Source organism: Micromys minutus, assembly GCF_963924665.1.
Source record: "Micromys minutus genome assembly, chromosome: 21".
Taxonomy (NCBI): Eukaryota; Metazoa; Chordata; class Mammalia; order Rodentia; family Muridae; genus Micromys; species Micromys minutus.
Window position 1 is genome coordinate 10854847 of NC_137956.1, and position 144179 is coordinate 10999025.

At 45.2% G+C, this 144179-nt stretch overlaps 1 protein-coding gene and 1 pseudogene across 2 annotated transcripts; one reads left to right on the forward strand and one right to left on the reverse strand.

Moving 5' to 3' along the window:
- Positions 1 to 11817: 11817 nt before the first annotated feature.
- LRRC1 (leucine rich repeat containing 1) lies at positions 11818 to 118388 on the reverse strand (the record flags this gene model as incomplete). Its single annotated transcript, XM_080934020.1, has 14 exons — positions 11818 to 11976; positions 13659 to 13795; positions 14696 to 14868; positions 21724 to 21839; positions 31945 to 32028; positions 33192 to 33310; positions 35581 to 35725; positions 37574 to 37648; positions 38011 to 38074; positions 38244 to 38300; positions 48872 to 48961; positions 52342 to 52420; positions 77192 to 77309; positions 118230 to 118388. The coding sequence occupies 14 exons, from the start codon at positions 118386 to 118388 to the stop codon at positions 11818 to 11820; spliced, it is 1575 nt and encodes a 524-aa protein (XP_080790146.1).
- Positions 118389 to 143222: 24834 nt separating this feature from the next.
- Positions 143223 to 144022, forward strand: LOC308434555 (ribosome biogenesis protein NSA2 homolog; annotated as a pseudogene). The gene has a single exon. The product of its transcript is annotated as a ribosome biogenesis protein NSA2 homolog (transcript).
- The last annotated feature ends 157 nt before the right edge of the window (positions 144023 to 144179 follow it).

Consider the following 144179-nt stretch of genomic DNA (forward strand, 5'->3'; position numbering starts at 1 on the left):
TTTATTTCGAAGAAGCAATTAAGAATTGATCTGGAATAGCTTGTACCCCCCCCCCGCACCCCGCTTCTCTACATTTACTGACCCCCATCAGTCATGAAGGACTGTGTAAGTCCTGAAGCTGGGGCTGCTACTGAATTAGCAAATCCAATAGACTTGACTTCAGTCACCAGAGCAGCACCTGTCAGTGAGTCAATGATTCTAGTTATGATTCAACTTCCTAGCCATCCAGAGGTGTCTAATATCTACTAACACTTAGGACTGCAAGGAAAGATATCAACCGAGCTGATGTGAGCACTGCAGCTTAGAATACTGGCCCCCCAAGATCTGGATACTCATGCTGAGCAAATCCTCATGTATACCAAATGATGCCATGCTAAACTTGCTCCCCAACTACTGGAGAGAATAGATGTAGGCAGAGATTCAGTTACAGGGGTGGGAGTTGCAGGTAGGGACCACGGGGAAGAAGAAGAGAAGAAGGGAGGAGGAAGATGGAGAGAACAGAGGTCTCCATTGAACATGATGGACCAGGAGCATGTGCCTGAGAGAAATGGACCCTGAGGACATACTGATGTAACAGAAGTATCCCAGTTGAGATTCAAACAGCAAGTCCTTGGGTAGTGTAGCTAGGAAGTAGACAGTCTAACACTAGAGAAATAAACTTACGGGGAATCCTGTAGATGGTCCTGCAGTTTGTTTTTAATGCTAATTTCACTTCCCCAACAAGGGCTGCCTAGTCACATACTCATGAAGGTGACTTCATTTGAACCTCCCCATTTTAATTAGTGAAATAAAGGCAAGACCAGTTATTGGGCAGGGGAAGGGAGGTGGAGAGAGAGGGTCAGAGTTCAGAGGAGAGGGGAGGACCAAGAGGAGAGTTCAAAGATAAAGATTGAGAAGAAGGATTTGGATCCATGTAGGCTTTACTGGCATTAAGTAGCTATGAACATTTAAGGATTTTATGAGTCTAATGTCTCATATAGAATAGCAGTTTGTATCTTTGTCTATTTGAAGTAATCTTATTGTGTAGAGTAGAGGGTTTGTGAATTGAGAATTGAATATATAAACCTGTATGAAAAGCTGTCGGGCCTTAGGGTTGTGAAGAGAGTCAGGTAGACAAAGTGAGATCGGGGGCAGCTCGAACCGAGCAACAGAGTCCGTGCATCGGTTCCATACTAGAAGAGTGAGACCCCAGGGGCCGATACAGAGATAAGCCTTCTCGTTTTTTAAATATTTACTGCAACAGAATTTCTCATTAATTGTGCCAGAGTTGATTTAAAAATCCATAGGACTTTGCCTTGATTATTTTGGGACTGGTTGGGTCATAGTAATAACTAATAGAGTTTATTAAACTCCATTTACAGAGAGCTAGCTGTTTTTGTTACTTGACACGTTGATGATGTGACTTGATTTGATGCCAGAGACTCATATGTAACTGTGAAGAAGAACACCTGGAAAGAATGCATGTGCACAGAGACTGGCTGATTAGAACTACGGCATTGTGTAGAGACTGGAATGTTTTAGGTTTGAAGGCTTGGGCAAGCTTTGTTCTAGAACAGTCATTCCTTGCCCATCTCTGTCAGAACAAACTTCTTGTGACTAATAGATAAAAACCTTTAGAATCTACTGACCAGCTTCCACCAACCCACAAGCTAAGGGTGTCATCATATAGCATCTCAAGCATACAGAAAAGCTTCTCCCATCTCCACGTAACACTGCTCTGACACACCTACTCAAGGGTATTTTAAACTTGCTACAATGGTGACTTTCTGTTCTGCAAAACTATGAAACTTCATGGGAAAAGCCTCCCAGGCCATGTTCGCTCAAAATGGCTGAACAATAAACTAACTACCTTTTATTTCCTCAAAGATAAGAGCTGTGCTTTTGTTTTGTGTTTTCACTGACATAGCGAATGCAGGACAGAAAGAAAAATGCCATAACCTTAGAGGAAAGGGGCCTGGCTGTCTTACATTCTCCCAGGTGACATGCTTTGGATTTTCTCCCATCTGTGTTCTGAATCAACCCAAGTCTATGGACTCATGTGAATGTTCTTGACCACCATTTAAACAATAATCTCACATCAGGACCCCCTCCAGAAGACCTGAGAGGCTTGACCGGTTAACTGGCTCACGCTGAACAAACCCCCTCTGCTTTCCACTTCTAAAGCAGCTCTTTAGATTTGCACTATTGAGAATGGTGGCCAGACCAACTGTGACCCCAAGTTCAAAACCATGATCACCGAGTCTAAGCACCAGAAAAGTGAAGTGAGGTGAAAGCAGACCTCTAAGTCCAACAGATGAAGTCATGTAGAAGTCTGGTGACCTGGCCAGAGGAGTCTAAAGCATGGAGTACTAGAGATAGACTCCCACAGACAGGAATAGTGGGACATATGCTAATAAAAGTCCTTTTCCCATCAGACTTCAGAGGATAAAAAGGAGGCTTGGTCTTGTGGGGATGGAATTAGAAGGTATTTACAGAAGCAGCTGAAGACCTGGATGAACTGGATCACTGATGGGCCGTGAGAGGAAGGATCAGAGTGGCTGCAAGAGAGAGGAATGATGTCTACGGAAAGATGTCAGAACAAGCAAGTTTAGGGAAACAAGGAGGGGAAGAGACTCTGGTGTTTCACTCGTGAAAGCCAGGACTCCCCCATAAAATAGAGTTTCTTTTCAGTGGTACCTTAACTTAGGGAGAACAGCCCTGAGTGAACGTGTGTGAATGACATGTGTACAGCCATGTTAAGGACTCCAATGTGTCAAGGTCTTTTGTTTGTCACAGGAGTGGCAAAGCCTCCCCCAGGTGAGGTTCAGAGGGATGCCAACACTTTCCTGGGGTCCAAGGGCAAATGAGTGTGCAGAAAATGTTCACCATAACTGTCTCCCCTCCGGTGTTTTTGTCTCTGCTCCTGGCAGAGACTGTGCCTGCTGAGATTAGCCGAACCTCACGCTTTATTCGGCTGTTGATAAAACAGATATAGAGAGAGCTGAACCTTTGTGCAGCTGGATATAACACAAAGAAGCCTTGCCACCTTGCTCATGTATGCAATGACTCCGCCTCCTTGTTCAACAGGACACCACAGCCCCACCCCTCTGTTCAACTGTGTACAATAAACACTGAGAAGTGCTACAGCTTCTCCATCCAAGAGCCTAGATAACCCCATCTCAGCTCCTCTAAGTCCCTGTATCTTAGCTTTCTACATTCCTTCCCGGCTCCAGCTGGGCCCGTCCCTGCAGCTGCTGAAGAATGCGGCACCTCAAGGTACTTCCTTGACCATTTTTAAGTCACTTTGTCAGAGACAATGCTACAGACCCTGCAAAATCAAGTGATAAAATTGTATGGCCAGGTCAGTAGCAGTAAAGGACCGAGGAGGGGGTGCCAAGAACACCCTTTGACTCCTGCACAGTCTGACAAGGGCTAGACCTAGCAGTGTGTCCGAGAACACTACACAGAAGAAGCAGTGAGCCCAGTCTATGCTGTTCAAAGGGACTGGGGTTCTCTGCCAGCCTGGCAGACCAGCGACTGGCTGTGATAAGCAAGCAGCAAGCACACCCCATGACCCTGTAGCAACAAAATGTAGCACTGGTACCAACTGAGTATAGGAAACCCTGAAAGTTTAGCAAATGCAATATGGTAAATGTCTTGGATTTGAGGGGAATCTGGTCTCTGTGTATTTTTTTTAAAAAATGGACTTAAGGGACTGGAGAGATGTCTCAGTGGTTGAGAGAACTTGTTGCTCTTGCAGAGGACCTGGAGTCACAATGGCTTCCTTGGGTCCTAGAGGATATGAACAGGTCCTAGAGTCTTCTCAACTCTCCAGGCAGTAGGTACCCATGTGTTACAAATACATTACAAGCAGGCAAAATACATAAAATAATAACTTTTTTAATGGACAAATTGACACAAACTCGGGTTGTCACAGAAGAGAAAGAGGTAACCTCAATTAAGAAAATGCCTTCAAACCAGGTGGTGGTGATGAATACCTTTAATTCCAGCACTCAGGAGACGGAAGCAGGTGGATCTCTGTGAGTTCCAGGACAGCTTGGTCTACAGAGCAAAGTCCAGAACAGCCAGGGATACACAGAGAAACCCTGTCTCAAAATAAACAAATAAATAAATAAAGGGTGGTGCCTGGATTAGGGAGAGGTAGCTGGAGAGATGGCTCAGTGGTTAAGAGCACTGGCTGCTCTTCCAAAGGTCCTGATTTCAAATTCCCAGTAGCCACATGGTGGCTCACAACCGTCTGTAATGGGATCCGATTCCCTCTTCTGGTGTGTCTCCGGTACGTAAATAATTCCTTTAAAAACAAATAGACAAAGAACAGAAAATGCCCTCCTGAGATTGATCTGGGAGAATGCCCAATGTCGTTTTTTAAATGACTAGTGTGGGAGGGCCCAGGGTGTCACGAGCAGTGCCATCTTTGAGCAGGTGGTCCTGGGTGGTATTAGAAAACAAGCTGAGCATGCACCAGTCAGCAGCATTCCTTCGTGGCCCGTGCTTCAGTTACGGCCTCCAGTTCCTGGACGATAAGGTATACGACATAATGAGTGAAATAAGCAAATCTTTTTCTTCCCAACTTGTTTCTGGTCATGGTCTGCAGTGCACGGAGAGAGCAAACCATCGATACAACCATGTTCTGAGGGAATCTTGTTTGCTCACTCGGTGGTTTGCGGTTTGAGGATCCTTGGACTTCATATGAAAGACATTTTATTTTTAAAAGGTTTTCACGTTATTTCCAAAGGAAGTTGTCAAACAGCAACAGACATCATTTAGAGATGAACCAGTCATCAGTCAAGCACTAAGCATACATACAGCAGCTGGGATTTTCAGTATGGCCGACAAGTTAAACACAATGAAAACTGGCTCCACTATACGTGTGTATATACTGATTATATACACATTGACTATAGATGCACACTCGAGTGACAAAAGGGGATGATAAGCGTGCGAGAACAAAGAAAACTTGGAAAGGCCAACTTGGCTTCGTGTTCCTGAGGACACTGGTTTCTAGTTGCGTTAAGGATAACAGGGAGCTTTGGAATCCTGGGGGGTGTCGCAGTTGAGTGTTTGCAAATCTGAGGTGTCAAGGCAGGGTGCAGACGTTCTTCAACAGCCCAGACATAAGGGCTGATTGCAAACTTGGGAGGGTTTGGGACTGAATGCCAGGCACCAGCTCACAAATGAGTTGAATACATAAGGTTCTTGCTTCCTGGCAGCCCACACTCAGCAGACGGGAAGCGCTGACACAGTCTCACCACAACCAGCCTTCAGCACTTCCAGCCTTCCCTTTGGGCACTCACCTGCAGGGAAGCACGGTTCTTGCTTCTGTTAGTTCTCTACTCCCACTAGTGAGCACATGTTAACAGGAGCAAGTGGGAATGGAGATCAAAATGTGCCTATGCCTACGTAAGGGGCAAGTCTTTGCAAACACGTTTTCTGGTAGCTCTCTAGAAAGGTGTTTTTTTTTTTTTTTTTTTTTTTTTTTTTTTTTTAAGTGGGGGGGGGGGTTGTTAACCAACGAGTTAAAGAAAGTCCGTGGAAATAAAGAAGACCTGTCGGGATCACATCAGATTTCGTGTGTTGGGGCAGTGGTTCTTTGGGTGTGGCCCCGGATGTGCTGCAACAGCTGGCAGCGTGCCAGGGAAGGGCATTTGGGTCTCTACTCTCATCTGCTGAAGCAGAGGTCGTGAACAGCTACCGGCCTCAGCATGCTAGCAGGTGATTCTGAGGCAGGCTCAAATCTGGGGGAACCACGCTATGTCACCCACTCCAAGACACGACAGTAGGTACCTGGCTATCTGATTGGGTGAGACAGGCTCCAGTCACACATGACAGTGGCACAAGGACAGGGGCAGACAGAGCCCTCATTTTCCTTGTCACTCACATCGCGCCCGCTCCTCTCAAACTGACAGTAAGCACTATGGGTAGCCGAGGGAAGAGCACTGGCCAGGCTTCACTCTGTGCAAAAGCCTGCTGTGGCACTGGAATGGCTGGCCAGTAATTCGACTTGGGTGCCGTCACCGCAGGTGTCAGGACACATCACCTTTACCTGCTAATGGTCCTCAGAGAACAGGGAGCCATGTGGAGTCAGTCCCTCACCTGATGATCTTCCTACAGGGCACCACTCTTAGGTGTCTGAGAAGGAGCCAGCACGAACAGGCCTCTGCACCTGCTGCCATCCCTCCGAGGACAGGGGGATGTCAGTGTCATGGCACTGTTCCCAACCCTCAGATGCTCCAGAATGATTAAATTCGCAGGGCAACCCTAGCCCAGCAGACCCAGCCCACGGCCTGTTCTCGAAACTTCCCAAACTAATACCGAAACTCACCGCACCCATTATGCCTCTGGGCCAATGGGCAGGACAAAAAAAAAAATCAGGAAGAACTAACTTTCAATGCCTGGACAAGTAAGCCTATTGCTTTGTTTTTCCACGCAGTGCTGAGTTAGGTTTAAACAAACATGCACTCACACCTCCGGGTGGAGGAGGGCAACAAGAAGCAGCCCCCACACCCATACCCTGTGGGCGAGCACCAGAGAGGATGCACACGGGACAGATGAGCCACTTCCGGTGACTATTTTCTCAGGTGTTCAGGGTAGCCCACCCGGGCAGCTTTTTTCCGAACTACTTATTAGGATCGGCACCTTTGAGAGTTACTTCAAGGGGCCGTCTGAAGCGGTATTTATAATCTCTGGGATCATGCACCATCAGAGACAGGGTGTCACCCTCCTATAGCCCGGTGCCAGTCTGGTTTCTTGGCTCGAGGAGACTGCATGAAGCTTTCTCTTTCTATCACCAGGCAGTAGAGCTGGTTTCAAGAGAAAGTTAAAGACGCAATAGCCATACAACCTTTCTGTCTTGTTTCTCAAAGTAAAGTCTCTACGTAAGAGCAATACGGTTCATCACAGCTTTTACCGCAAGCCTTTCCAGAGAAGGATTTTCAGTAGACCTCCTAGTGCCTTCCTTCTCTCCAAGTAGTGATGATATTAAAAAAATTTTTTTCTAACTGACTGGCCTTCTCTGGAGCTGCCTGCCGATATTTGTAACACATTAATTCTCTGAGAGAGCCGGTTCCTAAGCTGTCTCCAGTTCACATGGAAACATCAATTTGTTCTGGTCATGAACTAACCAACTCAGTTATCTCCCAAGCTCCTTATGATTTGCACCATTGGAGAGGGGGAGGCGGATTTCTGCAGCTCTTAAGTAGGACACCGTGGTGAGAGGAGGGTGGGAGAGGTGGGCAGTTAGAGAAATCAAGGGCAGGCTCGGCATAAACGGAACGCAGTTCAATGCCATCGTCCTTAATTTAGGCCTGCCTCACCTGAGTGCCAGACAGAAGCCTCATAACCGCGATGTCTACATCTCTGAATGCGGCTGCAGGTCGCAGCTGTGGCTGGGAGACGGCTGGACATGAGAATAAAAGCTGCAACCCCAGATTCGAGTCAGCGGGGAAGCAGGGCTAAATTCCAGCCTTGATTTATGGCTTGACCTTGGGCTCATTCATGAAATCACCCGGATCTTAACTCATGGCTTTGCAAAGTGGAACTGCGATCTACTTCACTGGCTCATTCCGGGGAAAGTGACTGTCACATCGGCTTGGTGGGAGGGCACCTGGATGCAGGCAGCCCCGTGTCTCCTCCCTAACTAGGAACAAGCCATCATTGCTTTCTAAGCTAAATGTTGACGCCTCAAGAGAGATAGGGGAGGGGAAAAAAAGCCCTAATAGATTTCCTGCCTGTCGTGGTGACTGCCCTGCCTGCCTGCTCTCATGGTTTAACATTACGGTCCTTCTGGCAATAGGCAAAAGTGAAAATCCTTGTTGCAGTCTGTGAATGGCTGCACAGGCTCCCTGTCAGGTTCTTCTGGTTAGTCTCCCTTTCCAGCCAGCAGTTTGTCCTTTTTAAAGAAACACCCAGCAGCACAGAAGGCCAGCTCTACCCTCCCAGCCAAAACCGCACTAACGTGTGCTTTGTTTCCAGGGTCGTCCCCCTTCACAAGACATTCCTTTTGAACTTACACTCCCCCCAACCCTTCTCCCATCCACTCCGGCACAGAAGCTCCTTTGAGAAATGAGATGTGGTGAGGGAGGAACCGATAAATCCAGGGTTAAAGCTGAGATAAGATAGAAAAATGAGCCCCACTGACCCAAGCTATAAAGCTCAGGCCATGGCAAAATGGAAAATATTCTGCAGGAAAGGATTTTCCTCGGGTGGCTATTTAATGGTTTCTTCGTTGAAACTAGTCTTATCTTGAGTCGTTAAGTCCAGTAAAGATGAGGAAGTTTGACAGAGACCATTGAGAACCTTACCAGTAACTGACTAAAATGCAAGTGTCAGAATAAGTCACGGTGATGCACCGTGGAGCAGAGGCAGGAGGACTGCCAGTTTGAAGCCAGCAAAATCTCTGTTGGGCTAAAGAGCAGAAAGTTATCCTCATATAACTTGGGGGTGGGGGCTATATTTAAAGCAGCAGAAGAGCTTTCAGGCCAAGTTGCCAGTAGAGGATGCTCCAGAGAGCCCTGCCTGCCCGGCCACACACTGCTAGACGGTACCGACCGCAGAAGTCCTAACGCCAGTGCCCAGTCACGGTAGCAGGGTCTGTAGTAACAGCAGCCATCAATTTCCTGAGAGCTTGTGTTCCATGCACTCCATTTAATCTCCTTCTAAGCTATTAGCGACTAAATCGCTTAATCAAGCCCACGTGGTATGGCTGGGATTCAAAGCCATGATTTCATTGGCATCCTGATTGGGTGGGGGAAAAAGTTAACTCCAAGATGCTATTTTAAAGTGTACACTTAGGTCCTTTCCTTTCTCTTCCTTCCTTTCTTTTAAGCACACGTGTGATCTTTTTCTCCTGCCTGTGTTTTCAAACATAATTTCAGTCCCTTTAAAAGAAGCCGACTGGTCATGCACTGATACTTGGTGGGTGACAGGCAACCTACCAAGACCGTTCAAATATCCATATATTTGAGTGTCCTGGATTCTCCACAATCGGAAGGCGAGGGCTGTCTTAAAACGATGCTTTAACTGGCTCTCTGGAAAGTGAAGCAATATGTCAGCTCTCTGGGGTGTCGCCTGTGCCCCCCCAGAGCTCTACAGCAGACTCTGTGGCCACACACCTGCCGGGGCATCCATTAATAATGTCTTCTCGGGCATGGCAATCTCCTGGATGACGACTGACGTGCAAAAAGGCGCTTGTTCCTGCCTTCACTGGTAACCAGTAACTCACTCTTGAGCTGCCTAGTTACCAACATTCCTCTAGAACTTCCAGAGGAAACCAACAAGCAGGTAACCTTCTTTCTTTCTTTTGCAGTTCCTTTCTGGTGCACACTTTTACCTCCACTATCTCCTTGACTTCCTCTCCTCTAAGGAGGGGTGTGGCCTTTGTTGTTTCACCACTTTATCCAATGAGATATAACTCCCTTGCTACAAATAAATAAAAATAGAAAAGTAAGAGAGAGGAAAGAAAAGGTTGTGGGAGGAAAGGGGGTAAAAACTTCCTACAGACATCTTTTTCTTCCTTTACCTGTTATTCCCACTGGATGAAGAAGTCAGTGGAAGACTGGGCTCCACTCTTTCCCAAAGGAAGCGAGGGGGACGGAGACCAGTGAGAACCGAACCGGTGCTGGCCGCCCTCACCGCTGGCCCCCAGCAAAAGGTCAGGAGTTTCGGCTACTCAAGAGGAGGCCTTCACTTCCTTCCCCTTCTCAGAAAGGCTGGCCATCCTCAGGCTGGGGTGGCTGAAGAGGTCTTGATGCCACTGTGGAACCTAAGTTTGGACCTGCCACCCTGAAGTTTAAGAGCGCCACAGAGTCAGCCATCAAGAGGAAACAAAAGCTCTCAAACCCCAAACTCAAATCAGAACGAAGCACTCAGGTGGACATGATAAAGAAAGCAGGTGGAAGGGAGGAGACACAGAGCATTTCCCACGGTAGCTCCTCCTCCGCTCTCCGTTGGTCTCTCTACTTCGGTCTGCTCACCAGAACCAAGCGAGATACGGCTGAGCCGCAAATGGTGACCTTTATAGAAAAACCACAACCAAAACACATGGGCAAAGCTCAGTTAGTTTTTCAGAACCCAAATGGCTCTCTTACATAAATTCTCTGTTTATCTGCGTAGAATGCGTCCTTGAACTGCCAGGACCGATTTTCTAGGACTTAAAATCAGGATATGTCAAACTCTTAAAATGGAGAAAAAGAAAATGGGTCCCCACTGGTTAGGAGGCAAAGCTGAAAACAGTTAAATGCCATGTGCCTTTATGTTTTGACAGTGTGTATGCATAGGCACATACTGACTGTAGTCGACCAATGAACAGAAGAGATGGTACCGCATTTGCTTGATTGAAAATGGGTTTCCCAGTCGTCCAACTGGCCAGATGCCTCAACTCACAATGACGAACCTATACTGAAGGCAGTTCTGGGCTCTGCCCTGTGTGCAAACCTGACTTGTAAATAAAGTCTCGTCAGGAGAGACTCAAAACTAACTGGCTAAAATCTAGACAGTTAGTAGGCAGGAGTCAGCTATGTAAGAATTCAGTTTTCGGCTAGCATTTTGAACACACCAAGTAGCAATTTTTAAAAAGCTACGGCCAATGTCCAAGATGAGTTTATTTCATAGGGAAATCCCCCACCCCCATGATTTCCCCAGACACCACAGTGACTGGTACTCTGCATTTTCTCTCTCGTCACAGCGCATGTAAAAAGAAAACAACAACAACATGAGAAAAACATGCCCCTTAAATTAGTTGATTTAAAAGTAAATCTTGAAGCAGGGTTCTGTATGCTTTGATTAAAACTGTTTACAGATCAAAGTGCACTTGTATAGACAGCAACATTTCCATTACGGTATAGGTTATATTTGCTTTATTTGTGGTCTTTTGTCTGGATATAAGACTTTTCAAGCTTCCTTCAGCAGCAGTCGTTCTTCTGTGGTGCGGACGCTAGGGATGCGCTGACTTTCTGAACCAGCTTTTTCTTCCTGGCCTTTCTGCTGCCAACTGTCACACAGGGACACACAGCCTCTCCTCAGAGCCGAGTCAGGACAAGGGGAGGGCATGAAAGGACAGATCACAAGTCTGGTCCTTCCGCTCAACTTTTCGAAGAAATCGCTCGATGGAACTCACAAATCGCTGATAAAATTCATCTTTTTGGTTAACAGACAAACCAGCAGATTACTGGCTAAAATGGCCACACCCATGCTCCCATCTTGCTGCTCAGGGATGCCACTGTTTACAACTGGTGTGACAGGACAGGACACAATAAGGCACGGAGTGGATGGTACAGGTAAAAACAAATACTTTAGGCCTAATGTGTTTTTCTGCACAAATACGAAAATATGTACCGTCTTCAAGATAAAATAACAAAGAAATACATCATTTTTTGTTATGAAATACCTGTACAAAATTTTAAAATTTACACCATCTGAGCTGCCAAGAAAGGTTAAAAAAGTATCTCTTTCCCCCATACATAAAGCTTCCTCTCATCGGTAGGTCCATAATTACTTGGGTTGAGAATGTCCAGCATTCAGTGGAGGGAAGAGGGCCAGAATCCCCCGTCCTGCTCTCTCTTACCCCAACACAAGACAAAAACGAAGGTCGGATGCTGACAGTAGTGTATTCTACTTATTATTATGCACAACTGGTACTGAACATAGTCAGGATGGGAGGCCACTGGCACGTGAAGGGCTGAGGGACGCGTAAGGCACTTGGTGCGAGAGCAGCATCCTGGCAGAGGAATGGCACAGGAGGACGGCAGGTGGGAGGCTCCTCAGGTACAGGGGCATCTCTACAGCAGGGAAGACACAGTAGGTACAACTCGGAGGTGAACGCTACACTGACGTGGTCACACGCTCGGCGGCGTGGTTGACCTCGTTTTTGTTTGAATCCAGTCCTTTGGCAGCATTCATGTCGTTCCGTAAATTCTCCACCGTCTTTTTCATGCTCTTTAATTCCCCTGGGTGTGGAGTGGCCCGCCTCTGAAGTGTTCTCTGCAAACAAACAGAGGCCCGAGTGTTTGGTTTTATCCATTACTGTTTCAAAGCATGCAGCTTTGAGGCATTAGCATTCCAACACAAGTTTACAACTCCAGAAATCCGAGTTCCAGGGAGAACAGCTTTCTTCTCCACTATGTGCGTTCATGAGCTGCTCACCCAGAGTTCATGGAACATTAAAGTAACTTCATAGTCATGACTGAATATATTACTTTTAGAATAAAGGAATACATTTAAAAATATTAGTATAAAATGATAATAAGTTTCTATGTGCTCATAGAAAAATAACAAAATTTAAGGTATAGCTATGAATAAAGAAGAAAAATAAAAAATACCCTAAGTCAAATTTGCCCCGATGCTCCTTTAATACACAGAGTAACTCTGGTTTCCCTCACCTCCGCAGGCTTGGGAGCTGAAAAAGAGAAAGCCAGGGAGAAGGGCTTCATCTGGCATGACTGCTGTGTGCCATTTGCTGTTCTGATGGAAAGTGCGACAGGAGGGCTTAGCAATTTGTAAATTTCCCTATTAGTTAATCAACGACATGCCCACTGTCTCTTAAAGCGGCACTTACATCTTTCGAAAGGCCTATCTTGAAAGACATTAGCTTACTAGGGAGGATCTCTGCAATAGTAAAACCACCGCTGAAGTAATTACACTCTGAAATGTCTGTGGTGAGCAGTAAAGAAACACCCACTTTGAAGTTCTCATCCCGAGCTCCATCTCGATTTCTACTAAGACATGTGCCCACCAGCCATCTGGGGACAGCTGGAGTAATAGAGATGGTAGTAATCATTTCAGTCTCAGTCTGGGGGGCTGCCGGCCCACCCCCTAAGCACTGCTGTGAAAACCCCAAGTGGTACAGAGAGCTCGGAAAGCCAGCATCGGGGCTGGAGAAATGGCCCTGCCCAGTGGTAACGAGCACATAACTAACTACACGTAACTACTCTTCCAGAAGACCTGAAGCTCTGTGCCGAGCACCCAGGTGGGCTAGATCACAACTGCCTTGAGCTGCAGCCAGCACCAGGGCATCTGACAGCCACCTCGGGAAACATGCAACCTTAAACACACATGCACACACATGACTGAAAACAAAAACCTTAAAAAAACAAAAACAATGTAAGCCAGTATCAAGCTGAGACACAGAATGTCTGAGAGATGTTTCAAATATCGACCAAAGAGTGGGGGGGCTTCAAACATGGTCCTAATTTCTAAATGGACACTTGCCAAGATAGTTCAGCCAACATGGCAAAGCTCTACAAAGCCACAGTAGCCCGGAATGCCAAGAAGAGTACGTCTTGTACGGAGTCCCATAGTGGCATCAGAATGGAGGGAACCCAGCCCGGCTGTAAGCAGTGTAGGAGATAGGAAAGACAGGCCACATAGGCCAGAACCAAAAGGGACGCGCTGCCAATTTTAAAAAACATGTGGGACATGAGGGGAAACTATCACAAAGAAATAAAAACAGCAAAAACAATTCCAGTAATAACATCAGCAGCTCAATCTGCCCCATTCACATGCTATGACTCAGTGCCTTGAGAACTACTCTGGCTTTTTGTTTGTTTGATTGATTCTAATCCCAGCTGTTAAAAGGCAAAACAGAAAAAAACACTATCCAAAACCAAAGCAAATCCACACTGGGTGGCACTGGCGACCTGGGATGAGTGTCACCCCCCCCATACCGTTTCGTTTTCATCTTCATCCTTCTCATCTTCCAAAAACCGGATCGCGCTGACTCTGTGGACTGAGCGGTCATTCCAGGTTTCCTCGGAGACATCGGTTACCAGGCTCTCCAGGGCACCACAACGCGGCAGGCTCTCTGCAGTGACAAAGACAACATCAGCAGGGAACACTGGCCACGGGAAGGGCTACACTGTAATTTAGTGGCTGACTGGTCGGAATCCATATGGAGACCCGCAATGCCAGAAATAAGGAGGGCAGACCGCTGTTTCAGCCCCAGCCTTTGCTCTCCACTAAAATGTACAACAAGAAGGCTTGGGAGGAATTCCTCCTTTATGACGGAACTCTATTTGAGATCCTCTGGGGCATCCGATGGATTGGGATACTTAGTGTTTCATTATGAAAGGTTAAAATACACTAAAGGATTTTGTTTGTTTGTTTCTTGTGTGTGTGTGTGTGTGTGTGTGTGTGTGTGTGTGTGTGTGTCCCCTTCTCACCACCCTCTCCCCATGGTGGTGTGGCTGCAGTCAAGGGGGACTGGTACTTTCCTTTGCAGCATTCTGCTACACGTTCCTAGACTATCAGGGCCATTTTGGAATGTTCTAGCTCAGGGGACTCTAATATCCCTACCAAACCTGTACCTCTCAGCAACCGAGTCATACCCTTATGTTTCGGTGATTTTTTTTAATCATGAAATTTACAAAACGAAGACTGGTTTAAAAATACTGGGCCAAAGGTGTTAACTGGGAATCCTCCAGTATCAGTCTGGATTTTAACAAGCCACCGCCCTTTGATGAACACTATGCTTTTATCCTTATGAGTATAATTCCAAACCAAAGGGTTGCTTTCTGAATTTCAGACATGATAAACATGTGAGTGACCCATTCCTATAAGGACGTAGGGTCCCTCTCAGAGCCAACCCACAACTGCTTCACCCTGCTCTAGTTGGGCAAACGGAACAAAATGCAAGCACACTTGGGAAGAGTAGGCCCTGTGGGTGGTCATTAGTCCCAGCTCAATATCCTTAAGAGAAAGTCACCTTGGCAGATGGGTTCAGAAGGCATCTGAGGAAGTAAGACACACGTTAAAATCTTCTCCCCTGTGGTGCGGTCTATGTCCGTCTGGAACGTGAGGAGAGGCTGGGACTGGTTGTCAGATAACCACAGGGCCTTTAACTTCAGGGTGGTCAGTGATAAGGGCAGATGATGCAACCTGACATAAAATAAGAGATGTCACAACCAGAAAAGTCGAGAACTCCTCCTAACACAAACAGGAAGAAAATAGAAGAGCCCCGGACACAATTCTTACCAGTACACAGGGCTGCAGCCTCACTGGAGTCCCCAGGGATGGTAGGAAGGAGACAGTGAGTTAGACAAAGAATCAGGCTGCAGCAGAGACACAAACGCAGAGCCTTCCTGCAACTGCCATTTCTGGGGACATGTTCCAGGGGCTCTCCGCTTAAACTCTGACCTTTCAGTTACCAGTCATTCCAGTTTTCAGATTCACTGGGGTGATAATTAGCATTCACATCAGATTATTATGTTTCAGATCACAGAATCCATACAAAAACACTTTAAAAGTTGAAATGTGACACCCGAATATTAGGTGTGTATTTATGCTTGCACCAAGATTTGAGAAATCGCAACCATCAAAAATATACCTCTCAAAAGTAACCAGGGACTGTTAACCCAAGAGTAAACTTTCCTCTCTAACCTGCCTTGGTCATGGTTGTCTATCACAGCAATAAATATACAGCCAATATGGACATGTGTACCAGGGCTATGGTTTATTCCTGTGACAGACACATGACCATGCTATTTTGGGCAAAACTGAAAGTGTACAGAACTTTGGGCTGGGGGTGGCATTAAGTACATAAAATTCAGTGGCTACTGTGGAATATTAGAAGCCACAGTGTTGAGAGTAGTGCAGACGGCAGAGGCCTGGCTTATAAAGTTTCTGAGGGAATCAAAGGCTTTACCTGGGCCATATGTAAGGTATTCTGACTTAGGAATCTGTCGGGAAGGTTGAAGAATCAGGAATGATTAACAGGAAACCAGTACCGTTGAAATGAAACATTTGTTTTACTGTAACAGTTGATGCTGGCTGGGTGGAGCTGAGAAATTAGCTGTTATCCTACTTAGGGTTTCTATTGCTGAGATGAAATACCAGGACCAACTGGAGCTTGTGGAGGAAGGCATTTATTGGGCTTACACATCACAGCTCATCATCCAGGGAAGTCAGGGTAGGACCTCAAGGCAGGAACCTGGAGGCAGAAACTGATGCAGAGGCTCACTGGGGTCATCAGCCTGCCTGCCTGTCTGTTTCCTCCTCCCCCCGCCCCCTTTCTCTCCTTCAAAGATTTATTTATTTGTTTGTTTACTTACTATATACAAATGCTGTTTTCCTGTACACCAGAAGAGGAAATCAGATTCTATTACAGATGGTTATGAGCCACCATGGAAACTGAACTCAGGACCTCAGAAGAGCAGCTAGTGCTCTCCAGTTCCCTCCCCCTCCCCCCATGAGGCCTGCTTTCTTATACATCTACAAACACCAGCCCAGGAGTGCCTGGGCCTTCCACAACAATCATTAAGAAAATGCCCTATAGGAATTCTCCCAGATCAATCTGATGGAGGCGTTGTCTCAGTTGTGGTTGCTTCTTCCCAAATGTCTCTGGTTTTTATCAAGTTGACATAAATCCAGCCAGCAGGCACTGATTAAGAGACCAGCAACATTTGAATAAGGACTTCTGGGAAAAATTTTCCTAGAGTCATGTAACACAAAATTAACTTATATGCCCCACCCAAGGACCAGACCACCTCCTGGAATCTTGGAATTGTAGTTTTTGGAAAATAACAAAGCCTCACGGTGGCCTATGACATTTGTCTTTATAAGCATCCTGAAACATGTTTCTTGGGAACAACTAACTGTAAGTTCCAGGGGGTGGTCCTGCCCAAAGTTCATCTTGGTCAACATTTAATAAGGCTTGCCCCAAATTTGGCTCAAAAAGGTGGAATTGGAATTTCCCAACCGAATCTCAGGATTAACATTCAGTGAATAAAAGTCAGGGTCCAGAGTGGGAGAAGGCTGCATGTGATGCTGGTAGCTAACCTTGACAGTGTCTAAGAGTTCCAAAGGTGGTACTAAGGTCTGAAGGCAGGGCCTCAATCACAGTAGAGACCCTAGGATTGCAGAGGTCATGGGAAAACCTGAGGTGTGGTACCATGTGGCAGAATCAGAATCCCGAGAGAGGGCCTATAGAGACCCCAGCACATTGGAGAGGCCAGGATCAAACCACGTAGGACAGCAGCAGCTGTGGAGTGAAGCTGGTCTGAACGTAAGAGTCAGAGCTGAAGAAAGAAAGCCTCGCTTTGAAGCCAAGAAGACCACAAGTCCAAGACATCAGATGTGGAGCTGCTTACACTTCTGAACTTGGGTCTTACTTTGATTTCATGTGACTATGCCCTAGTTTTTTCCTCTAGGAGTAAAAAGGTATGTGGTTATATTATATTTTATTTTATTTTATTTTATAGGAGCCCACAGTTGAGAGGTTTGAGATATTTTAAAGAAAATACTTTTACAGAGTTTGAATTTTTAAAGAGTGTGTTTTTAAAAGTTGCTTATGATATTTATTGTTATTAATATGAATTACAGGTATGAACAAGAAAGAAAAGGTTACAGTTGAAAAGTGGTATGTTTGTGTGTCAAGCTGAAGGGTCAATTGTCCTGGTTGGTTTTTCATTTGTATTTTGTTGGTTGTTGTTTTCAGTCAACTTGGCATAAGCTAGAGTTACCTGAGAAAAGAAACAACAATTAAGAAACTACTTTCATCCAAATCATCTATAGGCAAGTCTGTGGGGCATTTTCTTGATGAATGACTGACGTGGATGGGCCCAACTCAAGATGGATGCCAACCTGGCATGTGGTCTTAGGATGTAAAAGAGAGCAAACTGAACAAGCCATGGGGAGCAAGGCAATAAGCAGCACTCCTCCAAGGCTTCTGCTTCAGTTCCTGCCTTCAGTTCCTGCCTCCCGGTTCCTGCCTGGGCTTCCCCCAGTTATAGGCAAGGATAGAATAGAAGAAGCACTTTCCTCCCCAAGTTGCTTTTGGTTGTGGCCTCTATCAGTGCAGTAGATGCCTAACTAAGATGATACTTCATGAACAAAGGTCCCACTCATGTCCCTGTAGTGAAGAGCTCACACCAATGTGAGGACCTCTGGGGGCTTTGAGGGGAGATAGTTTGTCTCAGCCTCTCTTTACCTCACCTAGAGGTGTTTGCTCTTCAAGTGAGACAGCCAGTGAAAACCTCTCGTGCTGCCCCAAACCATTTCTCTTTGTAACAGAAACATCATATACGCATTCCAATTCAGAGAAAGCAGAGATATTTTTGGAGGCGCAGGAACTGTGGCAGAGATGTGTGCAACCGTGCATACATATGTGAACGTGGACTGAGGACACTGCTCGGTGGTCGGGCACTAACTAGTGCCTACAAGGCCCTGGGTTTGACTTGGGCAGCACAAACATAGGTAGACACAAGGACACACAGCTCAAGCATCACATATGAAAACATCTTTCTATTACAGAAATAGCACAGTCTGAATTTTCACTGTTTCTTTTAAAATAGAAGTTGAGCTAATATCCTCTAAAATGTTAAAAAAAAAAAAAAAAAAAAAAAAAAAAAAAAAAAAACGATAAAAGAAGGAACCTGAGTGTTGTCCAAAAACATTACAGTCAGCAACTCTGCTGTTCTTATTTACAAGTGCACAAGGGGAGGGGGGAACTAGACTTGAAAATTAGCACAAAACAATCTGCTCCCCCAGTACCTCAAAGCTATCACCAGCTTCCCAGTGAGCACTGCCAAAGGCAATTGGAAGGATAAAAATATCACCAACAAATAACAGCTTCCAAGGATGACAAGTGGGTGATAAAAGCCGAGATAAATTACTAGACTCTCCAGCAGCAGACCTTATAATGGCATCCCAGCCTGCATTAACAAGTTGTCTGAAACACTGTCTTCCCTGCAAACTGCCCAAGTGCCAGCCAGCTCCAACACAGATGCTGCCGACCAAGTCTACACCACACTCCGGCTCGTCCTCAACAGCTCAGTACAGAAGTATTACCCATAGTCCTCCTGTGCCCTCCCAGTCTGCATATGCTCTGCTGGCTAGGCCAAGCCCCTACTCAGCCTCGCTGTGGCCTGCTCACTGTAGACACACACAGTCCTCTGCTTCAATCAGGATGATCACCTGACTACGAGTCAGAAAATGATACAAATACCCAGCTTTCCAGAGTGGCCAGTACATTTTAAATTTTACTTTGGTGCCTTCTCTGTGCCACTGAATAAACAGAAGCAGCTCAGGAAGCCATGGTCTCACTTCCACACACTGCTGTGGTTCTATTCACACCACCCCCACACCACTACCCTCCCCCCCCCCAAAAAAAAAACCCAACTGGTCTTTACTGGCTTACACTGATGGTCAAGGTCGAGAACAAACAAACTGTGACCAATGCCAGCCTCAAGTGACCTTCCATGCCTCAGGAATATTACAGCAACTACTTTGCCAAAGGTATTCAAGAGCCCAGTGTGACTACGGGCTAATGGAGTGTTACCCAGTGTTAACCGATGGGTGAACGCTGCTATACTTTAATGTCTCATCTGTTACCTCCAAATGGAATTTCCTAGTTTCAAGCAGTTTTCATTAAATAAAAAAGTATGAGTATATAAAAGAACAGAAGCAATGAAAAAACGAAGTAGCAAAATATGTCAACTGAAAGCCCCATATCCTTCAAGTCTCTGCCACTCTCTACTGACAGAGCTACTGTCCGTATTTGGGCTAGGGCACAAACACGGTTTGTTTTAGAACACAAGAAAACAAAACAGTGCAACAACATTCAGCACTTGCTTTTCAGTCAGAATCATGTCTTCATTTGAATGCAGAAAAATAAATCTCATTTCAGATGACTTAACATTCCAGTTGAAAATGTTTAAATTGTCGTATTAGGACATGTGCATATGTGTACACACACACACACACACACACACACAATACAAAATTCATATCTAGTATGTTTCCCTACTAACAGGCAGTTTCTAACATTTGGTATTATTTACATTAAAGCAAGAGCCCCAAGTATCTACCGTACTGTGTGTTCCTGATGAGTATTGCTAGGCAGTTTATTAAGAGTTAAGGAGCTCTGTCATGTGTCCAAGAGTAGCTGATGATAAAGGACACTTCCCGTCACGGCCACGGAGGCTTCATGGTTCCTATACTGTACTCTGCAGTCACCCCTGCTGTAATACGTCCTATCAGATCCCTTAAAGCAAGTTCCTGCACAGTGGCAGGCAGTCCCAGCGGGTAGCGCTGCTTTTATATGCACGAGAGCAGAGATAGAGCTGTGACTTCGATGACGTTTCTGCAAGTTTCAACACTCACATGGTAGTCTTGCTATTATTATTTTCATTACCAAAATTTTGCAACAAGTACTGATTAAACACTTTTAAAGGTTGAGAATCCAGCTATGGATTTATATATGGGTGGACAAAATAGCACGTTTGACTGACTCAGATGATGACTGTGTACCTTAACTTCTTAAGTGGATGTTTCCACTCAACCCAAGCACAATAAAAGATTAGCTTCCATTTCTTCTGAGAACTGGCTAATGATGCCCCTGCTCACAGAAAACAGTTTTAAAAGTCAGTCATCTTTCTGCTCAAGAATTGAGAATGCAAATTCACGGTCACCAGTGTGGCAAGGACCAGGCAAATGTTCAGAGTTCCTGAGTTTCCGGGGCTGCAAAGAGGAAGCTGGATAGAACAGAACCCCTCAAGGTACACAGGCTGCAGTGAGCAGAGAGCAGAAACTGAGATCAGTACAAATCACCCCGACTTTCCAGTCACTACTCAGTGGTCCTCAGAAGCTATCAAGACTTCCCCAAAGGAGTAACCTTTAAAAGGGTGAGCACCGTGAGGCCATAGCTCACCTCCAATTACAGCTTATTTAGCCTAGCTGTCTACGGTTCACTGCAAGGGATGAGGAGTGGTGGCTTGTGCCTGACCTAAGTGACCAGTTCATCAGATGTGGGAGCTTGTCCCCCAGCATGCTTCATTCACGCCATGGGCCTCTGCCAAGTAAAGTCAGCTTTCTCCAGATTAATATGTTGATCCATCCCTATCGCCTTCAAAAGCAATTTTTAGATCTGTTAGCAATGAAGATGATAACACGATTCAATACTTTCTGTAGCTTTCTGCAAAGCTACTTGGTTCAGCCAAGTATTTCCCAGCCACCCACTATGTGCTAGATGCTGTGAGGGGGCAGGTGATAAAATGGCACAGAATCAGGCAGCACACATACATGCCACCAACATCTCCACAGGAAAGCTCTTCACAGAGATCCAAAGGGAGAGCCGGAGAAAGAACCCAGCGCATGAAGCATGAAGACAGGCAGAGGCAGAGAAGGAGTCCCAGAAAGAACGGCCAGCTCGCTCAGACCCAGAACAGTGTCGCGGTATCATGGAGATGCCACCTGGCCTTAGCTGTTGTCTGGATCCTGAATCATGTGGATACTCTGACATTATGGAGCCTCTCCCCATAAGCATGTCCCTGTCCCTACATACAACAACTTTATTTACAAGGTCAAGAAGTGGAAAGTGATGAGCAGAGAATATCAAGACTCGTGTTGAAGATTCAGCCAGGTTGGGTGGTAAGTGACTCTTTACAGCTTCTTGAGAGGCTAGGGTTGGGAGGATGGCCTGAGGAACATACTGAATCTCTCCCGCCTCATGAAAACAAACCAACCTGACGTGAGTGGATGACGTCTTTCTAAGGCCAACTGTGACTTAAACATCTATAAAAGAGACAACACCATCATCCAGGAAGGGCTCTGCTCTGATGCAGCCCAGGCTGTGCTGTCCCAGCCCCACCTGGCTGTAGTAGTTTGGTCCCCATGCAGAACTCCAACCTTGTGGTTGTTCAGGACAGCAGTCTAGTCCTCAGGGCCACACGGCCAAGCTGCAGAGACGCAGGGCAAAGACTGGGGCTGGATGTGGATCTGTTCCCCCTTCCTTACCTGTTCCCTGCCACATCGAGGACATGAAGTTCCAAGGCCTGTGACACCTCTGCAGGTATCCGAGTTAGTCTGTTGTCCCGTATGCAGAACACGGTGAGGCTGCAGCACCCGCCAATCTACAGTGGGAGAGAAAAGCACCTTTTCTTTTCTCCATCTTAAGCAGGGGTGTGTGCTGGGGTGGGAAAGCAGGCCAGAGGCATGAAGAAGATGCATATGACTTTTAACTTTCACCGATGACCATATATGATTAGTATAAATGATACAAAACATTAAACATGTTCTAAACTGGATGAAAAAAGTAAGTAATACAGTTCAAACTGGCGCGATGAACAATGTTGCTCTTTACTGACCATACCTAATGCAGTTGCACTCGTTAAATGTTAGCTACACACACTCGGGCAGAATTACTTAAGCAGAAGGGAATTAAGCAATTCTACTTCAAAATATTAGGCTAATGGTTTAAAACTAGCACCAATACACAGCTCATAGCCTGCCCTATTAACTTCAATATTTTCAGCATTCCAGGGTTAAAAGAGGGAAGAAGGGACCTGATATGCCTGGATTGTCACTAAATACATTATAATAGCTTTTGGCTGCTCATGAATTAATTTGGTAAAATCACTTTTCCTTGAGAAATGCAAAACCAGTAACAGCAAGAAGTGACAGTGGTAAACATGTGCATTTGTCTCAGCCACGGCCTGCTCTTAACAACTGCATTAAACCAACAGCTACGTGTACATCTGAGTCTATTCAAGAGTAGCTAAACTCTCAATGGGTGGTCTTCAAGACACACAGCTCAAGCCTTTCCTGAACAATGAAGCCATGAATTTTTGAGTCAGAAAAGCTGAAGCAAAGGGAGGGAAAAAAATAACTTGATCTCACACACAACCTTCTCCAGGATTCCATAAAGCACTGCATTCTTCTAGCCTTTGCCTTCCTAAGGAGAGGAAGCTCATGAAGGGACCTATTGATTTCATTCTGACATGTGGAAAAATACTACCTTAGGGCCTCTCACTAAAGGAAGATTCCTGAATCCTCAACTGTCTGAATGAATGAATATACATCAACCTAAAAGAAGAGAATGTGTCTTTTAAAAATTGCTACAGTTAATTTCATGCATTATCCTTTTATTTCTTCTATGAATATATTTAACTACAGAGTTCAAACGCAACAGATGTAAACATGTTAACATTATAAAACGCACGTTTATTAAAGTCTCTTGTCACACAGAGAGCAGCACCCCAATGCACAGAAAGGCAGGACTATCCCTTTCAGGCCTCGGATTCAAGCTTGTCATCCCAGTAAAACTATTCACTGTTTATTGAGATAATCATTTCTTACAGAAATATCTTTTGTTATAAACCAATCTTACCAGTAATCCAAATTGGTTGGATATCCTACAGGCCCTCCAGTTTTCCAGAACCTTCTGGTCATTTCAAAAAGCTACCTTCTACATTTCTTTCATGATTATGGACCATCGCTCTAACAGGACAAAATGTCTCTAGAACGTTTCAAGGTCATTTGACCTGGTTGCTGTTTATTTGTACAGTTAGAATATTGACAAGGGTAATGCCTTCCTATTCCACCCACTATCTATCACCTGTGCAACTGCTAAATAGCTCAAGCATGTCACACAGTTTGTCTCCTTGTTTAGGAAAGGTTTTATGTGGAAGTTACCCACTTCTGGAAAGATGTAAGGACAGTAAAACTCTTCTTTGTTCTAGCAAGAATAACGAGAGTAGTTCTTGAGTGTTCAAAACCGAGAGCCCAATGCAGTGCCATGAAAGAGGCATACTACTGTATCACATCTGGCTTGGCACTGCTTGGAAGAAAGGAAGGAAACCAATGGCTTTACCTAGAAGTCCAGGAACATCATGGGAAGGGATCAAAGCCCCATCCTTCTGAGGTCTGACATCATTGTCTCTGAAAAGCTTAGGTGGTCCTAACAAAAATCTCCTCATGGGAAGTTCTCACAGAACACCATTTCCAACCCACTCAGGAGTGGCATCTCTACCAGTCCAGAGTGCCATATGGGCTGTGGATCTGTATAGTGGTCTGTCCTTTAAGTCACGTGGGCTATGGATCTGTCCTTTAAAGCTGTACTCTGCAGCCACACCTCCGGCTAACTTTGAAAAGACAAGCTTTTTGTTGTTGGTGGTGGTGGTGGTGGGGAGGCTTGGGAAATTTTACTTTCAGCCTGAGAAAATGTTAGAAATTTTTCATGCTAAGTTTCTATGATTTCTTTACCTAGAGTTAAATTATTTAAAACAGGAAATTAAAATATTTTGTTTTCCTATTCGTGCAAAAATGGCATGAAGGGGTGTGAGAAACTGCCCTACAGTGTGTTCATGTAAAGAGTGGGCTTCAATGGTGGTGGAAGTGTTTGTCTGGATGCTGAGCTTTTGGCTCTAGGGCTGCTGCCCTGCCAAAGCCTCAGTCTGCATTTCTCCATGGAGGCAGCTGTTTCGCGCGGGCACTAATGCGCTGTGAATCTGTCATCAGAGTTCGCTGTAAGTTAAAGGAAAATAGAGTTTAAAGACTACACTGGTAACTTGTTTTGCTTATTCACTGCTAACTTGTCTCATTAGCAGCTTGCAAATCCTAACTCTTAAGTTAATTCTTTCTGTAAAATGCATTGTGTGTGAGATTACGTAAATGTCAGCATAAGGTCAGTAAATCATTACTTAATATGTAGCAGTGGGCATATCTTCCTTTTAACCCAGTGGATTTTGTTTTCATTAAGTTAACATTATTTTTTTCTGAAATGTATTGCTTGGATAGGTAGCTGTGTGAGTACGTAAGGAAGGTAGTTTTGGCCAGGCACATGGACTAAAGGGAAGTAGGGGTGGGGTGGGGGGCATGAGGAGAAGCTGCAGGCTTTCAGGACGAGCAAACTTTAAACAGGTGTTGTTTTGATTCAGTCTCTTCAGATAGTAAATGTTCAAACAGTACCCTTATTGCCACCTTTGAGGGACTACAGCAAGCACTTAGTAGCAAACAAAACAAAACCATTTAGAAATGATTCCGTTGAATTAGTGTTTAAATTTCTCTTGATAAAGACCAGTAAGGAAATCTGAAGGAACATAGTACGTATCCACTACACTTTTCGCAGGGTTAAATTATTCATTGGGCTGGCTGTAGACAGCATTAAATGGCAGCCTGATGACTGCTTTCTTCAAGGATATGTAAAACCTGTATGGTATGTTAAAATCTGTACTTTAAAGACTAATTTAAGCTTATCCCTGGCTAGCTTACAAATGAGTGAGACCCAGACTATGGTTATTTTATTGGGCTTTGACAATTACTGGGGGTCACCCCTAATCTATGTTTCTAATTACCGGCCAGCCTGCCTCCCCAGCAGTGTACCCCAGACACTTGCTTCTCCTGGCCATGTGCTCACGGTTTCTCTCCCCTCCTGGCGGCTTCCTCCACTCCTCTCGTTCTTACTTTGCCTCCTGGTCTCTCCTCTCTCCTCTCCATCCCCAACCAGAAAGACAAGCTTTATCCATACCCAAAGGAGGCAAACTGGGCAGTATCACTTACTCACATAATCATCTCATGGACAGCTACTCCCCAGAAGGCACACTGAGTAGACACCACACTGTGCCTGAGATGGGCATCTTGCCTTGACAGTGTCTCCTGTCTCAGACCCCCACACAATACGTGTCTGGAGACCCCAAGCTATCCTATCTCAATATTTTCCAACTGCATCCTACTCATACATTAAGGTAAAAACTGCTTAATTAGAGTAGACCAGAGGCCCTAAAGTGAGAGGAAGTTACTGCCCCTAAGGGCTCAATGAGCACAGCATAAATGCGCACTGGGGTTTGTATGCTATATGCTGGGCTTATAGCCTCATCTCCTCTCACATTCTCCTTCCTCCATCAGTGGAAGGCAACTGTGTGCAGTTCTGGGCTGTCAAAGCTGGCAGCCTCCTGACAGCCAGTATTTATGTTGTCTGCACACAGCCCATGCTACAGAGTAAAGAGGAGGAGGCCTTGGCCACTCCTAAAGTCACACTGCCAGGTACGCCTTCGTAGCAAAAAACCTGCCTGCACATCAGCCAGCAGGGAATGGCGTGCAAGTTTGTTCTAACTACTAGAAATACCAGCTTCAAAACAGCTCGGGAGCTAGAGTTTGTGAAGGATCCCGAGGGGGGTGTCATCCATGGAGAGAGGGGATGCTGTGAGATCATGCACATATCCATGAGGTTTTAGGCTGAGTCACATATTCTGTAGGTTTGGATTGGTCCATTTAAACCAAAAGAAACAGCAAGAAACCGAATGAAACCACACATGTAATTTGGTGCCTATCCTGGCCGGCGCTGCCAGATACACGCAGCAGCTATTTTTTTTCCAAGAAGCAACAGCCACAGATGTAAAGGACAAGTCCCACCAACACTTGTGTATGTATGGAATTCTTGGAACTAGGCCAGCAGTGGCTACTTTTGTGGAGTTTACCTGGGCCTTTTAAGAACGATCTCACTGACCGCATATCCCAACACCCATTTATATGAAACATCAGTTAGGGACCGACATGAGCTCACTATCGTGTTACCCGAACCATTTCTGGGTATTCTGATCTCTCTTTTGGTTTCACAGGCAGAATTTGAAGGTTCCCTGGCGGCCATCAGGATAAAATGTCTATTATCACTTAGAAATTCTGGGAAGCAGAGTCGCTATTTAAATAACCTATTACCAGTTATGTAGGAAGCTGGTATTTTGAACCTCCCTTAAACCACTAATCACACCTTCCAAGAATACAGCGGTTTGGATTTGGAGTCTCTAAAAACTACAGAATGCAGCAGGAAACCCTAGTTTAGCTCTTTTGTGTCTATGTTAATTCAAAATGATCCTATCTTTAACTGTGCCATTAAGCTAACCCAGGCCTGGGGACGACCAAGGCAGCCTATAAAGCAGTGGCTCCCAACCTTCCTAACGCTGTGACCCTTTAATACAGTTCCTCGTGCTATGGTGACCCCCAACCATAGAGTGATTTTTGTTGCTTCCTTATGATTGTACTTTGCTATTGTTGTGAATCACAGTGTAAGTATCTGTTATCCAGTGGTCTTAGCCTTTCAGATGATCTTAGTGAGCACTGTCAAAAAGTCATTCAACAGCCCCCAAAGGGCCCCCCCCCCCCGCAAGTCACAGCGTGAGGCGCAGTGCTCTAAAGGGTCCGTTTTTATTGAGCAGCCTGGGGACAGCAATCAAACCAATGACTCAGAGAAGCAGCCTAGGTCAGTCAGCTTTACATCGTCACACGGAAGAGACTGCTTTCCCATCTTTTCAGACAGGCAAAAAGGAAAACTTACAAAGAAAACCAAAATCTAGCCTGAAATACAAGGTGAACAAAAACAATATACATAGTTTTATAATCCTTTTCAGAGCCTTATTATGTTATAAAAATGTTCCCACTTCATGAACACTTTTGAAATTATATGGTTTGGGGATTCTATGAATTATTGGACCATACACATAACAAGACATGATCTTTAGTGTGTTCTCTGTCTCTGTCTGTCTCTGTCTCTCTCTTCTCTGTCTCTCTGAGTTTTCAAGGCAGGCTTTCACTGTGTGGCCCTGGCTGTCCTGGAACTCACTCTGCCTCCTGGTGCCGGGTTAAAGGTGTGAGCCTCCACAATGGTGACATCATCATTCTCATGCCCCCTGCTTCTCTCCTGCACTCGTTCACTACTCTGCTGAATGACGATACTGATTGGTCTACACCTCACAAAGGCACAGTAAAAATCAGACAATAAGCATGGGACACAGAGACTGGCCTGTGATGGCTGTCTCTAGTTACACTCGGGATGCTCTCTGGAGCACGTGAGCTGCTTCATGTGTCTCTAGGATGGTCCCTGGCACTCTTGGTGCTGCTGTGTAAAATCCAAAACAGTCTTGTCTGTGTGTGTCTTAGTATCCATGGGTTATATTTTAAGAATAAACTTCTAGAAACAGAAGAGCGAAGGGGCTATGTATGCTCTAATGTTTTTAATAATCTCAGCAGTCTCTCCTACGACAGCCCTACACGTTTATACTCACACGATAACGTGTGATGCTCTGTAGTATCTGTCACACTTCTGTGAAAACCAATGAAGCTGATTCCCCTACTCTCCCTTCCTTGGTGTCACTCAGTTTTGCTTTTGTTTACTTTCCCATCTTTTGCTCAGTGACATGAAGAACTTTCTAAAAACCATTAAGATTTTCTTCATTTGGGATCAACTGTCTTCCTACCTGTAAGTTCGTTATCCTCTCTCGATAAGAAATCTTCTAGATAGCAAGTCCATCATAAGCAACTGTGTGGTCCTTGTACGCACGTGAAGCTTCGTGTGCATTTGAAGGCTGGGGCAATCTCACCTTTTCTAGGGTCTCATTCTCCTGGTTTGTAGACGCAGGGTCTCTCACTGGCCTAGAACCCCCTAGTTAGGCTAGGTTACCAAGCTAGGAAGCCCCCTGGACCCAACAGTCTCTTTCTCCAGTGTTGGGTTACACACTTGGCTTTTGAACAAGGACTCGGGGACTGAACTCCGGCCCTCGTGCTTGTGTGGCAGGCACTGCACTCGCTGAGGCAGCTCTAGCCTTGTCAACTGTTTCCTAATGATTTACTTCCTCTTTCAAATTTAGAGATGTATTGCCAGTCTTCAGATCTTACAGCAACTGTATTTTATTCTATGTTTAGGTTCTATATTATACTTACTATCAATAATCTTAAACCGAAAGGGCAACTTAGACTGAAACAAACAAACTTAAAGTATAAAAGGCAAAAACTTGTCTGTGGAATGAATACTCCATCACCACAGACATTTCTGAACATCAGAATACTTATAGGGAATTAATATTTGTGTACTACCTAAATAAAACAAAAACTTTTATAAATTCTAAAAGTTCTACCTTATCCTATATGACCAAACAGGTTATAATATAGTTAGGATACTTTTCTCAGTTTGGTCCAAAACAGACAGACAGACAGACAGACAGACAGACAGACACAAGCATAGCCTCTGTGTTCCAAACTTGGCCATCTGCTCAGTTTCTTTTGGCCAGAAGGTATTTTAAGGTAGCACTTGGCTGGGGAATACTGAAGGCGCTATCCTCCTGCATCATACCCATGATCACACACCGGCTCCTACCTCAGCTCTCCTCCACTTAACTCTTCCCCATTCCCGAGTATACAAACGTAAGCCACAGAATGAGAAATAAAACACAGGAGCGGCTGGGGGCTCGAACGCATGCCAGGTGTAGCAAATGGGCCAGGCGGCGCCTTTCCACCTCGAGCTAGAATCAACCGGCAAAGCACGATGCAGTGGAGGTGGGTGTGGCAGCAAAAGATGCCTTTCGGAGTCTCTGAGTAACTTACAGTGTAAGTCACAGAAAAGCATCCTTTAGTGAATAACCTCGACAAATGTAAAAACACACACTGATACATCAGGCCGGGCCATGCAGCTATTGCACTATTTACAGAGAAGACGTCCGTACTGTACAATGAGGAGCACACGCAGAATTCAGCCAGGTAGAGTCTTCATGCACTTACGAAGCAAAACGAGAGGCTGAGATGGAACCGTGGTCAGAACAATACTTACAGGATGACAAGTTTACCTGACTTTCCTAAAATTCCAAGCAGCTAACAATTAAGAAAACAAGAGACGTTCATTGATTTCCAAATGTTTACTACAAATAACACAATGAAACACAAACTGGGCCCTTTATGGTGACCCAAACAGTGCAAACATCTTCCCAGCAGTCGTTTGGGAAAAACATGCGGCTGAAAAGTAAGGACACTGACAATATACAATACCACCCGGAAAGACGACAACACGGTGTGGGGGAACCCACAGGGCAAGCCACTAACAGTTATACAACTAGGGAACTGGGACATAAAAACACATTCGTTCCTGTTTTGGCTTAGATATACTATGTATGCAACTAAGTGAGAAAAAAAAAGGGAAAACATTTTACAAAGAAAGGTGTAAGATTTGATGGAGTGGTATCAGCATGGGGTAGAGCTAGTGTTCACACACAATCACAGGGAAGACCACACTAACTGTACACACCGGTGCCTTGATACATGGTGGGGACACTTTGTGGTTTAGTTGTTGAGCCCTGATGAGGCAAGCAGTCAGATCATTTTTCATAGGAACCAAGCATGTGACCCATGGCAGAGCCAGACACACACACACACACACACACCAGGTGAGTTTCTTTATTGGGGGGGGGGGGGGAGCTGAAGATAGTCTAGATCTCACTCCTAAAGATTTAAATGTTTCTACTTTATCAAGAGGACAAAGAAAAAAGTATCCATTTTATTCACTTATAAAATCTTTAATACCAGGAAATGTCCAATCAGAATGTCCCAGAAAAGAAAGTGTGAAGGCGTGAACGCCTTAGAGCTAACCATGTTACATGCTACACATTTCATAGTGGGACTTCAGCAGACACAAAGGCCCCACATGTCACTCTCTAACCAGAAACACTGCTGGAGAAACTCTTAAAACTCTTTTAAAACAAAGACGGATCCCTGTGAAAAATGACAGTGGCAGCTTTGTGATTAAAAAATCTGCAAAGTTCTTGGCTAAACTGTGTCCTTGGAAGAAAGGACTCACAAGGGACCCAGAGACGTGGGAGAATCCTGCCATTCACTGCAAAGTACTCCCCTTAGCACATGTGCCTTATGGTACCCCCTATGCTGGATTAATGTTTACAGCACCCTTCCTTACTTAACCAACAGTTTCTACACTCTCCAGAACACACTGGTGAACATGTCTCACTGCATCAGAACCCCTTGCTTTGTCCTGTTTTCACAAGGCGCAGGAATCAGAGATTGGGGGACTCATTTTGAAGCTAAAGACTAACGGGCCTTAGTTTCTGCATCTTTGAATCTAGGAGATTATCATGACTTCAAGAGACTGAGTGTGTGGGGGTACAGAGGTACCATGGACCACACAGGTGACACATCTTTTGTGCTGATCCTGCATCCAGCCCTACCCCCATTCACAAGGGCTAGTCTACAAGGGGAAAATTACTGTTCACACCATCAGCTGCATTTTGGTTTACTGCTTATAGAGTAGAACCAAATGTTTTGATCAGCAGAATCTTAGCTGTGTCCCAGTTTGGCTGAGAGGTAAACTTGAGTGTTTCTGTTGGTGACAGTTTTGTTTAGATGTGATGAGTCATGTTAAAGGTGTGTCAGGTCATAAATGTGCTGTTCTTTTAATCTTTATCCTGTGGCTTCCACTCAGGAAGTTATCCCTGTGAACTGGGCCCTGTGAACCGAGAACCTAGCAGAGGAAGGGAAAGAGGAAGCTGAGGAAAAGAAACAGGCTGGCCTCAAGTTCTGGCTGGTTAAATACCAACTTTGAAATTATTCCTAGACACAGGGTGGAAGGGTCACAGCAAGGAAATATGAATAAAACCGAATCTGGCTAATGATCATGTCAACCAAACAGGATGTTTATATGAGGACCCAACAAACAGGAAGCCTCACTAATGGCCTAGTCAATAAAGGGAAAGGTAAGGGCCGGAGCTCAGCCTTTAACTCTGTTACAAGCATTAAAAACAACAAAGGGGAAACCCAGTCTTACTCCCCCAACCCCCAGTACAGCTCTCCCAGTCCCCATCAAGTGTAAGCCTTCCTCAAAAGGCACTGGATGCCTCCTCATTCTGTGCTGTCGGTCACGTCTTCAGTCAGCCGAGAGTTCCTATGTGCAATGGACACTGACCGTCCCTTTTACTAGAGGGGTAGATGGTGGGGGAGGAGGAAGGTTGTAACGTAGGAGAAAGAGGGGGTGATAATGGTGGAGAAGGTAGGTATGCCTTTGTAAAGGATTCCTGCCTAGACATTAATATGCCCTGGTTTAAATCTCTACTGGGAAATGGGGCTGTATGGAGGTCCACTTTTATAAGCACAATAACAGTTTAATGTGACAAACTCAAAATCATCCACATCCTCTGGCAAACTTCCAAATCATCCACTTTCGTCAACAGAGTCATTTTCTTTATATCAAAATATCAATATTCAATTTGAGTCTTAACAATATGCCTTCCTCAACTCTCTTTAATGTTACTGATAATTATTCTTGGATTCAGTCCTCCAACCAAGTTCATACTCATAATATTAAATGCACCACACATCTACCAAACATTTAAAGCAAACAAGCCAATGCTCATGGACAGTTTTGATCATTTACATGTAATAATTATTACCACGTTCTTTAGCAGTACATACCTCTTTTGGTAATGACACTAATTTATTCCTGTCTGCATTCAAGTTGCTCAACTTCTTAAGTTTTCCAATGCTCTTAGGTAAAGTCTGTTAAAATAATGCTTTTGTTATTAACTGATCATTAATTTTTTTTAAACTTAGCTCAACAGAAAAAGCAATTATTTACAAGGACTTCAAGAGTATCAGCAAAAGAAAATACTTTCTGAATATCTGAGGTTTGTAATGGTCTCTTGGAGAAATGTAATTAAGTATTCTGAGTTTCTGTTGGTATGATTGTATGTTTGAAAGGCAGAGACAGGGGAAGGTGATGCTCTTCCACTCAGACAAGTGTGTACTCACACCCTCAGCAAGTGTGTACTCACACCCTCAAGGTTTATCCCTGCCCTGCATGCATACCAGACAACCACGGTGGATGGCAGCTGTGCCGTGTGAAGGCCAGAATGTTGCACAGTACTGTGAGCCCAGGGGAGCAGGAAGAGCCAGGTGGGCATGAAGAAGGCTAAACAGGGCTGGCGTGCACAGTAGAGCCTCCAGCAGCAGGCGGGGCTCCCCAGCTCTCTAACCTCACAGTAGGATGTGAGGGGAACAACTGTTATAACTTTTATTTGCAAATCAGCCCTAAGGTAGAATGATCAGGGGACTTCTGTCAGGTCTGAGTTCTCACCCTTCTTAGGCTGTCTCTCACTGTTCTGCCCACCAAAGGAAGAAAAGATTTTACTTAACAACACAGAGAAAGGGGTAGAAGAAGAAACTGCAGGGTAAAGAAGCGTGACCAAGGAGACAGTGAAGACAGAGCTCAGAGGGCCTGCCTCTTAGAAAGGATGCACAAGACAGCTGCAGTAAAAGAAAGGAGATGAACAGATGCCCTGACAGAGCGAAGGGAGGGGCAGGTGGAGAGCGCATTCTTAGCCCCTGGTAGGGAGAGGAAGCTTGGTCAAAGTGTGTCTGGGTAGCTGCCTCCAGCCCTTGGTTTTAGAGTGTAGTTAGTTAGCAATAGTCTTGTTCAAAGTTTTCAGATACCTTTCTCCAGCTCAGAAGACATAGTAGGCTAAGCATCTAGTCCCTAGGGCTTTCCCAGGGGAGGCACCATTTCTCCTCCTAGATAGACTCATATGCCCTGTACACAGGCAGCTTACAGGTAGGCTTCACTGGGGATATGTGTGGTGTGAGTTTAGTAAGCACACATGCTCTGAGTATGGAGCCAAAACACTCTTTGCTTATGTAACAAAAGTTGGCCTTCAGGTACTTACCAGGAGCCTGTTTTCTGTAAGAACTAATTCCGTGAGATTTTCACAATCCCCGATTGCTTCAGGCAACTGTGTGAGTCTGTTCTGATCCAACTTCAAGATTGACAGCTTCTTTAGTTTTCCTACAAAAATGTCATTTAAACTCATTAGCCGTGATTCTTCAACTAATGACCACTTGGATTTTTTTTTTCCTATCTGCTGTTCCTTTTTGTTTTAACTGATTACTTGTTTGTTTTTCTTCATCCAGCTTTTCAAACGGATACTGTATCAGTCTCACTTAGATCACTAATGGTTGAGAGTCAGAGTAATTTGTTCAGCACATCAGAAAGTCAGTAATTAGAAATAAATCATTTGAAAGGGCTAACTGAAAGACTGAAAGGCAGAAAATCTCAGGAAAGACAAATAGTTGTCTACTAATGCACTCTTGAGGAGTTTTGTGGATAGAAGGGACCTCGTCTGACTCCACCAGCTCAGTGAAGACCCTAACTGTAGTAGCTCTAGGTGTGCAAAAGAGGCAGAAGCTCCAAAGAGTCCTGAACAGGAAGTCTTGACAGACGCCCAGAGGACAAGAGGAAAGAAGGAGTCTACTAGCTACCTCCAAGTCCCCAGGAAAAAGAGGAAGAAAACAAATCTACATCGTTCAGGTTCTTCCTTTCAGCTGATGTCAGGGAGACAAACTGCATAGACACCCTTCACTGTCTACTGAGATTCTAGCATGACGCCTTCTCCATTAAATGACAAAAGTCCCAAATACAGACAAAGAACCACAGAGCTATCAGATCTTTAGCAGAGCCATGGGTCAGTAATTAGCTCACTATGTAGCATAATAAATAACATACTAAGTGCTGGTATTGCACAGGGTTCAGTGCAGCGTGACACGCCTCCTTAACCTTATTCCCGGCTGGAGGGTCTACAGCCTCAATGGTTCCAGCGAATGGGCTACTTGTTGCTCCAGGAAGAATCACCAGGTAATTTGTAGCAGTTGTGTCTGGTTTTGTTAGAGCTTTCAAACGAGGCTGAGATTTGTGATCCACAGCACTTTGCCCGTCTAAACTACAGGATACTCTAAGCCTGCTACAGAGGGTCCGGCTATAGACAACCCCTGAATGGCCACAGCAGGCCAGCTCCTCTCTGCCAATTCCTCTATGCCAATCCAGTCTCTACAGCACAGGGTGCCACGTATGATTCCAAATGATCTTTTCTACAAAGTCGAAGTAAGTCCCCATCCGGTTTTAACTGGTACTCACCAAACAAACACAGTGTCTGTAGCCTAGCTAAGTGCTGCCATCACTTATCACTTTCAGTGTGACCTTGGCCATACTCCAGAACCTGTGGATAGACACACACAGGCACGAGGGAGCACTGTCATGGTACCCTGCATTTATACACTCTGCTTCTCTCCTCCCTGTGTGCATGCGATCATGTATGCGTGTGCATAAGTGTTTTCAGTCCATTTTAATCATTTTAATTAAGTTCAGGACTTTGTTTATTAAGACAAGAAAGAGATACAGTTTAAAAAACCCACTTTCTCACTGCTTAAATAATACTTTTTCTATCACTTTCTGTACTACCTTCTCACACTGGTCTAAGTTCTTTATAAGAAAGGGTGGGTGTGGTGTGGCCTTCAATCCCAGCATTTAGGAGGTAGAGGCAGGCCGATCTTCATGAGACTGAGGCCAACCTGCCCTACATAGCCAGTTCCAGCTCAGCCAGAGGTACGGAGTAAGACCCTGTCTCAGAGAAGGAGAGGGAGAGGAGAAAATGGGGAGAGGAGGAAGGGGGAAAGGAGTGAAGGAGGAGAGGGAGAGAAAGGAGACAAAGGGGGAGAGAGTGGAGGAAGGAGAAGAAAATAGAAAAAGAAAAAGAGGAAATGCCTGGATTATTTTGAAAGGAAATAGCAAAGAATGGTTTAAAAATCTCTCCTAACATAGGAAAAGGATCAACTCTACCACTGCCCCCTTTAATAGCACTTCCCCAATGCACTCTTATCAAGAGGACCAAGTCCAACACAGACCTTTCAGTGATGTCCGAGTTAGGTCCTAATGAACTGTTTAGGATGCTGACATGAGACGTCCTAGTGACTGTTCATCTGCCTTAGACACTTCTTTTTATTTTGATTAGTCACTTTATAATTATGAATAAGATAAATATGAATCAACACTTGAAAGTAACAATATTATAGGTTTTGCCAAACCAGGATGAATAGATAGATAGATGCACTTAAAACTTACACTGCATTAAAGATCCTAAGCTCTCCTTCTTTAAAAACAACAATAAAAAAAGAGGAGCCACATTCCCAGCACTCAACGGAGAAGACCAAAGAATTACAGAGTGAGTTCCATAGATCCAGAGACAGCAGGGGGAACGCTGTCCGGCACTATTCAATACTCACCAATGCCATCAGGAATCGTCTCTAGCAAGTTCTGGGAAATGACTAAGTCTGTCAGAGAAGTCAGGCCGCTGATTTCTTCCGGAAGTCTTTCTAGCCTGTTCTCAGAGACATCTAAACAGAGCAGGTTCTTCAGATTCCCTATTTCCTGCGGTAATGGCACAGAAAGAAGAGCGTGTGCTTAACGCTGGCACAGCACAGAGGAATTTGCTAGAGTTTGTTTACAACCAAGCCCCAGGCTGACATCCCAGGGAAGCTCTCCCCAATGACGGGGGAAGGGAAGGTTTTCTTTGGGAATGTGGCCCAATGGTGGGGTAGCCCCACACCCATGTGCATATGGGCAACATTGGACTCAGCGGTTCTGAATGAGAAAGGAAATAAAGAGAACACAAAGTTGGGAGGGGAGAAAGAGGGATGAGAGGAGCTGGAGGAAGGGAGCCCAGGGTAGGTATGGTCAAAATATAGTGCATATATCTGTATGAAAACTGTTTTTAAAAATCCTCAGCTCTTGGGCTTGAGAGATGGCTTGGTGATTAAGAGCAGAGGACTTGGGTTCAATCCCTAACACCCACATGCAAGTATATACCACTTGTAACCTTTTTTTAGCCTCCAGGGGCCCTGAACAAACATGACAGTCATACATGAAGGCAAAGCCACTCACACATAAAATACAGAAATGAGATAAAATAATTTAAGGTCTCATTTCTAAGAATGTTACTTTAGCATAAATATATAAATTTGTCACCCCTTTCAGATGAAAATGATAAACTATATGAATCATTGCCAGGGTGTGGGGGAGGCTTTGGGTTTAGTACACTTGATATATAGTATAGGCAAATGAGACTTCCTTACAGAAGGATCCACTGGAGTCCAATTCCTTTGTGGTTAGAATGCCCTATGTCACGTGGTCATTTACACACACCTGCACAGACACACGCTGTTCCCCTTTACTGTCAGATGGTTAGTATTTTACTACACTCCTGACATTCCACAGGATTCTCTCCCACCCAAGTGTTCCCTCCTCAAGGATTCTACACACGCTCAGTGCCATCTGAGTGTTAGTCTAAGGCTACAGCAAGTTGCTCATCTGCTTCTCTTTCTGAGCTGCAGCAGCATCTCAGAAGTAGTCTAATTAGTTTGTCAGCTCCCTTAGCCAGTAAGTGACACCACTGTAACCTCGCCAGTTCTGACAGTGACAACTCAAATTTTACATGAGTGCTTCCTTCTGGCGTCAGACGTCCCGGCCTTCCTCTGTCACTGCCCACTCACAGCCGCATCGCTGCCGAGCCAAACAGTCAAGCGGGCAGTGTGAAAGCCGTTTTAAAATAGGACCACCCACACAAAGAAAGGCAGTCAGTCTTTGAGTACTCAAGATTCAAACTCTGTAACAGAGGAAGTATGAGGAAGGAGTGTGTGTTATGCTGGGCGAGGCTTTTGTGGGGGAGGGGGATTTCTCGGTTGATCAGTCTGAAACTACACCTGCCTGCTGGACTCCACTCAGGTGACTGCCCATCTGGTTCACTTAGAACATGGGTCTCACAGACGCCAACAGTAGAGAGCCTACTAACCGTATGGCACACCAGCTCAAACTGAGTACTCCGAGGGCGCTAGGATCTCTTAATACTGCTTTTACATCAACCACCATGGGGAAAACATTGTCAAAATTACCCTGAAACGCTTGAACACGTCATTAAATGGTAGCAGAGATGTACACTGTCAGAACTGTGGCCTTTGTAATTTACAGATCTGCTGGGCTTGAAGTGAGTTACATGAGTAGTAAGACGAGAGATGTTCTGTAGAGGTGGTGGCTGTAGTTTCCAATCTCCCTGTACCATGCTGCACCATGGTGAAAGCTCAAGGCCTGTTTCTAAGTGTGCTTTTTAAACAGTGTTTCTTCTCCGTGTGATCCTCAAGAGAGACCCACAGATGCAGAGAGCACACACTGTTTACTGTTGTTGCTACTCACTTTTGGAGGCATACTGAAGTTCCCACTAACCTGAGGTAATTCAGACAGCTGATTTCCATCCAACCAGAGATCCTTCAAATGTAGGAGCGCCCCAATTGATTCTGGCTGAAACAAAAGGTCACATTACAGTAACAAGGCCCTAGACCTCCATCTTCCCTTAAAGAAGAATCATAAAATGAGAACTGGGCACCACAGCCGGGTTAGTCTTTACCTCTCTCGGAGCAACATTGTCCCTGAAACTGCCCCAAACCTAAAATGTAAACCTGTCCCTGAATGCTCAGCTCTCTAGTCATGACTCTCCCCCAAACCACACTTCTTAATGACAGTAAACTGAATTACATTTCTTCAGTGTTTGAAGCTGAAGCGTTCCCAAGCTGCACCTGAAGAAATACATCTCCAGTGACTCTTCAGCCCCATCTGTGAGCTTAAGGACAGAGAAGTAGCTCATTTCTGAGATACACACTTACCAAATTATAGATTTCATTGTTTCCTAAATCAAGTTCTTCTAGTCTCCTTAGCTGGGTAAGAGAGCTGTGGAAACAATCAACAACAAGGAAAACCCTCAGACTCAAGGCACGCAGAGTACCACACTTCCTCCCTTGGACTAGCTTCTCAAAGCATAGTTCACCCGGATGAGGCAGGAAGGACTATTCGTCCAGTCACTGCACAAAATCCCATCTTATTTTCCCCAGAGACTCACTCAGGAAGATACGTAAGAAGGTTCTCTCTCAGTTCCAGTGAAGCCAGGTTATAGAGACTAGAAATGCAGAGGAAAATGCTGTTAAGAAAATGCCTTAGATATTCCCCACTCTTCCTCCCCGTCCACATCTCCGCATGCTGCTGCTTTTATTAAAACCTTTCTGGTTACTCCTCAGGATGAAAATATTTACCACTACCACCCAACGCAATCTTTACTTCTCAAATTTCCATACAATGGCATTAATAAAAGTATAGTGTTTTAACCCACAAACCCCTTACACATTTGACACGTGGAAATAACTTACCAGCCACTAAAGGCGACCACTCCCTGAACTAAGCCAGAAGCCAACCATGAGCCTCTCAGCTTCACAATGTTAAAAATGTGCTGTCATAAGAACATTCCATCTCAAGGGGCTAGGGGCTCTTCCCGTTATCAGTGAATGATCATGCATACCGTAAAACAGAGTGTCTTTGTCTGCTGAGATGGCTCAGTGCATGAAGGTACTTGCCACCAAGCTTGGCATCAGTTCACCCTGCCTTTCCCCCACCCCCATCCCCCAGGATCTGCTAGTGGAAAGAGAGAACCAATTCCTGCAAATGTTTTCTGACCTTCACTGTGGCACGCTGTATGGGACTGGGCTGGTGCTGCTGTGTGTTCAAATGCTAAGCACTGGCCCAACATCTGTTTGTACCTAACGAGATCCTCATGTAGACCAAATGATGCTATCTATGTAAACCTGTCTCCCAAGTTACCCCTGCTTCCGAATCGGATGCCTACAGCCTGGGCGGGCAGAAGATATGGGATAGAGCAAAGGTGTCCCAGCTTGGAGTCTCAGGCAGGACCCACGAGGAGAGCAAGGAGAGTGAAGAGGATAAAAAGGAAATGGCTATGGGGCAGGTGTAGCGTGAGGGCATGATCCTGAAGGGCTGGCCTGGGGAGTAGGAGCAACTCAGGTGGAACATGAAAAGCATTATCTCGGGGGTCACTACAGGAAAGTAGACAAAATAGCACAGAGGGTTGATATGTGCTCAGCTCTAGATGTTTACGTTTATTATAAATCTAAAGACTCCGTGTCTTTTTTTTTTTGAGAAGTATACGGTCTAAGTAAAGTAGAAACCCCTAATACTCTGAGAGATAAAGGCAACAAGGGTGTGTAGCCAATCCCCAGAATAATAACCACAACAGCATGCCCCCAGCCAAAAAGCTGTAATAGATTTTATTATTTAATATTATTAATAGCTGTAATAATATTCCTAATATTAGGCGGCTCCGGCCATACGGCTGACTGGATACAGTGGCTATGACACTGCTCTCCTCTTTACCAAACCCCAGAACGTGCTCTTTGCAGCAAGACATGTGCCTTTCACACATAAGAGAGCCGATCACGACACTATGGAACAGGCAGGCCCTCTCCCCTGACAAGGATTACCTGTGACAGTCAGGACCTCACCAGCACAAGCCCCACATAATGAGCCAACTCAGTGCTACGTGGTGCAGAGTCCACAGAGTGACCAACCTTCATCTCACAGGTACCTAGGCTCCAGACAAACCCCAAGCAAGTCTGCTAATGTCGCTTTGGCAGCATCTAGAGTTGGGGGGATTTTATTTCTCAGCATACAGGAGTCAGAAGGCACTTCAACACTAATCTGCCTTAATCCTTTACTATCTTTCCATCAGCAAACAAAACTAGAACCGCGTGGGCTAAAAGGCTGTTTTGCAACACCAGAAGGCATAGATATGATAAACATACTGATACGGACATGCATTTGGACATACATAAATTCTCAGTTTTCCAAAATCATTTTAAACTATGCTACAGACTGTTTAGATTCTGTATCCCGTCCAGTTAAAACTGAGTACGGGGCTGGAGCCGGGACTAAGCAGTGAAGAGGGCGGCTGCTCTCCCAGGGGACCTGTGTTCGGTTCCCGGCACCCACATGCTAGTTCACAACTGTCTCTAACTCCAGTCCCAGAGGATCCAACGTTCTCTTCTGGCATTCACGGGCACTATGTGCATACAGGGCACACTCATACACATAAAAATAAAACATTTAAAACTGAATAGGACTGTTCATCAAAGGACAAAGCAAGCAGACAAAGCTGTTTCGAAGGTACACAATCCAAGAAAACCTAAATCCCTGCTTTGAATAAACAATCACGGACTTAATCCCGGGTGTTCCCGATGGAATGTTCTAGTTTTGCTCTATTTCAAAGACTGTTCATGTGGAGGTACTGTCATGGGGGGGGGGTGTGATCAGTATTGACCTGCACAATGCTAATAATGACACCTGAAAGGGAAAAGCAAAGGTTTGATTTCAGAGACATGTGTTCATGTCATTGTACCAGTGTTATCGATAAGGTGCTAAGCCCCTCTTTGTGTTCACTTAAGAGATTTTTTTTTTAAAAAAATCACTGGCTGCACTGCCATGCTATCACTTCAAAACTCACTTCTTTCATATCTATTTTGACAAACTAAGGACTGACACGAGGAGGAAAACCCTTTGCTTCAGGAAACTTCACGCGCTGCGCATCATCAAACGCACTTTAGGATTTTTTAAAACTCTTTAGATTTTTATTTTAATTACATGTTTGGGGACAGCATCAAGTCCCACATAACTGCAGCTACAGGCAGTTCTGAACTGCGTGATGCTGGTTACTGGGAACAAAACTCGGGTCCTCTGCAAGAGCGATACATGCTCGTAGCCACTGAGCCACTTCTCCAGCTCCATCCAATGCACTTGGAAGCTCTTAGTTACACAGCTTTTCAGTCTGTGCTGTAACGTGTTCCTGAAACTCTGGTCTCAGCACTTGCACATGTAACAGAGAAGGGAGCCTGGAAAGGGGGAGAGCACCTCTCAAACCGCTTCTAAGTGGATCGGTCACAACCACCTTGTGGACAATGACACAAATGGCAGACTGGGAGATCCCACGTCAGGAAGACTCAAAGCCACAGTTCACGCTGGCCCCAAGCCAGAGAATGTCCCTCACTGGACTCATCATGTACTTTAAGAGCTCACAACTAGCTGAAAGTTTCCCAGTTAAACATTAGAGCCACTAGTCATGTTTACCTAAAGCATATAAATGTATATGTATACATACATAGTTTATAAAACATATACCCAGTTTCAATGCAGTGACTCCACTTGGGATGATAATACTCCCCTCAAGAGTCATTGACTAATTAAACAACCAGTGCTAGGCATGGGGAGTCTCATTTCCAGGTGTTGGTCAGGGGAGACCAAGAACAGTCCCCAAACAGGACAGGCTAAGGCTGTTCTTTGTGGTTGCCTCCCAGAACTCAAAGGTAAACCCCTGCTGCTAAGACAGCCCTCACTTCAGCACGGGACTTGGAGAAATCCAGTTGGAACTGACCTGATCCTCCCTGTGGATTAATGCTCATGTCTGAAGGTGTATCGTTCAGCTTCCAATGGGGGAAAAATCAACCATGAGCCCTACATTGCTGTAACACCTACAAATCACATGACTGGCTGGACAAGATGTCTCCAAGGGTACAGCTGTGGCATTCATATCTTAGGGGTAACCAGCAGCTGTGTAGCTGAGCTAAGTCACTGTCAACTGGAGGGAATTCACATCTAATACTGTAAACCTTGCCAACCACTATGACTTGTGAGGGAGGACCCTAGAGGATAACCTATTACTGCCACCTTCCTTAACCATCTGTAACTGTTTACTCTTATTCGTCATCAAAGATGATGCTTTTTGCAGCCAACATGACTTCAGAACTTCACAAGTGACCAAAACACAGAAAGCAGTGGGGTACTCAACCACAACTGATACATCTACAACCCATTATACTGAATGCTCAGAACATACAATGGAAGAGGGGGCAGAAAGACTAGAAGAGCCAGATGGAGGACCAGGATGACTGCTGCAAGACAGCATCTCAACACATGACAGGGAAGCTGCATTCATTACATCTTAGCAGCATGGCATGCCAGTGCAGATGAAAAAGAATCTCAAAAGGCCCCACCCCTAGATAAATATTCAGGGATGAGAACCCACAAAATGCCCAGTATACATTGGGTGGGTGGGTGGGTGGGTGGTGGGTGGACAGATAGAGATAGACAGACAAAGAAGGGGAAGAGGGGGGGGGAGGTAGGTAGGTAGGTAGGTAGGTAGGTAGGTAGAATTTTTACGGGCTATATGTGTGTGTGCATGAGAGAGACAGAGATAGAGATAGAGATAGAGATAGAGAGAGAGAGAGAGAGAGAGAGAGAGAGAGAGAGAGAGAGAGAGAGAGAGAGAAATAAAAATGTGCTACTGAGAGGTGTTGCTGGGCCGGGGCAGGGGGACTTTAAACAAATAATGTTTTTCAGTCCATGCTCTGAGTCAGGACAGTTGAGAGAACTCAACATGCACCTACTACTTCAGTAAAGGACACTGTTGCCGACCTAAAAATCAAGCATTTTTAGTAATTTATAAACATGATAAAAGTTAGATACTGAGCATCTATAAAGTATTTTTACTGATTCTACTAGTGCTAATGATATTGGTGATTTACTTTATGATGTATTATTGTAGGTGCCTTACAGGGAAAGAAGCTGAGCAACATCTCACACAATGGGGCATGGGGGTAAGGCCAGGATTCACTGAGAGTCTACACTGCTCCAGCATTCTGGGGGTGGGGGTAAGGCCAGGATTCACTGAGAGTCTACACTGCTCCAGCATTCTGGGGGTGGGGGTAAGGCCAGGATTCACTGAGAGTCTACACTGCTCCAGCATTCTGGGGATGGGGGTAAGGCCAGGACTCACTGAGAGTCTACACTGCTCCAGCATTCTGGGGGTGTGGGTAAGGCCAGGATTCACTGAGAGTCTACACTGCTCCAGCATTCTGGGGGTGGGGGTAAGGCCAGGACTCACTGAGAGTCTACACTGCTCCAGCATTCTGGGGGTGGGGGTAAGGCCAGGATTCACTGAGAGTCTACACTGCTCCAGCATTCTGGGGGTGGGGGTAAGGCCAGGATTCACTGAGAGTCTACACTGCTCCAGCATTCTGGGGGTGGGGGTAAGGCCAGGACTCACTGAGAGTCTACACTGCTCCAGCATCCGGGGGTGGGGGTAAGGCCAGGACTCACTGAGAGTCTACACTGCTCCAGCATCCGGGGGTGGGGGTAAGGCCAGGACTCACTGAGAGTCTACACTGCTCCAGCATTCTGCTTCTCACTCTGGAGTTGGGAGTGGGCTTGGGAACTGGCAATGGATACACATGTATGTGAATATATGTATAAAAACATTATATATGATATACGTGTATCTTTTAAAATCCACACATTCGATGAAGTTTTCCTTCCATATTTATTCCCTTCTAAAGCACCATCACAATCTCCAGTCTTTTTCAAAGGGTGTGTGCCCTGTGTGTGGATAACGTGCAGCATCCTCACGCTTGATGCACGTGGAGATTAGAAGAGGGCACCGGATCCCCTGGACCTGGAGTCAGTGACGCTGTAGGCCATCCACCATGTGAGAATTGCTCCTGAACCCTCTTGCACATACTTTTTAAAAGCTGCACAGTGTCTCGCTGCCCACACGAATCTTAATTTTAAAAATCATTCCCTATTAATAAACATCTCATCTTCCAACATTGATTCTTGGCAGATTAAATGTCTGTGCGATCCTGCTGGAATGGCCTCATTGTCCTACAGGACACACCAATTTCTTCCTGCCTCCAACATGCCGGCCAGAAGCACGGGAAGCAGGGCTCTCCCTGGTGTCAGAGTTCAGAAGAGCAGAGCCGAAGTTTCTCTCAGTCAGAATGGAGGCTAACTGTATTTTTAGGATTCTACTTCAAGGGATTGAATGAATGGTTATTTTGAGAAATTGCCATTTTTTTAAAAGTGTTTTAAGTAGTCTTTTAATCTAATTTGATGACTCCAATTTTCACTGCCAAGTCATCTAGAAAACAGAATGAAAGATACTTAAACCAAACAAACAAATGGCAATATATTACAAAACCATTTATTATACATTTATATTTATATTTCGAGTAGCAATTTGAGTTGGGAAAAAAAAAAAAAAACAGAAAACAATTCTGCCGATGAAAGTACTCGACCAGTAAACCATGCCCCAAGACTCCAGAGTTAAAAATAGAAAGTCTTTACTTGTGCTTTTGAAACACTATTTTATAGCCATCCCCAGAGCTCAAAGAGGAATTATTTAATACCACAGTTTTGTCAAAGCTTTTTCTCTTCTACCACACACAGCTGAGCAGCCCAGCTCGGGCTTTGTCAGCTACGGCCCCGGGGCTCACTTAGTTCAAGTCCACTGAAATCAAGGTCACCGGCTCCAAGGGCAGCACATAGGAAATCATACCCACGTGCTCTAGCTCAGCCTGCCAGAAAACCTGCCTACCCGTTCTATTTCCACCACCACATTATCATAATGACATTTTACTGATAAGAACTGTTCAGTGACCAATGCTGTGCTGGGGACTATACTAGCATAGCACAGACATGTCTGTTATTCTGAGCAGGCTATGCTGTGAGGAGAAAATTTAATCCAAGAAGTACTGAGGCCACCTTCCTTCATATAGCAGTAATTTAACAGCAAGCAATAGGAACTGTTCATGGCAGTTACACAAGTCCACGACAGAGTAGCATACTGCCCAGTGCCGGGCCAGGCTTCCCAGGCCCCCAGCTCGCTTTGCTAAGTCCCACTGGGGTCTTGCGCCCTCCAACCTTCACTCCCCCACCCACCTCCACCCCGCACGCATCACGACGGAATGCATGTGTCTGCTTGCTCACTGGAGGCAAGTCATTTGGGTTGGTGACCTCAGGGCAATTCATCAATTATTAGATTCTTTCCAGGGTGTACTATTTTGTGTTTTTAGCACGTTTATGCACAAGCTATGCAAACATTATTACTAATTCCTAAAAACGTTACTCTCAAGAGAATCAAAGTCATTCTTGCATGGGCATGTCTTTAATTCTTTTGAGTGCATATAACTAGGAGAATTCATTAAAATTCAATCCTTCATCTTCAAACCTGTTCAACCCTTCAGCCTCTTAACAACTGCTGGTTTCTTTTCTTTATAGACTGGAGCACACTCGGCACTCATAAACAGAGTGGATGGTATGTGCCCTGTAGGGTCTGACTGTTTGTAAGTATCGTTTCAAGGCTCACTCCTGTGGCAGCATGTACTCCTGCTAAATGTCTTTGGAGTCGTTCCCTGATGGATGCAGTCACTCAAGGGTCCGAGTTTGAGTGGTTTCTACCGTGAGGGCGTTATGACGAACACTGCTATGAACTCACCAACACATTTGTGTGTGGACATGTCTTTAACTCTTTGGCACACATGGACTAGAGGAATAGCTGTGTCACATGGGAACTAGGCTCGGCTTTGAGAGAGAAGCCACCCAAATTGCTGCAACCAGGCTGCATGGCTGAACTCCTCCATCGGCGGTAGAAAAGTTTCAACTTCTCTAGACCTTCAGTGACACTTGCTGTCATGTACCCTTTAATAATCATCCTAGAGGGTGTAATGTGCAAACGAAAGCATTAAGACCGTGGGAAGGAAGAACCGATAGATGTGCTTACTGGGAGAAGTATGCAACTTAGAAACAGCATCTGCAGGGCTGACTCCACCTTGACCATCCACAGCAACTCCAACACAAGGGATACTTCTCACCGCTCTGCAGAAGACGCTAACGGTGCTTGCTCAGGGTGGCTGGTGCCAGCCGTGGGAGCAAGGGTGCTGTGGTGAGAGCGCATAAGCTCGGGTAGCCTGTGCCTCGCTGCAGCTGCCAACAGCACCTTACCCGTCCCCTACTTCCCTTCGCCGCACCGGCGCTAACACAGCTGCTCCCACTACACATGGAATTAGCTCTAAGCTTTCTGGCAACAAAGGCAGAGAATAAACGTCAGAACTGTTACTAAAAGGAGAAAAGCTTCCCATTCTTTGGCAGATATTTTTCCCTAAAAATACTCCCCTTTCTCCTTAATAGCTCCTTAGATCAGAAAAATGAAGCCGCACTAATAGACAATACTCAATCTCCATAGGAAGCTGCACTTTTCATAGTTAGTCATCATGGCCACTCTTGATGGCAGCTGAGTCCAGGGAATTGCATCAGGGCAGGCTAAGAGCCTAACATGCCTAGCTGTGCTGAAGGGGTGAATCCTGTGTGTTCACTGCAGGTGAAAAGGAGTGACACCCAAGGGCCCTGCTGTTAATACAGTCTCACGGATACAGGTACAGGCGCTCATTATGGACACACAGTTGAACACCCAACACCTTTTCTGTACACAGAACGGAGGTGATACAGTACAGTGACTGCTCTGTAACCTGTGGGTCTGCACCTGAACTCACTTCTCCCACTCAGTACACAAGGTGTGGCCACACAGGAGGCTTCCGACCTGCACATGGAGAATATCCTTCAGCCCGTCTGGAAAGAGAGGGCACTGGATGGATTTTAAGATACATTTGTATGAAAGGTTTTGGGGTTCTCTGCTTGGTCCATGCACAGATACAAAGGTTCACGGATGTCTGAAACTCGGTCCCCAGGTTTAACTAGAAAAATGTCTGTGGTGGACTCTTCAAAACTAAAGTTGACCGGACACAAAGATCAGCAGAGACCACACAAGTACTGGCTCTCGTTTCTCAGAGTGAGTGGGAAGACTTCGGTGGAATTCGTTGGAAGCCCAGAAAAACAGGCCTCAAGAATCGTTACCACACAGCTTAGGAGTAGCCTTCTGTAATAAAAGGGTGCTCCCCACACACCTACAATACACCTTTACAGTCCTTACATTTATTATTTTAAATACATTACATTCATGTTAAAAATATGACAGGTCTTATTTTGTAGCCCCAGACGCCCTGAAGCTCACTCTGTATTCCGAGCTGGCTCCAGTCTTCTGCTTCTGGGATTAAAGGTGTGCACCACCACACTCAGCTAACATCTTATCAGAAATACCACCGTCTCCAGCGTGTGCTCCTACAATACCGCCACCGTCCTCCCAAGGGCACTAGGCCACTAGTGCTGATTATCTCTAAGCACACGCAGCACAGGCTGTGTCAAACATGCTGCTTCACATTTGGTGGCAAAACAACAGGCTGGGAGTTCCTCTCACTTCCTGACTGTAAGATTACAGAGGACACACGGAAAAGGTGGGCGCGGGCATCATGTTTTGGGGCACTGTATAAGCGTATCCTTGTGCTACTCAATGTTTACTTCTCTGTCCTCATGTCTTGTTTCAGTCCTGACATGGCACTGTGGTGCTTATGTCATGAATCTCCTGTCTCACGTTAGTGTAAATAACTCTTAATGTTTACTTCTTGCCCTGTCAATAAATACTGATAAATGGCTGGGCAGAAGAGAGAATAGGGCGGGACTTCCATCAGCCAGGGGAAGGAGGGGGAGGGAGATTGAAGTCGGTCACTAGGAGTTAAGGGGAAAGGTTCCCAGAGCTCAGCTGGAGAATGGAAGGCCACAAATGCACCTATGGTTGGGATCTTGGATGGGAGGTAGCCGATTAGCTTAGGGGGTTAAGATAGATCATTAGACTGCCCAGGTATGAAGGTGAAGCTTGAAAATCAATCTTTGTCTCTCTGTGCTGCTGCTGAGAACTGGGTAGAATAAAGAAATACAGCCACACTATTCATTTACTACGTTTCTATCAGAAATGACATTTACAGATGCGCATCTGTTAAGTCACCATGCCAAGTTTTACACTTTCGCCTACTATAGAAAGGTCTTTCTTAAGGTCCTACCGATAAACTGCCATATTCCCTGCCCTTTTTTCTTTCTTTTTTAAAGAGTTTGAGTGTGGTATTTTTTATCTGCTCTTATTTCTTCTCTGGGGAACCCTCTTTTCTATTAGGATGCATGGCCTATTTTTTCGTTGGGTCATTTTCCTGACTCTGCTGTTGGAGTTCTTAGTATATTCTCGATACTGATTTTCCATCAGCCACCACAGTTTCTCTCCCACTCTGAGCTTCCTCTACACACAGCTGATTATTTCCTTTGCTGTACATGTACCTTATAATTTAAATTCCAGAGCAAATGGGAGTCCAGAAATCAGTTTCCAGAGCCCATATCAAGCAGTTCTGGGGAGCCCAACACCCTCTTGTTGGCCTCTGTGAGCACTCAACAAAGTACATGGCATAGACAGCCATAGGCACATACATATAAAACACTTTAAAGCAAATCAGACTCTTACAAATAAAAGGTAGCAGCACAGTTTATAACCATTAAGATTTGGGGACACCCGGGCACTGGTGAAATGGCTCAGTGTGTCAATGCATGCTTGCTAAGCAAGAATGGGAATCCGGATCCCAGAATTTATGTAGAAAGCTGGGTGTGGCCAAAGGTATGCCTGTAACCCAGGAGCTGTGACGGGTGGAGATGGGAATCAGTGATTGACAGGGCAGAGCACCACTGCCCACAGCCCACTGCCCTCCTCACACATACAGCTTACACCGGGGGGGGGGGGGGGGGGAGCCCAGACGGCCAATAAATTATGAGACACAGGACACTCAAGCACGAGGCTGACTTTGGGTTTTCTTGAAGGTGACAACCAATGACCCCTTGCCGTCTAAAAGCTGTGAAGGTGAAGTATGAGGCAGATAAACTTCCTGTTAGCCCTGGCACTCACAAACGTCTGCAAAAACTTACTTTCCAATATTCTCTGGCAGAGACTGCAGCGAGATGTCATTTACAGAAAGACATGTTAAGTTCTGTAGTTCAGGAAAGCTCTCAGGCAACCTAAAACAACAAACACATTAACTTAAGAAGTGAAGCAGCGTGAACCAAGTACAGACACAGTCGCCTTCTACTGTGGAATATTTGCCTCATCTTCAAACGCGTACCACACCTATAAGCAGGAGTAAACAGCTCTGTCCACTTTCTCTGGACAGGCCATGTAGATGGTTACAGATGGCGGCAAAAAAAAAAAAAAAAAAAAAAAAAATCCCAAAAGCAGGTTGATGTGCAAGGTTTAACACAGTGGGGGCTCTGGAGGGCTGAGTGCTCTGAAAGATGCTGCCTCAGGAGACAAAACTGATGAGGATTCGGCTGGGTGTGACGGCATGTTCCTTTAATCCAGCATTCACGGGCAGAAGCAGGTAGATTCTGTGAGTTCCAGGCCAGACACAGCTGCACAGTGAGATCACATCTCAGACAAAAAAAAAAAAAAAAAAAAAAAAAAAGGAGAAGAAAATCCTAAGAAACAAACCAAAACCAAAGCCTCTGAGGAGAAAAACACTACACTGCACTGATTAAAAATGTGGAGACAGTTTAGCTGGCTGGTGGGGTTTAAGCCACAGGGCGGCTCCTGATGCCCATTCAAGAGCAAAGGACCACTCTGCACAGATGGGCTGTCAGCCAGCAGCTGCCTACGTTCTTTGTAAATTCAAGGTGTCACCCGTTAATGTAATTTTATCTCTCACTGCATAGTGGTCTCGAATGCACTTTAATATGTCTCAAACTGCACAAAATACTAAAAATTCAATATAAAAATCATTATTTAAATTTACAAAGAAATTTTAGTTTTAATATTCCTACAGTTACTTGTATTTTGGGGGAAATCATGACTAAAGATGAAAAGATCTCATCACATCTAAAATGAGCTGCAACACACACATACACACACACACACACACACACACACACAAGCTTCCAGCACAGACAGACCTCTGGCTTTAGTAATGAGCTCTTCACCATTATACTTGTCTTTTCTTTTAACAGATTCATTTGCATAAAGAATAAATCCTGCATTAGCGTTTGACATTTAATATGGGTCCATTTCATAATTCAAAACCAAACCCAGGTATCCAAGAACAAGGCATCAACAGGAATGTTTTAAGTTGTTAGGAACAGCTTTCTGAAGATTATCACTTACAACTCAAAAGACAGAACTTATTTGGTCTGTCTTTGAGTTTTTGTCTTTGAGTGTATATCCATCCCTTTATCTCAAAAGCAGCTAAAGTGTTCTTAAATCAAGTAAAACACATTAGCCAGCTGGTCCACCTTCCTGCCAGCTGCTATGTAAGAGTGGCTGCGGTGAGTGGGGCATGGGAGGGGGGAGGGGAGAGGAGGGGGAGGGGAGGGGGAAGAGGGAAGATGGGGAGGGGCTCCAAAGCTCCCTCTGATTAGCTGCACTGTCTGGAGGTCTGTACACCTAGTTGAGGTTCAGTGTCCTCAGCCATAAACTAAGTGGGCCCTGTAATTACCAAGTTACCTTCAGCTCACAGACAACATCTTAATTCTTAATTAACATCAGGACACCTGACAAACTGAAACGGCTTATCTCTAAGAGTCCTGCACACCCGGCCAGGATAAGAACAGGAATAAGCTGGTGTGTTCTGGCTGTGGCAGACAACTATGGAGGCAACAGTTGGCAGACATTAGAAAGAGAAGAGCAGAAGATGAGGTGACTCAGGTGCCTGAGCAGCTAGGTCTCAGCCGCAGAGGAGCACTCCCAGCCCGCCCGTAAGCACTGCCATAGAGTTTGCTCAGCTCAGCAAACACTTCCTCCAAGAATTACAGTTGGGCTGTAGATACAATAATAAATGAGAGAGAAGTGCAAGTCACTTCCTCGTTTCTGAGGGGGTCTTTTCAGAGGGATAACTTCAATCTCAAGTGCTATGAGAACACACCAACAGTGCTGTGAAGGGGGGGGGGGGCATTGGGAAGTGAGGGAAAAGCTTTCTGAAGATCTGAAGGGCAGTGGAGGGGTCAGAACTGTCAGGACCAAAGTGGGTGAGGACAATCAGGGTAGACACTGTCCAAGCACACAGAGCCGGGGAGGCTCTCAAAGCCATGGGGGAGCACTGAGTTTTGAGACAAGGGAGGAGCGTCTGAAGGGAAGTAGGAAGGACATAAAGCTTGAGGACAGGAACGAGTTAAGAAAGGCATTCGGCTTTCCACCAGAATAGTTTCTTGTTTTTAAGTTATAAACGATAAGAGAGAAAGCAGAAACACTGAAAACGTATGTAAGTCTTAGCCATGATATGGGCCTAACAAAATTAAATAGGGAATTGTTCCATACTCAAGGGCTCTCAATTTAGAAATGAAGGAGATAAATCCAGTTCAGTTTCAAAGAAGGGAACAGCTATGCATGGAGCCATGAGAAATCCTACAAACGGTCCAGAGAATCCTCTAGGAGACACACCTAAGAGCTGTCTCTTCAGCGCCTACGGGCACCAATTTATTTACTCTGCCCACACAGACACCTGGAGGCAGCTGTCAGTGGACTCCCAACCCAACCAGGACACAGGGAGTCTTGAAAACCCTCAGCCACACCCAGACAGTGTTCGGTGAAACACCAGGAAGGGCAGAGCTTTGTTGGGTAGTAAAGTGGGGCAGGCGGCCATGCTCATGATAAAACTAAGGAAACCCCACAGCCACTGCAAAAGTAAGGAAGTCGTGGCGTTAAGAGCTTTTCTGTGTTTCTTTTAATAAAAAGTTGGGATTATAAATGCTTCATTACTGGACTATTAAAAATTGAATATTACCTTTCAGGTTGGGGATATACGTCAGTGGAAAAGCACATGCTCAGTGACTGTGAGGCCCTAAAGTCAATAAAGGTAAGCAACTTCCTGGGTAAATGTGCTGGAGTAGCTCTGGTCTCAGTCTTAGCCCATAAAACAGCAGAGAAATAGGGAATTTATTTTATTTTATTTTTTACATGTTTTTCCCTCTCCCTCCCCCTCTCCCTTCCCTCCCTCCCCCTCTCCCTTCCCTCCCTCCCCCATGCACACACACAGTGCACATATATGTGTCATGGTGCATGTGTGAAGTCAGTTGTATTATGTGGGCTCCAGGAACTGAACTCTCAGCACTGCCAGACTTGCCGCCAAGTGCCTTTACCTGCTGAGCCAATCAGCTGCAATCCTTTATGAGGCTTCAGGAACGTGCTCTTTAACCCCTTAGGTACTGCCCTTCCCACCGACTCCGTCAGAACCACAGTGTACCTTCTTCCATCGCTTACTTGCCTCCCACTGTTTACTTATGAACATACATTTGGAAAATTAATCATTCGGCAGAGACAGCGCCTCATCAGGCACCTCTTGGATGCACCACTTGGCTGCATGCGGTGCTTGGCTGTTGAGCATGCTAACCTAGACCTAGGCAGAAAGGTTTACCTGGTGAGAGGGTTTCCGCTGAAGTCAGCTACCTGCAGCGCTTTACAGAAGGAGATGCTTTCAGGAATTTCGGGTATATCTGGAGGAGCAAACAAAGTCCGGCAGCACTGTTAACATTTCTTCATTTTCAGGACAAAACCCAGACACCATTAGCTCACTCCAATATGGCCCCAGCTTGTTACAACTATTTTTCTACATTTCTTCAGAAAAGATGTTCTTTAAGGAAACACATTAAAAAAATGTATGGGCCCAATGAGCAGAAGTTCTGAGTTTAATGCTTTAGCTCACACGGTTGAAAAGATGCCAACGGTTTATGTTGTTAGTTGATGTGTGTGAGTCAAAAGATGGTCTAGTGTGAATGAACTGGAGAGGTCTGCTACTCCTGGGCTTCATGTGGATGGAGTGAATCAAAGGCTCAGAGAGACTGGAAGGCTGGAGAGGATTACAGTGTAAAACCTAACGCTCCACATCAGGGGGTAAGAGAAGGCCCCTCAGCACTTGCAGTGGGAGTTATGAGAGGGAACGCTGCATGTCTGAGGAGCCGCCTTTGCCTCAGGAGCCACGGCTGCTCGACTGGACAACTTAGGTACATTGGGTCCAATCAGATCCCAGAGCAGCAAGGGTCAGGAGGCAGTGCTGAGCCATCGGAGGCGGGGAGAGTACACTTGTCCTAAATGACAACAGGGGCAGAGTAATTAATCATGATGTTCCCAGGAGGGAAACAGGCAGAAAGCATAAACTCCTGCTCAAGTTATATAAGCAGAAAAGTTGTAGAACAAACAGTCAGCTGTCTTGAATCACAGCAACAGACACTCATGACACCGAGACAAATTTCTAAACTTCAGCTAGTTTACAGCCGACCCAGGCCCTGTAAATGAAGGGCGGCCATGTTCCCTTGAGGAATGACCCCACTCCAACAGTGGAAAAGGACTCTTCTTTCCTCTTCTACCCCTATCACTCCTTTCAAAGGACTATAAAAGGCTTTTACACTGGGGAAAGCAGACCTGCCGGGGCCTATTACACACTAGCTCCCAACTGACACTGATCTGAAGCCACCCCTCCCCACCTCAAGGTAGGGACCCCACAGAGGCAGGTGATGGGATGACTGCAACTTAATCGTGTGGTGACTCCAACTGCAGCTGTTGTAACAGATGCTACACAAAAGTCCCTATTTGAGCACCTATTGATCTCGAAAGTGCTTTTATCAATACCAGTCCTCAAGGACCAAGAGAAGCAGTTTCCTCACTCTCCTTCCTCATGGGTATCATTAGTTCACTAGCCCTGTGCCCTTAGTTCACTTGTCTTTTCCACACGGTATCACAACTACCTAACTATATTGATGAAGTTATGCTGTGGCGGCCAGGTGAGTAAGGGTGGAGCAACTACTCTGATCCTGTCGGTAAGGCAAGTGTACATCCAAGGATAGGCAATTAATCCAATCAAAAGTTAAGGACCAGGAGGTCCTTACCTCAGTGAGAGATCTGGTGGATGGGTTATACAGAGGAAAGATAAATGGTTGCTCCTGACCACCAAGGAAGAATCATGGTGTTCACTAGGCCTCCTCGCATTCTGGGAGTAGCTCATGCCTCACTCTGCTTGGCCCATATACCAAGGACTTGGAAACCTACTCGCTTTAAGAAAGGTCAGAGCCATTAGGCAACTCTTTAACAGGTCCCTGCTGCTGTTCAGGCTCTTCTGCTTCTTGGGCTCTATGATCCAGAAGACAGCGTCTACTGGGCACCCTTGACAGTCCCCATAGATAATCTGTACTGGTGGTGCCTAGAACCGGATGCTGCAGCCTTACAACACCTGTCTGGGACAACTCTGAAAGACAGTGATGAAGGGAAACCTTCAAGTGAGAAAAACTTCAGATGCACGTAACTGCCTAATGTGCTTGGAAGAAGAGCTACTCAGATGGGAGGTAAACAATCATCTGCCAGCTGTGGCCGAACAGTAGGAACCTTGAAAGATGCAGGGTTAGAGAACTGGTGAGTAGAAAATCAGTGAGAAAGGCAGCAGAGAAAGAAATAAGCAGACAGATCTCTGTAATGTGCAAGGAACACGAAGATATTTGTATCAAGTGTAAATTTTGAACTGAAGGCTACCTTTGGTGACAGGGAATAAGTAGCTAGGGTGACCCACTCTATGGACAGCAGTCAGACTCTTTCCCTGACTGTCTCTGTCATTGCCCAATGTCCACATGGACAAAACGGCCATGGTGGCAGGGATGGAAGCTGTGCATGAGTTTAATAATGTATGCCTCTACTCACAAAGGTGGGTCAAAGGTAGCAGACATGCCTTCCTGCATGTAGTTCTCCTGTCAGAATTACCATCAAGGACTCACTTCACAGCCAAAGAAGTGAAGCGGTAAGTTTCTGTGTCCTGAAGCAGTTAGCTTGACAGAACAGTGGAACGGCCTTTTAAAGACACAGTTACAAGGCCATAGGTAGCAATAGCCTGGAGGTCTAGGGTAGAGTTCTCCAGAAGGCTACACCAGCATCCATTAGACCAGTATTGTTTCCCCTCTAGCCAGGACTTATGGCTCCTTAAGGGATAGTGGTGGGGATGGTCAGCATCATGGTGACCCACTAACAAAACTATTCCTTGACCTCAGGCTCTGTAGGCCAAACGGTTTTTTGTTTGTTTTTGTTTTTTATTCTAGAGGGGTAATGTTCCTGCTGAAGGCACAAATATTCCACTGAACTGGAAACTAAGGCTGTCTGTTCCCTAGCCACTTTCAGCTTCTGAAGCCTTTGAGTCAACAGGCTGAGAACTGAGTTAGTGTTGGAAAGGATGATTTATCCAGGCCATCAGGAAGAAACCGAACCCCCCCCCCCAATGCAAAAAGGTATATCCAGAATAGAAGAGATATGTGTGTCCCTTGGTGGTATGATATCCTATGATTAAGGTCAGTGAGCAACTACAATTCAATCCAGGCAGGGATGATAAATGGCCCATAACCTACAAAATGGAGGTATGATTCACCCCTCCAGATAAAGAACCAAGCAAGCCCTGCTGAGCTGCTTGCAGAGAATGAAGGAAAAACAGAATGGGTATTAGAAAAAGGTAGCTATAAATAGCCCTTACGGCTGTATGACCAGTTACAGAAATGAGCACTGTAATTGCCATGAGGGTTCGGTCCTATTTTGCTAATAACGGTGTTTTAGTTGTGTGATGATGTTAGGTAGAAGCGGTCATACTGTTTTCGCTTACAGAGTAAACATGACGTGAGGAGATACGATTACGTATCAAGCTGGCAAGTAGTGAGCTTCTGGTGGCTCATCTTGACTATTAACTTTATTGGGTCTAGAGGAAACGAAGAAACACACCTCTGGACAGGTCAGAAAAAGTGGACCTGGAAGGGTTAGATGATAGCACAGGACCCTCCCCAGGGTGAGTGGCGTCTTCCGTCTTCCCGCAGCAGTCCAGATGTGAACGGTCTGGGGAAACCAGGGCTGCTTTGCCTCCTCTCCCTACTTATGAATGCGTCTACCCCGTTGCTGCTACTCCTGCCGTCCTTTCCCAGCTTCTTCAGCCTTCCCACATGGACCGGAGCTTTGAGGACAGAGCAAGCACCAGGTTCTCAGCCTCTCACCACCCGGCCATGGCTGGACTTTCCAACCTCAACAATGTAAGCCAATCTAACCAACCCCTTTGTAATAAATGTCCCCTCTGCTAGCTCTGATCTCATACAGAGCTCTGACAAGCACAAAATACCAAGCTGGCAGGAGGGGTCTTTGCCAGTTATTAATCTGACAGGGGATAAAGATTCAGAATCTATAAAGAACTCCAAATCAAAGCATTAAATAACAAAACAACAAATAATCCAACTAAGAAATGGGTAGAGAAAAAAAAGTTGAACAGAAAGTTTTCAAATGAAGTTTTAACTACCAATAAGTGCAATGCTTAATTAACATCCTTAGCCATTAGGAAAATAATGAAAAAGAGTCACATGGAAATGACTCTTATCCCATCTCGTCCCATCAAGAAAAGGTAAGGTAACTGGTGAAGATGGGGTTACTGTTGACAGGGATGTGATGGGCCCGGTCTCGATCAAATCAGTAGAGTGGTTCCTTCAAACACTAAGTATAGCACTACCATAGTACCCAGCTATCTAGTGCTTCAGTATATACCCAAAGGAATCAAAGTCGGTACACAGTGGATATCTTTCTGTGTTTACTACAGGACCCCTCATACCGGCCAAACTACATAGCCAGCCTAGATGTCTCCCGGTGCATAAATGGGTGAAGAAAACGCAGTCCATATTCACAGTGCAGATTTAGTCTGCCATAAGGGATAAAATTATGCCATCTGTAGGAAAACGAGTGGAAGTAATGATGGAGTGAGCAAATTAAGGCAGCCTAACAAAGATGAGCACCCGGTGCTTCTTCCATGGGCTTCCATGAAAACAACATGCAGAGACAGGGTGCTGTCTAAACATGGTGGCACAGGCCCGCGACCCCAGCATTTGGGAGGCTGCGCTGGGAGACAGTGAGTCTGGGCTACATAGTAAGACCCAGGATACCTGGGAGACATAATGAAATCCTATCTCAAAATAATAACAAGAAAGGGGAGAGGGGGAGGAGAGCGGAGTGGGGCAGTCGATTAAAAATGTGGAAGAGGGGAAGGGAACAGAAAACAAAAGGTGACCAGAGCACATACGTTATGTACATGTATGGAAATGGAAGGAAACCCGTGGCTTTGCACACTTGATAGCTTCTAATTTAAAAGCGGGCAAAGGGAATAAAGAAGATAAATAAATCTGTCACAGGATTAGCACTGCTGTTTCTACAACCTAGACAGCTGTAGCACACAGGCCTGCATGGCCAGACAAGTGCTCAGCAGCCTGCACGAGTCTCTTCCTGCCACTATTCTGGGTCTGCTGGGTCTGAATTATGTTGGGGAAAAGACGTGCCTTGTAACTGCTAGGGAGGAAGATTCAGCCACACATCAAACTACAAATTCTATAGAGGTGTGATGGTCTGTCACTGAAAAAAAGTGGGGGAAAAGAGTTCAGGTAAACTTCCATTCTCTAAGACAGATAGCTCAGGAAGCAGACTTTCATTCTATCTGGGTATGAGGAACACCATTGTGGCCTGAAAAGATGGCTGGCACAGATCACGTGAATTCCAAAAAGTCTGCTCAGTAACAGTTTGGAATTCAGGAGTCCCAGGATAACAGGCCACAGCTGAGCCAGCCAAGACAAAAGCAACCTACACTAGGTCTGGTTAGAAGAAGACATTCCTCCTCCGGGTTAAGCTTAGGGGAAAATAGAGCAGGAGAGGAAATACAAAAGCAAACCTGACTTCTTTCCATTGCATGCACAATGCCGGCCGTGACCCTTACGTACCTATGCTCTAAACCAGTAATTTCAGACAAGAATGGTGTGAGTGTAACTTAGAGTGCTGAGCACTCATGTGCCTTAAAGAAAGTCACCGAGAGCTTGGGGCCCCCTGACCTCATGTTATGGCTTTGTTAGATGGCATTAGCCAAGTGACTGTTTGGTGGCTGTCCATCAGTGAACCTTAGCAAAGCTCAAGCGTAGGAGAGAAGCCATTAGCAGAGGACAAGCTCAGGCATGAATGTGAGGTAAGGAAGGGGTGACTTGGAGGACAGCACAGACTGCCAGCGGAGGGTGTGGGGACAGGACTAGAAAGCTCCCTTGATGCTGGCTCGGCCTAACCGCCCACGATTGATTTGCGGCACACAGTTTCCTTGTCTATCACAAGCAGTCACATCTCTGCCTTACAGTTAACAAATGCACTGAAGATGAGTGAGGACTTTAACAAGAATGTAAGCTTTACTGTTGAGGACTAAACCCAGAATCAGCATGTACTTCCATATAAAGGTTAGAGACATTTAGTATTATATTCTTAGTAAATTAATGCTTAGCATTAAGGTTTCCATCAACTTATTAAATTACATAACCCAAAACTTCTACTTGCCAATACTATAAAAGACAAAAAAATTTAATCTTACTTTTTGTAGCTCATATTAGACACGTCCACTTACAGCCAAGAATAAAAATAACAAAATCTCTCTCAGGCATTTTGCAAGTATCAGATTTTGTTATTTTTATTCCTCTTTTTCTCCAAAACGTTAAGATAACCTTTAATTCAGATCCACTGCAAGTTATCATCATCTCTGAGTCTGAACTGCTTTTGACAAGTGGGTTTTAGCTGTCTTGGAAGGAACACACCAAATCCAGTTTCCCAGCAGGACAGTTTCTGTGGCCTGTGTAAGGACACTCACATCAGCACCAAGCTCTGTCAGAGCAGGCAGGCCACCGTTCCGGCACTGTTTGCTGGAGGCTGCTCACACAGAGCCTTCACAACACATATAGCACTTCAGACATGATATCAAAGGACATACCCTGCCCTCCGGGGAATCTACTTTTAACAAACAGGCTGAGATTCTATTCCACCCCACACCAAAAGCAATGTCTAATTTTAGTTTATATGTTCTTATAAGAAATAAAGGGGTCAATGAACCCCAAAATTATCAAAGTGAAGCATCTCCTAATGTTCATGGCGCCAACCCACCACCATTTTGGTGACGTTAAGGCATGAAGACAAGTTGGTCTATGGGACCTTTTCCTTCTAAACATGGTTTTCAGCTCTGGTTTCAGAAGTCAGAGCCCTGTCTTCTGTGGAAGACTGTGGACAGCCTTTGTCTATCATGACACATTACACTTGAGTGGACAAATTAGGTGCTCACTGGCACTTGTTCTGTGTAGCCAATACTGAGATGGAGAGTAGCAGGCCCGTTTAGAGATACAAACATCAAAGAAATGGTCCAAGAGCACTCCACGGACATCTGGGAAAGCAGAGCTCTGGTCAATCCCTCTGTAAGAAACACACAAAGGTCCCATTGAAGATCTACAGAGCCACACTTGAGGCACTCCAGACACACTGCAGGGATTACAGATGACAGTACATGGAGAAACACAGCATACTGCCAGGTTGTCTTACGCAGAAATGGGGTGAGTGAGGAGTGAGGGTCAAAGGGAGCAAGAGTGAGTGAGCCTCCTGTTTGAAGGGTGCCGCACAGACGCCGGGGGCCACTGGGTAGAAAAGAAAAAGTCTGGGGAATAGGTGGAGGTCAAGAGCAAAGAGCATCCCTCAGATTGGCCCACACAGCAACAAAAGAGGGAAGAGGGCTGTGGCTGTAAGCTAATTTCTAGGAAGAAACTGTTGTCTTTAAAAGTGATTCGAGGACAAGCTCAACCACAAGGACTGAGGAGCCAGATGAGGAGAGGAAGGAGAACACAAACCAGCCAGACTCCAGTCACCAAAACAGCACACACTAGCTGACTAAATGAGAAAAACGGGGAGAGCATGGCAAGGTTTTCTCACCATGATGCTGAGTGAGTGAATGAGTGAATGAGAGAAGACTGTTGTTTGATCTGAAATGATGCCCAGGACTGGCAGGCTGCAATCTGTCTTTTATTAAATTATGGCAAGCATTTTTCTTACCAAAATAAGAGATGATAATCCTATGTCGGACGCCAATAAAACAACAACAAACAGCAGCTACGCTGCTCATCTGTTTAGCATGCGTCCCACTGACACAGAACCCGAATGTAATTTGGGGCATCACTTTGAGCCGGTTATACGGAGTAAGAGGTAGAGCCTTCCACATATGGAGTCAGTGTCATCATCAAGAGCAGATGCAGGAATGGCTTTGGTGAAGAAGGCAAACTCACCTGTTCCAGAGCTTTGCAAAACTTGTAAAACTGAGCTTTGGGCTTTCGTGTACACATAAACTGTCCGATTCCCTAAAGCCAGCACATCGGTGTAGACTGTACATCTCTAACTTTCCCTCAGAGATCCTGAGCACCAATATCTAGCCAAGTATCTTGTCTTTCATAGCGGTTAACTGGTTCACAGAGCATCTAAACCTTCAGATTCCAAAAGCTTCCTTGAGCTCTACATGCAATAATGTCCAGTTCCCAAGACAGTGCACTGAGCTGTCTTTCAGCGGAGGCGGGAGTTCCCAGCTGCTCCGTTCTGATTTTCCCTTATGGCTGTCCACCTCTGCTTCCTACTGTTCATCAGTCTACATCAAAAAGCCAGAGAAAGGAACAGAATTGATGAGATGACCTATCTGAACTGTTTTACTCTGCCTTGGCAGACTCCCACCATTGTCACTTTCCCACCAAGCCCCTCTCTCACGCAGGACCCCTCAGAGTCATCCCCCATCCTGGTGTGCAGCCACCCACGCCCAAGGCAATATATGACAGTGCTTAGGGAACAGGGACCTTCCGTGGTAATTCTAGATCTAAGCTCGTTTCTCCAGTCTTTCCAGTGACCGATATGTAAGTACAGCTTTGTAGACTACAGAAATTAAACTGTGTTTTTTAAAAAGATTACACAGGTACACTGGATCTCCATGTCTGAGGTCTTGGAGTAGACCAAGCCTTCAATAAGCCTGACAACTAGAAAGAGAAAAGAAGGAGTTCCTCTGAGGAAGGTACCAAGGTTCAGAGGACAGTCACTTCCATGTGTTTAAATGTTTTTCTTTAATTAAAAACAAAAAAAATAAGTAGCAGAGAGAAACCTTTCTCAGAAGGCAACAGGAATGCAGCCACATAGCAAGGGCAAAGGGCTTGGGCACAGAGACTTCAGGACCTACCTATGAGAGGGACAGAAGAGGGAATGTGGGAGCAGAGGAACAGTGCATGAGAAGTCTATCAACGGAGGGCGGCCGCTGGGATGAGAACCTCCAAGCCTCAGGGGAGCAGAAGGATAAGATCCCAGGATCTGAAGGAAACGATCTGCCGCAACATGAACCACTTCTGGGCAGAAAGCGAGCAATGTGTCTACTTGGCAGTGGAAGTGGGGGCAGGGAGGGAGAGAAGTCTGTGAGGCCCAGAATGGCACATCCTATTATGCAAAATCCAGGAATTAAGCCTCGGCCAGAAATGAGATTCAAACTCTACCCTGACAGGCTGTGGTGACATGCTCAACACTGTGACTTTGGGGACAGCCAGTACATCGTATTGATTCATTTAGAATTATTTACTACGAGAATAAAACAAGGTCCTTGTGTGCCAAACAGGCTGGCTGATTAAGACGGTTTGAATGTTGGGCTGCAGGCTGTCTGACTCAATCCTGTTTAAAAATAACTGGGATTGTCAAACAAGACTAAATATGAATGCTCTCTCCCAGTCTCCCTTTTGCTGCCACAGCTGTTCTTCTGGTAATGAAAGGGAAAAGCTAAAAGCAGAGTTTCCTCAAATGTTTCCATTTATCATGCTATCCCAAGTACTACAGACACCCAGGAGGCAGCCAGCCTTGTACAGAGCCCAGTTCCAGGCTTCCACTTCAGTGTTTAAGAAGGATGACAGTCTCCAGCCTCACAGGGCACAGGGAAGAAAGCAAGGCAGACAAGGACCCTTCATAAATGTTATTCTGTATTTGTCTTATAACAAGCCATGTTACTTGCACTGAAAAGAAAAAAGTTTGTGCTGGGTGTGGTGGTACACTCTATAACCTCAGCACAGGAGAGGCTGCGACAGGAAACTCAGGGGCCCAAGGTCAGCTCCAGTACACAGTGAAGTCAAGGCCAGCCTAGGATACATGGCACGGTGTTCCAACTAAGAATTCTGGCAACAAACATCAAAACAATCATTACAACTCAGCTTTTCCTTCCACACAGAGTTGGCTTAACCGTGTCTGCAGGTACAAGGTCTTGTTTCATAAAGACAGCATTAAGTACTAGGTTTCATACAAAATAACAGGAAAGAAATATAGCCATTTGCCATTCATTTACTTCTCTCCTAAAACCAGTTATGTTTAAATATATGTTCATATATGGTTTTGTTAAAAAGTTATTTATACTTCAAGAAATTATCAACCATCAAAAGTGAAAGAGTTTCATTCATCAGAATCTTTCCTTTTCGTTTAAAATTACAGCTTTTTGGAATTATTCTGAGTTAATACGACTAAAATAGTCACTGGTATCAAATTCTCCAGAAAAGTCTAGTAGATGTATATTTTAATCCAGAAAGTCTAACTCCACACCACCTACCCAACTCTTCCTTATCTTAGACCAAAAAAAAAAAAAAAAAAAAAAAAAAACAAAAATTCTCCCTCTGACTCACCCCTGCAGCTGCCCACCCCCCATACCCTGCAGCTGCCCACCCCCCACACCCTGCAGCAGCCCACTCTCTCACACCCCTGTAGCTACCCACCCCCCACACCCCTGCAGCTGCCCACCCCCCCACACCCCTGCAGCTGCCCACCCCCCACACCCTGCATCAGCCCACTCCCCACACCCCTGCAGCTGCCCACCCCCCCACACACCCTGCATCAGCCCACTCTCTCACACCCCTGCAGCTGCCCACACCCCCACACCCCTGCAGCTGCCCACACCCCCACACCCCTGCATCTGCCCACTCCCCCACACCCCTGCAGCTGCCCACTCCCCACACCCCTGAAGCTGCCCACACCCCCACACCCCTGAAGCTGCCCACACCCCCACACCCCTGCAGCTGCGTACCCCCCACACCCCTGCATCTGCCCACTCCCCCACACCCCTGCATCTGCCCACTCCCCACACCCCTGCATCTGCCCGCTCCCCCACACCCCTGCAGCTGCCCACACCCCCACACCCCTGAAGCTGCCCACACCCCCACACCCCTGCATCTGCCCACTCCCCACACCCCTGCATCTGCCCGCTCCCCCACACCCCTGCAGCTGCCCACACCCCCACACCCCTGAAGCTGCCCACACCCCCACACCCCTGCAGCTGCCTACCCCCCACACCCCTGCATCTGCCCACTCCCCCACACCCCTGCATCTGCCCACTCCCCCACATCCCTGCAGCTGCCCAACCCCCCCACACCCCTGCAGCTGCCTACCCCCCACACACCCCTGCAGTGGCCCACTCCCCACACCCCTGCAGTGGCCCACTCCTCTGATCCATCTCATGCTGCCAGTTTCTGTGCCCTCTTTGTAAAGTGCCTCTGCCCTTCCAGTTAGGTCACACCCTACCAAGCCATGTCTGCCTGCCACACCACTGTACACTGTCAGCTGAGAGGCTCAATCACAGGCTAAATGAGTCACTCTTCGGATAACACACACAGAGTAGGTAAGAGTGCAGAGCCAGGAGTGAAGACAGTTCTATACAAGTGCAGAGAGAAGCCATTTGGCCTAGGACACCATTCTCAACTGTTTCATTGGGTTTTTCCAAAGCACCCCTAATGTAATAATCTAACCACTGGGTATCCTAGCAGCGAGGGATCTCCAGTCTTCAAGCACAGATGGTAAGGACAGCGCGAGCTACAGAGTAAGACCCTGCAGGGGAGGGAAGGAGAAAGAAGATGGGGGGTCTCTTACGGAAACTTCTGAAAATACCATGGCATTTACCTTTGCTGGTTCTCAGCCCTAACACCCATCTCTGGGGCCACCATCACCCAAGAAGTCAAAGGGGTGCCCTAGGGTAGGCCTAGGGCACTGCCTCAAACAAGCAAGCAAACAAAACAAAACCCTGCCTCACTTGAACTCAAGACTTAGCTAGATTTAAATCACTACTGGTTGAGGAGCTGGCCATTAATGTGGCACCTCACAGTTATTCCCATGCATGACTGACCTCCACAGCAAAGCCATTTCCCCCTGCAGTGACGGGTTCAACCCCAAAAGTCTGTGTTGGGGGTCTGGTTAAACTGCCTAGGATGGAGAATCAGTGCTGTTGAGAAAGCTGCTCCGTGGGGTTAGGGATGAGGACAGGAACGGTGGATACAGATTGGAAGGCAGATCCCATACAACTCTTCCTCCTCAGGGGCCTCAGATCCCTTGGAGCTGGGGTTTCGGGTGCTGGTGAACTGCCCAACATGGGTGCTGGGAATAGAACTCAGGCCTTCTAACAGTGGGGCCATCTTTCCAAATCCTAAAATTAATTCTTTTAAGAAGTTTTCTACCTCCACTACACACTGACATTTTTTTCCCTAAAGTCATCCTTAAAAGATACAGAAGAAAATGTGGTACAAGGAAAGCACTCAAAAGAAATTCAAAACATGTTTACGTTACTCAGAGGAAAACTGTAAAAAGCTTTCAAATTACAAGTTGTCAACTGACAGATGAAAAGATCCTCATAAGGGTGTTTAAGTTCCTTAGAAGACACAACAGAACTCAGACACTGAAACTGGCACGTTTCTTCAAAGTGTCCATCACACACACTCTCTGCCCCTCGCCTTCCCCGCTCTCCTCATGTTGGCACTGGATGAATGTTATGAAATACATGTTGTAAAACTAGTGTTTTCTCTGTAATTTACAAAAAAAAAAAAAAAAGTCAAGACTAAGGCCCAGAACATTCCAGCTAAATCACACCCTGAAGATGTGATGTTGTGGCTGGGCTGACTTCTGTGCCCTTACAACAATCTTCATAGGTGCCACAATCCAAATTTCTGGCCGGGGAGGCAGCAGGTGAGATCCTTGCTTTTACTAAATGGTAATTGAATCTCCGTAACAGACACTTGATTTTTTTGAACTGGGCAAAACTAATGTTCTGTACACATTGACTATCTCTTGTCTGAAATGCCTGAAACCAAAACTATTTTCGATTTTGGAATTTCTGAATTTCAGACTCGTACATAGACATTGCCAGGTGTCTTAGGAGTTTTTGTTACTGTAATAAAACCGAAATGAGCATCAGCAACTCAGGGAGAGAAGAGTGGAGTTTATTTCATCTTAAAGTTCATCTGAGTTTCCACTATGAAGGGAAGTCACGGCAGAAATCTAGAGGTAGGACAACTGCAAGGCCATGGAGGAGTGCTGCTTGCTGGATTACTCCTCATGGCTTGCTCATAGACCACTTGCCCAAGGGTGGTACTGCCCACAGTGAGCTGGGTCCTCCCTCAATTGTCAATCAAGAAAATGCACGATGGGCTTGCCTACAGGCTGGTCTGGTGCAGACATTTTCTCAGTTAAGGTTCCTACATCCCAAATGACTCTAAGTAAATGATTCTCAACCTGTGGGTCGTGACACCCTAGGGAATGTATATCAGATATTTTACATTACTGTTCATAACAGTAGCAAGACTATAATTAGAATGTAGCAATGTTTAAGGTTGGGGGTCACGGCAAAATAAGAAACTGCATTCAAAGGGCCCAGCATTAGAAAGGTTGAGAATCACTGCTCTAACTTGTGCCAAGTTGACATTAAATTAGCCAGCACATCGGCTGAAAATCCCTATAGCCAAAATTCACTTGGGTGCTCAATGTTTCAGACTGTGAAATATTTCAAACGTCAGATTTTCAAATTAGGGGCATGTAATCTATCCATAGATTGCTGCAGATTTAAATGAAGACCAGGATGGTCAGACTGTAGCATCCTTTCAGCCTAAATGCTACTTTAGCATCTAGACCCAACTAAGAACTGCCCAGGTTGCAGTTACTAGCTCCCAATTTAAACTTAAAATTCTTAGATTTTTAAATACAAACTTTGGTTGTCTGGCTTCAGAAATTCTGACCTGGCTGAGATGGAGACATGGGATTTTAGCAGAGATTCTACGTAGGTGGTCTCAGAGCACATCTGCAGAAACAACTGCTCCAAGTGAAGGAAGACAGACCACAATCCAGAGTTAACACTTCTAGAAAGAGTGCATCCTAGCTGCCATCACCACCCTTGAAACCAGCGCTCTCTCTGGCTGACGACAGCGAGGGGCTTCTGCGTCACTGCCCGTGGAGGTGTGTTTCTGGTCTACCCTCAGACCTGCAAGCAGGACTATATGAAGATGAAGACAGCTTGCACATGCCGAGAACACATGGCATCGTGTCCTCTCCCGGTCCACAGCTATTGCCTGATGTGCAGAGCGGCAGTGAGGGTTTGGCTCTAAAACTAAACGTAGAGGTTTCGGTACAACAACTTGAAATGTACTATGAATACCAGCTCATAATTTCACAGATGTGGGACCATCCTGTTTTCACACGTTCTCTCCCACTCACCTACCGGCTCCTGAGTAGCTCGAGTACAGTTCATACAGTGCAGGCTGCATGCACAGTCCAGAGACCCCCACCCTCCTAGCATCTCTATATAATAGGCAGGCCTATCATAAAACAAAGACAGACACGATGCTCCCCGCTATGATCACCCCTAGAAACACAACGGAAGAGCTAAAAATGGTGGCACGAATGGAAAGCTCAGCCTGCTCACCTGCTCATTTGTCCGACCAGAAAGGGAGTGCTGGACCATGTGGCAACAAGTGAGAAGGGGTGATCTTTGCCCACTAAGATTTCGGCAGTCAAGACAGTCATAAATGAACTAAGTAAAGCCAGGCATGGCGCGTGGCACCTGTAACCCCAGCTATTTGGAGGATTTGGAGAGGAGAACCTCTTGAATCAAAGAGTCAAGTGCAGCTCTGACAGTATCAGGAGATTTCTATGCTGGCAAAAGTAATAAATAAAATGAACCACACATAGTGGGATACTCAACAGACAACCTTAATCACTATGGAGGAAATTTTATAATGACCACATTGCTTTTCTAACTCTGAAGGGGGGAACAACCCAAATGAAATACACCTGCAAAGGCTCAGAAGAAAACATGTCTTCACATGGACTAAGAGCCTGGTCCCATCCACAGCCAATGTTTAAGCTGCAGAAAGGCAATGCAGAGTGCCAGGCTGCACGCCTTCCTTTCCTGCTGAGTCTACCTCACTGCAGCAACAGCCATGCCTGTGCAATTCAGTCTCACCCCACAGTGTCCAGGTGCACTCAGGATGCAAGTGGAGTGCTGTGAAATTCCTCCATCAATCACAGCAGCAGCAGCTGTCCGAGGCACACCCACCATTGTCAGCAACACTGTCCCTCAGTAAGGCTGACCCTTGGCAAACAGTAATCACTGCTGTTTCCTCTAGGAAATGGAGACAGCTAATGCAGTTTTCCTCTGATCTCTCAAACTGTGTGAAAAGACTAACACAGTGGGAAGCTCAAGGAACTCTCTGCCCTTCCCTCACACCTTACCCTCAGTCCTGCCTGGGGTGCCCAGGCCCGGTCAGCTTCCTCAGCTCCCCTTTTTTACCTCTTCCTTCATGGTTTGCTTTTCTGGACTCTTGTTCAGCTGCCCTTTAATGACCAAGCCAGGGTTCTGTCCTTCCACAGGCTACGCATAATGGATTCATTTATGACAATGACAACAGCCTAATCTGCAAAGCATTGGCTTCATCTCTACAGTGCATCTCTGCAAACCACTGTCCTGTCATTCCCTGTCTGACCTTTTCTATGGTGTCAGTCTACACTGCTGGTTCTTCCAGAGCCCACCCCACGTTCTTTCCCTTTACAGAACGTTCTTCAGGCTCGTCTGTCTCTCCAGCAGCTTTAGCTCCTCCTCAGAGCGGTTTCGTTCACACTGGAACATCAGACCTCAGTAAAGATGGCAGAGTCTCAGCCCTTCATCTCTTCCCCCAAAAGCACCCTTTAAATCTCAGGTCCTCATATTTAGCTGCCATGGACCCTTTCCACGGACAAAGTCACCTTACCCTCATGTGCCCACAGCAGGAGACATCCTGTCACCGGCTCCCATCTCTCAAGGTGAGGGTTGAGGGTCATCTCAGGTATAAACTCCCATTGCCCCCACAGCAGCACCCCATCTTGCCGGCTTGCAGCTGCCCTCAGGTTTGGTCCATTTGTCTGGTTTCCTTCACAGGTCCACCCGGTCCTTAAATAACTTCAAGCCTCCTGCTAGGTCCAGGGAGATAAGCGCACCACTCTACAGCACCACCTTCACAGCTACGGAACGTGTGCAGAAAGATGCGTCTGCGCTTCTTCAGCCTTTCAGATCTGTGGCTGCCTTCGTCTCTAGTGTAATCTTTCATTGGCTCCAATAATGTATTTCATTTTCCCCAAATTTCTATATCACCTCGAGCCTTCTAAGCCAAATCTCATCACAGTTTCAGGAGCACAGGTGAGAAAACTTCTTTGTCTCCATCAACTGCCCGTTCCCCAGAGCTTAACTGTTTCCATTCTGAGGAAGCTGTCCTTAGCCTCCCCTGCTTGACGAAATCCAGGGCCATTGTTCATCCTCACCCTTGGTGGCTGGGAAGCCTGGTCCTTACGCTTTGCAACACCATTACATGAAAGTTGACAGCAAAGTTAAATACTTCAAGTGCATGGCCTTTCGACAGGCACTCTGTAAACAATGGTGGGTAAACAGAGAACACATTGCTTCATGGCACTTTAGAAAGTCACACACGTATCCCTGGCCTGTTCCTGCCCACATGTCCCCACATGCCTTTATGACTTCAGGGCCACAGGGTGAGCGTGGTCCCCCAACAGGTTCCAGCAATGGTGGGAACTGAAACAAGCACTTTAATGCTGGAGGCTCATCCTTCTCCACGCAGCCCGGCTGGCTCACACTATACTCTTCTGAAACTTCTCTCCTGTGTGAGCTACACTACGCCAGCCTTAGCTTGGACATCTAGAGCCTTCCCGTTGGTGTTAAAGTTATGTCTCTCCACAGAGGTAAAAAAAATAGTTGAGTTACATGGATTAATCTGAGCCAGTACCTATTTTGACACCAGAAACGCTCACAACATGTATAAAGTAAATAAAAGCAGTATATGCACATCTATTGATAAATGATACCAATTTTGTGAAACAAGTAATAAAAAGGGAAATCCGAAAATATTAATGACAATTATTTCTGGCTAAAGAATATAAATGTCGTACTGAGGGAGCAGAATTGTAATTGTTTTAGAACGAGAACACCTAGACCAGCTCTACGCCTAAATCACACAACTGGAGTCAGCCTTTAACCCACGCTCAGTGTTAGCATCTCTAGAGGAAGAGCTGCTGCCAGGGAGATGCTCTGAGGACTGAATGAGAAAGCACATATGAAGGACTGTACCTCATACTGGTACACAGTAGTAAAGCTGCCAGCAAAGGACATCCACGCGGCTGTCCTTTATTCACAGAGCTGGTTCTTTGTTGCTATTCTCCTTAATACTCTAAAAAGCTCAAACTAAAACAGCTGTGGCCCTCACAGTCACCTCGATGACCTTCCCAGGGCAGGGCTCCTCTAGTCCCCTTTGGGGTAAGGAGCAAGGAAGCCTGTGGACTGACAAGACGAGCCATGGCAATGAGCTCAGAGCCCAGGACAAGTTTACAGCAACCAAGTGACACCGAGGGCCGATGCCACCCCGACCTCGCACCACCCGGCATCTACGTCAGGAATCCCAACTTTCCCAGCAGTGCTCAGTGGACAGCCACACCCTTGGAAAGGCGCACTGGGTGAGCTGGTCAGCAGCCACCAGAGCCCACAGAGTCAGAGGGGAAAGCCACACCTGCTTCTGAGGGACACTCGCTGCTCTCTAATGGCTTTGTTTTTTCCTTTAAAGGTACAAAGCATGTACGTTCTGAGCTCCCTTCTTGGATCCTAGAAATATATCCATCTCTTGCCACAAGAGCACCATACTACCTCAGAACTACTGTGTTGTGCCTTTCTTCTCTGGATGAGAGCCTGTTACTGGCCTCAAAATGGTCACAAACAACATGGTGTCATCTAGTGTTGATGTCCCTAGTAACCAAAGTAACTAAATTAAGTGGAACCTTTGGGAAGTGAACAAGTTGTGAGGAGAGTTTATTCCTTATAAAAAAGGCTCCAGTCAGGTCCCTTGTTCACTCTGCCACCACAGGGCATCCTGAAGGTGCCATCCTCAAAGCAGACAGTACCATATCCTCACCAGATACAGCATCTGCTCGGCTCGTGAACTTCCCAGCCTCTCAACTACAAACACAAAATCTCCCGCTTTTGTTTTGTTGCACAAGTGTGAAAAAACTAAGAAACTCCCTCTGGAAAACCAAAAAGGAAAACTGTTTCTGTCTTCAATTCAGAGGTAGTTCACCCAGAAACTGACAACTTCACATCTCTAAAAACGTAGAACAAACTATTAGCCTTGACTTTATTATCTTCAACCACAAGCCAAAAAGAGCGCCACTCTCTTATGGTGCCTAGCGATAACATCTTCAAGCCTCAGTTTCCTAAACCATCCTGACACAATGGTACCCCCAAGTCACAGGACGCAGGTGAAGGTAAACATAAAGGGCAAGCCTGTGACAGTGTACGCTGCTTGTCATGTCTGTCACTCCTTCAGCTGCTTCTCAGCTGCGTCCTCACCAACTCCTGAATTCTGGCCCTCAGCACTATCTCAGATTTTCATGGCCAAAGGAAAGCGGGCGGGTCTAACTGCTGCCTGCTGCTGCGGTCCGTCCTCCACACAAGGTGCTCTCAGCACTGCAGGCAGCCTCTTCATTAGTCCAATGCCTAAAGTCTTCATAGATGAAGCAAACTAGGACTTAGAAAGGCCAAAGCAATCAATCTGTTAAGTAACAATCGCTGGCTCCAAATCCTTTAATGACATCGTGTTGCTTAAGTCAAGCGCTTCAAGGATTCACCAAAGTAAAACACCAACTTTTCAACTCTATCCTAATGTTAAGTTTCAGGTTTCAAGTTAGAAATCAGCCTTGTTAGCATAAGGCTGTCTACTAACTCTCAGTGGCCACCGATGATCTTTACCTGTCTCCGGATGTGCGTCCTTTCTACAGATGTGGGAAGAGCACTACTCTGTTCTGTTCTGGGGTGCATGGGTATTTCCTACAGATGTGGGGCTCACTGCTAGAAGGAGGTAACATTACGGCAGGATTGTGTGGCTGTGACTGTTTGCATGAGTGTTTGCTAGGTGTGAGCAAGTTTATGCATCAACTCGACTACAGCACCATGTGCCAAACTAAACTGTCTTTCTGGGCGTGTGTGAGGATGCTTCCAGGTGAGATAAACACTTAAACAGACACAGTCCATGATGCTAACCACACTCCTCAACGTAAGAACCATGCAAGAGTTTCCGTTCATTTCCTGGAACTCCAGTTTCCCGAGGGAGGAGAGCATGAATTTCTCAGTGTTCTCGACTATGTGAGGTGGTCCCCGCGTACTGCCCTCCCCCTCCTCTTCTTCGTGTTCTTTCTCTGGCACAAAATGATACTAAAACAAATGTTAAAAACCAGGTTTTCAGATGATCTTGTGCTGGACCGGGAACCAGGGTTCCCTTCTTTTCTTCTAGCTATCTGCCATTTCTCAGCTCCTTTCAGCCAAGAAACCCAAACATGTCTCCCATAAGGACCTCGGAGACCTTGGATGACAATGCAATTCCACAAGGAGAAGCCTAGATCTATGAAGCTGTGTGGTGCAGAAGCCCTCAGCATCTACCCCGTACACTATCCTTCACGCTACACTGTACATTCAGCAGTAATGAAATCACCCCATTTTGTTGAAACACCAGGCTTTTTAAGTATCAGTCTATAGCAACTAGTGGGGATTTCCTACCTTAACCTGGCACCGTTCCCTGTGACACACCAATCAATTATCTGTGCAATTGTAGAGCTCATTTACTACCGTTCCTATGCCCTCTGTATATTAAGGCTGTCAGTGGAGAGCCAATAGGTAAGCACTGACATAGCTTTATGTTTAATGATATCACTGGTTCTATAGATCTACAACAATACTGCAAATGTATTTATAATAAACAAGTGACAGAAAGCTGGGAAAGCCACTTGCTCACTGTCCAGTTCAAGACTGCCTGGACCACACGAAGCCTTGCTCGAAGCAAACCAAGAAAGAAAACAAGCAATTCTGTAACTAGGCTGTAGGAATTGTTAAAGCAAATATTTATTTACAATAAAAAATTGAGTTCAAAAAATAAGTACATTTAAACAATAATTAAAGCCTACCCTATTTCAACATCAAACCACAACAGCTTTTCCTCTTCTGTGTACTGACATATTGACATCTTACTGACATATTAACTCCAGTGACTGAAAGCTGAGGTGCTATGAGGTTTTAGCATTTAACACACATGTACAACAGTCATTTACATGTAGTTTTATCTGTAGTACTTTTGAGTTTTCCTCTTTAAATGGCAGATGAACTTAACAAAGAGCCTTATACTTTTAAGTATTCGGTAAGAAAAAACTAAGGGGGTAAGGAAAGTCCTTGCCACGGAAGCATGAAGTTGTGAATTCAAATCACTAGCATTTATGCTTTAAAAAAAAAAAAAAAAAAAAAAAAAAGGAAAGGAAAAGCAGGTGCAGAAACACACCCTTTATAATCCTAGTGCTAGGGAAGAAGAGCCAAGAAACTCTCTGGGAATCACTATCCATTTGGTACAGCCTAACTAGTGAGCACCAGGATCAGCAAGAAGCCCTGCCAGAAAACAAGATGGAGAGCAGCTGAGGGAGCTATCCACCATCAACCTCTCACATACACACACACACACACACACACACACATATGCAAATGTACCCTTCCCCCACAAACATTTATAAACAAAGACAAGAGCTAGTTAACTAACAGCATTTAGTGCTTCTCATTCCCAGACTTTCTCTCTAAGGTCCTTTGTCCCTTTCCCAGAGTTGTCTAGCCTGACATGCTATGTAACCGTGAGAGCACGTGACTATCCACGAAGAGGTGCCATCCAGCACTCAGCCGCCCCAAGGCTCAGCACCACTGGCCTCAAAACCACAGTGAAGCAAGCTGTATGAGCAGTCACGGCCTGGCACTTTCCGGCTGTAAGCAACAATGCCACTAACTCCAGAGATGCTCTGCATGGGAAAGAAGCCACTGCCCTACGGTGGCTATGATTTTATTCCAGGAGAAAGAATTGTGATTAGCTTTGCCTCGTACAACAGCCTGCGTACAACAGCCTGCTGGATGTAAACCCATCAGTATTTGGGGGGTAAAAGAAAAATCAATAAGCAACTCTGCATGTAAAGACTGAGGGACAGGGACAGGTGTTGGGGGTTGGAGGTACAGAAGGAATGATAAGGATAAAAAAATGGAGAAATTCTTCAAAGAACCTATAAAGAACTTATCCATACACACACACAGACACAAAATACATCACACACATATAATCAGAGGTTATTTTCAGTTATTATGGACTTGCTAATTAAAAGAAGAAAAATAGGCAATGTTACATAAATATACTATTATTCAGTACAATTTTGCTGATAATGAGACAGGAGCCACATTAGAAGAAGACTATGCTTCAAATTTTCTGTGTTCTGGTACAAAATGGGAAAGTTAGGTACCCTAAGGAGATTCTTCTAGACAGGAACCAAAAAGACTGAGGAACAGCAAGAAAAAAAAAAAAAAAATCAAGCAAAAAGCATAAAATATGCTCATTTAGATTTGTGTCTTAACTTCTAAGCCATCTCTCCAGCCCCAGAATATGATTTTCTATGCACAGAAGCCCAGCTGCTTTCTATGTTCACTTTTAAAATAACCACTATAATCTAGAATTAAGTGCTGCTGTGGTTTGAACAAGAGTGGCCGGATTGGTTGATATATAGTGAGTATTTGTCTCTCGGTAGGTGGTCTATTTAGGAAGGATTGGGAGGTGTGGCCTTGCTGGAGGAGGTGTGCCACTGAGGGTGGGCTTTAATGTTTCAAAAGCCCACGGCAGGCCCAGTCTCTGCCTGCTGCCTGTGAATCAGGACACAAGCTCTCAGCTACTGGTACAGCACCATGCCTGCCTGCCTCGCTACCATGATGGTCATGGACTAACCCATCTTACAAGCAGAGGTGCAGGATTGTCTGAGGCAGAGAAGTTAGGCTCACAATCGTGTAAGACTCCTGAAGGAAGTCTATGACAAGTCTGGGTGCTGACTTCTAAAATACTGCTACTGACTGTCTTTCTGGTAGACTAAGAAAGTCAGCAGCACCTAATGGGAGTTGAAGGCCCTGGGAGGGTCAGCAGCCCCTGGCATGGTTTGAAGGCCCTGTGAGGGTCCAAAAGCCCTGGAGAGTTAGCAGCCCCTGGGAGGGTCAGAACCCCCTAGCAGGGGTAGCAGCCCCTGGGAACGAAGGCACAAGTCTCAAGGCCACTTCAGACCCACTACTTCAGAATCTTCAATTTAACAAAACTGTCAGGTTGTCACTGCACGTTCAAGTTCAGCATGCAGTAATCCAATGGCTGTGTGGTCTGGCACCAACAACTCGCCCTCTTCCTTCACAGTCAGAGCACTGCCTTTTAGAAACGCAGGAACTGTCATTCCATTGAAAGCCTTCAAGAGGCGACCAGCCCTGGTGGGCAGGGAACTCAAGACAATCAGCTTCTGTCTGAGGGAGGCAGCTCCAATTAGTGCGACAGAAAAGCAAAGACTAGACAGACCTCAGACAACAGCCCCAGATCCTCAGTGTCCCAGAGTAGACAGAGCAGGTTCTCACACAGCCTCTAACAGGCTGCAGGCTTTGTGACCTTTATTTATCTACACGGTTGCCTTGGAAATTTATATTAATGGCATTTTATCTGCCAAAAAATTAGTTGTAAATAAAAGGGAAAGAGAGGAAGCACATTGAGCCCTGCCCATCTGGAGTGGCCTGAGACCCTGCTCTCGTTAGTTATAACGCAGTGACCCTTGTTCTGCTCTGTCACTCCGGCAGGGCTTTGTCCTGAACCCACCCACCCATGCTCCATGCCGCATTCTTCTTACATCCATGGTGGTTCCTGCCCCTTAGCCCATGGACCTGTCTCCTCCACCCCAAATTACCACATTCTCTAGCCAGCCAGATAATGAAGGCAAGGCTCTTCTAGGACAGTGTGAGGCCCTCGGCTATTTTTAAACAACCTCAGAGAACTTGAAAAAAAAAAAAAAAGAGTTGCTGGATCCTTCATAAGGCCCCAACACTTGCAAAAGGCATGACTTGAATTCAAGGTTTCTAAAGTTCAAAGTGAGTATCCCCAGGGCAGGTAATGGTATGCCCCGTCACGACCTTCAGGCATGCTTAGCTGCGTTTGTCAGTCTGCTGGGGTTAGAAATGAGCACAGGGAAGAGGCATGTCGCTCTCCCCCCAGCTACAAGTACTGCCCTGAGAACTGTGCAACCAGGAAGTAACCGGCCACCACCGGTTCCCATCACCTCTAACACAGAACTAATCGCTTGCTCCTTCTTCTTCATGTACTTCCCAGCCCTTTAATTAATTTCTCCTTTCTAATTCCAATTCCAAAGATGCATTTTATTTCCTCAGACTTTTTGATTTCAGATACGAGTTGGTGGCTGCTTCTCCACAAAATTAACAGGCAGCTTTATAACTTTTCTGTTGTTACTGTTGTTGTTAGTAACTCAGGTTACTGCTAAGACGAGAAGTCCTTTCTATCTTATAGGCACTTCCTGGGTGCACCTCCAGCCAGGCCAGGTCCCCCTTTAAACTCCAGTGTAGAAAAAGTCTGCTCAGGACCAGAAATCCTCTGGGAGGGAGGAGTCATCTCTCTGGACAGCCATCTTGAAGCGTCTATCTGATGGTTGGTACAGAAAGGTAAGCGTGGAGAACCATTCTTCCCTTAGTCACTGGTAAATGGATACCACAGCAAGGACAGAAGCAGAAAAGTCCACAGATATGGGACATAAAAGTTTCCTGCGTGGGGAATACAGCGAAGTGGCCCCAAGAGAGCTGGCTAGTGGACAGGGAAGGACATAGCAGCTAGAACAGAAGCAGTCAGACAGGGCCGATGGACCCGAATGGGATCAGCTACAGCTGCTGGACTGTCCGCTATGCTCCCAGCCTAAACGTAAAACCCAGGTTACCAGAGCTATCTCTTGTTCTGTGACCCATAAGCCAGTTTAAAACACGGCTCTTTCTCCCCTGTACTTTCAAACTAAGAGATAGTTTTCACAAGAGATAAAAAGGAGGGGCCCTTCTTCTTCACCACTGTAACAATGATGCACTTCCAAGGATGGTTCTTGGGCCTACAGTGTCTGAAAGGCAGAGACTGAACTACAACTCACAGGTTGTTTTTGTTTTTGTTTGTTTGTTTGTTTGTTTGTTTTTAGAAAAAAAGATGTGTCATGAAAGAGAAATGAAACAGCTCTTCTTCACAGAAATAATTCTAGCTATATTGGGCCCTAGCCTGAGGAAATAACCAGGGTCCTTGTAAGACTGAATACCACCCCTAGAGAGGACACAGCAGGAGCTGCTGTTCCCCTTACTCCCAGTATGCAGCAGGGGGACAGGATCTGGAAAGGATGCCAACCAGACTCTACTCCAACAGGAGAGGCACCTGGATCTCCCTTGTACCATGTTTAATAATGGGAAAAGGTGAAATAGTAAAACCCAAACTCAAAGTCAGCCACATAAATGCAGGAGAGCATAGCCATCGACCCCTGATTAAAAGCGCAGACAGCTCACTGCACCTCCGTCTGCTGGGGTAGGTCACTCTACACTGTCATCAGGAGATGAAACTTTCTGTGTCGTGGCCTCTCTAGACTGAACCCAAACACTGACTGGCAGCTTTCAATGCCAGTTTCAGTAAAAGGGGCCAGTGCTGGTCACATTCACCCATAACCCTAGTACTCAGGAGGCTGACGCAACAGACTGACACAGGTTCGAGGCCAGCTGGGCTTCACAGTGCGTAGGAGAGTTACAGACAAGGACCTTGTCTCACAAAGCAAACCAAACTGAGCAAGGTAAGTCACATGGTCTCCAGCCAACTTGCGGGGTGAAGACTGAAGCTCCTTTTAAAAGTTACAAAAACCGTGTTGGTAAATAGTATGTTGACCAACTACTTAAAGTGTTATTAGCCAAGCATGGTAAGCCAGCCTGGGATCCTCGTACTTAGGGGGCTGAGGTAGGAGGATTGCAAGTTCAAGGGCAGGCTGAGCTACAAAGTAAGACCCTGTCTCAAAAACATAAAATTTAAATCTCATCAATGTCCATACACAGAAAAACTATACACAGCTTTCCCACAGCTACAAAAAGCATCTCCAGTAACCTTTATACACTCATTGTTATTAATCATGCCCCAGCCTCAAAACCCACCAGAGGACAGACAACCCAAGGGGGATGGGTGCCTTCTTACCATTCCGAGACACGTCGAGTTCCACCAGCTGCATGAAGTTGGCTATTTCTGGAGGGAGCCGCTGGATTTCATTATCACTGAGTCCAAGCTTTCGTAATTTGACTAGCTGGAAAAATTGCTGAAAAAGAAAATGGTTTTACATGGGTTTCACACATATTTGCATGACCCTGCAAGCTCACAGAACATTTCAGCTTCTATTCTGAGACTGATAAAGACTGCACCAATGTCAGTTCCCTGATTTGAGTAGTAAGCCGCTCATATGAAATACCTTCATATAAAAATATAAAATATCTGATTTGAGTAGTAAGCTGCTTATATGAAATATCCTCATGTACAAATATAAAATATAAATATATCTTTATATACAAAGTTCCTCTCAGGACATACGATTTTTGTGCATTCCTATCCATCTTTATTTAAAATAAAAATTTTAAAATATGAACAATCAACTTCACGAGAATCGATTGCCATTATCTACTGATTAGAACTAACATTAAAACTGTGATATTAAATAAACATGTAAACAGAAGAATGGAATTTAGAAAAGAGAAAAGTGTTTATATTAAATATAATACATTAATTCTATTGATTATAGATCTAATATCTCACATTGTATGCGGCAAGTTAAAAAAATATTTTGATCAAGAATCAAAAGTCTGCACTGGATCCCCATGACAGAGGCAGACTGAGTGTAGTCTTTCTCTTACAGCCTTCAATGATGTACTAAAATCTATACGGCAATGAACATAATAAAAATATGCAATAAGCCTCCGAAGCCTCCTAACCTACAAAGCAAAGGGGAACTAGATAATCATGCAACAAAATTCTTAAAGGCAAAATTCAAGAAAAATAACAATAAAGTTTTTTTTAATGGTGCTGTGCTTTGAGTAGACATAAAGAACTTAGGTCAAGTACCTCCGAACGAAGGGAAAGTGATTGAAAACTCGTCTTTAAGAGACAGCTAAACCCTTGTCTTCTGTCCTTCACAACCAGGCAAAAAAAGCTAACAGAAAATTCAGGGGCTTTAAGGACAAGAATAAGGCAACCAAAATTTAAAAACAAACAAACAGTCACAGACTATCAGTGAGAGCTCATCCCCTTGTCTGGGGACAACAGGACCCCAGGCATGGGCACAGAGACAGATACCAATCTTCACAGAGAGGAGCTGGCGTGACGTGCCCACCCAGCACACACAGTCTACACGTGTTCACACATGTTCATCGCATCTACACCCCCGGGACATGCAGGCACACTCGCAGAACCATACAGAGAACGAAAGAAAACTTCATCTGCTAAAACATAGAGCATGGGGGGGGGGGGGTGAATCAAGCTGAAGCTGCATGTTACCAAATCAAGAAAACCTTGAATTAAACACTTAGAAATTTAAAAATACTGTAGCCTCCACAAAAGAATCTAAGAGAAGTAAATAAAATTAACATATCCCCTTAGAAGAAGTTTGGCAAAAATTCAAAAGATGGCAAAATGATGGGGAGGTGGGACAGAAAAGCTGAATTACTTATGGAGATAAGTAATAAACCACATGATAGTAAGGAATTCAAACACGTGAAACTGCACGGCACGGCTTCTGGTTCCCAAGGGCACAATGTCAGGACAACAGAAACGTGTTTGGATCTGACCTGAACCTAGCTGGAAAATCGTAACTTGAAAGTTGTAGCCCAGACCTGGGCATCGGCTCCCTTTCTCTTAATACTGGCCCCACCCTGTGCTCACGTTCCCATAAAACGTGTCTCCTTCCTTTCCCTACGAGGAGGGACTGAAACCGTAAGCCAAAATAAATCTTTCCTCCCCTCGTTCCTCTCAGCTGTTCTCATCACAGTGACACAAAACAACTAAGACAGAATGAAAAAGGCACAACTAAGGAATACTGCAAACTAACTAAATGTTTAACCTTCCAAAGACAGTGAAGGAAAGGGGAAAGGACATAGAGTTGGAACCCAGAATCCCGCCAGATGGAACGAAAAACTGAAAGTCAACAACACACTTGCAACACAGAATCAACAAAGCTCAGAAAGACAGGAGATCCTCAGAAGGAAGTCAAGGAGATTCCCAAATGCCTCAAGCCCTGAGAGCCACCAGTCTACACAGAAGCCAAATATATAGGCTCCCAGATGGAAATTTGAAAACATGAATAGAGACGCATCTCAAGGATCCTCTGATGTGGCAGCAGCTACAAAGAAGAGACCTGCACGTCTCCAAATGTTTACTGATAAATCAGGGACAGGAGCAGGGACAGCGGAACAAGCATTAATCCTGGGATTAATGGGGATGAGTTAATCCCAGGAAATGTATATCATAGGAAGAGAAAATCATAGCATAAATGTAAGACTGGGCTAGGAGGAATACATAACAGTCACAATAACATTATTCCATCTACACTGAGAAAACTGTCAAGTCGATATTACAAAGGCAAGAAACTGAGTGCTGAATCTTCAACTTCCACTAAAGGACATCTACAAAATGGGACATAATGCAAATGAAAAATGAGCAAATGAACCATTGGCCATATGGAAGCCTATAGAAGCATACCTACAGAAACAGCACAGAGCAGAAAGTTCTCAAAAGCCCAGGGACAGAGACATGAAAGGCAATCTTCACTGCCATGGTTCCCAATGGCTTAGAATTGAAGAATGATAGCATACACTGCAGTTTTAAAACTAGAAAATGAATTTACAGAGAAAGTCTACACTAAGATGAGAGGATGTTCCAAATGTTGATTATAAGATGCTAATATTTAGTAGTTATCTTTCCCCTTTTTTGATTAAAAGAGGAAAAGAACTAATGTTTATATAGAGATCCAAAGAAGCACTGCCTTCTGTAAAGCGAGTGGACAGCATACAAAAGACCAAATATTCTCAAGTTGACTGATTTGCTTCTTTGCACCTCTCCTCATACTATAGCTGAAAACAGCAAAGGCAAGAATGATTCATTATGATGTTAAAATTAAAACCAAGAAGCACATAGTGAATAAGGCAACAGGCTATCCAGTTGTTAAATAAAGATTGTTCTGCAAATAATAAAAATGACTATTCCAAACACAATGGAACTTGAAAAGGGTTTAGAATGCAAACAAAAGTCTAAAAGAACGCAAAGTTTCAGGTTCTGTGTAAAAGGCCATGCTAACTGCGGGCCAGAGAATACAGTGAAAGTCCACTGGGTACGGTAGAAGCAGACCACACTTGGGTCAGGTGACAAGAATGCTGCATGAACTACTGGTTTTAATGTTTAAAAAAATACAGATTATTTAAATGAACTATGAATCTGCACAAATGGTTTTACTAATTGGGCGTATATGATAATGAAAAAGATGTTCAATGGGGGCTAATCCTTGAGATTTCTTTAACTATCAGTTGAGATTTATTTTAAGGCCGGCAATCTCTTTATTCTAGTTGTACTAAGCATTAGCAAACACAAAAGCCATTGAAAGGAGTCACATATTTGAATAACTGAGCCGGTGCCAATTGTTCAGAGTCTGACAGTCTCATAATCCATCAATGTGTTTACTCAAGTGTGAAAAGCTCACTTTGTTTTCCAAGAAAGGCTGAATAGCAAAAGCACCAGAGCCGTCACCTGTTCCATGTATCCGGGGCACATTCATACATGACACAAGAAATCAAGTAAACCAGGGACTCAGGCTGCAGGAAACAGCAAGGATGGCAGCCTCCAAATCCCCACATCTAATTAGGTCCTAACAAGCAAACAAATCATAGCTTTGTTCCATGGGCTGAGAGCATCCTCACCTATAGCCTGCCCCAAACCCTGCTTTAGTCAGCATGGGAAGGCTCATGCTAGTTGTAAAAAATGAAGTATGCCATGATCTCAAAGTGAACCCTCAGGAACTCCTCAGTCCTTCCCCAAACTGGCCTTGTGGATCTAATTATGGTGTTCAAATGTTCTAAATCGTGTGCTTTCTTACACAGTTCAGGAGGTGTCACTCAAACCATATCGCTCGTAATTTTTCAGCTTCCTTACACCGTCAGGGAAGACTTTGTAAGCTGTAAGCCCTTCTGCCTTGCTTCTCAGATCAGCCAGGGCACATGAAGAACAATCTGTGTGGCTCTTCTGGCAGGGTGCCTGAGCACTGAGGAATCATGTGACAGAGGACACTGCTGCACTATTCTTCAAATCTACATGTTTGATTACAGCTCACTGACCCACTTAGACCACATTCTGTGCAATTATACTCAGAGAAACCCCAACTGCCCTAGGTTGTTAGAGGGTACCAGGCTTCTCACAGCCACTATTGTTTCTAGCAGATACTTCGCCTTTCATTCAACAACAAAATGTTGTTTCCATTCTCCATCTGACAGGGTCTTTTGCCCTTCTGGTACTACTAATACTTCTTTTCTGCATCTGAGACAGGGCTGCATCCCTGCATGTTACGATATGGCCAACCATCAACCGGTTGTTCCCAAGGTGACGAAATTCCTCCATAGAGCAGAGAAGAACCACAGGCATGGGTCCTCATGAGGAACAAGTGTCGGGATTGCCACAAGCTTGTGCACAACTGTGGCTGAGGTACAATGACACCTATTGCCACGTTGGAGGTATTCCAATCCCTAACCTAAATCATTTGCCCGTTTGCGTTTTATATAACATAAATCAAATCCCTTCCCCTGTCCTCAACAGTTAGGCTGGCTTTTTGATCAATCACTTATACAGATAGTGCAAACCAAAGCATTTCCTATGAAATCAGGAAGGCGGCAGAGGTGCCCATTGTCCCCAGTCTTATCCAACAGAGCACTGGAAACTTAGATGGAAGACAACAGAACACAAGGAAGAAGACAGAAGGGGCCAGAGTGAGCATTTCCCTGCGTGTAGATAACGGAAAACCCCAATACTTCACCAGGAAACCCCAGACATCTTCAGAAAAGTGCCAACATTCAAAATCAACACACATAATCCAGCAGCCTTTCTATACACAATAATGAACTTGAAGAGGAGGAATCGGGAGAGAAACAATCTCATTTACAAATAGATTCAAAAGAAAAGTCTAACCAAGGAGGTAAAAGACCTCTACTGAAGGAAACACAAGACAGAGACCTCCACACTCATGGACAGGTTGTTCCTACTGTGAGAACAGTCATGTTAGCAAGAGTGATCTGCAGCTGCAACACAATCCTTAACAAAACTCCAATGAGACTCTTCCAGAACTAAGGAAGACTTCCTAGAATTTACCTGGAAGCATGCATCATCCATGAAGGAGAAGAGGTAATGAAGTAATGCTCACTCAGTGTCAAAGTGTACTACAGCTATGGGAACTAAATGTGTATGTTTTGGCACTAAGTCAAGAAACAGACTAGGGGATGTAGAAGTAAGGCCACAGCTACGGCCAGACACCTAATGCTGGACAACAATGTCAAACATATTGAAGGAAAGCCGGCCTCTTTAACAAAGGTGGTGAGTAATGCGTCTTTCCATGAGTACAAAAAGGGGACTGGGTTCATCTCTCCCATCCTACCCCCAAAACAAAACAAAATAAATAAACAAACAAAAAACTACCAATCCAAAATGAACCAAAGACCTTAATGTAAGACCTGAAACTTTAAAAATAGCAGAGGAAAACCCACATAAAACACTTCAAAGTCACTGACAAAGGTTTTCCTGGAAGGACCTCAATGGAACAGCAAATGATCCCAAGCGCTGACCAGCAGAATCCATGACATTAAAAAGCTTCTATATAAGAAAAGAGAACCACCACCAATGTGAAACAGACAGTCTACAGGACACGGAAACATCTTCCAATCACAGGAAGTACAGGGAATTAACCTCTAAGGTACATAAAAAAGTCAAATATACACATCAAAAGGTCATTCAATCAGTAAATGAACTAATGGAAGAGTGAGTTTTCAATACTCTAGACATACATGGCAGAGAAGGGGTTGGAGAAGGAATAACTAATTCCAAGGATGTGTAAAAATGCCATATGGAACCCTAGTATTTTATAAGCATCTTATGAATATTATATGTGTAAAATCTGTAAATATAAGTTTTAATTAGAATTACCCCACAGGGGATTATTATGCTCACCCACCCTAGAAGCCACAGGTTGCCATAAAAAGCCCAGAGTCAGGTGTGGGGTACCCCCTCCCCTCTAGCTGGTCAGGTCTGTCCCAGAGATCCCAAAACAATATAAACTATTGTAACTTTCTGTTTTCAGCAAAACCCTCCTGCTGAAACACCCCCCCACACACACACTATAATTTTATTCCACTACAAAGACAAACACTTGCAGGAATGTAAACAAAAGTAGAGATCAGCATACTAGTGGTGAAAGACTCAAAGATGGATACATGTTTTCTCTCACAGGTGTACTGATCTAAGTGTGTGTATGTACAAATGTATGCATATGCATAAATGTGTAGAGGCTATGAAAATAGAAAGGGGACCATAAAAAGAAAGAGATTGTGACTTGCACCGACCAATAAAATGTGGTGGATTTTAAGGTCTAGGCACAAGAGCCCCACTATGTCTTAAGAGAACAGGACAGAGGCTAGGAAAAGTAGGGGAGTTCCAGATGAGACAGCACTGACTAACAGAGATGTCAGCAGGGCAAATGGGGCGGTGGAAAGGAGGATGAAGCCTCGTCTTGCTAGGTTTCATCCTCCTTCCAAACACTCCTTAGGAGGTTTAAACTAGTGTGTGTGTGTGTGTGTGTGTGTGTGTGTGTACACTCGAACATATGCACACACATGTGTCTCAGGTGTATGTGTATGTCATGAAAAGGACCTAATGCAGAAAGTTGGACAGGATAACAGAAAACATGTTTTTTAAAATCAGAGGAAATATTGCTAACTAAGAGTCCACCACAAACTAAGGTGGAAAGTCCAGATCCACTATAAGAGAACTGTATTACAACTGGGCAACACTACAGAATTCTGTAGCTAATCACACAGTGGTAACTTTTCTAACAGAAATTGAACAAGAAAGTAGCTGAGTAAAAGGTTTCATAATAAACAAAAAATTATAATAGATGAGAAGGGACAATATTTATAGAATAATAGAAGAGCCAGTTGAGCCGAGAATTTTTTTAAGCTGTTCTCATATATTGAATTTGATTTTTGAAAGAGTTTTAGCAAACACTCAAAACCAAAAGTTACTGCAAGAGGGCTTGCTCCCGAGATCCCAGCCCACCCAGCAAGCCAAGCATTCTGAGCGCACATACAAAACCACCACTCACTCTGCGGAGGGCAGAGATGGAAGGCCCTCTGTGGTTGCTGCCTTCCAACCTAACCAAGACAATGAATGCCAGCCTCAGCTTCAGAGTAAAGAGAACCGGCAAAGAGTGCCAGATACAATTAGATTTATTTAATTGATCTACACCAAATTCACAGATCATAGCACCATATCATATCCCAGAGACGTATTCAATTATAAACTATCGACTTATAACAAAAAAAGAAGAATGTGGAATAGTGATTCACAAAATAGAAAACTCATATCCACATACTCAAGAATAGGAAACAGTTAACATGGTCAATAAATATGAAATGAGAAAAAAATGGCTCCATCCCTTCCAAAATCTTCTATAATTGGAAAAATAATTTGCTTGCCAATTTATTTGCTCAGAAGGCAGATTAATACCCTACAATATAACACTTAATAGATTTGTATTTAGCTGCACAGGAAGCCTTTGTGCAACAAAGAAATAACCATTCATTCATTTCTTTCCATAGCCCTAAAGCCTCAGAGGAGCCAGTTTTAAACAGACAAATCCGCTCCCACTGAGTGCTAGCAGGTGTGCACTTGGGCATTTGTAACAAAGGGGCTGCATTTATTTTGCTCAAAATAGGTCTCCAATTTTTCAGTATTTTATCCCTGCTCGCATACTGAAATATTCTCATGGCACTTGCATTCCCCATCACACTTTCGCCATTAATAATCTTTAATAAAGATGCAGATGCCCAAGGTTCCCCCACCACTGCTGAAACGGCTCAGGAATAAATCACTTCGAAAGTCACAAAACCAGGGATGCTCCGTTCTTTGTGCTTGGTCAGAGAAGTGGACAAAGTTGACAGCGGCATTTGCAATCACTTGGACAGAAGAAACTCTTGATTAAAACCAGAAGACATTAGGGCAGTATTACTTTACTGGGAACCCTAATAAGCTGTTGGCATGGAAAGGCCAGGCTGGTGGTACCACGGAGAGATGACGGGGCGACAGGGGCTAGGCAGAGCGGATGGTCCAGGAAAGATCAACTAAGAGAGTACTAACAATTAAAACGGGCCACTAGCCACTGAAGCGGGCTCTGCAGACATAGGCATACTGTCCTGCATCCACCTCCTCCGACACCTCCCTAGGGCTGATTCCACTCTATGACTGCAGCTCTCTCCCGGCACATCACACGGTCCTGGGAACTCCAGCATCCTGAGGTCTCCATTGCAACTTAGGCTTTCCCTTCATGGTTTCCGCTCAGTCGCCTCCCCGGGGAGTCTCGTTACAGGGATGCTCACCTTGCCACTTAGTGTGAGGCCTCAGGAGCTCTCTGAAACTTAGACACACGCCCCCCATGGTCCCTTCAGACCTGTATCTTTCATGCTCGAAAGACCATTATGATACTACCAGCTTCTGCTACCTGCTTGAGACAGGGCCGCCCCTCCACACACATTGTGGTATCAGTCTTTCGGGACTGACCTTGGGTGGCCGGGGGTTGAACTCTGCTAGGCAGTTGCATTTGAGGAACAGGGAACCAACCATTCATCCTTACTCCCAGCTTAGGCACTGCCTTTGAGTTGAGTTTGGTTTAACAAAATGAAACCTCTTTCTCTTACATCTTACCCCTCAAGCATCTTTTCCAATGTGCGGCTGGAGATGGCCCTTTAATGGCTCTGATCTCCTTGCTGGGTCCACGTTTTGTGTCCTTCACTGTCCCATCTGAATCTACTGTCCTTCACTGTGGACCTACCTGAGCCGACGACAACCTTCACATTCAGCCTCAACGTGAAACCCCAACCTAAACATAACACACGTGCAGGTGGCAGTCCCCATAAATGTGTTTCCATGTATTTGATGTTTGTGTTTTTCCTCTTAGATCCTATGATGGCCTTGAACTGACTGTGTGGCTGAGTAGGACCCTCAACTTCTAGGCGTGTGCCTTCTACAGTCCACATGCTGGGAACGTGTGCGTGTGCTGCCACACCCTGCTCCATGGGGTTCAAGAGACTGAGCCCTGAGCGTCCAGTGTGCTAGGCAAACGCTCTACTCAAGAAAGCCACATCTCTAGCTCCTTGGCTTCCTTTCTTTAAACATGCACATTATGTACCTTTACAAGTTTTTCTTGATGTTATCATTGTTTAAATTATGAAGGTGAAAAAAAAGAAGCAGTGATATACTTCAGAAATCCCAATTTAAGGCCATACTGGGCTACCAAGTAAGACTTTTGTCTCAAAAGAGAGAAGGGGAGGGGGAGAGGGAGGGGCAGGAGAGAAGGTGAGGGAGGGGGAGAGGGAGAGGAGGGGTGAGGAGGTGGGGGAGGGAGAGGGAGAGAGGGAGGGGGAGGGGAAAGGGAAGGGAGAGAGGGAAAGGGAGAGGGGGAAGAAGAGGGAAGGAGAGGAGGAGGAGGTGAGAGGGAGAGGGAAAAAGGGAAGGAGGAGGAAGTGGGGGAGGGAGAGGGGGAGGAGGAGAGAGGAGAGGGAAAGAAGGAGGGCAAGGAAGGGGGAGGGGAGGGAGAGGGGGAGGAGGTGGGATAGGGGGAGAGGGAGGAGGAAGAGGTAGAGGAGAGAGAGGGAGAGAGGGAAAGGGAGGGAGAAGGGGAGGGAGGGGAGGAGAAGGGAGAAGGAGAGGGGGAGATGGAGGGGGAGGGAGAGGAAGGGAAAGGGGAGGGAGAGGAAGGGGTGGAGGTGGGGAAGGGAGAGAGAGAAGGGGAGGAGGTGGGAGAGAGGGAGACAGAGGGGGAGGGGGAGGAGGTGGGGGAGAGAGAAGGAGAGGGGGAGAGGGAGGGGGAAGGAGGTGGGAGAGGGAGAGGGAAAAAATGTAAAGGCTAAAGCAACACCTTATACACACTGCCTCTGCTTTTCTGTGATTCAAAGCAGCAGTGCAAATAGAAGTTGAGTAGTCCTCAATCATTTGGCTTAATTTTTCTCTCAAGATTTACCCTGTTGTCCTATTACACCTTTTAAGCAAAGTAAGTTTTGTACAAATTATATAATTTCAGTTTGTTTCCTGCCAACCCTGGAATGTATATGTACTATGTTAGGATATTAAATACTCTCCAGACTCCACCATGAGTCCAGACGCTGGCCATGCAGTGAAGGGCTTGGCGTTTTTCCTGTTGGACTCCAGTCTTGCTCAGTTCCTGTCATTCTCTGCTATGCCCTGGGATGGAAATGTTTATTCTGCGCCACTGGGAATTAGAAGCATGTAACTTGTTTTTGGATGACAGGAGTCACCTTCAGGCTCATCATAGTGACTCATGTCTTTAATCCCAGCACTCAGGAGCCAAAGGCAGGCAGATCTCTGTGAGTTCAAGGCCAGTCTGAGAGGCTCAGACTTTGTACTTTTAAAGCTGTGTTGAGACTGTTGTTCAACACTGTGGTGACTTCTGGATTTGGACTGAATGTACCTCACACTGTGAGGTAACGGCCATGAGTATGAGGACAAAGGGTAGGAGGGCCCAAAGGTGATGTGTTTGGGTGTCAGGCTAACAAGGGTATCGCGGTGATGGTCAATGTTGATTGTCAACATGATGTAATGTAGTCACCATGGAAACCCAGCTCCTAACTCCCACTTGTTTTGTTATGTCCTAGATCCTTGCCTGAACATCTTTTCTTTGTCTCCTTTATCTCTCCTGCACAAAAATATGTGATAGAAGCAACGTAAGGAAGTAAATGTTTGTTGTGACTCCTCCTGTGAAGGCACAGTCCACAGTGGCAGGAACCTTAGTGGCAGGAGGGGGGCAGCTGAAATGTCTATGAGGGACTTTTGCTTGCTTGAGATAGTCTCCTTACATGGCCCAGAACTCACCACGCAGACCACACTGACTTCAGGTCCACACACACCGTCCTGAGGGCTGAGGACTAAGCCATGTGCCACAGCGTGTGCTCACCCTGTATCTACAGGGCTTCCCAAGCTCCATCGGTCACTCCGAGGGCCTTCTCATCTTCTGAAGCAATACAGTCACACCATCCAAAACCGGGTTTGACTTTTCTAGAGACCGAGCAAGAACTGGAAGACTGCAAATAACTCAGCTCCTTAAAACGTAAGCTCAGCTCACAGATTAAAAGCCAATCTCTTCCAAGGCAAAATGTATTTATACTTTCAATGAACAATTTCATGGGACGGCCTTTATGCTCTCAAAAATGCTGTAGGAGAACACAATTTTAAGCCTTATCAAGGAATCTTGAGGGGGGATGGGAGAAACTAACACAATTCACCCACTTACTGCAACTTAATACTGAAGCCAAGGACCTGATCTGAAACCATGGAGCCTGCTAAGCTTTGCCCTGGCAGCCATGATGCCACTGTTCTCTAGAAAGCCTGTCTCAAGCTCTTGCCACAGTACTTTTCCAAAACAGAGGAAGGGTATCTTTACGCGGCAGGATACAACAAATACTGAAAACCAGCCCCGGCACCAGACACACACCTCAGAGTCCAACAGGACCCCAGTTGATTCAAGAACAAGACATGTAAACTGTGCAACGCTGCGCGTTCATACTGTTAGGCTCTAAGTAGATTTTAGGCACTCAGAAATATAAAGATCTAATTATAGTCACTGTAGAGTTCTATTATGGACGCGGGCTGAACTTTAGTCTGAAAATACATAAGCTATAATACGTTTTTGTAATTAAAAAAATTAAATTCTATAATTTTAATATAAGGGTTCTTGCTATCCACACAGGCTTACATTCCAAAGTTTCTGTAGCTCCTGAAGGCACAGCCCCATGCCTTCGAAATAAGTGCTTGAATATTTAAATTTCTCACACAGACCAAATCCACACTATTCCCTACTGCTTGACCAAAACAGTGACTGAACAGCAGGGCAGAAAGCTCAGAGTATCCCGTCGCAACTCAACAATGCAAAACCCAAACAGACTTCACACTGACCACTACAGTTTAGCTTCACAAAATATCAAATTCTACCGTTAATCCAGATGAAGAGCCACAGACACAGGTCTAAGTGAGAGCTGTTTCAATTGCCCCACTGTTCAAGGCCCAAGAGCAGCTACTAACACACCCCCACCTCACTTCCAGCTGAAGAAAAGCTCAAGCTCGAGTCTGCTTTCTGCATGAAGAAAACAGGCAGCCCTGGAGCCACACTCAGTTAAAAAGATGTTCTTTTTAACAATCTGAGAACTGTATTTTTGTTTTTTACTGCTTACTAGCAACCTGGGTAAGAGGCAACGCACTCTAAAAGTTGTCCGATACTAACCCTTACAAGTCTGATGGATGTCAGACTGAGGCCACGCAGGGAGCCACCCCACTACCATGAATGAAGGCTACAGTTCTTTCCCTGGCTGTGTCCTGGTATTTGCTGGCCCGACGGTTGCTTCAAACATTATTTATTAAGGGCCAAACTCAGCACATTGCCTCCAAAGTTTCCAGAGTCAGAAATTTCTGTAACATGCAATCAAAAGGAAAATTGATGAAAACCTGTCTCGAAAAACTGAAGAAATAGGAATAGGGGAAGAGGAGGAGAAGGAAGAGGAAGAAGAGAAGGGGGAGGAGGAGGAAGATTAGCGGTGGAAGAGAGACTAGAAGAGTTTGGGAAATGGCTCAGCAGGTAACGTTCCTGAAGTGTGGTGTAAAGATGGAGTTTGGATCCCAAGAACCTATAGAAATACCTGGTGGAGATGGCGGTCCACAAGCAGCCCCAGCACTCAGATGCAGATTTAGGGGATCACCATGGAAAGCTAGCTCGCCAGACTAACTGAACCAGGGAGCTGTGGGTTCAAGTGACAGACTCTACCTGAATATTTAAGAAGGCCAGTCAGGGAAGACACCAGACGTAACCTCTGGCCTCTGCACACAGGCATACTCACACTCTCATTGTACACCTATGCACACAGGAACACATGTATGTGTAAAGGGGGTGGTACTACAAGATATTCCTAGACATAATCCTTGGCACCTGAACCTCCAGAGCTGGTGTCCAGATGTGTGTGACCAGTCCTCCATACAGTCTCTGAGCAATTCCCTGAGCTAATCCAGCGGTGTGCGTGACCCCTCTGCTCCAGTTGCCCAGTGTCTTACTCCCAGGTGACAGTCTATTTCTTTACCCAGATCTGTACAAAACAAGGTGGCACAGCTACCATGTCCTGGCTTCCTGGACCTGTCATCAGGACCACTAGGGTCAGGGAGAGAATGGCCTCACGTCTACACTTGTCTGCCTCTGGAAATCTGTAAGAAACTGTGGGCTCAGGATGCCCAGACTTCTTTTCAGCAGGACTTTATCATATGTAGGAGTTAAAGCAATTTAAAATTCAAAAGCACCACTAATAGAGTACTTCTGAACCTTAATTTCAAAAACGTCACAACACTGCTATGTTTATTATTATTTATTTTTCTGTAAAATAATGAGAAACAACCCTAATGTGCCAGATACTAGCTAAGGCTTCTACACACACAACTGCACTTAAGCTAGAAACAGTCCCAACCCAGACTTCACTGTACAAAGGAAGAGCCTGGAACACACAGAGGACACTGGGCAGGGTTTGCTTACAGGGGTGAATCCCTGGTGAGGCTCAGAGCATAGCCAAAGGCCCAGGCCCATTCATTTCCTAGGAACAGAGCAGAGTGTACTACGGAACCCACAGTCTCTAGGGCTCCCTATCCAACTGGCTGGCTGTGTGAACTCAAACAAGCAGCTTAGCTTCCCTAACACCCTGGTTTCTCCACCGTGAAAGTGAGCAACCATGGCGTCTGTCTCTACTGTGGTGGACATCAAGTAAGTCTAGAACAGTCGCTGCCTATGAGAAATATATATATATAGTGTTAGCTATAATATTTGCTTGCTATTAAAAAAATCCTTTTTTAATCCAAGCTACAAGAACTCCTCAAGTATAAGAAACTCTGACCCAACCATCCTGTGACCTTTGAGATATACTCTCAAGATACAACTACATTCTGAAGTGCAATTGGGTTGTCTCATTTTTAAGCCTTCCTTTCATTTTCAAAAGCAGAGAAGGACCACATACAAAAGACTTTACAGGGCTGTCAAGAAATTGCTAGGATCGGGTGTCACACGGCCTCAGAGAGTAGACCTTAAATACAAGTCAAGTCCCGTAGCCCACGATTCATCAGGTACTCAGGCAAGGGAACCCAAAGGTACTTCATATCAATCGCACCAACAAAAGCAAAGCAAATGTGAGCCAAAATAGGAATGAAAGGAGATATCAGGAAAATATCTGGAGAGATATCAGGAAAGCTCAGAGCAGAGTCAGCAAGACTCAGGGAAGGGGTGAGCTTAGGTGGAATACGAAAGGAGCAGACACAGGAGGGAAGCTGAGGCTGCCCCAGAGGAAAGCGATTCTCCACATTCTGGCTAGTGTGGCCCCTAGAGTGGTCACTGACCTGCCTGCCTGAGGCCCGGGAGTGTTACCCTGTGACAGTGCTCTTCTGCCTGAAGATGCCAGCAACCTTGGGCACCTGTGATGACAAACAGAGGAAGCTAGATCTCTGCCCCCGCCCCCCTTCACTACCAGCAGACTGCGATTCTAATTATGAAAAGGAAAGAACATTGGTGAGGGAAATTATGCAGTGCATGTTTTGGTTGGTTAGTTGGTTGTTTTTTTGTTTGTTTTACTCTTTGATGAAAGAGCTTCCACCTCCCTAGTAGGCTCTGCTCCTTATCAGTCCTATAGGTCAGAGCCAAACATAGGCTGCCTCTCCATATGCTCAGGAACCCTATGATGTGTGATTACATCTTCAAGTAGGCCTGCAGAAGAACACCTTTCCCCACACACACAATATAAGATGGCTTCTCAGAGCTTCCCGTTGGCTGCCCACTCACCACAGAACAAGGCAGGAACCCTGGCACATGTTTGTTACATCATTAACATCAGCAGGCTTTAAGTGCTGCCTCTTACACCACCTCGGAAATCAGTTGTTACACACCAGTTGCCCAGATGTGAAATGCCAGGGCCACTCGTCAGGCCAACGTTCTTCTATTCTACCCGCTGGACCTTCTGTGACCTGAGCCCAAGGAAGGCACTGATGACAAGGTTAAAGTGTGTATTCGCTGCAGCAGAGACCACACGGTTCCCGGGAGGAAATGGGTGGGGTATTAGGAGTTACAAGTACCTCAGCTATGAATCACTTGCATTTATCTAAAATGCATAAAAAAATCGTAATCTCAGAACTAGACAGTAAAATATTCTAGTAGTCCTCCAAGCAGACAACATCCCCAATCTACATCATCAACAGGTCCTTAGACCCTGTCGGAGTTTGACTCGAGAGGCCTGTGATGGGCGGCACGCTGCAGTTTATAAATATCCCCAGTTGACTCTGATGAGGATCCAAGCCTCAGAGACTCAGTGCAGGAGCAGGCAGGGGTGGGAGGGGACACCAAGGCTGAAATAAAGAACGAAGCTTCTTTCCTCTACATCCAAAGGGACTTCCTCCATCATTATTTCTGAATGCTAACACAATATGACCTCTATTTTCACAAAAGTTCCTTTTGTGTTTATGTGTGTGCACGTGTGTGTCCCTAAAGTGTCCCAAAGTGTCCCAGAACCTGAAACTTGATGGTTTAACTAGAATGGTTGGCCAGTGAGCCCCCTGGGGTTTGACATCTTTGCTCCCCCCACTCCCACACTGGGCCAACAGCTTATACTTTTACAATTAGCAGAACAAGCAGCTGAGAGTTCAGCAAACACCTGAGGGAAGGCCCAATATGACATCCGGGCTTCCTGATCTAAGTCTGCCCAAACTAGCACTCAAGACCACTTTCCAAATTTTCAGATTGGCAAAGGACCATAATACACTATATCCAAAGTCTGCTCTGCCTCTTTTGCATACTAAAGACTTTGAACCTACTAACATTATGAACTATACAAGGGAACATATAAACCACACTTTTATAGGAGTCAAGTACCTGTGTTTCCAGTCATGGCTCTGAGTATCTGAAGACTTGCCATGAGCAAAGAATCAGACTTGCTTGATACAGTTCAACACCAAGAAGGTAAACATATATACTCCCGTATATACTGAGCTAAATTATGGCAGAATCCTGGGAAGGGAGTGAGGTCTATGCAAGAGCAGGCCCGACAACAACTTGGTATGTTTTCTAAAAGAATCGCAGAATCAGACATGCAACTGATCTAGGAAGCTTCTTAATGACCCTGGGGTTCTCCCAGTTCAGTTTCTAGACAGGCATATTTTCTGCCCTGCATTCAAAATTTGCCAAGGTAATTTTACGGCAACACTGGGTGGTCTGCACTTTGGCCTATAATTAACTAAGCATATAAGTATAGCATGTACAAGCAGCAGCAAGGAAATCTATAGATCATCTGGGATCATATGACAAAATCCAAGCACAGCACAAAGGACAGCACGGCCCCTCGTAAATGAAAAGAACTTGAAGGAAGCAACCAACGGTCAAGTCAGGGAACAGAGGCCACTGCACTGTTCTTGAGACCTGTAAGAGAGATCAGACATACAATGCTCCAGCTTCAGCTCCACGGTGCTGAAGTTACAGGTGTAAACTCACTCACAGTGATGCAAAGAACTCTTAAATGTAGATATATAACTCATCAAGACTTTCCGTGCCGATAGAAGCATACTTTTACATTAAAGGGAGGGGAGGCTCACAGATGAGGGCAGTATTAAGTGGGAACACGCACAGGCAGGCTAGACTCAGCAGTGACCCAGGGTCACTGCAAGGATCCAGAAAACTAAAAAGTTTAGATAGTGTCCAACCTTTGGACGCTGTCATCTACAGATGCACTGGCTGGATTCACTGACATCTTTGGACACAGGTAAGCCATTCTGCAGATAAACTTAGGCTTTGGAAATGCATCCAAACGAGTGCCTGACCACTGTTTAGCCATGGCTGTCAACTTGACAGGCAGGAGAACACCGAAACTCCACAGAGAGCTACACAAAGAATTCCTTATCAGCCAGGACTACAAGAGGCCTTATCTCAAAACAGCAAAGAGAGGAGAGGAGGAGGAAGAACTACTCACATAGTCAAGACCACAAAACACTTTCTGAATAAGTAACACAGACAGGCACATCGGAACTCATACTGCTAAGTCCCTGAGACAGATGACGCTGTCATAAGGTTTAAAAGATACAGTATTTCAGGGGGAGATGGGGGAAGAAGAGGCTTTAAAATTTTCCAGTTTCTTCAACATCAAAAGTAAACAACTAAATAACAATGCGGGTGCAATACCGAGCCGACGCTGTCCAGTGCAGCCACAAACTACAATTTGCATTTTATGGAAGAAGTAGCTGTTAAAGGCAAAATGCCTACCTTGGGATCCAGGGCAGAGACACAGAACCTACAGGGCGGCCAGGTGATGCACAAATGCCACTCCCCAGAGAAAGCTCACCAACGCTGCACCAACACTGCACAGCATAACAAACTCAGAGTAATGGACAAAGGGTTTCCTCCCACTGTTCTGAGAACAAGCACAGAGATGGCCGCAGGTGGTCGGCACTACAGGATACAGCAGTGCCCACAGTGTCCCTTGGTGCTGCTGTACCTCACCCCCCCTTACAGCTACTTCACTTAAAAATATATTTACCAAACTATGATCTTACTGAATGTGGCTTCAATGTGCACCTTTCTAAGCATCTGCAATTCGGAAATTCATGAACAACATCTCCTTGTATTCTAGACAAAACAGAGTAACACACTATGAGGAATAAAATGAGGGGTAGGGAATCAAACTGGCTGGACAAGCAACAGCCACTTAACAAATGCTGACTGACAGGCTTATCTGCCTGTTACAAGACCCCAGGGCTGAGGGGTGGAGCAGTGTTTCCCATAGTTGAAAGCTAAGCTTCAGCTGGTATGCTGGTAAGCAGTGTGTCCTACCTGTCCTACCGTGGGGTTTGCACACTGGTTCACCTGCCTGCATGAGAACGGAGTTGGAAGAACAGCAGCTAGTGAAGGAGCTAAGCGTCACCTGGGAGCAGTCTCCAGCCCCTCCCTTCTTCCCTGTCACATAAATGCTGCTGCCAATCTTAGGGTCCTTGAAACTGATCAAGAAGTTGTATAAAATCAGCTATATGTGGTTGGGGGAGGTGCTCTTTAGAGCTGGCTGCACTGTGCTTTACGCTGATGTGTTAATCTAATTAGAATAGATTTCGCCTCAAGAGATGCAGAGTCTCCCACTGAGATCCAAAACCCTAAAATTCAGTAGTCATGGAGACTTGGCCTAAAGGCAATATTCATCGAAAGACTGCAGAAATGTTTTAACCATGTGGGTAATTTGAGTTCAAGAATCATGTGTCTGATGTATTTTTTTATGCCCTATTCAAGATGGCTTTTTGTTTTGTCACAGGGTTTCACTATGTAGCCCTGCCTGGCCAGGAACTTGCCATATTGACCAGGCATGTTTTGAACTCCTAGATTTTTCTCTGCCTCTGCCTCCTAAATACTGGGGTTGCAGGTAGTACTCAAGACTCTCATCCTCACACACTTGTTCCCTTCTGCCTGCTTCTACAGGTCTTTGAGGACTCTTTGCTATTATGCTCCTCCTCCTTTGGGAGCCATATGCCCATACAGGTAAAACCTATTACAATGTGTCATCTGGCTCAACTTGACTGACCAATACCCTACAATTGTTTGTGTCCTACTTAGCTGTAACTTGACATAGCCTAGAGTCCCCAGTGAAGAGAATCTCAATAAGGGATTGAGTAGATAGGTCTGTACCATTTCCTGAACAAGAGGTCTAAGGCTACAAAAGAAACTAAACATGAGCTTGGAAGCGTTTTCCAGCAAGGCATACTGGCACACACCTCTAATCCCAACACTCAAGTAGCAGAGGCAGTCAGATCTCTTGGAGTTTGAGGTCAGCCTGGTCTAATCATAAAGGAAACTAGAATATTATTACATGGCTTTTACCGCACAGAGCACATGGGAGTCCTAGGGACTGAACTTAGGTTTTACCTTTACCTGCTGAACAATCTTGCTAGCCTTCAATAAAATTATTTGTAATATTTGCTAAAAAAAAAAAAAAATCATGTGCCTGAACAACACATATTAACTAAAACTATAAACTCCAAAGGGACCCAACAGTCACATACACAATGTCTTATCTCTTCCTGAGGAGCTGCACAGAACACCTCCTCACCCCAGACAGGACCCCAACACAGATGAATCAAAGGCACTCAACTCCAGTTTGGTGAGCCAATGAAACTCAGAAACTTCATCATCAAAACTCCTTACCAAGCCAGGACAAATGAAGAATCAGGCATTCCTAGGCTCCTCCCCCAGTCTACCTCCCACCTCTTAGAGCAGTAGTTCTCAACCTGTGGGTCACTACCCCTTTGGGGATCCAACACTTTTTCCCAGGTGTTGCCTAAGTCCATCAGAAAACAGATGTTTGCGTTGCTATTCGTAACAGTAGCAGAACTACAGTTAAAATGGTTTCCTGGCTGAGGGTCACCACATGAGGAACTAAATGCATTATTAAAGGGTTGCAGCATTAGGAAGGCTGAGAACCACTGCCCTAGAGACACTAGCTCCTATCCACCCACCTAAGACCACAAGCAGCAGAAACAGGATTAAATACTCATGACCTCCCCCCACACACACACCTTCTATGAGGGAATGCTAAAGGCTCCACATGCAAGGGTCTCGTGAAGGTAATCATAGCAGCTGATGTCCAAATGACAGTGGCCACTCATGAGCTGATGACAATTCCATAACACGCTCCATCCGGGGCAGCATTCATCGGTCTCTCGGTGATGGCTTCTGCTCCCTGGCTTATGATTTCACTTTGTTTGCCGTATAGCATCAAACGAGGACTCGGTGAGATACGACACCTCTCCAGGGCCAAAGAAGCCACCTAGGAAATCTCCGGTGGGAAGGATGGGCAGTTCTGGAGCTGAGTGTGGTGGCGTACTCAAGGCTTCACACGCATACCGGCCCCACTCACCCCTGAACCCTCCATCTGGCTTCCCAGCTCTTTGGTACACAGAAGTTTCCCATTCCTTCCCATGTGTCCAAACTTCCTCCACAATCTAGGAGGGAAGAATTCAAGGTTCTTCTAACAGCAGTTTAACTCCCCGGGGATTGCAATAGGCACTTATATTTTAAAAGGTGATGAAATACTGTGCTTTTCAAATGCTTTCCAGGTCCCCCTTGAATGACATCTCTCCTTTCCTCCTTCACAGTAAAAAAAAAAGGTTAGGGTGAGATGTGTAACAAAGGGGATGTCAGAAGCAAAAGGGAAAAGATTCAAAAGGCTATTCCCCAAAATGCCTTTCCATATTTACCGAACCCACTGCATTGCGCTGCCATTTCTAGTGAGACAGTCCAATTATCATCTGGCCCTCACTGCCTCCTTCTCTTCTAGAGCTTTGTCTCCGACCCTCAGAGCTGTTTCCAAGCTCTGCTCTGATGGTTCCGTATGTGCAGCACACCCCCCCCCCCCCCCCCGGCAGTGCAGCACCCCCGCAGTGCAGCACCCCTGCAGTGCAGCACCCCTGTAATGCAGCACCCCTTGCAGTTAGTACACCACCCCTCCAGTGCATCACACCCTCCTGAAGTACAGATTCAGCTGTGCTCTGTCCTCCAATACACCCCTCGACACTGACTGGGTCCCCGCCCTCTCTCTAAGCCTTGACGCTGTGCAGTTTTGCCGTCCTGTGTGAGTCCGTATTCTCTGCTTTCTATGACTCTGAACCAAAGGATAAAAGTGTGTATGAGATGAAATTAAATGGGGATTTATCTACTCATGGCCGCATCCTCAAAGTGAAAGGAAATAGGTTTGCCAGCCACTTCAATGACCTTGATGTCTATTCTGGAAAAACGTCAAGAGCACATTAAAAACGGAGAATGTAATTGCAAAAGCACTTTCAACCTCATGCCTCCCTTCCTCAGCTTTCTTCATGCTTATAACACATCTGTCAATGCACATGTACACAGCCACACACAGAGCTGCCTATGGTTTGCGAAAATGAGCATTTACGCAATCTAGAGATCTCTGCCTGCTCTTTCTAAAGACTGCACCACAGCCACACCACAATTCATCCAATTTCACAGACAGGAACTCACTTTATTTCCATTTTTTCTGGGTGTTTGTTGCTTTTTTGCCACCACAGAAATGAACTGGCAAAATCCCTTCAGTATATATCTTGGGGTAGTCACCATCTTACAGCAGGGTGCCAGGGCCGAAACAGGACGCTGGGACATATCTACTCACACGCCCGCCCGCCTGCCCGCCACAGCCCTGAACTTCAAAGGCAAATGAACTCACCCGTGTGTATACAGATCATCCATGGAAAGATATGAAACAGCAAACAAGGATCTATCCTGTGCTTTCTAACGAGGAGGAAGGTGCAGCCCGTCTCTGTATGTTGTACATCACTCAATAAAAATATAAAATTCTCCTTAAACTACTGAGTGGGGGAAATCAAAGTATAGACTATGCAGAATCGTCTTTATTCAATTAAATGGTGTAAGGCCAAAAGTGTATAGAATTTAGCTTCAGCTCCTTATTCTGACACATGTTCCTTCCCTCAAGGACCTCAGAGTCCAATAAAGAACAAGGCCTGCACTATGCCAGATAAGCAGGTGTGGCATGGAGGGGACCAGGTGGCAGGGTGGCACTCTGGGAGTGACACCTGCAGGCCCCCTTAGCAGCTGCCTCTGTGGTAAGCAGGCCAGGCACCAGTTTGTCTCTTGGGGCTGGACTCTTTTACATAGAGGTTAAAGGTGACTCTTCACTTTTTTTCTTCCTTTATAAACATTTCTGAATTTTTCAAGGTTTCTAACATTGATATAGTTTCCAGTGGGAGCAAACAAAACAAAACGAAAGGAAAAAAATGCTCCTAAGTGAATGTTTCTAAGCTTAACAGTTAAAGCCCTAATTGAAATTCTGGCTATTCTCTCAGTCTTTAGTGAATGTTCAGATGGAGCTGGATTTTGGGGGGAGTGTTGGGGGTTCAGAGTGTTCAGCACATACAAAAGGAGCTACAAGAAGTAAAGGAAGGAGGCAGCACAGCAAGGAGCAGGGGTCCACCCGGTCGCACCCCACTCCAGTCCCCAGCTCTCTCAAGCGTTCAAAAGGCTCTGCAGTTAACCAAGGATCAGGAAGAGCTTTCAAAGGCTCCAGCATCAAAATTCTGTGAGAAGGTGGAATCCTAAAGATATAGAGCTTATAGGAGACTGGAAGCTCGCTGCAAACATGTCCTGTGAGAAACAGAAGGGTCTAGCTCCCTGCTCCACCTTTTCCTCCTGCTCATGAGGAGAAAAGTTTAGTTCCATTACACACCTTGCTCCAGGCCTAAAGGCAGCAGAACCAACCAGCTGTCGAGTGCACTCCTGAAACTGTGAGCCCAAACCCCCTTTTCTCTTTGAATGCAATTCGGGATATGTTACAGCAGCAGAGCCAGCTAACACACATCTTTCTAGAAAATATGTAGAGTCTTGACTAAGGAACACACCACGAACACACTCTTACTATGATAGAGCTGTATTCAAAGTGAATGGCACAGACTGCTCTGTGTGGATTCTGGCAGCCCCAACTGATTATAAAAGGCTTCCTAGTGGTTTCTATAGTTACCAGGAACGCAGCATTTCCAGCTAAGTAACTGTTCTTTCTCCAGATGTTTCTTTTGCAGGACATTCAAGAGCCATTTGGGAGAGACACCAGGAGAATCGATTCTAATCCTCAAATGCTCCTATAGATACTGTCAGGTAATGAACAAAGAGTTAACAATAAGACCTGACTGTGCCCAGTATCTATCGTGTGTTTTAAATCCTGAATGTCATCACCAAGTTCGGAGCATCACCAAGTAACCGTGCACGGGAAGTACTCATTCTGTTTCCACAACATGGTAGGCTGAAGCCAAGGATTGTCTTTCACTGCTGGTTCCGTAAGCAAATTCACATAAAACACAGTAAAATGTGCTCAGTAAGACCAAGATCGCATTGCCCAAAGCGAACCGTTCAGAGCAACATTTGCTCACTGGCTGCTGATGCCTTAATTTCCCTACAGGCACAAAGTCTCCCATCTCACTGCCAGAGACAGTTCCTGGGCCTTGGTAAGCCAGTATTCTAAGCAAGTGTCACCACATTTCAATTCCCTGAACAGAGGGAACCTGAATTAAGCCTCAGGTACTACAACAGCTCCTTAGAATATGCTCGGCTTGTATGCTTTCCCTTCCTCCCACTGTCTTGCTCTGCCTGTAGTGTGTGTGTGTGTGTGTGTGTGTGTGTGTGTGTGTGTGCGCGCGCGCGCGCGTGCGCGCGTGCGCTATAAAGAGGAGCCTGACAGACTGGTGACTTGCAGACATATGACACAGGCATTAAGGAGAACCATTAGACCCAAAGTCTACGTGCCTCCTACAGTAGACTGTGGAATGAAGTGTGGTACAGGGTTCTTAGTCCTGGCTGTTCTGTACTCCCTCTGACAAATCAGCGATTCAGAACAGGATCCCTTTCTTTCTGACAACAATTAGTATCATATAGTGTGTGTGAACAGAGCTGGGGGCTTTGTTTGTACTCACTGCGTTCCTCATAGTGCCCGTGGTGAATCTATTATTCTCACTTAAGAATTTAAAAAAACAAAACCTGAGGCTCAAAAATGCTAAGTAACTCTGTAAGATTGCATAGCTATTAGGTAGTGGGAAAAGGATGTGAACCTTTAATACCACAGGCCTCTTCACCAATACTTTACATAGTGTGGCCCCAGGGACATCAGCAATAACCCCAAAGTGCTTTCTGACAAAGCACTCAGTTTAACCCACTGTGTTGGTACTATACTGGCCAGCCGGAGAAAGGCAACCCAGCTGTTGATTTAACAAGAATTCAAGAGGTCTGGCAATGAGCCTAGTTCAAGTGTCCAGAGCCATGGACCCACACACATTGCTGTTTAAAACCTTAGGGGAACCCATCGCTCCAAGAGTCCTCCCCTGGAGAACAGCAAAGTAATTTCACAACTATTTCAGATTACTGAAGACCAACAAAAACTGCACATTTATCTCCAACAACAACAAAAGACTGACTAAACTGTCTTTGGTAGAGGGAATTATGAACTGTTAGGCCCTTAATAAATACTTGACATTAGAAAGCAAGTTTCTTAAGAAGACATGTTAGAAATGGAGGGAGCAGGCAGCACACTCTACCTAGCAGGCCACGACAGTCAAGTATCTGTGCCCCATCAGTGAGTCACCGTGTCATGACTTTGTATTAGCACACAACCAAGTTCCCCCGGTGGATCCGCAGCCTACGTCTTTACACTCGGTCCTCTGACCCAACTATCAAGTGTGCTTTCAAAGGGCCAGAACGAGCAAACAAAAATGGTCAGTGACGTGCACAGGCAGCCTGAGAATTATTCCTAGGGAGTTTCACCACTGTTTTGAAATGTGAATAAATTAACAAAGTAATCACATTGAGGGGCAAAGCATCTACTGAGGTGTGTACTCACTTTCAGCTGCTGATTCAAAGAAACAATTCCCCACTACACATAGTCATACCTCAGCTAATTCACTGAGTTCAAACACACTTAGAAAATAGAGTACAAAATTGTACTGAATTGTTACAGAAAAACAAAACTGACCTACATTTTAGTTAACTAACTTGAGCTGAATTCTATTAAAAACAAATCAGGCAGAGCATAAATGAAGAAGAAAATACGCCAAGTGCAAAACGCTGTGGACAAGCTGGGGGTGAGGGGGCAAAAACAAGCTGCAGGCCTGGAGAGATGCACAGCTCCAGAATAGGACCCGAGTTCAGTTTGCAGAACCTTTGTTAGCTGCTCACAACACCCGTAACTCCAGATCCACGAGATCTGACATTTCTGGTCTCCGAGATCAGCTGCACTCAAAGACATTAACCCACACATGTATACATAATGTAAAAATCGAATAGATCTTTAAAAACAAACTGGAGAGTCAAATAGGGACTCTTGACATGAAGAAATAAGCAAACTTATAAGGAAGGTCTCAGAAGGGGCAGATCAGAGAAGACTACTCACCCAGTCTGCAGATCCCTTGAGCCCCAGGCTTCAGATTACAATCAAGCCCTATTAGCTCCTACTGAAAACTAATTAGCTACTGAGTTATCTTCCAAGTCGGATGAGACGACCAAAACTGGGAAGATGTTCCAAGACTCTGGTATATGACTCACAAGCATCATCCACTTCGCCCCCTTTCCCAGTCCTAAACTCCAACTTAACATGGACTCGTACAGACCACAGTGACTTTCCAAATTCTCGAATAGCTGTCCATTTTCAAGTTCTTGAGTGCTTAAAAGTCAGGACACTTCGGCACAAAAGTTATTTTCAAGGATGAGGGGCAGGGTGGGAAAGCAGGGATAGATTCACAGGGTGGGGAAAGACAACACTCCCACCTGGCCATGCTGGGTGGGACAGGTGGAGCTGTCCCCTGTGCATGATGCTTTTGGGTTTGCCACAGGTCTGACAATAGTCAGGTCTTCAAATACTATGATTTGCCCACCTGGCCCTTCCATGACTTTGTGGCTCATGGTGGAGTTGACCCACCCACAGAGCAAGCACAGCCACCCCCACCTGGCCTTTCTTGAGGGCAATGGCCACCACACCCCCTGTCTGCTCCTTGACATCCTCCCATGAGTCACAAGCCTGGCCTTACCCAGAGCTTCCCCTCCCTTTCACGAATTGCCAACTTTAATATCTCGGGTCTGGCTATGGCCTCCTACGTGGCCTCACCCAGTGACAGCCAGTTCCACTTTCACTCTGACCACTCCCTTCTTCCTGAATCCTACAAGGTCTGACCCCTCCTATAGCCACCCACCAGTCTTATAAGTGGACCTGGTATCCACACCCACTTCTCTCCATTCCAAGCTTGGACAGCAGACCACTCCAAAGAAAATGAGAAACCAAGGCTGGCTTTGATCTTTACCTTCTCACACTCCTCCTGCCCATCCTCAGACTCTGAGCCTGGTAAGCATTCCAACTGAGAGTCCCCATTACGGGGACTCCCCCAAGCCCATCACTAGACTCTATCCCTGCTTTGCTTCCATCTCTAGCCTGTCTCCCTCAGCTCCATCCTCGAGCTGCTATTAGGACATGGTTTCTAAATGCACGTCTTACAAGACACTCATTCACCCACAGAACCAACAAAAGCCAGACTCCTTTACCTGCATTCTAGGCAACCCAGGACAGGAATCCAGCCCTCTCCTTAAGCAGACTGTGCCTTCACTCCTGGTTCTGCAGTGTCCCCTGCCTTTTCCCAGGCTGCCCAGGACCTCCAGGAAGAATCTGTCTGCTGCTGGCTCCACAAGCCAGGCTTCTTCACAGCCGGCTCTACTCAGATGTCTGATTCCATACTAACCCTGAGACCCTGGAAAAGAGCAACTCTCACATCCTCATGACCGAGTAACTCACATCCAGTAACACAAAGATCACAAGGCCACCCCTTGTTGGACCTTCCTAATTAACGTGAAAAAGCAGCCATCTTTGGAGTCTGGCAGACTGCATTAACCTCAGCCTAGTCTTTTCCTACCTACACCCTCAAAAAAGCCTTCAGTGTCAAGCCCATATATCACATGGAGCTGACCTAAAGACGGAATTCTGGGTAAGTGCAGCTAGAATACTCCCAGCAATTAGTACACAGCTACTACTGGTATTTCAAAAATATAACTGTGGTTTCACTTAACTCTTTCCAGAGGGAGGGCAGATTATCTGGCCTGTGGACAACAAAGGCAATGGCTTCAGAAACACTTCCTGCCTTTTGGCCATTTTGCTCCTCATTAACACCCCTGCTAAGAGGCAAGGAGGGGCGGAAATGTCCTTCTGTCAACAAGACTAATGATGTGTTACCTCTGACCCTCTGCCAGCAGGATCTGCTGACTCAGCAGCACCCACCCCCCCAACCCCCCACCCCCCCACCCCCACACACACACACAGGTGGATAGCAAACATTTGCTAGTAATATGGCCGCCTTGGGCCAGTGCTGCATAAAGCAGACAGCAGACAGACACAGGCTTTGCAGAAGCAAGAGTCATCGGTCTTGTACTTGTTGAGATTTTTGTCAGCTTGACAAAAGCTAGTCACTTGGAAAGAACCTGAACTGAAAAAATGCCTCCATCAGATTGGCCTGTAGACAAGTCTGTAGGGCATTTTCTTGACTAATGCATGAAGTGGGAGGGCCCAACCCTCTGTGGGCGGTGCCACCCCAGGCAGAAAGTCCTGGGTTGTATAAGAAAGCACAGTGAAGCAGCCGTGGGAGACAAGGCAGTAAGCAGCACTCCTTCTTGGCTTCAGCTTCAGTTCCTGCCTCCACAGCCCTTCCCTGAGTTCCTGCCCCAGCCTCCCTCAATGGGGCTCTGTAACCTTCAGGGCAAAACAGATGCTCTCCTCTCCATGTTGCTCTTGGTCATGGTCTGCACCACAGCAACAGAAAGTAAACTAAACCCAGACAATCCTTAAAGACTGCTGGAGACACGACAGCTTAGGAGGCAGGATCCCAGCATGGGTGGCCTAGAATACAAACTAAGGTGTTTGTTTATCTGCACTACTCCATAAGTAAATAAATAAAGCGCATTTTTTCAGTACAATAGGTTTCATTTGTGTGTGTGTGTGTGTGTGTGTGTGTTTTCCCGGTGATTCAGGCAATGAATGTCCTCATTCAGAGCTGATGACAAGCAGATAGAAAACAAGCAGATGCACACCTAAGTGTCACTGTCACACAGAACCAGAGGCTGGGGAAGCAGAGACATGGCTGTGGGCTAAGGTGGCTTGGGCACAGGACAGGTGCGTCAGGAGCAGAAGCCGAGGGAATCCCAAGAGGCACACGTGAGCTGAGTGGTCTGGGTATTTTATGATATCCTATTACTTAATTTCTGTTCTCTTCAGAACTCCCCGGCATTTGGTGAGAATAAACTCCAGGGAAAGCTCTACATGCAGTCACTGGTTTGTGTTTTGTATATTCTCAAAAAGAAATCCTTCGACTAAGAATTCTCCCTCAACAGACAGTCTCCATGTTTTTGGCAGAAGACACAGGGTTAAGTGAAAGGGGAAAAGCTACCTGCTACTCCATGATGAAAAAGCATAACCCCCTCCCCCCCCCCCCCGCAGGCTCAGCGGGTATGCCAACTACTCACCCGCCTCCCATAGGCCTCAGCTCAGACACAGCTGTGCACCTACATACCGTTCCTACCCTCCTTTTGCCCACCCCACACCTATCCACTCTCATCAAAAGTGGGATGGAGAAGCCAGGCACTGTTCACCCTAGGCTTTCTCGTGGCTACAAGCCTATGACTTTGCCATGCCTTCCCTTTCTGCTTACGAGGCCACCATGCAAAGCAAGTGACCTACTGACCTAAAACCACTCAGGTTGTGTGTCGTCACCAAAAGCCTCTTTAACCAGAGGCTCTCCAGCGGAAGAACTTCTGTTACTTGTAGTCCAAAAGCATCCGGCAGGACCAAGTGCGTGTGTGAGTGCCCGAGTCCTGAAACCATGATGTACCTGGTGCCTCCCCCGACCTCAGACATAACCTGACACTGCAGAACACATAACCTTCTTTAAAAAGTCAACCAAGTACTATCACAGGCAAATATCCTCTGCCGTGTTTACTTCCCAAAAACATCTTCCTGTGATTTCTCTTTTTAGCACAAGCTACTAAAGAAGAGTCAAAGGAAGGGAAAGTTGGAAAGCTGAGGTCTCACAGCTTCGTCTTTAGCCATTGGGCAATCTCAGTGGATCACAACAGGTATAGAAAACACTGGGCAGAGCTGGGCAGAGATTGCAAACACCTTTATTTCCAGCAGGTAGAGGCAGGCAAATGGTTGAGTTCAAGGCCAGGCTAGGCTGCAGAGAGAGTTCCAGGATAGCCACAGTTACACAGAGAAACCCTGTCTTGAAAAACCAAGGGGTCAGGGTTGGAAAGGGGTAAGGAAAGGAAAAAGGAAGAAAAAAAGAAACCGGGCACATGTCACAGTCCCAAACCTTGCCATTTTAGAAGCAAGTTATGGAAAACAGTGGCACGTAAAAGTAATGCGCCACTAGGTAAGCTGAGTGGCTGGACTTGAAACATCCCCTATGGGTGTATGTTTGGTCCCTGGATCCACAGTGAAGATTTTCTGAAAGCTGCAGAGGTTACAGATGGAACCTGGCTGGAAACAAGGGGTCACTGAGGCCTATGAAGGGCTTCCCCCAGTCCCTGACTCCAGCATTCTCTGCCTCGTTACCTCCACAGCGCCTCCTCTCCCGTGAATCATACACCCTGCCATCCCGCTCCAGCAGAACAAAATCCTGAAACCGGGAGCTGAGACAAACCTTTGCTCAAGTTGTGTCTGCCAGGTATTTGTCATGACAAATGCGATGGGAGCTACTATAAAATATTCATTTTATTCATTCATAGCTCGAAATCCAAGCAGTATCAAAGTGTGTGCATTTCTAGGAAGTACATTAGGACCCACTTTATGATTCAAGCAGGCATGGTCAAGACTAAAAGCTGTCCCAAACCAATTTCTTGATTTCATGCTAACAGTAGTACAACCCCGGTCAGTACCAGCAGATACAAGGGAGCAGCGCTCTAAGAAGGCCAGTGCTGTGGCTGCCATCACTGTTTCTAACAAATGTTCCTTTCCGTGAAAATGGATAGGAACTCAAATGTAAGTTACCTCCTGAAGGTGAGAGAGCCCCAGACCCAGGCCGCCACTAATCTCTGAGATTATGCATGAATGAGCTCATTAATACACGGTGACCTGATTCGGAACATGATCTCTCAGCTCAGTGCTCTTTTTCTTAATGATACAAAAACAGCCCAAACCTGAGTCTTTGTTGCCCTGTGCAGAACAGATGGGACCCCTGGCTCAGCAGTGCGTTTGACCTTGAGGCAGAAAGATGCAGTGGTTAAAAGCCCCAACTCGGGAGACCCTACATCTTCAAATGCCAGCTCTGCTCTTTAGTAGTTGGGTAGCAAGTTGGGAGGGGGGGTGTCTGTGTCCCCAGTGTCCTCCTCTGTAAGGAAAAGCTACTTATGTGAAATGAGGACATGGCTGTATGAGGGTGGGCATATTAATTACAGGAAGAGCTTACACAGATGGAGGGAGGCACAGCACCCAGAACACACTCAACATCTCTGTAAGTCTCATCACTGGGCTCCCCCTCCTTAATTCTAGGTCTCCTTAAAATCCCACCATGACTCGAACATTCGTCTGAGTCCTAAACAGCCAAATCCACTTATCTGGTCCTCTGCAAACCAGCAAGCTCTCACACTCAGCATGTGCCATACACCAACTGGTGACAAGTGAACCTGTCACCTCTGTTCCCATTGCTCCCCCTTCTTGTGCCAGGACTCTAAAGCACCAAGCTCATCCTCTGCTGTACTGGCATGGTGGCCTACTGTGTGTATCAGGTCAGTTGTCACTCTCCTGCAGGGGCCTTGTGAGAGACGGAACCTCTGCAGACTTACTCCTGGCTGCAGCTCTGTTTGTTTATCTGGCTTACCTGAAGGTGCCAGAGACAAAGATTCAATCTACCCTGCTGGAAAGGACAAAGCCTGCCAGCACAGCCTGTACTCAGTAAGTCCTGAAGCAGGGAAGGAGGCAGAGGACTTGCTGGGATGCCAGGAAGCCCAGCACCAACATCACTATTCCTCAGGAGCACGGAGCCATGAGCTGACTGATAATCCTAATGATCAATCCCCAAACTACAGTTCCCAAATATAGTCTCTTGGTTACCAAGTCAGCCTAAGGGAGCACCACCACCTCTGACTTGCTTGAGCTAATGTACTAAAGACGCACAAAGTCCTGGCCAGATTCCCCAGATCCCTGCAGCTTTAAAGACTAAGACAAGACAGGTAAGAAGCATTCAGTATTCAAAATGAAATGTGTGGGCTGCGGAGAGATACGCAAGCACACGTGTGTGCATCTGGGAGAACCAGAGAAATCTGCTCATCTTTCTCATTAACTGACTCTGGGAATCAACAACTGACCACAGAAAGATGCTCATTTGGAATAGCTTTGCCTGATTATCAAACCCTCGTTTATGATAACTAAACCTAGATCTGCAGTCCCACTAACTTCACTGAGCACCTCCTAAAGCACGTGTGTGATAGGCCTTTCCTAAAGGCCTTCCGGGAAGATCAACTTGTGAAATTAGCATCTAAGAAAGTCAGAACACAAAGAGACCTTATGTTATCCACACCCTCGACCATTCATATAGGAGAACTGGTCAATTCATGAGAGCCTAAAGTTGTCCCCTAGGTCAGTGCTGGTTTTCCTCTGCCACCATGGAGCCATACATACAACAGGGACAGCTGACAACACAGCTTAACCTCCAGGCTCTCATTTGCAGTCAAAACTCACCCTGTGTGTATTTGTATGTGAGTGAGTGAGTGAGTGAGTGAGTGAGTGAGTGAGTGTGTGTGTGTGTGTGTGTGTGTGTGAGAGAGAGAGAGAGAGAGAGAGAGAGAGACATACACACAGACATAGACATACAGACACACACACAGACAGAAACAGACAGACAGACAGAGAGACAGACACACACAGAAACGGGGGAGAGGGGGATACACAGAAACAAACAGGAGTGGTATAGATCAAAGGGCAACTTCCAAGAGTCAGTTTCTCTCTGCCTGTGGTTCTGTCTGAAAGAGGTCTTGTTATTTCCTGCTGTGTGTGCCAGATTAGCTGGCCAGCAAGCTTCAGGAGATCCTCCTGCCTCCACCTCCCATCTCCTGGCAGAAGCTCACTAGGATGTAAGCCATAAGTGCCACTGCATGCCCAGCTTTTCATGGGTCCAAACTCAAGTGGGAAGGCTTAGGTGGTAAGCACTGAACTATCTTCCCACCCCTCCAAACCCATCGTAAACTTCACCCACAAGGGTCACAGACATCTCAAGAAAATCACCCAAGTATATAGCTTATGTCTTCTCTATGCTAGCTGCTTTAATGCACAGCGGAAACAAACACAAAGCCTGGGGGTTGGGGAGGGGTGAGTAGGTTCCATCACTTGCTCTGAAGGAAGACAGGGATGTCTGCTGCAGTTGAGAGTGGTTATCAGTGGACTCCAGAGCCCACAGAGGAGAAGGCAGGCAGGCTTCCCAGGAAAGGCTTCTCCTGATCTGCCCAGTAGGATCAGAAGCCGTGGTCCAGGCAATAGAGAGCAATACAGCAGCACAGGCTCAGTCCCTGACATGGTGGGACACACCACGGAACGGTGCATTAGTGACTCAGAGCAGCTGGCTCTTGTGCAGTGCAGGTGTAAGGTGCAAAGGGGGCAGAGAAAGAGGATGACAAGAATGTTGCCAAACTTACCCTGCAAGTGCAGGGAGGCCACCTGGGAGGCACCACTCTCCATCTGTGTCCTAGATCACTCTCACCAAGTAATGAGGAAGAATTCAAAGGTGGGAACAATGAACGTCTTTGGGCCTCTGTTACTAAACAATATAGATGAGGATAAAACTCTATTGTCTTTTTCTATCTGCCAACTACTGTTCTATTACTGTACAGGTGTTACCCCTGTTAATCTTCACCCAACCTTATGAGGTGGGGACTGTTGTTCCTTTGTTTCCAGAGATGATCAAAATGAAAGGCAGGTTCCCTGCAGATAAGCTGCGTGTGTAAAGTGTCTGGACTAGGACAATCTCACAACTGCCATGTATACTTTCTCCTCAGGGCAGAGAGTCAGGCCTGCACAGACGGACAGCGGATGGGCTGACTCATACGGCCGTCAGACCAAGTGGATGCCCAAGCTTTGTTCTGCCTCTATCCCCCGTGACACTGTCACCTTGCTCTCCAAAGAGGACCATGTCAACTCAGACTCTTTTCTGCTAACCCAGCATCGTGTCATCTTGTGCCATCTTGTCAAAGACAGCTGACTGCGGCGCCCCGTGCACTGTCAAGTCCTCTGAGCTCAGCTGCAGAGAAAGGCAAAGCAGGGAGCTCTCCCAAGGCAGAGACCGGCACTTGGTCTTCACCCCACAGGACCGTCTACATTAGGAATTCCAGAATGCTAAACTTCTCTCCCTAACTAAATGGTTTTTAAAGAAAACTAGAACAATTAATGGGTGATATCACGACAAGATAAATGGGTTTCCTTCTAAGTACACTCCCCAACAATAATTTGAGTAAACGTCCTTCAAGGACTCCAAGGTATTTTAAACTACACATACACACACCATTAGATCTTCTAAAATACCACATGCAACAGTAAATTACCATTCCTGTCCACTAAATTACATCTAAGAGAAAGTTAATGGACATCCAGAAGATTCTTCTGTGTATTTACTAAGGCCTGACCCATGATTTCACCACCCTTCATGTAGGTCTCGAGGCAGAAGACAAGCGTCCTTTTAGCCCTGCTTGGGACGGAGATCCACACCTGTCAGCCTTGCCCGTGACCTCCATGGCCACTGGAAAAAGTCGACTGCAGCTCTCCCTAGCTGCCCATCACATACTGCAGCCCTTCATCTTCCATGCTCCAGACTGTGACCATTAGTACCGTTGTCATTCTATACGTCAGCAGTGTGTTAACCTCCCAAATTCCAAGTCTACTGAAGCTTCATGGCACAGTACACACACACACACACAGATGTATTCATACATCTCACAAAAGCAGAACCCACAAAGTCACCAGGGTCACTATGGGTACACTTTTATAAACGTGATGACTATATTTACCAGAAAATAGAAAATGGTACACAAGTTCCTCCTACCCACAACACATCTGAGTGGCCATTTCCCTCCCAATGCAAAGCCTACATACAAAACTCACAATGTTTTAGCTGAATGAAGGTGCCCCACAGTGACAGGAAATAGCAGCAACATAATAAAGACAGGCCCAGTTGGGTCAGCGTGCCAGGAAGGTGATGTGGAGACTAAGAACTCCAGGAGTGAACATCTCAGGGCCTTGTTCCTATTCTTCCTACAAATAGCACCACCGTTCCCCTAGCTACACCATGCAGGAGATCCTGACTCATCTCCCAACATCATCCTCTGTACCCCCAGAAATCACCTTCCTAAGGTGCCCAGCAACAGCCTCTGCTGCTCACAGGGCAGCTTCAACCGCACTATAGTGTGGCTGCTGGCCTCCACCCTCAGGTGGCCCTTCCACCTCTGCACCCAGTCTTCCCTTCTTCCATCCCACTCTGAATCGCCTCCTCTAAAGCTTTCTCTCATTTCTCCCAAAACCATGAAACTCCTCAAAGCTCTATCAGCCTCCAATAGAGGATCCTAAATGTCCCCACTGCCAGCCTTTCCCACCTCCCAGGCAGAACACTCACTGGGGGTTGTTGGGGGGTGAGTCAAATGTTCACACCCTCTTAACTTTCTTCAGTATTTCCCTGCATTTGAAAAACTGAACGTGTAACGGCTACCGTGGTTGTTACACTGTGTAAGAAAGATGATCTGTGTAAAGAACTTACTACAAAGTTTGGAACTTAGTGAGTGAGGGCTGGTTGTAACAATCATATTATAAAATGCTTCTTAAACTCTAATCGCCACTGACCCGGGAAACTGCAGTTTCTCTAGCTTGATTTTCTCACCTCTGAGCGCAGGGACTGAGGAAATCTATGGGGAAGGCGAGAAGCAGCACAGAAAACAATCAGGAAGCAATGAAGTGCTAAACTGTGTAGTAATAGCAGGATGTCTGGGAAATGAACTGCTTCTCCAGCTGGAGAAATGTGTGCATCAGTAGGGAGACATTCCTTTCAATCCCCTTGTGCTCACACTCCTTAAATATCTAACTGGTCTTTTATTGAATGACTGAGTTCTGTAGTATACACTCATTTAAGTATATAGGTCTAGCATCCCTCTGCCTTAGCTCTTACATAACTGTGAAGTAAAGCAACTCTAAAAACCCAGTAAAGACAAAGAAGGAGACCGCAACGATAACTTGATATCACTCAGCAACTGAATACTTTTGTAGATGCTACCTGGCTGCTCACAATGTAGTAGGCAACATTAGCCAGGTGCAGGTCCTTGGGTTTTAATTCTGAGTCACTACCCCAGAGGCTGTTACCCGTCCACTCTCCGTCACCTCTCTAATGAAGCGCAGGAGATTCTCTTCTCTTCCAACTCCAGACACCGCCCGACTCTCATACGGCTACATCTACTCTTCCCTCGATACTATCAACAATGAAAGGAGGGCTCGGTAAAGCTCTGCAATAATCACTCGTTTATAACGCCATCTGGACGTTGCAGGATGTATGATTTCTCTAACTGCTGAAAGCCATATCGAAATTTAATTTGGGTTTAACAAACACCTTAAAGGGGGAGGGGCTCTTTGGACTTCAGTTAAGAAACACGATGAACAGTTCTTGCCACAGTGTTTAGAAAGATCTCACACTGACTGCGGTCCTCTAACCCTATAGAGCAAGCAGTACTCTTCACATCTGCAGAAAGTAAGGCTGGAGGAGAGTATCCAGGAGGAAGAACCCTGTCTTCAACTATCTAAGTCCAACATATGGGCCACGCTGCTGTCCCCTCAAGACAAGGCCCAAAGAGCCTTGGTAAAAGATGGCCAAAAGGCCATATGAATCCAGTGAAACCAAGGATGTAGGTGTGAGAGACTGAGAGGGAAGAAGGGATTTGAGAAAAAAACAGGCCATGGGAACAAGACAAATGGGGAGGAAAACCAATCAAAGTTGGGAACAGGGAAGATGGATGCCCAGTCCCTCAGAAATGGAATTCCAAAAAGAAACATCTCTTCCAAAGAAAAGACCTGGCTGGAACACAGCTAACTTGTTCTGAATAGGGATGACAGCCCCTTCTCAGAGCAAGCTACAGGGGCTAAAACTGAAGTCATTATCATGGCAAATGTTCAGAGTACAAGAATCACTTCAAAGGTGGTCAAGGGATGGCTTACTAGTGTCTCCAGACTTCTAAGTCAGGCCACAGGAAGGGATTTATGATGTCAACACATGAGGACTCATTTACTGCTACTAGATTCTTTTGTTGCAGGGACAACAAGCACTTGGGAGACCACAATGTACCACAAAGTGGTCTAGGTGCAACCATGAACACCCCTGACCTTGTGGAGGTAATCATTTAGTTGGGTAGACAGCCTAGGAACACGTAACCATACATGGTCTGAACTTAGGTCATGATAAGTGCTGTACTGGCTGGGTTTGTGTCCACTTGACACAAGCTGGAGTTATCACAGAGAAAGGAAGCCTCAGTTGAGAAAATGCCTCCATGAGATCCAGCTGTAAGACATTTTCTCAATTAGTGATCAAGGGGGAAGGACCCAGCCCATTGTGGGAGGTGCCATCCCTGGGCTGGTAGGGCTGGGTTCTATAAGAAAGCAGGCTGAGCAAGCCAGGGGAAGCAAGCCAGTAAGTGACATCCCTCCATGGCCTCTGCATCAACTCCTGCTTCCTGACCTGCTCGAGTTCCAGTCCTCACTTCCTTTGGTGGTGAACAGCAATATGGAAGGAAGTGTAAGCTGAATAAACCCTTTCCTCCCCAACTTACTTCCTGGTCATGATGTTTTTGCAGGAATAGAAACCCTGACTAAGACAAATTGGTACAAGCATAGTTGGGTATTCCTGTGGCAACCTGACCATGTTTGGGGAGGACTGGAAGGACTTTGGAACTTTGGGCTAGAAGAGCCATTGGCATATTAAGAGCTCTGTGGGATATTTTGTAGGAGCTTGGAAGATAATGTTGATAACAGTATAGAAGATGGAGGCCTAGCTTGTGAAATTTCAGAGAAAAGATTAAAGATTCTTATCCGGGCTGTTGCTGTTTTGATTGTGAAGATTCTGTCGTTTTGGTTAGCTGGGGCTGAAGAATCAGCTGTGATTAACAAGATACCAGAATTACTAAAGCAAAACCTTTGCATTACTGGAACTATTGATGCTGGTCAGCTGGAGCTAAGAAATTAGTGGTGACTAAAAACAGACCTGCATCATTGAGGTGAAATCTTCTGGGAAGTGTTTTCTGGGAGCTCAAAGAGGCTGTGTTCCAGAGATAGCCAAGGTTGTACCTGTGCTGTGGCTGCATTTGGTACTCTGTAAGAGTCACCCAGGTGGAACTGGTTTTGAAGGCATGAAGGGGTCATGAAGAGCAGCTGAGGCTCTGCACTGTGAGAGGCCATGGAAGGCCACTGGTGAAGGTGCTGCCTCAATTGCAATCAATGCCCCAGGACAGCAATGTTTTGGAGTTGCCAATGCCATGAGATGATCACCAAGAACAGCAGCGTCAGTAGTGAACAGGCAACTCAACCCTTAGAGGACAACGTGTGTGGTATAAAAGGAGAAGTGAACCAAGCCCTTGGAGGAGCCCAGAAGTTTGTGAGTGGATTCCAGACATTGGATGGTTAGAGTTTGATTTTGCTTTTGATTGTCACTGTGTCCTGATATTTTTCCTTCTTGAAGGAAGAAGTGGAGTCCACAGCTAAGTAAAAAGACTTTGGTTTTTAAAAACGGACTAGATATTTTAAAGAGATGTCAATTTTAATATGTAAGAATTTGTAAAGACTGTGGGACTCTTAAGGTTATTTAGATCTTGGGGATGAAAAAGTAAGAGTTGAGGCTTAATAGTGTGTTTGTGTGTCAAGTTGACAAGGGGTCAATTGTACTGGCTGGTTTGGTGTCAACTTGACACAAGCTGGAGTTATCACAGAGAACGAAGCCTCAGTTGAGGAAATGCCTCCAATGCCTCCATGAGATCCAGCTATAAGGGATTTTCTCAATTAGGGAGAGGGGAGCAGCCCATTGTGGGTGGTACCATCCCCGGGCCTGGTAGGGCTGGGTTCTATAAGAAAGCAGGCTGAGCAAGCCAGGGGAAGCAAGACAGTAAGCAACATCCCTTCATGGCCTCTGCATCAGCTCCTGCTTCCTGACCTGCTTGAGTTCTAGTCCTGACTTCCTTTGGTGATAAACAGCAATGTGGAAGTGTAAGCTGAATAAACCCTTTCCTCCCCAACTTGCTTCTTGTTGGTAATGATGATTGAGCAGGAATAGAAACCCTGACTAAGACCTGCCCTAGAACTAGAAAACAAATAAGTCAGGATGTGAGAAAGAATGGGGGGGTGGGGGGGGCTGGTGTTGGAAATACTTTCATCAGACAAGCAACAAAAGATTAGCTAAAGGCCAAGAAGAGACAAGAGAAAATTCTAGAAAAGTAACTGTTTGTTAAGCAAGACCTCCTGGGCACCGGGCTGGGGCTCAGAACTTGCAGGAGAGAACAAGGACATGCAGGCACTTCAAGGAGTTAAGAGATTGCTAGTGCAGACAACAAAAGAATCTAGCTGCAGGGACAGCTGAAGCCAGATGAATCTAGCTGCTGTCAGAATGACTGTCACCCAACCAAAGGGGAGGGTCCTGACCCTCGACCTACACTGCTGAAGCTACCACAATGCTCGGCTGCTTCTGAGGTAGTGGATTAGGTAAGTTATTACCAATATGTCTGTGGCTGGTGAGTCAGCTGATGAAATGAGGTTCCCTCTCCACCCTACACTCACATTAGTATTTAAGTCATCAGTCTCCCCACAAGACTGGGAACAGCTCATAAGAATCATAGCTTCTTCAATCTCTACATTCCCATTAACTAGGAAGTAATGGTATCTCAATAAATGTTTAACAAGGCCAAGTTTAAGTCACATGGCTCAAAAAGGAGGGACTGAATAGCTAAGGTTTCCAGGGTGTGAGAAACAGAACAGGCCAGACTCTTTCTGTGTGTTCAACGTGATTGCAGTTGTCTGACTCTTCGATAAATGGAGTTAGCCAGACACCGCATCTATCTAACAAAGTGCAGAGCCCTGAGAAAACTCTGCAATTCTGCGTCTCAATTTGTAAATGAAACTGCTGGAGCAAATGAGAGGTTGCAGACCTTTCAGTGGAGAGGAGGTATCTATCATTATCCCAAAGCCTACTGTCCAGGTAGAGGGTGCAGGCCTCCCTCCTGGAGGTGCTCCCAAATTATAGGCAAGAAAACATACAGCTGGTACGGCCATCACACTAAGAACCTTTGAAGCTTTCCAGCAAGAGGGGTGAGGTGGCAGTGAGCAGGCAGGAGCTTGGAGCTAGAAGCCAGACGCACCAGTGAGCAACAGTAATGAGTTACGTGATCTCAAACACGAACAATGGCTAGCACAAAGAAAGACTGAAGGAAACAGACTCTAAAGGTAGTTGTTCCTGTCTGGCATGTATAAACCCAACAGTCTGGGTGAAATAAGACCGAGAGAAATCCATTTTACAGGGCCTTGGTGTAAGGCTAGTGGAGCAATACTTACCAATAAGGAAGGTCATCCTTGGGTTCTGAAATATTTATTTAGTTTATTTGCAGAATGCCATCAGACAAGTCTGAGTTGTCATTTACCATCTGAAGAAATGCCTGCCACTTCCAAAACTCTCAATCTCCTATCCAGTATTACAGAAGAACTCGCAAACTACAGAAGGGAGAGAATAGCCAATCCAACTCAAAGAACACTTCCAATTCCACACACACACACACACACACACACAAACACTACAGAAAGCACTGGAAAGTCGAGAGCTATTTACTGTCTTTTAGTAACTTCATTTCAAATCCCTTGAAGAGGATTAAGTAACATTTGCTACATTTCAATAATTATACAACTTAAAGCAGGGAGCTTACCACTTAAGTAAAATATAGCAAAGCTAAAAACCAGACCGTGTGTTTGAAAATGCCTGCAAAATAATACATGCCTGAGGGAACTGGATGGTTTTTCTACTGAATTAAATTAAGGGGTGGGAGGGGTGCGCTGCAGAGATCCTAGTGAGGGTAATCTTTGTGATTACACAGAGGAGGCCATGGGAACCAAAGAAAGTTAATTCAAGACGAACATCGCTTGAGATGTTGAGAGAAACACACTTGATTTTCTAAACTCTGCCAGCACTGTAGATCGTTATCAGTCCGTGTCCCAACAAACCAGAAATCTGATCAGAGATTCTTTGAAAATGGCAGGACATTAGCGTTACCAAAGGACAAACAAGGTATTTGCATTCTGAGACTCAGGCCTTTAGGCTCTCTCTGGGCCTCCCCGCTGTCTTCCATTTCCTGCACCTTTGGATTGCCACAGGCTTACTTCCTCCATACACCTGGGTTAGGGATGCGTCCTCTTAGTAAAGCTAAAATCCTGAGGCAAATTCAAGGGTTAAAAGTCCAGCGTCTACCCCAGCCCGGACCCTCCTAGAAGCACAATCAGTAGCTGTCACTGGCCAAGTTCGGTGGGGCAGATGATTAATTTTCGTAAACAACTTTGAATAGGTACGGCATTAGTAATAGGACAGACCCAAGCAAGCTCTGTGGTGGCGGAAAGGCAGCAGCAGGGCTGACTCTCAGCAGGAGCCACTACACGCGTTCATCGCAGTTTCCAACCACGCAACAGGTCCACGCACGCAGTGCCCCAGCCGCGGGAACCTGGGCACCTGCAGCAGCTCTTCTGCCCAGCACCCGATGTCGCCATGGAGCCCCTGAAGCCGAAAAAGCGCCATCTCTCCAGGGCACAAGCCCACAGAGATAAGGCCAGGAGCACATTCCTTCCAGATGCCGAGATACTAAAGCTTACTTTCGCGCTGCTCGGCCCCCTAGTCCTCAGAGACCTGCTTTAGCCCAAAATAAGGAGCTCCGGGCCACTAAGCCCGAGAGAACTGGCTTCTAGCCGATCAGCCCCGGGGCGTGATGGGGCGCATGGTCGCCCCCAGCTGGGAACAGTGTGAGCTACCTGGCTTCTCACCTAACCGGCGTTCAGTTCCCAGACGTGGATCTACACTACTGAGTGGACCAGAACGTTTCTTCACTCGCTAAGTATCTACTTGTGAAATACCAAGTCTTTCGGTATAAATGAAAAAGAACTTTTATTGGAGGATGGGGTTCATCGGGAAACAAGGAGGGACAGGGGCAGCTGAGGGCAGCAGTGGGTCCCCGTTGGCCAGAGTCTCCAGGAGCGAAGCAGTCACGGAAGGGCGCACGGACCCGGCCAACGCGCCAGGTGAGGCGGACACTCACCTCGGGGAGCTCCCGGAGCTGGTTGGCGTCCAGCAGCAGCTCCTCCAGGCTGCGGGAATAGCGGTAGATCTCCTCGGGGACGTAGACCAGCGAGCAGTGGCGCTTGTCGATGGCCTCCACATGACGGTTGCACCGCCACAGGGGAATGCAGTGGAACATCGCCGCCTCCACCAACAAGAGCAGTGTCCCGCCGAGCCGCGGAGCCCGGGGCTCGGAGCCCGCTCCGCCCGGCCGCACCGCTGCTCCCCGCCCGTCGCCCGCTCCGCGCTCGTTGCTGGCCCCAAGCTCGCTCGCGCCTCGCAAGGGCTCCACGGTCCCGAACGTTCTGAGGAAGCCGCGGGAACCCTCGCCGCGTCCCGCGCCGTCGCCACAGCGGAGCGTCCCCTCCCACCGCCCCCTCCGCCGCGCTCCGCTTCCTACTCGCGGCCGCGGCGCACTGAGCATGCGCACACGGCCGCACGCGGAGGGCGTGTCCCGGCCGAAGATGCTCCGCTCCGGGTTTTCCTGGAGACCCGGCTCCCGGGAGGGTCGGGAGACTGTGCTCCTGCGGTCCCCTCCTCCGCGGGGATTAGCCCTGGGTGCGACTCTGGAGGGAGCCGCGCCCCACAAAGGTCCTAAGGAGGGCAGGGACCGAAGGCCGAAGGGAGCAGAACAACTTCGGAGTTTTCATTTCACTCACCCTGCCTTTTTTTTTCTTGCTCCCCTTCCCCAAAACAACTTTCTCTTCCGGGGTCAGGAAGTACCGCCCCGCCGCGTACCTTGAGCCCGGGGTAGCGAAGGAGTCGGTTCTGGCTTTCCGACACTCCCTCTTCCCCGCTCCGCCTGTGCCCTGGGTCCGCACAAACTCGCCGGCAGGCCCTGAGAGCATCTTCAGCGAGCAGGACTCATCTGAGATGTACGCGTCACCTACTTCCTGGTGCCACCAAAAGCATGGATGTCAGTCTTAAAAAAAATCTAAAAGATGCTCCGAGAAGAAAAGAGATGGCAAAGGTGCACTTCTGCACCAGTTCTACCTCGGCCAGATGTTGTGCCTTGGGGGCTAACCTGGACTGAAGTACAGAAAGCAGTGGTGCAAGAAGCCAGATGAACCTCCTATAGCTGGCTCCTGTACTTCTTCGACAGCACCCTGTGTCTTACAGAGGGGAGATTGCAACCCTCGTAGTAGTTTGGGGCCAGGGAGTGACTCTTCCTTTGCTCCTCACGTGTTCCTATTACCACAACCAAACATTTGAACCCCCTTTCTTCTGTTTTCACAGACAGCTATCTTGAATAACCAGTCACTCCTTCATGAACAGTTGTTGATTCGGTCTAGGCCAAATACAATAGGGATAGGCTGCTCTGACTCCCCACCCAGATCTAAAGTCCCCGACTTCACACCGTGCAGAAGACTGAAAATTGAGCTTGCTTAGTAACCAAGGCAGAGTTTGCTCTGAAACTGTTTTCATTGGTCAATACTTCTAACTGCACAGGGCACTTGCTCAGAGGGAGAGGGGACGGGATACATAATGGTTTCATCTCTGTTCGAAATTTTTTTTAATCTTAATTATCAATTAAGAGGGAGGAAATTTGACTTGTTTCTACCTCAGGATTATCACCTAGGCTTGATTGTTACAGCCAGTTCGTAATTCCTGCCACTCTGCCGGCTTCACCTTTAAGCTGACTTGGTGCCTGCATTCTTGAGGAGGACTTTGAGCCTCCACTCCTCCCTCATTCTTGCATTCCAGAGCATGTATAAAACCCATGTGCTGCCACCTCCCATGGAAAACTCTGGTCCCTGATTGAGACATCCAAGATATGTCACTAACTTTGTGAGTTTTTCAACTGCTTTTTTTTTTTAAGTTACAGAAAGCTGACCTACTCAGTTTAATGTTGATTTTTAATAAATACACTAGATTGTTTTAATAAATTATAAGTATGCTTTTTTTTAATATGCCTCGTCTTTTAAGGATTCCAACCCAAATAAGCATTCCTTATTTTTCTCTGTGTAGTGACCATATATCTTCTTATCTCCAAAGCCAGTGTGGCCTTCTGAACCACTCACCTGCTTTGCAGATCCTGAAAACTTACCACAGCCCGGGTGATGTCACCACCAGATCTGAACTGGGTCTACTCTGTGCTCTAGTTTGTTTCCTGCTGGTGGGATGAACCCCATGACAGCATCTTGGGGAGGTAAGGGTTTGTTTGCTTATATTTTCAGATCACAGTCCATCCTTCAGGGAAGCCAAAGCAGGAACTCAAGCAGGACGGGAACCTGGAGACAAGAAATGAGGCCAAGGTCATAAAGGAATATTGCTTACTGCCTTGTTCAACTGTTTTATACCGCCTAGAACCACGGGGCTATGGGCTGTACCAACCACATTGAGCTGGGCATGGTGAAGCAGAGATGGTGGGGGGAAAGTCTTTCTTATTGTCTTGCTTTCTGAGGTTTACTGAGAATGCTTATAGAACTCAGAACCACCTCTTCAGTGGAGGCATATAATTCAGGAGAGTTTACTGCATAAAAGAAGATAACAAATGTAGACATGATTCACCAGACACATGCTGGATACTAAAGATACAGCAAAGGGAAGATATACCTTACCCGGAGGAAGTGAAAACAGTACATTGAGTAGTTGGTTATCTTAAGTCTTAACTTTTTCTGTGGAATGGTATAATTATTACATTTTTAAACTATAAATCCAAAGTGGTATCCAGTAAGATGGAAATGACTGGGAATTTAGAAGTGCGGACATGTAAATTTTAAAATGAAAAACCACTATCTAGCCTGTGGAGTAGAAAAACAAACCAAAACAAAGCCACTCAGGATCCTAAGCGTTAGTCAAGATACATCCTAACAAGTACTCAAGCGTTGCTGACAAAGTAAAATGTTGAAAGCAATATTTAAAACAATTTGAAGTTTCTCTCTGTCTGCCCAAATGATCCAACCATTCAGTTCCTTGGTGTTTACACACAAACAGGTGTGTGCTGCAAGCTCTTTTTCAATATCCACTGTAATTTCCTTAGTACTAGTCAAAACATTGAAACAACTAGATTTTCATCAACAGATTAAAAGTGTAGCCTATACAAACAATGGTAGAGAACTCAACAATAAAAAATAAGTAAATAAACCACTAAAACATGTTAACAAATCTGTCTCAAAAGATCATATCCACAAAAGAAGCCATGAACAGATAGTACTTAGTATATTATGTAATGTATAAAATTCTTTTTTAAAAAATTAAAACTAATATAAAATGATACAATCATTGTCTGTGGCTGCGTGCATCTAGTTTGCATGCAAATGGAAGAGGGATCAGGACGGCAAGTGGCTCAAGAGAATGTGGGAAGGACGGCAAGTAGCTCGAGACAATGTGGGAAGAGATGGAAATATTTAGGTGGTAGTGGTATACATGTGTGCATTTATTAAACTCCTAAAATGGTCTACTTAAAACAGAAACCTTTAACTATACAAATTATATATACATATGTGTGCGTTTATTTTTTTTTAATTAACAAATAAGAGGCTGGCAAAATGGCTGGAGGGAGCAGTTTGAGCACTTGATAAATACACAAACTTGAAGACCTGAGTTTGGCTGCCCAGCACCAATCCAAGTATGGCTACACATGACTCTAACCACTCCAGTTTGCTTGGCTAGCCTGCCTCCCCCTTCCACCACCACCCCCCAAAAAAATACCCAGCAAGCTCCAGGTTTAATAATAGACCCTGCCTCAAGGGGATAAGGAAGAACAAGAGACAGAACACCTGATATCCCCTCCTAGCCTCCTTACACAGGAGTGACAGGGTGATACCCACAGACTTGCACATGCACTCACACACACACACACACACACAGAGAGAGAGAGAGAGAGAGAATGAGAGATAAAATATAGGTAAACGTATCCAACAGGCAGTTGTAAATGAAATCCTAGGCTAAGAATCACATTATGAGAGGTGGTTACTAAGCATCTGCCACATGCCAGGCACTGGGTCACTTTTCTGGGAAACAAAAGGAGTGACAGACCTTGGAGTCTTCCTAGAAGAAAGGCTGTTGTCAAGGAAATGGTATCAAGATAGACGGTCGGTCGTATTCCCTAGTCTAGAAAATCTATCTTGGGCAGTAACACAGGAGTGACCCTCTGAGGATGTATACCCAGATCAAAGAGCTAATCAAATCAAATCATATGCAAAGCTGGACACTGAGAAAACAGCTCAATTTACATACATAAAATACCCAGGGCACCCTTAGTAAATCAAACTCTCAGAATTTAATCATGTGTCTCCAGATTTAAATTTAAGAATATTTTCCCAAAGATTTTAGAATTCAAACCATTCAGAAGTCTGAGGACCTATATAACTCTATAAATGAGTAGCTTAGAATTCAACAATCTTCATCATCAGAAGCAAGGCCGCTGCCTGAAATCTATTTCCAATTAGTGCTTAAAGTCTTTCCTCTTCCCTTGGCTTTTACAGAAATCATGTGTGTGTGTGTGTGTGTGTGTGTGTGTGTGTGTGTGTGTGTGTGTGTGTGTGTGTCCCACACTTGAATATGACAATTCTGGTTAGCAGGCTTGAAGCCTTTACCCATAGACCTGGGCCCCTTTCCTTGTTTTTCCATTAAAACACTTAGCTGAGTTTATACTCAAGTTAGTACAGAAATTGTTGTACTTAAGTTTTCTGTTTTAGTTTTTGTTTTCTGTTGATACCATCTGTATCTCCTCCTTCCTTCCCTTGTAGAACAGTTGTTTCCTCTGAATTCTCTCCAGTTGGACAAAGAGGCAGTAAACAAACATCTCAAGTCTGGAAGACAGAAGTTGAAACATAATCAAAGCTCCCTAAACAAATTTATAGACATAGTAGACAACTGCTGGGAGGGAAGACCGACCAGCCCATCATCCCAGGGGAGCTTTCTCAGACCTACTGGTCTGCTCTAACATTGCCCAGAGCTCCAGGGTTACAGCTCTCATGAGCTCTCACCAGTCCTGGGGTGGGCTTTGGAAGGAAGTAGCTACTTTTAAGTCATCCCCATCCTATAGGGAACCCCCTACCCAGGCTCCTGTTAGTAACCCCAGTTAGAATTCACTGGATCATCAAGTTGGACTCGGGTGCCTTGGTTACTTTGCTCGGCTGTGGGTTCCCATCCTGGGGTAAATACACTTGTGTGTGTGTCTCACTCACAGGACATGTTCTTTTCCTGCTGTCTTGACTGTATTTTCAGACTGCATTTTATGACATCCACTGATGATAGTGGCTGCTCTAGTGAACAGAGTGTACCTCTTACATTTTCACAGTCTGGCTGAATAGAAGCAAAAAGTGTTGGTCTCTTCTGACAGGGTGCCTCTTATAAAGAGTAGGAAATGGCTTGGAAAGGATGCTTCCTTCACACAATGGAAGAAAAGTTCCTAGATGGTACTTTGTTGGACGTGTCCTTGGGTCATGTACATCTATTGTATGAATCTGTACATGTGACTGGTACCTGTTTTGGTTTATTTTTTTTGCTTTTGTTTTGTTTTATTCTTTGTTCAAGTAGAGATCTCTAGGTTTTTTTTTTCTCGTGGGTGTCCTGGGGCACTGAACTTTTATGATGTATATTTCATTAAAAATTCTATAGATGAAGTATGGTTACTCATCTCTATCTATGTAAATCTATCATTTCTCTAATTCAGCCGCAGCATCCTGCAAGAATGAGGAGCAGAGAAAAATGCTTACTAACCTAGACTGTGAAAGTGGGAGACCATGTGACTTAAACACACTTCACCTGATGAGCATCTGACCCCTCCGGGTACTAGCTGACTAGAGGTCAGTTTATAGCAGTCAGACGCTAACCCGGCCCGGAAGGACCCGAATCAATCCTACAGAGCATATCTAGAGTGAGGTGGGAAAAGCAGTGTCTATGAGGCCCAGGTTCTAGCCAAGTGCCAAAAATCCGTGGCTTCTCATGAGGTGGGCAGTCTTGTTAAGTCGCCTGTGGAATAAAGAATATAATTCCAGGTCTCTTTGGTCCTTCCAAGCCTAAAGACATGAGTTCAATTCCTACAGTTCACACAGTGGAAGGAGATTACTGGCTCCTGCAAGTTATCCTCTGACCCAACAAATGCAGAGTGGCCACACACACACACACACACACACACACACAAACACATACATGCCTTTTTTTAAATAAATAAATTTGAGCAAATAAATAAATAAAAATCTATTCTAGAAGGTATTGTTATATAAAAAAGCACACCTGCATGAGTAGTAATTGTTTCTTTTAAGTTTTTTTGACATTTAACAATAATAAATAACATTTATTATTTAAGTTTATTTAGCATTTGTTTTTAACATTTAACATTAAGTCATTTAACATTTAGTAAGTTTTAAAATTTATAACTTTTTTTTTGGTTTGGTTGGTTTTTGGTAACATACGAAGCTGTGGATTTCACGGTGACATGTCATGTACCTGCATCTATGTGATTATACTTTGTTTCTTTTTTTGGATTATCAGTTTTACTTTATATCATGAGAATAAGCTGACACAGGAGGTCGTGCCCTGTTACTGTGACAAGGGAAACTTGTTTCAGTTGCACAAATGAACTAGAACACAGTATGAAGTTGAAATTCAGCATCCAAAAACAAAATTACTGGGTAACATTGAATCTCCCAGGAATACTTGTCTGACTGAGACAGGTCATGGCAGATGCAGAAAGATGAAGAAAGGTGGTAAGTGTCCAGACTCAAGTTCCTGTAGGACCCTGTCATGCCCTCTGGATCTCACTCAGCTGAGAAACACCTCGAGCCTCAGGAACCCCTTGGCCTCCGTCGAGTTGGGCGGCAGAACAGTGTCCTCGGTCGGATCCTCGACCTTTGGAGGTTGTGTGTGTCTTCCTGTCTAGGGCTGCGATGCGGGATGAGGTGGCAGAGCCCGCGTCTTCCCAGGGAAGCAGAGACGCGGTGGGTTCACCCGAGGGTCGCAGTGATGATGGCGTTTCTCCAGGCTCAGGAGTTCCTGGCCTTTCTGGACCAAGTGCAGGAGCTCCGCCAGGGTCACCGAGGCAGGAGCCGGCTCCGCAGACACCACCACGCATGTCCATGTCCCGCCACCAGGTCTCTAAACTTCGTTTCTATTCTTCTCATCATTGCCCTCTTGTCTGTCTTCTTTCTTCGTTTGTCCCCTTCCTCCCCCAAGCAGCCCCTCCTTCTGCTTATAGCTTATATCCTACCCATCCATCACCTTTTCTCGTTGCTTCCCCTTTCAGACCTTTCTTCTTTCATACTCTCTTTATCCACGATACAACACACACACACACATAGACACACAAACATATACATATACACACATGCACATATACACATACAAACACACACATAGACACACACACACACACACACACACACACGTGTCAATCTGTGTTTTATATATGAGTGAAACCATAGCTTGTCTTTCTGAGTTGGGCATATTTCACTTAATGTGACTCTCCGTCCTTTCCCTGCAGGTGACATAATTCCATCATTCCTGACAGCTGAGCAACACCCCATGTCCATGCACCAAGAGTTGTCACTTACCTTCTGATGGACTTGTGGGTTTGTCCCATATCCTGGCTGTGTGAGTAGTGCAGCAGAAAACATGAGTGTGCAGATCTCAGCAGAACGCTGACGTCAAGTCCTTCGGGCATACACTGGGAGTGGTGCAGCTGGGTTGACATACGACTATTTTGAGTTTCATGAGTGACCCAAATACTTGTTTCCAATGTAGCTGCATCAGACCGGCATTCCTCCAGCAGAATCAAAATGTTCTGTTTACCCCACACATCCTCTAGTAGTTTTACATTTTTATCCTTTGCCATCTTCCTTGTTTTATTTTTAATTTTTATGTTTCTAAACACCAAATGTAATAAATTCATAAATGCATGCAGGACAAAAATACAAAATTACAGTGAAAAGATAATACCTTAACAAAATTCTTCTGTGTTGTCCATTTTTTTTTTTTTTTTTTTTTTTTTTTTTTTGGCAGAATAACTTATTGTGGTGAGAAGTATAAAAGCAGATTTTTGCACTTTTTTTCTGAGAGACAGCCCAATCCCCTGTTAGAGAAAAGCTAAGAGAAACCTCCTGTGACCATTTGAGAGCCTGCCACAGGCTCTTGTTAGGTGCTGCCGTCTGTTTGTTCCTGTGCACATCTTCCTAAATGAGGTCACTCCCTTTAGTAAAACACAACAGCTGGCCAGCTGCTGCTGTAGAAATCAGGTGGTAAAGTTCTATTCCACAATGCTTTGCTCTGTTTTGAACCTCACAATTTCAGGCACTTCGTTGAGGATGGGGAATTTTTGTTGCAGCTGCTTAAGGTAAGGTTTGCAAACAGGGGTTCTGTACTATCTGTATCATCCAGGATCGGAGCCATTGTAAAAGCCCTTGCATTTGTGGGTTCATGCACTCACTCCTCCTTCCCTAAAAGAGTTACATAACAGAGAGGCTAAAGATCAGGGCAGTGTGTCACAAAGTTGGTACATTCTGAGGGCCAATCTAGCACGAGTACTCTGTCACCTACCTGTGAGTGTGAAGTGCAGATTGTGGTTTTGATGCTCATACGCAGTGATTCCAAGTAACTATCATTGAAGCACGAGACAATGTCGAGCTCGGAGCAGAGGATGCTCTTGAAGCCCGAGAGCATGCTTTGGACTGCCTTTCATAGAGGGTATAGAGCAGGCTTCTGGGCTACTAGGAAAGCTGCAAGGCAAGAAGGGGGCTTTGCTCCTAACCCACTCAGTGGCCAACGGTGGACAGTAAGGCAGTGACGCAGTGCACAGAAACACAGCAGCTTGACAGAGAGCCCAGGTACCCACTCCAAACTGTCTCACAGGCATAACCCTACAGTCTCATTTATCTGCTTGACCTGCATTCTGACTGGGCTCAGATGAAATCACAAAGCAGTTTTAATCTTTGTTTATTTCCCTTATTGGGTAAGGATACCAGAGACTTTCCCCCCAATATTTACTGGCCATTTGTATTTTTCCTTTCATAAATACCAGTCATATTTATTAGCCATGACATCATTGGCTGGCTTGTTGGGAGTAGTCAACTCTTCCTGTTCCTTGTAGTATCAATTCCCTATCAGACACTTGATTAGCGAAGGTTTTCTCCCATTCTGTGGACTGTCACTCCAGTCTACTTATTTCTTTTCTTGTGCGAAAGCGTTTTAGTTTCATGAAATTTTATCCATCAATTCTCAGGATAGTTACCTGGATTACCCGCCTGATTTTGAAAAAGCTCATTTTTATGCCTGTATGTTGAAATATTTTCCTCTGCCAATTACAGAGATTCTGGCTTTAATTTAAGTTCTCTGATTAGGTTAGAACTGATTTTTGTGCAGAGCGAGAGACATGGATCTAGAGTCGTTCTTCCCCATGTGAGCATCTAGTTTTCCAAACGCCATTCATTGAAAAGGTTAACTGTGACCTAAAGCATGCTTTGGGGCTTTCACTAAAATGTGGGGCCCTATAGTGGCTTGGGTTTGCCTCTGGGCCCTCTGTTGTATTCCACTGGTCTGATTTGTGGGGTTTGTGCCAGTGCCCTGTAGTTAATGTTATTATGAGTCCATAGTATAATTTGACAACGGGTATTTTCAGTGGCATGGCTTCATCTGCCTGGGATTGCATAGTCTATTTGCAATCTTCTGTGTTTCCATATGAATTTTCTGGTTGAATTTTTTTATTTCTACAAAAAATGTTATTGCAGTTTTAAGGGTGACTTAAAGATAATTTCCAATAATGTAAACTATTTTCAGGATATTAATTTTACCAATTCGTGGTCATGGAAGGTCCTTCTCCCATCAAGTGTCTTCTTCAGTTTTCAATGTAGAGGTCTTTTACTTCTATATTGTGTGCTCATAGTTAATCTTTCACGGTATGATAAATAGGATTTTTCCCATAATTTCTTTCTCAATAACTCTGTCATGACATCTCGCAAAGGTGCTTGGTTCTGTATGCATTTATAGCCTGCTGCTTTCTTTGCTGGACGTGTTTGTTAAGGGGAAAATTTGTGCAGTGAAATTTTTGGGGTCTTTTAAATATAGGCTCAGGTTGTCTGCAAACAGGTGTGGTTTGACTTCTTCCCTGTCTTCCTGCTTGAGCTAAGACTTCAAGCATTTCAAGTAGAGAGATTGGGCACCATGTCATGCTCCCATTTTAGAAGGAGTCTTCTCAATTTTTTTTTATTTAGCATGATGGTGGTTATTGCTTTGTTTGCTTTGTTATAAATAGGCTTTATCATATTGAGGTAAACTCCCTCCATCCCTAACTTTCTTGAGGCTTTTATTATAAAGGGGTGTTGAACTTTATCATAGGCTTTTTCTGCATCTTTTGGGGGTAATCATGTCTTTCAAAGTAATCATAAGCCATGTTACGTTTATTGATTTGTATGTATACAACTTTTTCTGCATCCCCAGATGAAAAGAATCAGTTGTACTAGAAAGGGAGAGGGAGCGCACACTCTTTTTGGTGTTGTATGGCACTATTTCTGGAGAGCCATGAACAAACATCTACACACCCTAGACAGGAAACTGACAACAGCCCAAAGTGCAGGTACCAACAAAGTCTGACTTGGTGAACCAGTGAGTGTTATTGGGACGGCTTACAGCAGATGAAATGACTCAAAGACAGACTTGTCGCCAAAGCCCTCCCCACCATGGGTAACATCTCAGCAAAGCTGGAAATCTGGCACACACTGCACAGCCCAAAAGCAAGTTAACAGGTTGAAGAAACCCTTCCTAGGCGTAGCTGGTCTGAGCCTCTTGCCAACAGCTTGGCTGTGTAAGCTGTGCACTCCTCCCCTTAGTGAGCTAGTGCCAAGTTCAGAGGTGTATCCCTTCTTATCAGTGAGTTGAGTCAGGGCGGAGTTCAGTGGTGTGTTCCTCCCCTTAGTGAGACAGGGCCCAGTTCCCCCTCGCATTTCTCAACCTGGTTTGTTATTGCACATGCAGGCCATAATGTCAGCGGTACCATTACGGCTGCCCCACAGAGGAACTCAGCTTCAGATTTCTGTGTTTCTGTTCGACCCCCACCCCCTCTCCATAGCCCTTGCCTCCAGCTTGCTGTTGCTGCAGTGTCAGAGAGAATGCCTCCTTCCCGCCCCTACTGCAAACCAGCCACTCCCCACGATTCCCAATAAAGGTCTCACCTCGTTTTATTTCTTTCCTCTTCTGCATTTTCTCTCATGAACTTAATAAGTCTATTGTTTTCTAGCCTGATTTCTTTCTCTTACTCAACAGTACAAAGGTGCCTCTTGAGCTGTAGAAAGGACAATCTTCTTAAAGAGTATCAGTTTGCTGTAGCGAACCTCTGAGTAGCTAATACACGACTACACTTCTTAAAAACGAATTCTACTGGAACCATAAAAGAGTTGAAAGGGGAGTTTTTGAAGAAAACATCAGTACCTGATATTATTGAATTCTCTAACTGAATAAACTAATACAGAAACTGTACTGCCAAGCATGTCCTGCTTTAAGAAAACAAAACACATGGTTAACTCATCCTAGACCACATTCCAATGGGGAGTTGATTCCTGCTCTCTCTGGGTGTGCTAAAAGGCTTTACCAAGGTTGAAATAAGTGGTTATTTTAATGCCAGATATTTTAATGAAATTATCTCTACTGAAAACGAAGTGTCATATAATTGCATACATAGTTACACAAAGCCAAGCATAAATGAATATATTATATTTGAGGAAATTAAACCAAAACCCACCCAAGAGTTTTAAACATCAGCTTAGGAGCCCTCGTCTGAGGGATTTACTTTCTCTGAGACATACTACATAGCAAAAACTGGGGAAAATTCACATCAAAAGCATAACTTCCTAATATCCACATATTCATAAGATCTAAGAATATTATTTCAAATTCTAAGTGTCTCATTTCATGTAGAAAATACAACTTTCTATTTCCCAATAAGAGAATCAATTTTCTTCCAGAACATGAAATCTAATTTTGAATAAAAGCAACCAAAACAGGAATTCAAGGAGACTCAGATCTGGCTTTACACGAGAAAGTAATTAGATTTCAGAAGCATCCCCTGCCCGCTGACTGCCCTGGTGTCTCACCTCTAACTGGAGCTGATCGGGACAAAGACCTGGCAACTCTGAAGGACTGTGACTTTACTTGGAAATAAATGTTCTGCTAAGACATATAACACTGTAAGCAGCAGAAAGTCCACGGTGTGTTCCATCGGCTTCTATTTTTGTACACATCTGTATACACAGGTCACTACCAGTCCCCTTCTCCCTTCCCCTCTCTCTTCTATTACCACATTTCCCCCAAAGAAACCTGTTAAAGTCCAACCCACTTACCTCAGAAGAGCCCACCTGCCCCCAGCTCCTCATCTTCTTTTCCTTGTATGTTTATTTGGCTTCTCATTTCTTTCCACTTCACTGAAAAGCAATTATGTGAACACAGAATTTTTTTAAGCATAGTTGCCAGTTATGGACACATAAACAAAAGCTTAATAAAATTAATAATTTTATCATCCTTATTTTGCCAATATCATATTTAATATTATAATATGATATTAAATTTATATGTAATTTATATATTGTAATATAACTATTATATTGCCAAGAATCTGTAGAAGTGGGAACCAGAAATGTCATACCTTCATTGTTGGTCACAAAAAGGATATTTATAGCAAACACATGTTTTAATAGTTATACACCAAAATAAGTTGTTTATAATAGACACTTTATGCTTTTATATACATCTTACTATGCATACTCTAGTAATTATACAATTCTTATTTTAAACTTGAATGTATGGATGAAATTTGATCTATTTCTCTCATAGTTTCAGTTTTGTAAGGTAGTGTCCCCCCAAATAATGCCAGAGGCAGCCAACAGGGGAATGGAAAAGTAGACCAGGACATTTTGCTCATGGGAGGTGGCTATGAGTTCACTAGTTGACTTTTTCGTGGATAATAAACATGTTTCCCACCAGGTGTGGGCGTGAGAAGTATTTTTATGTGCATGCGACTGTCCACATGATGCTTCCCTCGCATTCGCTGAAAGAGGAAGTGTCTGTGCGCACTGACCAGAGAAAGAAGTAGAAAATGGACCAAGCAGACAGCCAAAGGGAAGCAAACTGAACCCAGGGAAAGGCATAGCTGTGCATGCATGGAGAGGCTCAAGGACTCTTGTAAGACAATGGGAACCACAGCGTGACTGTCGTTATCTCTACGTGAGGTGTGCGGAGGCTTCTCTCCTACTGCAGCTCTGCATCTATCTTAGCAAGGTCCCTTTTATGAAGGCCGAGCTGACTTTTCTATGCAGCGCAATGAGACGAGATTGGTGGGATTGTGATCAAGCTAGCTCCGTGGGACTCAGTCATGTGGTTCAGGCAAACCCTAAGAAAGTCCCGGTGGGTTTTTTGGGTGTGTGTGCTGCTGGGCATGCATTGATCTGTTAGGACTTTGCGCTTCTGAATCATCCCTTCATTCAGGTGTTGGGTAGACTTACTGACTTGTATCAAACAAGATACAGTGGGTGTCACACTTGAAATTAGATTATAAAGGGATGGTGGCTTTCTTCTAAGGTGTCTGTTCTAGGGGAAGCCAGCTGCAGAGACAGCCTGTGGGGAGACCTCATGATTCAGCTCACAGGCAGATGCCTGCCCACGTCCGTACTCCACCCGGGAACTTGCAAGGTTCTCCATCCATCAAGCCTTGAGACAACTTCAGCTAACATCTTCATTGTAACTTCCAAAAAGAAACCCCTACCCCCACCAAAACTACCTGGCTAAGTTGTTTTGAGATCCCAGACCACAGAGAATTCGAGGCGATGTGTGTTTGTTACCTTGAACTGCTAAATTTGAGATGATTCATGAGCCTTAGGAGATAAGCAGTTCAATCCACAGCCAATAAGGAGCGGGGAGAGGGCTAGAGGTGGGGAGGGGAAGATGAACGAGCAGCCATGTTGTGTAAAATAAGATGCCAGGAACCTTGTTATATCTTAGGTCGCTTTCTGTACACCCTAATATGGGTATCATTGGCCTTGTGCTCGATGTGATTAATTCAATGCTAAATAAAAAGAAATGTGCATACAAAATAACAATTTTTCAGAAACATGCTTTATGTATAGCAACACAATTTATAGTATTAAATAATATTATAGTAGACTGACTTGATACAGTTTTAAACAGAAGAAAAGACTAGCTACTTGATACTTTGCTCACATTAACCTATATAGGAAAAGTAATTTAAAAAAGTGTTCTGGTGAGGTGATTTGTAACTTGAAGTCTTTCCCTTTTGTTCTGTTTAAACTATATTAATGGGTTGGAGAGATGCTCGGTGGTTAAGAGCACCTGCTGCTGTTCCAGAGGACCTGAGTTCAATTCTCAGCACCCGTGTCAGTTGGCTCACCTCTGCCTGTAACTTAAGCTTAGAGGATCTGATTACCTCTTCTGGCTTCCACCATCATCCCACACATATGCCTTACAGTTACTATAAGATATACACACCTGCATAAGTGTGGTCAATGGAATAGGAATTGTCCCTATAGATTCATGTGTCTGTATACTTGGCCCATAGGGAGTGGAACTACTAGGAGGCGTGGCCTTGTAAGAGGAAGTGTGTTACTGTGGGAGCGGACTTTGAGGTCTCAGATGCTCAAGCTAAGCCCAGTATCACTTTCACTTCTTCCACCTGCTGATGCAGATACAGAACTCTCAGCTCTTTCTCCAACACCATATCTGCCTGCATGGGGCCATGTTTCCAGCCATGATGATAATGGGCTAAACCTCTGACCTATAAGCCAGCCCCAATTAAATGTTTTCCTTTATAAGAGTTGCTGTAGTCATGGAATCTCTTCATAGCAATACAGCCCTAACTAAGACAGTAATAAAGTAAAAAAAAAAAACAAAACAAAACAAAACAAAAAAAAACTACATTTAAAACGATAGAAACACAACATAGAAAAGAGAGTTTGAAAGCCTTAGAAAAGAAAGGTGGTATGCTGAGAGAGGTAAGTTGGGTGCTCAGTTCTCCAATGGGGAGGAAAACCTGACGCCACCTCCAGAGCAGAAGGTCAAAGAAAGCAGACAGATGAAACCCACCGCCCTCCTAGACCTCAGACCCAGGTTCAGGCTCTGTTGAAACAGTGATTCTTCTGATGGATATTAAAAAGGTTAATAATCAAGAGATTAATGTTGTCAAGCACCCCTCCCTTCCGCCAAGTCCCCATTCCACTTTTGTGCCTTTGTTTTTTCTTTGTGACCCACTGGATTAAAACAGGGCCATTCTCATGCGCACGAGTGAGCAGCTAACCACTGGAGTATGAGTAACTCACCAGCGGCTACGCTAGGTCACTAAAGACAATGACTTCCTCAACCCCCAGCAGCTGTTGGCTCCTATTGGATCCCCTTGGGTAGGGCGGGGCCCCCAGAGCTCCTGTCTACACGCTGTGATTGGGTGAGTGATTCTCTTAATAGAAAATCTTTGTTTTGTATTTTTAGTGTATGTTTGTAATACACACGAGTGGGAGCTCACGTACATGCTCAGGTATGTGTGTGTATTCAGCCATGGTCGGAGCTGCAAGGTCTCGTCCATCACACTGTACCTCACATACTGAAATAGGGTCTCTCCCTCAAATTGAGGATCACCATTTTGGCTAGTCTGGCTAGCCAGCTTGATCCAAAGATTCCCTATCTCTGCTACCTGCCCACTGGGATTACAGGTGAGCCACCACAGTCACCTGACTTTTGCATGAGTTCTGGGAATCAAAACTCTTTCCTCAAGCTTTCATGACAAGCACTCTCCCTGCTAAGCCATCTTGCTAACACTAATTAACAATCTACTTTTAAAAACCGAGCTAATCTGGGGGTCTGGGACCTAAGACTCACAGCTTCAACTTCTTCTGCCAGAGTGTCTGGACAAGCGAAAGTCCAGAGAGACGGTTACAAAGAACAAGAGGACTGGACCTTGACTGGTCTAAGGGTGTGGGCAGCAGTTGGCTGGCTAGAGCTGGGAAATGTATAAGGAGAGACAACTCCACCCTTAGTCATTGGGAATGGATTTTATCAAGTGGGACTTACCCTGGGGCCTGGAGTTTGATAGCTCTGTGTCTGAGATCAGCTCATGGATGAAACCCTGGGGCCACTGTGAGTCATTCACTTCCCAAGAACTCAGAAGCTGTGAAGTGTATGGGATACTAGCACAGTATCTGTTCAGTGGAGGTGGTTAATACTCATGAGATCTTATAAGTGATCTCAGTGCTGAAGATGCCTTACACACTTTTAATGCCCTTCAGAAACACCCTCTGGGCTACAAAGTCCACTCGGGGAATCTGAAAGTCTCTGGGGCGAAAGAGTCTATTTCACCCCACAATAGGCAAAAACAATGGTGGCAAACTGAGACCTTTGACCTTTGCTGTGCAAAGAATGGAAACTGCTAAAGTTAAGCACAGCTCTCAGCAATGGCATAGGCTGTAGGAAAGACAAGAATCCATACATTTAACTAACTTCCCACCGCTCCCCTCATGCAAGTAACTGGCATCTCCAACTGTTAAGAGTTAAGTAATATACTGTTCTAACTACACTCCTGTCCCCCATTTTCTCTTGTGATCTGGCTTTTCTTTCCTTCTCCTCCTCTTCTTCCTCCTCCTTTGACTTGATTATCTCTGGCTAGCCTCAAACTTGACCTTACCATGCAAGCAAGAGCCAAGGATGGCCCTGAAAGTTAGATAGACCAACCTCCACCTCCTGAGTGTTGTGATGACAGACAGCAGACACCACTGTGCCCAATTCATGCAGTACTGGGCTTCATACACTCTAAGCCAACACCTCTTACCTGAGTTATTTCCCTAGCTCTGTCTTTCACCTACACATTGGAGGTTTTATTTATCGTATCTGTTTTTAAGATTTAAGTTTCTGTTTGTTGTTCACCCTCACACATTCACACACTTTCATCGTTTCTCTTTCCCGTGGGGGGCGCCATCATTTCTCTTCCACAGTGATTTGTTTCTTTTTGCCCCTGTACATATTCACCTTTCTAGAAATTGCAAGCAGCTTTTTAACTTTATTATAGCCAGTTTTGTTTTTTAAAAACATATGTTTTTACTCTGTCTTTACTGTTCTAACATGTATCTGGTTTTGGTTTTGGATTTTTTTTATTACTGGGAGTTTTTCTCTTTTTCCTGCTAAAATGTTGCTTTCCTACTCACTCCCTTCTTCCTCCTCTCCTGCATTTAATCTTGATCTCCATTCTTCCCTTGTAATATCTCCCCCTATAACATGTAGTTCCTACTACCTCGAATTAAGATCCAGGTGGACCGTGATACCAGCCCCACCCAGGTTCCCTCGGATCCTCAGATGAAACACATACACACACACACACACACACACACACACACACACACATACACACACACACACACACACACACACACACACAAGTTATTTTTTATATACTTTAGCTCAATGTCTGGGCTCTTCTAAGTCTTCCTCAGCTATTTCGCCCTTCTTTTCACTTCCAACTCAGCCCCTAAATCTTCCCTCTGTTTCAGTTGCTCAGTTACCTTCAGTCCTAGCTCAGCACCCTAAATCAGCTCATCTGGTCTCTAATATCTCCCCTGCTACCCCAAGCCCAGTCAGGGAAATGGCCAATGGCCACTCCACTCTAGATCTCACATGGCTGGTGGCTCTTTTTCCCTCTGAAGCACAGCAAATCTTTCTCTCATCTCCTGAGTCTGCTAGCCTGCCTGTGTGAAAACTTGAAGTCCGCCTATTCTGCCCAGCTCATTGGCTGCCAGCGTCTTCACTGATTGCTCTGGATCCAATTGGGGAGCAGCACTTTCAGGGTTCACAGGCAGATAGATTTCTGTCCAATCAGAGCATCATAATCACCCCCTATATTTCCCTTCAGCTAATTAATTTACTGTTTCTACAATTACCCTAAATATATGTTTACTTAAAAGCATTTTTAGTTTTGGCTGACATACAATTGTATTACTTTATCTCATGTGCTTTGAAGTTGTTAGTGCTACAGGAGTTTCTTGGAGTTGTTTTTTGTTTTGTTGTCTTGTTTGTTTTCTCGCTGGTGAGGCTTTGAGAGCATTCATTAAAAGAAATCCCCTGCCCATCGAAATCCACATGAGGTCTCCAAATCAACAGATGCTGAAATTGCAACATGAATAGAAGAAATCGGAAAAAGCAAAGCAATGTGACTTCCCTAAGACACCGCAACTCTTCAACCACTGTACTTGGTGATTCTGAAGTGGGAAAAATACCAGATGAAGACTTTTCAAAGTTTTCTGGTGAAAATGATCAGTTACAGCCAAATGTTACAGGAGAGTGAATGGATATAATCTGGAGTCTAAGAAAGAAAGAAAGAAAGAAAGAAAGGAACATAGAAAAAAATCAACAAAATGGATGAGAAAACCACTGAAGTAAGTGATGGACCCACTGAAAAGTACAAAAAAAAAAAAAAAAAAAAAAAAAAAAAAAAAAAAAAAAGTCTCCACAAGCTTTCCTACCAGGCTTCTTTGTTCCAGGATAACAACTCTGAACCATAATTATTTATGAATAAATGTCTAGATCCTAAGCTTTGCCTCGTTCTCTGACTAGCATATTTAACCTGTTTATTCTAGTTTATGTCTGTCACGTGGCTGGTTACCTCTCCTCAGTTTCATTCATTCATCTTCTCCAAGGCCAAGTGGAAATCTCTCACCTCAGACTGTTTCCCAGAGTTGCTATCTCTCTACTAGAACTCCTACCTTCTACTTCCTGTCTCTTGCTAACATTCTAGCTCTTTATTGACAAGCGATGCTTCCGCACAGTACAGAAGAGATTATCCCTACAGGAAAACAGGAGGCAAATGCAGGGGAAAGAAGCAGACAGCATGTGCCCAGTGATGGGCTCTCAGTAAGTGTGCTGAATCAATGGCCTCATCTGAAAGGTGATACAGGTAGCCCCGATAGACTGGTACCCTGACCTACTGGGTGTGCCTGTGTTCTCTCCAGTCTTCTTCCATCTAGCTGGGGACATAGACAGTGATTCTCTTGTGTGACTAGTGAACATTCAAGAAGTGGTCTATTTTGTCAGCCCCAGGTGTGACTGCTGTGTCTGGACATTGCTTTGAAAGGTAGCCTGTTATTGATAACTAAGCAATCTTTGAACTGGAAAACAATGATCAGTCAACAATCAGTGGTCCAACGAAAGTCAGCAACTCAAAGGATACAAAATTATTGGAATTGGAGAGATGGCTCAGCAGTTAAGAGCACTGACTGCTCTTCCGGAAGGCCTGAGTTCAATTCCCAGCAGCCACGTGGTGGCTCCCAACCATCTGTAATGCGATCCAATGCCACCTTCTGTTGCTTTGTTGTGTCTGAAGACAGCTACAGTATACTCATATAAATATAAATAAATAAATCTTTTGAAAAACACTGACACTGAAGTGTTGAAAATTAGTGACTCAGTGAAATATCAATGACATATTTCTGATCTTGGAGGTACATGACTATCAACTAGGTCACTTACAGTATTCAAGCGAAGTCATCTTTTAAAGTCAGTAGAGGACAGTCCCCCAAAGAGAAGCCTTAATGTCTGTGCTGCCAGGGAAATCTCTGCAGCAGTGTCATCACCAGGGAATCTACTATGACAGTGACACCAGCAAACAATTCTGCCACCACTGCCATAGTTCCTACCATCTACTCATTAGGGCTCATGATGTCACTACGTCTGCCACCTGCAGTCCATGGCTACTCAATTGCAATGCACTGGGGGATCAGCCACAGTTAACAGTGTGAAGGAATAGCACCAAAAATGTTAACGGACAAGCCTGGTGAAAAGCCATCCAGGGCATTAGACTAGAGTAGGGAAATCATGGTAGTTCATGTGCATAATCTGTGGCTTGGGAACATGGATACTGTGCTGCCAGCCAGAGAAAATGACTTCCCTACCCAGGAGAATGCAAGGCAGAACCCAGGGCTCTGTCCCCACACAGAGCTGAGGGAGTATTCGGGTCTTTCCTGGAATTACAGACAATGTTGCCTGTGTTGTGCTGTTTCCCTAAGTCCGGAGGGACAAGACTGTCACATGCTGGGGCTGGGAAAGCAGAGGGGATTCTGACCAGGGAAAGTGGTGAATTTTCACAGAGGTCCTTCTCTTCTGGATGGGCACGCCGAGTTGCCTTGTGGGACTTGCTCAGATGAGCTATCCTCTGACCACAGAGACAAACACCAGTGACAATTCCGGAAATAGGGAAAGCGAATGGCAGAAATTGGACATACTCTTGTTCTTCATGTTTTGTTTTTAACTGGATACTCAGTCTTTTGACATCCTGTTTAATTCTTTTTCCTCCAAGCCTTTTTCTCTTCTTATTTCCATTTGAAATCGTACGCATTAACAGTGAGGGCACTGTGTTCCATCCCTTACCTTTCGGAACCTGTAGAAATCTGTTCTCCATCTTCACAGCTACAATGATCTTCTTCCTTCTTTCAACACATCTGCCCCCCCCCCCCACTCCTCTCTCCCCCATTCTTCATCGTTTCGCTACCCAAGTATTGATACCTGAGGCTCTGAATAATCTATGAATTAAGTACCCGCATATTTGTGTCCCTTAACAGAAGCACAGTGAGATGTCCATGTCCCTCACGTAGCAGTGCAAATCTACAACTGCCAAGAAAGTAGAAAGCGGCATTGCTGTCACATCCCTCAGTGGCATCAGGAAACTAGCACAATTTTTTTAAAAAATTAAAAATGAAAGCAAACAATACCAAATGTTGACACGTGGGGAGGGGACCCATACATTGCTGTTGACAAGGCAAACTGGGCCTGCCTTTGTGGAAATTGGTGTCAAGCTGCTCACAGAACTAAAAATACAACTACCACATAACCCCGTTGTACCACTTCTCAGTATATGCCCAAAGTCAGTGGACCACAGGGAGACCGGCACACTCACGCTTTATTATTGTAACACTAAATTACAGAATCAGTCTAAGTGTCTGTCAGTAGAGATGAATGGAAAAAGAAATATGTAGCTGCAACTTCATGTCTTGCTAAGTGAAAGAGGCCATAGAAAGTCAAATATTGCATGTTTTCTATTATTTATGAGTTCAAGAATTCTGAATATCTACATAAACACACACATGATACATACATACATACACACATATGATATGAAATCAGAGGAAGTCTGGGGGAAAGGAAGCATAAGGGACAGCATATGATCCAAGTACCTGATGTATTTAAAAGAACTTGTCTTTATGAAACCCAACATTATGTACCAAGGATAATATACACCATTGTCTTTTTTTTTTTTTAAGTAACTGTTTCTAGAAGGTAAGGCCTAATGATGCAAGAAGCAGACTCTTCCTTAGAAAGCCTTGCGTAGAAATGTCTACAGCCACGTGAGAAAGTACGTGCCTCCAATCCTACTATTCTGAGGGCCAAGGCAGGAGAATTCCAAGTTTGAGGCTAGGTGTATAGGAAAGGCCTGCACTGGGTGCATAATGTCTCAAAACAAACAGAAAGAGAGAAAGAGAGGGAGGGAGGGAGGGAAGAAGGGAGGGAGGAAGGAAGAAAGAAAGAAAGAAAGAAAGAAAGGAAGAAAGAAAGAAAGAAAGGGGAAGAATAAATAAAAGAGGAAGAAATGGCATGTTTACATTTGTAATTGATTTTTGCTACTTTGTGGGCTCTTTATTTTTTCACCCCCACCACCCTGGTTTCACCCCCTAGCACTAGATAAAAACAAAAAGAAATGTAAGAGAGAGAGAGAGAGAGAGAGAGAGAGAGAGAGAGAGAGAGAGAGAGAGAGAGAGAGAGAGATCTAAATCTAATTTTCTTCTTGTTTCTTCTTTGATCAGACTACTAACAATCCACAGCTGACCCCCATGAACCAACAACCACTCACCCTCACCCTGCCTCTTGGGGCCCTCTGAAAAGTTCCCAAAATTCCAAACATCACGCAATCACAGAAATTATCTGCAGCTGGGAAAGCCATGCTTCTGCTATAGCATGAGGCAGAGCACAGTAAGCTACTCAGACAGTCTGAAGCAGCCTCAGGTCCCCACACCCGGGATTAAAACAGAAATACATCTTTATAAAGTCATATACTATAATACTACAATAAAATTTAATATTTTATAATAAACATTTATAATATTTCTTTTTTTAATGAAATCAAATTTCAGGATTCTCCAAAACTTGTCACTACATACATTATTTGATATACGTATTATAATGGGTAAATAAGTTCTGATGAAATCTTTCATTAAGAGCCAATGAAAATGCTCAGCATTTAAAACCACCTACCATCATGCATGATAAATTAGGCCCAAACTCAGTATCCTACTTGATTGGAGATAAGAACATACTCTCTGTAAATTGTCCCCTGAAATCTATATGTGCTCCAGGACAGGCGTGTCTCTCACAACAATTAAGTAAAATTAAAATAAAGGTATAACTACTTTTAAATCTTCCATTAATACAGAAGAAAAAAGAACCCAATAAATCACTCTCAAGTGTATAAATCTCTGTGGTGTTTTGGTGAGAGGAATCTGGTGTTGCCATTGGCAGATGGCAGCTTCAGAAAAACATTAATAATGTATCCTCTAACTGTGGGCAAGAAAATAACTAGTTTTGGTAATAAGTTTCTTTTGGATCCAGCTCATGTTCTGGATCTCACGGATTTTTTGTTTGTTTGTTTGTTTGCTTCGTTTTTGAGATCCGACCAACCTGCTATGTCTTGTTCTGGTTTGAATACATCCCCCCAGACTCATTTGTTAAAACCTAACAGTCTTTGGGATCATATTAAAAGGGCAGGGTAAGTAGCTCTTTAAAATGAGTTTGAGGGGGTTCTTAGTCTCTCTGGCATTTTCAAGAAGAATGCAAAGGCAATGCTGAGACTTTCATAATCGGTTGCATTGCCCAGTCTTACCATGCACCTACTTAGAGGCCCCAAAGTGTCTTAGCACGCACCCTGCACCAGGATCTTCTCAGGATGCACATAAAGTGCCCCTGCTGTTCATTTCTTTACCTTTAACTGTTCGTTCTGGAATGTTTCATAGGTAACCAAGGGAAACTGCAAGACATTATTAAATCAAGGCTTCACAATGAAAACTTATGCCCAGTGGAGTGAGGCAAGGTGTCCTTTTCTGGGCTCATTCAACATCTGAAAGGTCACTCTATTTGAGACTCGCCCAAAGCAACTGTCCATCTAAAAGCTGTCCGGTCCACCTCTGCTTTGGGCATCTCCTTACAACTCGGTGTTCTTTCTCTCTAGTTTTCCCGTGGAACCAGCGCGCAATCACAGTGTGGGTTTGACAAGATCCTTCTGTGGGAGCGCGTCTGAAGGCAGCCACCTCTGTGAAGGGTCAGCATCTTTAGGAACAGGGGGGAGAATTATCTTACTGCCTTTTCCCCAGCTAAGACTCTTTTGTTTAAACTTTTCAAAGACGTTTGGAGGTGGTTATTCTTGTACGAGTACAGTTTTCTCTGCTCACTCCGGGAGGCATTACGTATAATTAAGCTCTGCACTCCAAAATAGAGGCAGAGGTGCTGATCACATTACTCTTTGCTGAATACCACCTCCCTGCTGCACAAGAAACCCAGGCTTCCTTGTGCTGTCTGCAATCCCGTTTGCTTTTACCGTTCAGACCATGCATCCATGAAGCATTTTAGGTTAGAAAGAGAAGCATCCTGTCGGACTGGACATCAAGGGTTCTCAGCTTGATCGTGCTTCATATTTTGGATTAGAGAGGTCTCTGGAGAGAAGTGTGAGTCCTGTCACTGGGCAAGATGCTGAAACACATTCGTACGGTTTCCCACCAGATGCCGGTAACTGCCTAGTCCTTGCAATGACAACTATTTCCAGATATGATTGTTCTTCTACTGAGGTCTTGTCCTAATTAGCTTTGACTGTCAACTTGACACAACTCACAGTTGGCTGAGAGGAATTCCCTAGATCAGACTGCCCTGTATCTGTGGGGAACTGTCTTGATTATTTGATATAAGAGGACCCAACCCATTACAGGCAGCACCAACCCTAGGCAGGTAGTCCTAGGCTGAATAAAAACATGTTGCTAGCCGGGTAGCACACCTTTGATCTCAGCACTCAGGAGGCAGAGGCAGGAGGATTTCTGTGACTCTGGGGCCAGCCTGGTCTACAGAGTGAGTTCCAGGACAGCCAGAGCTACACAAAGAAACCCTGAGTCGAACCAAACCAAACCAAAATACAAGCAAGCAAACAAAAACAGCTAGCTAAGCGTGAGCCAGTGAGAAAGCTAGCAGGTAAGCAAGCAGTGTTCTCTGATTCACAGTCCTGCTTGAGTTCCTGCCCTGACTTTCTCAATGATGGATTGGCAGATGGAGCAAGCCCTTTGCTTCCTGAATCCCTTTTGGTCTGCATGCTTTGTCACAACAGGAAGGAAACCAGGAAAAGGACAAAATGCTCCCAGTGGAGAGTCACTGCTCAGATACTTGAAGGCTTGGCATGGCTTGTTGCTAGTGTGCATTTTCTGTGTCTTTCATTTGAGTCTCACAAGACCCCTGCCTCACACAGCTACATAACAGAAATACAATTCTCGATCTAACTTAAGTGGTTCCTAATGACTTTATTAACAAAGGGGCAATGGGAGGGCAAGTCTCTTATTCAGTCTAATAGGCTAAGCAATGATAATTTACCCACGGTTGGGTACTCTGAGAAACTAGAAGCAAATTGGAAGCAGGAAGACTTGTTACGTTATTCTCTTTTGATTTTAACCATAAAGCGTCATGAAACTTATTCCAGCAATTCCCTGCCATTAAAGATTATGCCCAACTCCCTATTCAGGGCTTATTTCAGGACTAAGATACTTCTCAGAAATGGGGGTTCTTGGCATGTGCAACACAAGCACATCAATGTAGCCAAGGACAAACAGAAACAGTGTCGAGAAGGTGTCCTGGGACCTGACCCAGTGACTTCTGCCTAACATGAGCGAAGCAGGCTCGTGGGCCAGTGACACCCAGAAATTAAGAGGTTTTTGGAACCCAGGAGGTCACCGACTGCTGTTCCACAACTGTCATTATGCCACAGAATGAATATATTGAATTGCACCGCAAACAATATGGATATTATTTGGACTGTCATGAGAAAAAGAGAAAGAAAGGTTAGGAGGCCCATGAATGTTCAAAGAAGACAAAAAAAGAAAAAAGAAAAAGAAAAAAGGCCTGAAAGCTAAGCTCTACCATAAACAGTGCCATGCAGAGAAAATACAAATGAAAAAGACTATTAAGATGCATGAAAAGAGAAACACCGAGCAGAAGGATGATGAGAAGACTCTACAGGGAGCAGTCCCTGCCTATCTGCTGGACAGAGAGGGGCAGTGGAGAGCAAAAGTGCTTTCCAACACGATTAAGCAGAAACAAAAAGAAACGGCGGGAAAACGTGAGACTCCTCTATCCAAAGTTCGTGCCCAAGGAGAAACAGAAGTACTGAAAATTATTCGTACAGGAAAAAGGAAAAAAGAAGGCATGGAAGAGAATGGTTACTAAAGTCTGCTTTGTAAAGAATGGTTTTACAAGAAAACCACCTAAATATAAAAGGTTCATTAGGCCAATGGGTCTGCATTTCAAAAAAGCTCAGTTTCATGTCAGACACCCTGAACTGAAAGCTACCTTCTGTCTGCCTATACTTGGTGTGAAAAAGACTCCATCATCCCCACTGTATACGACCCTGGGTGTGATCACCAAAGGTACAGTTACTGAAGTGAACGTGAGCGAACTGGCCCCCGTGACACAAGGAGGCAGGTGATTTGGGGAAAGTACACCCGAGTTACCAACAATCCTGAAAACGATGGATGCATAAAAGCAGTCTTGCTGGTTTGACAGTGACATCATACAAGTCACTCCACTCACTACCAAAGATGTCACAATGTCAGGAAAACACCATCGCTGGGATCTTTCCGAATCGCCAAGCAGCCTTACCCCATGTAATAATCAAGAAGTATTTATTAAATTGTAAAGAAAAATAAAACGCTGCCCA